The sequence below is a fragment of the Telmatherina bonti genome (genome assembly GCF_933228915.1).
Source record: "Telmatherina bonti genome assembly, chromosome: 5".
NCBI lineage: Eukaryota > Metazoa > Chordata > Actinopteri > Atheriniformes > Telmatherinidae > Telmatherina > Telmatherina bonti.
This window is the reverse complement of record NC_136623.1, coordinates 24996003-25140181: the sequence shown is the minus strand read 5'-3', so window position 1 is coordinate 25140181 and position 144179 is coordinate 24996003. Positions and strand designations below refer to the sequence as shown.

The 144179-nt window shown below is 38.3% G+C and overlaps 4 protein-coding genes across 6 annotated transcripts in view; all 4 read right to left on the bottom strand.

The window, feature by feature from the left end:
- The window catches only part of col14a1a (collagen, type XIV, alpha 1a), a gene marked incomplete at its 5' end in the record, with an annotated part of 129078 nt that extends 106641 nt beyond the window's left edge, over positions 1-22437 (bottom strand). The window contains 4 exons of the mRNA XM_079240410.1: positions 4684-4773; positions 5078-5230; positions 9508-9618; positions 22344-22437. Coding sequence (XP_079096536.1) covers positions 4684-4773; positions 5078-5230; positions 9508-9618; positions 22344-22437 — 448 coding nt within the window. The remainder of the gene's footprint in view (positions 1-4683; positions 4774-5077; positions 5231-9507; positions 9619-22343) is intronic.
- A 16178-nt stretch (positions 22438-38615) lies between these two features.
- deptor (DEP domain containing MTOR-interacting protein) lies at positions 38616-75199 on the bottom strand (the record flags this gene model as incomplete). Of its 2 annotated transcripts, XM_079240789.1 has the most annotated exons (12): positions 38616-39440; positions 42316-42369; positions 43204-43320; positions 48690-48794; positions 50914-50984; positions 54688-54825; positions 56363-56545; positions 62089-62267; positions 69977-70100; positions 71619-71797; positions 74614-74706; positions 74871-75199. In XM_079240789.1, the coding sequence occupies 11 exons, from the start codon at positions 74882-74884 to the stop codon at positions 42361-42363; spliced, it is 1212 nt and encodes a 403-aa protein (XP_079096915.1). In that variant the 3' UTR covers positions 38616-39440; positions 42316-42360. The 2 variants fall into 2 exon arrangements, with proteins under 2 accessions (XP_079096915.1, XP_079096914.1); XM_079240788.1 differs by lacking the exon at positions 74871-75199 and having other exon boundaries at positions 74614-74726.
- Positions 75200-78581: 3382 nt separating this feature from the next.
- On the bottom strand, positions 78582-94089 carry limd1a (LIM domains containing 1a). 2 transcript variants are annotated; one of them, XM_079240795.1, is made up of 9 exons: positions 92545-94089; positions 87979-88080; positions 84118-84185; positions 83096-83158; positions 82643-82773; positions 81564-81615; positions 80509-80577; positions 80101-80161; positions 79972-79989 (listed from the first exon to the last, which is right to left on the bottom strand). In XM_079240795.1, the coding sequence occupies exons 1-9, from the start codon at positions 93764-93766 to the stop codon at positions 79982-79984; spliced, it is 1776 nt and encodes a 591-aa protein (XP_079096921.1). In that variant the 5' UTR covers positions 93767-94089; the 3' UTR covers positions 79972-79981. The 2 variants fall into 2 exon arrangements, with proteins under 2 accessions (XP_079096920.1, XP_079096921.1); XM_079240794.1 differs by lacking the exon at positions 80101-80161 and having other exon boundaries at positions 78582-79989.
- Positions 94090-98941: 4852 nt separating this feature from the next.
- lars2 (leucyl-tRNA synthetase 2, mitochondrial) lies at positions 98942-137635 on the bottom strand. The gene is made up of 21 exons (XM_079240185.1): positions 137501-137635; positions 131099-131334; positions 126350-126481; positions 118046-118137; positions 117730-117790; positions 117539-117628; positions 117084-117227; positions 114331-114438; positions 113326-113485; positions 112677-112781; positions 111285-111400; positions 110845-111128; positions 106474-106572; positions 104617-104754; positions 104439-104542; positions 103657-103836; positions 102811-102980; positions 101917-101994; positions 101712-101823; positions 100558-100685; positions 98942-99179 (listed from the first exon to the last, which is right to left on the bottom strand). Exons 2-21 carry the CDS (start codon positions 131321-131323, stop codon positions 99000-99002), a joined length of 2706 nt encoding a protein of 901 aa, XP_079096311.1. The 5' UTR covers positions 131324-131334; positions 137501-137635; the 3' UTR covers positions 98942-98999.
- Between the last annotated feature and the right edge of the window lie 6544 nt (positions 137636-144179).

Here is a 144179-nt window from a genome sequence, read left to right as displayed (position 1 = left end):
AGAATAAATTATGAATGAAATGTGTGCATGGTCTCGAGAAATCTCAGGAATTCAGGTGTAAAAATCATTCAATGCAATGAAGATTGCAACATGTAGCTTTAAAATGGTTCTAATAATTTATTTAATTATGTCTTTTGGCACTGAAAGTGGATATCGGAAATTTTAGCCAATCTTACCAACACATACTCCTCTTTGGTAAAATATAAATGCTATATATTATATACATATACACATATATACACTACTCACAAAAAGTTAGGGATATTTGGCTTTCAAGTGAAATTTATGGAAAATGCAATATGTTCATGCTACAGTGATATAATATCATAAAAGTAAGACATTTAAGTAGAAGGATGCACTACTGATTTCCTCATCTCAAAAAATTCATTCAACACAAAAGGTAACAACAATGGTAGTTACACCACAACAAAAAATGTGAACGTCTCAATATCTGGTCATGTGCCCTTGAGCATCAATTACAGCTTGACAACGACGTCTCATGCTGTTCACAAGGCAACTTATTGCCTGCTGAGGCATGGCATCCCACTCTTCTTGAAGGGCGGCCCTCAGGTCATTGAGGTTCTGGGGTGCAGGGTTTCGAGCCTCTACACGACGGCTCAGCTGATCCCACAGGTTTTCAATGGGATTCAGGTCTGGAGAGAGTGCAGGCCATTCCATTTGAGGTACACCAGTCTCCAACAGCCGTTCCCTGATGATGCGGCCTCGATAAGCAGGAGCATTGTCGTCCATGAAGATGAAATTAGGCCTGTGCTGTTCATGTAGGGGCACAATCACTGGATTAATGATGTTATTCAGGTAGTATGGGCTTGTCACTGTACCATTCACAAAGTGTAGGGCAGTTCTGTACCAAGTGGACACCCCTGTCCACACTGTAACACCGCCACCACCAAAAGCTCACCTGGTGACAACAGTGGCTGATGCATAGCGCTCTCCCTGACGTCTCCAACATCGTTGCCGGCCATCATTTCTGCTCAGTGTGAATCGACTTTCATCAGAGAACAGCACTGAGGCCCACTGGTTCCTCGTCCAGCGTAAATGCTCCCTGGCCCATGCAAGACAATGATGCCTGTGCCTGGTGGTGTGGTCAGGTACCCGTGCAGGTCGTCTAGCACGCAGACCACGCTGATGGAAACGGTTTCGAATGGTCTGACGTGACACTTGGGTGCCTCTCACCTCTCTTAAACGTGCCTGGAGTTGAGTGGCATTCATCATCCGGTTTCTCAGGGCAGTGTTCACAATGTAGCGGTCATCAGCACGGGATGTGGCCAAAGGACGTCCACTTCTAGGCCTTTCTGTGACTCTTCCAGTCTCTCCATATCTCTGTTGCAACCTGCTGATGACACTCTGTGACACTCCAAGCTCAGTGGCCACTTCTGTCTGAGAACGTCCTGCTTGAAGAATCGCAATGGCAAGGGACTGTTGTTCCATTGTTAGGTGTCGTCTTGGTCTCATGATGTCAAAATGTGAACAGCATGATGAGGACAACTGTTTAAACACCAGCTCTAATTGAACCAGGACATTTATTGGTCAATTCAAGGATCACACACCAGCCGTGATTTTTGCCGTTAAGCTCCTTGTTAGAGAACAGCAACTTGTGCAAAATTTATTGAAACATTTAACAGTTGGACATGTGCATTTAAAAGCTTAGAGAAGATCACATTAAGTTCACCTGTACAGGTTTGAATGCATTTTAGGCTTGTTGTGAAATTTCACCCAAAAGCTGAATATCCCTAACTTTTTGTGAATAGTATATATATATATATATATATATATATATATATATATATATATATATATATACACACATACATATATATATATATATTCTGACAGCTTTCATCTCTTACATTTAGAGGATTGCTGCAGGTTAATTAATTTAAAATGTCACACAAGTAGTTACCACATCGGACAGTCTGGTCCAAACTCCTACCGAGTTGGTGGTGGTAATGCACCAAATTGCTGCATGTTAACTGTTAAGGAGAAGAAGTTGTTTTGTTTACGTAATGTCTGATTGTGACCAGAGGAGGAAGGAAGAATTGAAAAAGTCTTTTAACCTTTTAGACAAGAAGTTTCTCACTTATAAAATACAAAGGCAGAACAAACTGATTAAAATATGGTCATTTGCAGACAGATGAGGAGCTTTTGTTTCACCAAAGCACTTCCAGCTCAATATCAAGTACGTATTTGTTAAGGCTGCAATTTCAGGTTTAACTCCTGGGTTTCTGGAAACTACAAGCTAGGCATTTACACAAGGTGTTCATTACAACCACAGCAATCCTGTGATTAATCAGATTAAAATGTTCAAAAGTTTAACAGTCCTGTTGGTGAAGGTATTTTTTCGACGTTTTACAAGAAACTGCAAATTGCATGTCAGTTCTTTATCAGAGCTAACATTACCATTATCATTATCATAACAGACGTACCCTACAAACTGGCCCAATGTGGCAATAAAAACTACAGCAGTTAACATATATATTCCAAAAAGTACTTCAGAAACATTGCAGAATACTAACTTATATTGTTACGTAGAAGGTATATATCACATTTGTAGAACATATATTTAAAAACAAGGTTAAATGAGTGTAATAGGCTTCTCACAGTCACACTCCTTCTCATTTACCCCCCAGTTTTTATAACTGCATAAATTTCTTTAAGGAAAAGGATGGTTCAATGTATGTAATACTGAAGGACATTATAAAAGAGAATTTAAACATCTCTTAAGAAACTGTTTTCTTACAGTACATTCTTCTGAGGCATTTCACTCACTTAGAAAAGAATGTCAAAAAGTCTTCAAGTGGGGTTTGGGATTATTTTTTCTGATTGGTTTCATTTGCTGCACCTGTAAAAAGGTGCATGAATAGTGTACCTGGAGGGCTTTGCTGAGGAACGCTGCTCTTTCACACTATTTTTGGTACTACGCTTGCGATTGCACAGCTTTTAACCACTTCCATATTTTGGTTGTTTCAATAATAACTAGAAAAGCACTCGGACAGCGAAAACCTCCGCCATGGGCCACAGTTCTCCCATATTGTAATTATTTGTGTTTTTCCTACGATGAAAATTCCAAAGGCCCGCTACTTTTTTTTATTCTGGATCATAGTATCCGGAACAATTCCTTTACCTGGATCAGACTTTGATATATTTTACAACCTGTTGGAAGATTGTCCTGTCTTTTTTTCCTAAGTGCTCTGACCATTTTCTTTGGAGTTACATGCGTAGATGTTGAAAATGGCCCAATCTCATAATGTTAAAGAATCCTTTAAAAAATTCCTGGATCCAAACGGTGATCCGGATCACCAACAAAATTAAATCAGTTCTTCCTTTTCACATTTCCAACTACACCTGAAAATTTAATTCAAATCTGTCCATAACTTTTTGAGTTATTTTGAACACAAATAAACAAACAAATAGACACTGGTAAAAACATAACATCCTTGGTGGAGGTAAAAAATGATGCTTTCGATCATCCTTGGTGGAGGTAAAAAATGATGCTTTGGATCATTAAAGAAATAAAATTTCTGAAGAAGAATAGTTTGTGGGAATAAAAATAAGTGCACTTTTCACCAAAGGGTCAGTTTGATATGCATTCATTGCTATATTGTGTTAAATGGTAAAATTATATTGCGGAAATGATATATAAAAATGATACACATTAAAAAATAATAACAGTGCACCGTAAAACAGTAGATGCACCTTTTAACTCTATCTTATAATGAGAACTTGGTGAAGATATAAAAACTGCTGTATCTGAAAGGTTTTATGATAACTGAGTACTGAGAGTACTTCAAAAGAAATAGTAAGCATCCCTTTCACCAAATAATGAAATTTAAGATTTGAGTGCACTTTAGACTGAAAAGCTGTGGTGAATATATCACAGAAAGTGGACCTTAAATCTTGTAAAAATAAACACATTCACACCTCAGCAGCAACAAAGTTGTTTCATCTTCGGCCAAAAGCACTGCCATGCTACCATCATTTAACAACCAACATTGTTCTCTTACACAAACAAGCACAAGCTGGAAACCACAATACAGTAGTGGATTATACTTTAGCCAAAGATTCCTCACTAAACTCTGGTTTTATGAAAAGAAATCAGCAAACAGGTGACAGTAGCTGTGCAAGTAAACACTCAACCAATAAATGAATGCAGTCTTTTCATCTTTCATATTGCAGAGAAAAGTGGTTTAAATAATAATCATTTCAATATGTGGACATCAAAGCTGCCAACTAAAACAATATATTGGTTTTGTTAATAAACAGACAGAAATGTGGGCATCTTGTATGGGAGAAGGAGATCAGATTAATAGTCAGTCGCAAAGATGCAACTCTCTATTAAATTGTTTCCATAAATCACAGCTGAGAATGGTTGGAGACTGATGTGTGCCTGTGTGTAACGCTGGATTCCAACATCTGTAGTTGAATCTAACTGGATGTGGACAGACACCACAAGTAGTTTTGGCTTTCTAATCCGCCAAGCTGATGCTGAAAACAGCAGCCAGTGGCTGTTTTTCCTACCTCCAAACATTGCTATGGTGACAGACTGGTGGACTCTTTATGCAGAGTCCCATCAGCATTATTCATGTAATTTATATGTCCATGTGAGGTAAAGTTTTACATGTGGTCTCCTCTGCTGGAAACAGTGTTTGTGTGCATTTCTCCTACCTCCAGAGATTTCATTGGCGTTCTCAGGAGGTGCAACTGAATCAGTCAGCCTCTGAGGCTCTGTCTTGTCTCTTCCATCATGTCTTTCACCTGCATGAGCGAGAAGTGAGGAATTGCAAGTTTAAATAAAATGGATGCTCTTTCATTTTATTTCTATTTTTGTACAAATCTGATGCATTGATTCACACAGATAATTATGCATGCATGATTTAGAAAAATTGATAAGTAAAAAAAAGCAAAAAGAAAATTAGTTAGATAGAAGGAGGAAACAAATATGAAGAGAAAAGGCAACAAAATATTTAAGAAAATTGTAACATTTTGCAGAATAAAGAGCAACACTAAAGAGAGCAAAATAAAGAAGAGAGTATAGCAGTATAATTGAGGTAAAATGAACAAAACAAACCTTTGAATGTTCCTTGAAGAGGTCTGCTCTGCTCATTGTCCCTCACAGCTATAACACTGAAAGTGTAGTCTTTAGAGGAATCGTAGTCTTTTATCAACACCTTAGTGTCAGATTTAGACACTATGATTTCCTTCTGCTGACCACCTGTAATACAGAAGAGGAGAAGATGGCAAAGGTCAGACTCAAAACTCCATGTTGCCAATTCTTTTTTGGTATAATCAACCGCCTGAAAGTCCAAAGGAATACTCTATTAATCAAGTTAATGCCAAGTTAATTAATTAAGGGGTCTGGTGAGTCTTATTCTGAAACGTTAAAGCAGGCAAGAATTTTGGTCAAGCTTGAAAATTTCAGTGTCAAAATGTATTTGTTTGTGTCCATCTTTGTAAACATGTTATGACATTACACGAGAAGTCAAATGCATGAAAGGAAAATTAAATCCAATATGAGGAGGTTTTCTTCAACAAATAAATGTTTGGCCTGCCACTGTCATAAAACACCAAACCTTTAAGTAAAATAACAGTGTGGTTCTGTGTAAGTCCTCTCCACTCCTGTTAATACACATCAGGTCACATTAACTAAAAACTAAATGTAACAACATTTTACTTTTCAGCTTGTCTGAGATTTCTTTGGAACTTTGATAAGGCCTTGGAAGGACTGTGACAACACATGACCTAAATGCAGCTAATTAGTGTTGGACTTAAATGCTAAACAGCAGAGGCTCCACCAGGCCCACATTGTAACCACTAAGTAAATAAATGCACTCACAAAACATTAAAAACTATCTTTAACTCTCAGATGTAGCATTTGTGTGTGTATCTATGTCAGACTTGAAGCAACTGTTTGAAGCAAAGGACAATGAATGAATGAAAGAGTTTAAGCATAATCTGAAATGTTGTTTTCATTACACAAACAAATTTCTTCACAGAAATGTTTATAAAAATAATGGAAAACTCTATAATATCCCACATAATCCCCAATTGGTTTTATTTCATGTTTCCTATCTCTTAAGAAAATGAGAAATAAAGGTTTCTGTGGACTCTTAAAATTAAACCCTTAAATAACCTCAGGTTGAAGGAATCTGTCTCCAAACTAAGTTTTTGTCAACACTAATGCTTAAATTAGGATTAAATTAAATAAATGCTTTTTAAATCCTAAAGTGAATCCAGGCCAGTCGAGAGATATATTCTCTCCAGCATGTCCTGGGTCTTCTCCAAGGTCTCCTCCCGCAGGAACATGCCTGGAACACTTCACCAGGGAGATGTCCAGGAGGCATCCTAACCAGATGCCCCAGCCACCTCAACTGGCTCAACTAGTTCCTCTCAACGTGGAGGAGTAGTGGCTCTACTCTGAGCTCTCACCCTATCTCTAAGGGAGAGCCCAGCCACGCTGCTGAGGAAACTCATTTCAGCCACCAGTATGTGTGATCTCGTTCTTTCAGTCACGACCCACAGCTCATGACCATAGATGAGGGTAGGAACAGAGATCGACTGGTAAATCGAGAGTTTTGTCTTATGGCTTATACTTCTTCACCACAAAAGTCCGGCACAGAGTCCACACTGCTGCAGACGCTGCACCAATCCGCCTGTCAATCTCACGCTCCATCTTTCCCTCGCTTGTAAACAAGATCCCGAGATATTAAACTCCTCCACTTGAGGCAGGACTTGACTCCCGACACATCATCACTGGAGACATTAAGTGTTCTTTAAGTGTGCTTTAGGCAACCACATCCTCAAAACACCATTACAGAAGACCTTCTGTAATGGTGTCCTTAGTCTTTTCTTGTTTCATATTCAGTGTCATTCAGTACAGAGAATATGAATTAACACAGTATTGTTCAACTTTAACTTAGACTAATATTTGAATTTCACTTTACTAAAAGTTATTTTTAAATGTAAAGAAAAAAAGACTATCAGTAAGAATTGACTGTTTTGGCTTTGTTAGCTGCCTCACTTCTGTGAATGAGCAGTGCACAAATGGTTTTTTTCTTTTCTTTTTTCTTCTTTTTATAGTATATTTAATAAAACTAAAGATCTCCTAAATGGGACAATCTTTAACAGGATCTTTCTACTCAGACCAGAACCTCAGCAATAAAGTAAAACTCCAGTTTCAAAAACCTCATTGAGTGTTGTCATTGTTCCCATTATCTAATTATTCTATTCTACAGTCATTTACCAGACACTTTCATCCAAAGCGACGTACATATATACCCTGATAGGCACATCAGGGGGCAACTTAGGCTTCAATGTCTTGCCCGAGGACACTTTGGCACACAGTCAGGCCTGGAATCGATCCCCCAACTTTCGAGTATGAAAGACGACTGCTCTTCTTCCTGAGCTACAGCCGGTAAATTTATCATGTAAAAATATACATTTATTTACATTAATTTCTTTCATTACAATTAAAATAGCTGTGTTAACTGCTCCAGCAACTACACACATTATCCTGTAATGCTATGGCTGTAAATACTGCAGTATTTCAGGGGTGTCAAACTCTGTTCCTTGAGAGCTGCTATCCTGCAGTTTTTGTTGTTTCCTTGCTCCAACGCACCTAATTCCAATAAAACGGATTCAACTATATCTTCTAAACATCTTTATAAAGACCGGTTCATTTCAGTGTTGTGTTGGAGCAGGAAGCCAAAAAAAAAAAAAAATAGCAGCTCCTGGAGACCAGAGTTTGACACCTGTGATCTATATAAAATTTTGCAGGTTATAGCTGGTTTCCACCACATTTTGGATTCATAGGGCTTGAAGAGCAAGAATGCAATCATATTATTCTTAGTATTCAGCAGCACACAAAACTTTCAGGTGCATGCAATAAAAAAATGAAGGTGTTGCAGCTCAGTTCAACTTTTCCTCCGCTGGGATGTCTGTATAAACAGACATGAAACGGTATATTTTTATAGTGCAAAACTGATGTCCGACGATTAAAAAGACATCTTATAAGAGCTATTTTTACTTTGATTCATGCAGAAAATATAGATTTGAGCCAGAGACAGAGAAACACAGATTAAATGCAACATGAAAAGGGTTACATTATCTACAAGAGTGCAAGGTAATTATGAGGGACCTGACAGTATTCACTGTTTCAAAATAGGAAATAAAAACTCTCTCTCCAGCTGCACTATTTGCTCCTTCTTAAAAAAAGATATCATATTCATCAAAAATACTATCTGTTACTCTGACAGTGCCCATTGAGATCTAAAATAGTTGGTTACCTCCCAATAAAAGGACATCAGCTATCCTTAACTGGCTTAACCATGCCTCCTGTCCACCTCATCTAACTAAGAAAAAGAAACAATCAGATGCGACCAAATCAGGACGTTAGGACACGGAACAGATTCTCAGTCCTATTAAATATAGCTTTATCAGTCACACATAGTATGAATAAAACTAATGGTTGTCTAAGTCTAACTTACATCCACATCCTCCTGCTGCTATCCTCACTGAGAAAAAAGCAGGCCCAATTTTTATTTTTAATGCTCTTCACAGTTCACACAGCCTGCAAGAGACCACCAAACCGAGGCTTTATTACCATGGATTAGTTGCAAGGACCAAGGTTTATGTCACAGGTTAACTGTTCAAGCCTATGCATCCTTTTTTGTGGTAGTTGTGAAAGAACTGTCGGTGGTATTGGTACAGGTGATTGTCAGGAAACAACCTGATGGCTGTAAATTCAAGTGTACTGTGATTATGTGATGAAGAAGATGTCAGCAGTGATTACAATGATAACCCCGACAGCGTGGGTGCATGTTGGAGTAGTGGTAGCCGAGCCTCAGCTGGGGGAGGTTTGAACAATGGACTTTGTGTGTGGAGTTTGCGTGTTTTCCCCATGTATGTGTGAGATAACTCCCACCCACAAGACATGTATTAGGTTCATTGTTATGGTTAATTGATTGCTTTACACATGCAAGTCCCTTTGAAAAAAAAGCAAATGCCAAATGACTGTATAGAATAGAATCACGTCTGCACATTGATCAACTTGTGAAAATATGCTGAGTCAAAGCAGGGTGCGGAGCATGCATTCTGGTATTTGTATGCAGTAATGATGCAGTTTAATTCAAAATAAAAGAAAACATTGGTCGATGCTGTCATTTAGCTGTCCTGGATTGAACTCAGTCATGACTTTGTAAAGGTCCCCTTATTGTCCCACCTTTGTCTCAAAATTTGCTGACAAGATTCACATATACAGCAGAAACAGTCCCTTCTTTAAAAGGTGAATACTTTGGGGCTTCCACATCTCTAAGGAGTGTAATCCTTTCAAAGGAGGTTTGATAAGAAGAAAGTTACATAATCCTTTTTGGCAGAGACAAAAAGTCCAATTCATAACAGGATCCTTCTTTCAAAATTTCAAAGTTAAATTACACTGCTCATGTGTATGTATGTGTGTGTGTGTTTTCTGTGCACGTCTCTACGAGATCTTGCCTGGTATGCTGTTGTAGAGAATCAGGTAACTGTCGATGTCTCCTTTTGGCTCCTTCCATGAAACAAGGAGTTTGCTTGAACTCAGTACTTTGAAGCGCAGTCTTCTTGGAGCTGAAAGAGAAAAAAACGTTAGTCTTATCAGCAAGAAATGACAGGACATTAACAATGTGTAATGACAGGAAACAATGTTAACTAAAAGTTTCAGCCATCAGTCAACATGTGCTAATAAGACAAAGTTGGTAGAAATATGAAATCCAAACCTCACAAGTCACCAATAGAAGTAAAACACAGAAGTGATTCATAACGGAAATGAATAAATAGTTAGGCAGACGAGATATGAACAAATTATAGTTCTTAAATCCCAACTGCTATGATCACATTATAAAGAGCTCAGCTTCAGGTTGTTCATGCTTAAAAAAGCATGTGCATTTTTTAAAGGGATTTATAGGAAATTATTTGCATCAACTTCTTTCCAGCCTCACAGCAAGAAGGTCGCTGGTTCGATCCTTGGCTGGTTTGGTCAGTGGCCTTTCTGTGTGGAGTTTGCATGTTCTCCCCGTGTATGCGTGGGTTCTCTCCGGGTACTCCGGCTTCCTCCCACCATCCAAACACATGCATGATAGGTTAATTGGTCACTCTAAATTGCCCCTAGGAGTGAGTGTGAGCGTGAGTGGTTGTTCGTCTCTCTGTGTGTGGCCCTGCGATGGACTGGCGAGCTGTCCAGGATGTACCCTGCCTGTCGCCCAAAGCCAGTTGGGATAGGCTCCAGCTTCCCCGTGACCCTGAATTGGAATAAGCGGTTCGGAAAATGAATGAATGAATGAATGAATGAATGAACTTCTTTCCATCAAAAATAAAAAAAATAATTAATTTATAATACACATAATGAAACACATAGAATTAGAGGACCAAGCCACCATGTTATCTCCCATCTATATTTAGGATATCTGTTTTAAACATAGATCGTATATGAAAGATGGACGGAGCCTTCGGCAGTAAAAAGTCAAGTTGGAAGTGCATAAAACTGCAGTTCCCCCTTTATCCGCTAGGGGCTGGCAGCAAAACAGAGCAAATCCCCATAGACGCTGATGTTAAAAAGGCCAACTTCACAGCAGAAATAAACATGTTTACAGCCTGGTTCAAAAATCCATTTTCGGTTAATATGACAGGTTTACCTTCATAACAACTGTGGGGGGAGTGAATTTTTCTCTAACTTGCTCATTTAAAAGTAATTTAATCTCAAAGTTTGGCATATTTAGGGGCGTGTCCTCTTGACTGTAAGGTACCCGACCTCACTCTTCAAGTAAGAAGAATGTAGAAAAGCAGCTGGTAAACAACGTGACTTAGCTTTAGTCCGGTTACCTCCGTTAGCTGGTTATCTCCTGTTATCACCGGGTTAGCTCTTAGCTACAGAAAGCTCGGAGTTCGCTCAATGTCAATCATCCACCATGATGCTCACAGTCCCCCTCTCAGCTCCACCTCTTTGCCCATACTTGTATTTTTCGGGTGAGACGACGCGCATGCCTCTGCCAAGATGTCGATGGTAGGAACCGCCCACCGAGCTTCAGTTCAGCTCTTCAGAAACCTACGGGTGACGTCACAGAGGCTCAGTCCATCTCTATATACAGTCTATGGTTTTAAGTCACCAATTTCTACACTTGCCTGTCAACATCTCATCTTGAGATCTGGAGCCAGAAGCAATCATTTATAAAGAGGAGTTTACTGTTCCATTACTGTACCTTAGAAATGACAAGACCTCTTCATGCTCAGCATGGAAAGTAAAAGGAAGAATGTGGCTGCATCCAGGTTTATTTGCTGTCCCTTTGAAACAAATGCCAGTCAATGTAAACATGTAATGAAATGAGTTAGGCGTCATCCTGAGAGTGCAGTAAATATTTCAGCCACTATGTAGATGAGCCAAAATCTGTGGACCTGACTCAAGTATGGTGCATCAATATTTTGCATTTTATTTTGCTCCCAAACAGGAAATTGTTTGATATAGTTGATTTAATAACACTCAATAAATCCCACAATCCCATAACAACACAATCCCTTGGCTTTTTCGTATCTTAAGTTATCTTTTTGTTTGGAATTCAGTAGTGAAGTTGCTGCAGTGAGAAGTCCAGCAGGTTTTCCCCTATAGGTTAGGTTTTTTTTAGACACCATGTTGGAATGTAAAAAAAATCACCATTTGAATCTGAGAATAACTATCAGAGGCAATGAGCCATAAAAAGTATTTTTCCTTCCAGCAGGAAGTCTTTTAGTGCTCTTCAAATATTTATTATCATTATTTTTATTATTTATTTTATTAATTAGGTAGTAGTAAACATGGCTTTGGCTTATTTTACTGAATGGTTGCCAGGGTATTCTTAAGGTCAAGCTTATCAGCAAAGATATACAAAGAGCTCATATTGAATTGTCAATGTAATATTCAGTCTCATCACACATAATACAATTGTACAATGCCATACATTAAAACGTATATTATTATACGTTTTAAGGGGCTTGTTCTCACTACAAATGGAAGGACTTCACTGGCTAAACATGCTTATGTGAACCTTGCAGCTCACTGCAATTCAAGAGTTTGTCTCTTAATTGCTTTGGAATTACTTTACAAAAGGACAACCAGTACACTTAGGGGCAGAGAAAAGATTAATTAATGGCGTTATAAGAACTTGTGGAAAGAATTTATTGATCTATCTTATGTAGGAGTCTATTTGAGCCAGCACAGAGCAACCATCAGTGGTATACTGCATTGAAATTGATTGAGTCCACACTGGTTACATCTTTCATAAAGTCTATGTAACAAACTAAAAATGAGATAAATAAATTTTTTAAAAAAGTGTGTGGGTCCCTTTTGTCATTTAATCTATAATATGTATAACACGTAACAATCTCAGCAGGTCATCAACCTTTGCACCCTCTGTCATGCCTCGTAAAAGTGACAGCAGCCACTCTACTTGACTCTAGTTCAGACTGCTGTCAGAAACACAGACAGCACATTTTGCAGATTCAGACAATGCCAGAGGTGTTAGACAGATTCTAATCAATGGCTAATTCACAGATTTGTGCACAATTTAGTGTCAAGCTCTGCACAAGTCTACTAAGTCTGATGTGTGTCGGGTGTGTTGCACCAGGGAAACTCCCAACATTTGCAGGACTGCGACTCTTGACAGAATTTGTCCACCTCTGAGCTAGATCCATGCTTTAAAGAACAGAATTATAAATTGTTTGACATTTCACTTCAGAAATGTCACTGCCAAAACTTATTCAAAAGCAAGAGTCCTGGCACAACTTTCCACTCAAGACCATATTAATAATATATCCCCCCTACAGGAATCATATCCAGCAGAGTCAAAACAGAAAATTTTCATTCAGAAGAATTCTTTAAAATATATTACAAGTCAGCCTGAATAAAAATTAGTTTATGACATTATCACTTATAATTATTGGGTAAAAGGAGCGTTCCCTAAAGGCTCAGTTGTTAACAAGCAAGGATGGGATGAGGTGCACCACTTTGAAAACAACTGCGTTAAAGAGTCTGGGAGTTTAAAAAAAGTATTTCTCAATGTACAATTGTGAGGAATTTATGGATTTTGTCATCTACACTACATAATATCATCAAAAGATTCAGAGAATCTAGAGAAATCGCTGATTGTAAGCGGCAAAACTGAAAACCAACATCAAATGCCTCCAACCACTGATTTCTCAGGTGGCACTGCATTAAAAACCGACAATGTGTTAAGGATATAAAGGATCAGTGTAAAGTAAATGTCTAAATATGTGTAAAGGTGATAAAGTGTTCCTGTGGCAATGTAGGGCACTTTAAAAAACTATCAATGCAAGTTAAAACTCTACCAGGCAAAGCAAAAGTCTTATATTAACAACACCCAGAAGCCCAAAGTGGAAATCTGTGATGGTATAGAGGTGTGTTAGTGCCCATGGCATGGGTAACTTGCACATCTGTGAAGTCGCCATTACTGCTTTAAGATACATACAGGTGTTGGGGCAACATATGCTGCTATCCATGCAATGTATTTTTCTGGGATATGCTCTTCACAGCCTTTTATTGAGAATTTAATTTGAGATATTTCATCATTTTTCCAGTCATTGTTACCATATAAGCTACTGTCAAGTCCCAACGCTTTGAAAAAAAGCCATGAAAAGAAAAACAAAACTATTCCTAATATATCACATAAAAACTTTGGTACATTTTATGATCAGAACCTCACAGATAAAGAGCATCATTTGAGAATTTCATATCTCGTTTGCTGCTTTTCTTAAGTCGTCACACCCTACCACCTATCTACTATTCAAAATGCATAGCATGAAAAGGTATAATTATCCTGCACAATAAGGATCTATGAATAATTTTAAGTGCATAATAGAGCCAAGCAGCTTATTACTTTTATATCATTTACCGTGTCTGATATTGTGTGGTGAGTTGGCTGACAGAGTTCTAATAACTGGATGAAAAATGAGTAGCTCTACTTTTGCTTTGCATGTTAATGATCACATACATGTGCGAAGTTCTGGTTAAAAGCGAACCATGTGAAAACAGAATGAGCCATCTATAACCCTGTATGTAAGGACCTACTATGCAAGTTAGAAGCAACACCAGAGACAGCTACTATGATTAATGATTGTGAGCATAAAACTGTGGATGGTGACAGAACATGAGGGTACCCAATATAAATTACCTTTCACAATCAGACACATCTCTTCTTGTTTACCATCATACATCCATAAATATCATGCAAGAACTCCACATTTCACACTCCGTCTCTCTGATCCTATGTGCCAAGCTTCTTTGTGAAACACTGTCACCATCACCTCTCTTTATATCACAATAATATGCTTGGTGGAAACTGCACCAGCCCTGGATGAATAGTTCAGACCTGCCTGAAACTTGCTGTGTGTGTTCAGCACATGGGCAGAGAAACTTATCTGAAAAAGTCACACCAACAGAATGAACGACTTCTCAACATCTACTCGCATGAATCTTTTGTCAGGTAGAAAATGGAGAAAAAAAAAATAGCTCTAAGAAATAATCAGAGCCACTGAGTCCTTGATGAGAAACATGAAAAATCCCCAGAATGAAAATTATGCAAATCCTTTCAAAAACTGCATTTAACATGTTCTCAGCGCATGAAGCTGAAACCTAATTCAAATGGTCCAATTCCAAATCTAAGCTTGAGTTATCTCCTGTAGAGAGAGTGAAACAGAGAAGTCTTTTAGCTGCAGGCCCAGTGTGAATGGGAATAATCTGAGAAAGACAGCACAGCTTGATGCACCAGTTTGAGGAGGCATGACTTACTCCAGGATTAAGAGTAATGAAAGCTAGCAGGGATTCCTGGTAAATGAGTTAATGCTTAAAGTCAAATTAATCTCCCTCTCTCCCTTCGGTCCTGCTTCAACCGCAACTGCAAGTTTTCTCTTCCTCTCTAGCTTTGACTAACCATCCGATCAATGTTGTCCTTTTTTCTGTTCTCCAATGTTCTCATTTATTTACTAATTATATATCAATTTCATCACTTCACTCGCCTTTTTCCTCAAACATATGTTTCTGCTCATTTCCAATATTTTCAAAAATATTCTTCCCAATTCCTCTTTTTAATCCCCTTTCCCATCCTCGCTCACCTCTTATTTGTTCTTAGTCCGACCTTTTTTAATTCCCATTATCTTTGCTTTTCCTCTCATTTCTTTAATTTGACCGTTTGTTTTCTCATTTTGTCTTTCACCTTTATTTTCTCAAAGTTTTGATGCTTACTTCTTTTCTTTAATCATCTTTCCAATGCCCTCTTCTCCTTCACTCCTTTACCACTCCTTTACTCCTTACCTTTCCTCCTCTTCTTCACTCAGCAGATAAGCCTGGCACTGGCTCAACAGTAAGTATTCAGGCTACAGTAGCTTTACTAATGCACAGGATTTATGGATGACAACTGTTGGCTTGTGCTGTCACCACAAGATAGCTATACTCTATTGTACATGAGAGAGATGGGGGAAGTGTGTCTAAGCGTGAGTGTGTGCACTGCAGCACACATTATTCAGTGTTCAGCATCTCATTTGTACATAAACTACTCTGCTCACCGAGATAGCACTTAGCATGAATCCACCACCTCTCCACTCTTTTTATCTCCTCTGCTGCTCTCATGGAACAACTCTCTCTTTTATCACATCTTCTCTTCTCATCTCTGAATTTAAACTCTTCTCTGCCTCTCATCTTCCCTCTCTTCTACTCTTTTATCATTTCATTTTATTATCTTCTCCTTTCTTACCCTCCACTCCTGCATTTTAGTGGCTCAACGCCTTTTTGCACCCTTTCATCACATACCAGTGTAAGTGATGCCGTTTTCTTTCAGCACTCACCTCTTTGCTGCTTGTGTGTGTGTGTGTGTGTGTATTTGCATATGCATTTAAAGCCTCTTATGAAGTTGCTGTGTTATATGCTCTGCCCCCATGTGCAGTCTGCAGAATCCACTTAAATGGAAAATAATATCAATATTATTATCAATGCCTTTCAACCACAAGTAACAAATACTCAGCTGGGATAATTTTGCAAGACAAGTCTGATGTTTTTCAATAGTTACACAACTTTCTTAAATAACTGTTTTGATGTCTGTGAGTCAGGTTTTTAGTACTGAGACAGCTTTAGTCAACGTTTTCAATGGCAATGTTTAAATTCTTGTAATACACTTAATGCTGCATTTGATACAGTCGACTATATCTTATTTAAACCTGCTGAAAAACTGAGGACTTTCTGGACTCCTATTAAAAAGATATGAACAGTACTATGACAAGTACAAAGCTGAGCTAAATAAAATAACATGTGGAGTTCCCCATGGCTTTAGTTTGGGGACACTGCTGTTCAACATCTACATGCTCCCAATAAAACCAGACTAATGACAGAAAAATACAAACTTTCATCAAATGCACTGATCAAATTAAATACTGGATGTGCCAGAAAATCTTTCTGTTAAATGAAAATAAGATTGAAAAACCAGAATTTGGAGCCAAGGAAAAACAATTTAGTCAGCACTCAGCTTCAAAAAGTAAAGTTCAAAACCATCAACAAAGGTACAAATCTTGGTGAAGTTCTGGACTCAAACCTGAATTTTTGCAGTTACATTAAGACAGTTGTGAAGTCAGCCTTTTATCACTTACAGAACAAATCGAGGGTTAACGGACTGATTTAGAAAACTTGTCCATGGATAAATCTTTTGTAGACTAGAGTACTGTAATGCTGTCCTATGTCTCTCTAAAAAGTCCATTAGAGAGCTGTAGCTAGTCCAGAACGCTGCTGCACAAGTTCTTACTAAGACCTAAATAGTGTATTATATAATTCCAGTCCTCAGTTCTTTATACTGCCTTCCTGTCAGTCAAAGAATTGACTTAAAAATTCTGCTATTAGTTTCTAAAGCACTGAATGGGCTAAAGGCCTAAATACCTTCAGGATCTTCTGGTTTATTATGAACCCACCAGATCCCTCAGGTGATCTGACTCAAATCTTCTTTCTGTTCCCAGAGTCAGAACTAAACATGGAGAATAAGCATTCAGTTTTATGCTTCTCGCATGTGGAACAAACTCCCAGAAAACTGCAGATATGCTGAAACTCTCAGCTGTTTTAAAAGCAAGATTAAAATGTTTCTATTTGCTGCCTTTAATCAAACGAACGTTAACTTCTTCCATTTTAGATTTGATTTCATGCATTTTATCTACTTTAAGCTTTTTCTTGTTATTTAATTTCTACATTTTTTTTTAAAAAATGTTTTCTCCACCCAGCTGTAAGGCTTTTAATATGTAAAGCACTTTGATATGTGTTGCCTATGAAATGTGCTATACAAATAAACCTGCTCTTCCTCAAACAGGAAAATATTCAAAAGTGTATTTTAATTTTAAAAAAAGGTTGAAAGTTCAGGTCACCACAGAGCAAAACATGTATGGTGAACATATCAAACCTTTCAGAAAGATCGGATATTGGCTTTGTAGTACTGCATAAGTCCAGTCGATACTTAACTGATCAATGAAACTTTCTTCGTGATTTCAATTATTTTTAACAAATGAACCTCTCTAACCAAAACAGCCATTCTTGGTTATTCAGCAAGTGTTTCATACAACTGTACAATCACCTCTGCTCCACCCAGAGTCATTTGAGTCTCTTCATAATATCCCACAAAATCCCAGTTTAATAACACTACATAAAGTAGCCTGAACTAGACATTGTGGAATATGTTGTACGCTAACCAGTTATGCCATTTTTATTTCCCATTAGTTCCTGTAAAATTTCTTCTCAAACTTTTGTTTCTTGTTATCCTCATCATTTTTTTTCCATTAAAGTAGATTATGTTTATTTACAATCATAGATTATTTATTTTCTCTGACAATCACAGTAACTCCGAACACGTCTTGCACATCACATCGACAATTCAGAGCTCCATCCAATCTGAAGTGGCTGATGATAATGTCAGGTTGGATTAGCATCAGCAGCAGCTGAGGACAGGAGAGGGGTGACAGCAGCTGAGGTTTAGATAATCTATTAGTTTTAAATTCCAAACAGGTTGTTGCATCTTTCTTTTGTTTATGAATCTCATCATCGGCTTTTCTCCTTGGTCATTATAAGTGAAATTACTGGGCAATGCTCTCGTTCATACTAATTCACCAAGCTGCCCTTTAACTGTACACTTAACACACACACAGGCGCATAAAATGCAATATCTTTACAAATGTGCACTTGAGCACATAATCTTTTGTCATGTATCCTGAAGCATGGTATTGATCCAAGTTGTCGGCCAATCAACAAAATCAATCACAATAATTAACTATGCAAGTAAGCACATGCAAAGAAACACAGGCATACCAACACATCTGCACACACGTTTACCAACTTTACAGTTAACCACTCACTCAGGACTGCACATGTATTGTAAATAAATGTAATAAATGTTTTATTAACACTGACTTTACTGGACTTTTTCACTTTCTGAGAATGAGGTCAGGGTTTGTCTATTTCGTTCTGCCTTTTTTCCTGCTTGTGCTGAAATGAAAACAGCAGCCAAGAATGTTCGGTCACTCGTTGCACCCTCTGAGTAGGATGAGCTCAGAACAAAATTTACATTTCCCTTTTCGATATTTTTCAAAGCCAAAGACACAGCCAGAGAGGAAAAAGGAGGAGGAAAAAAAGAAGAAACAATCCATTTTGCTGGACACAGCTCCATCAGTGAGAACAGTCTCAAAGTTGTTCCCACAGTTCAGACATGAAAGCACTGCCCCACAATTAAGATTATATACCATGTCTAAATCCTGTCTCCTGAAAAGAACTCATTCATGAAGAGGACTCTTTATCATACTGAGACAAAATGATTGACAAGAAATAAAGGCTGCTTTGGTCCAAACAAACTTACAAGCCAGGATCAATTCCAAGGATCGAGAATGATCAGAAACCCTGGACTGCAGATTCACATCTGTTTAAAGCCATCATAATCATTCACATTTGACAAGAAAATTACAATTAATATTGCATTAATTTAATCACTCAGCAGCAATTATGCTAATTAAAAGGCACTAAACTCAAAGCATTAGTCATGGTAGAAAAAAAAATTGTTAATATGTAACTTATTTCACCCAGTTGTTTTCACACAGCTGAATATGATGACAAGATCAGTCAACCATGAACACAATAATATTGAAAAATCACAATAGATGTGTTATAGCCCTACTTCTTCATCTTAAAATGGCAACATGCCTACATTCTGCATGATAATCTGCATCTGTCATACATGATAAAAAAAATAGCTGAATTACAATCTTTTCAAGGGCAATAATTACAGGTCTACATTTTATTTTAATAAATGTAGCATGGCAACATTTTGCATTGAGTGAAACCGTTAGAAAAACAACATAACATACAGTATTGTAAAACAATAAATGGAAGTAGGAAGTGGTGGCGGTACACCACTAGACTGTCCCACCAGACAACTGAGTTCAAGCCCTTCTAGACCCTGTTCCCTTGGACACCTACAAAGACTTTTTATTTTTTACTTTCACGGTTAAATATGTTGTAGGTCAGATTTTAATTAACACGTTTAGGTTTTGGAATATTCTTAAAGCATGATTTGGATGAAATATTAATGAATGTAAGGGGATTAGCGTCATGTCCTGTGAATGCTTCCTAATGCAAAACCAACTAAATAAAATGGCCAGATCTCACAATATCTGTGCCTTATCATTGCATATCCTATTGTAGGCATGTAATAAGAGGTGCACACACTGCACATTTTCTTGTTAGACTGGGTAGGTCTAAGAGTTTGTATTGCTGTGGACTGAATTTATTCTGTAACTTATTTAACAGATATGGCAAGTTCAAGACTTTACTTATTAAATAAAATATCTCAAAAAGCGTTGGCTAAACCATCATGAAATATTGACTCTAATATTCACAATCCACAAAGGATAAATCTACAGATTTTTGACTATCTCCAGGTTTCAAGATACATTTTAACTAGTGAGTTTTTGAGCAGTGCACAGGCTTCAGTACTAATCAGCTTCAATAGTTGCTCCTGCAAAATGAAATGATAGAAAATGTTATTGTATGGACTAATAGCTTTGTTGACCCCTCTTCTTTCCTTGTGGCACCATCATCTGGGTTTTTTTCTACTTATGGGGATATACTGGCTAATATGCAAAAGCAGCTCTCCCTTCAGCCTCTGAGTACAGTATGACATTAGCAAGACAGCAGTGCCATTAACAAGCATGATAGCGTGCTGATATTCCTGTTTAACTCAAAGCACAGTGTCAGCTTGAATACATACAAAGGGAAACTGGAAATTTACACCAGGTCGTTAATGGGTCCAATACAGCATAACACTCAGATTTATTGGTGAAGTAAACGGAATGACTCTGCTGACTGTGAGAAGCAGCTAAATGCAGGTCAGGAATGTATTAAGCAAACCTATAACAGACATAATGAATGGATCTGCAAAACTTTAGCTAAATATTTGTGTCTGCAGAAACAAAAACAACTTGGTCAGAGAAAAAGATTCTTGCAACTGAAACAATAAACATTGATTATAAACCGGAGAAGGAACTCTTAGCATCGTACAAAGGAAAGAAAGAATGACATCAGCATATGTGATAAAAAAAATGTATTATATCAACATGCATTTTGTGGATGACTATTTTGCAGAATAAAACAAGGAATTGCATAAGATATGTCATATTTTAAACATTACATCTTTGGCCTGTATTCTGCACTATTTTCAGCTTTTTAGTGAAAAAAAAAATCCTCCTGGCCTGGCCTACTCTTTTGGTGGGTGTTCCTGACAATATCCAGACTTTTCAGTTGTACATACAAACACACTCTAATCCTCAAGCTGTAATCCCCTGCAACCAGATGTTGCAGCTTACAGGGACAGATGGGGCAAAAGTGAATGGTTATCACATGCTCCCTAATGAACAGATTGAACAGAGGTTAGACTCCCAAAGTGTCTGGGAAGTCATCCATGTTCTATTGTGATTCAGTGGATTGGATTCTAGTTTAATTTCTACAGTCACACTTCTATTCTCCTTCTAGTTTCTGTTTGCTTGCAATGAAGAGCATGATAAAACTGCACATCAGAGCTGCTGTAAAAGTACTTGGTCAAAATGGGCTGGAGGAGACAGGGAGCGCACAGAAAATTAAAACTACAGCATGAACCTAACAAAAGAGTATGAAGACATGGGGTATTTGGGAAAGAAAGAGAAAAAAGCAATGAGTGGAAAATAAGAAAAGGAAATAGAAAACTACTTTCACTCCAAAGCAATCATTGCTGACTAAGGAGTTCCCACTGATAAACCTTTAATGCAACCACACAATAATACATTCAACGTTTGTTAAAAAAAAAAAAAAAAAAAAAAAAAAAACTATGCAACCTCTGAAAGGCCATTTTATTCATTTAATATTTTTACATTTTTTTAATCTATATCATTACCAAAGAAATTGTGTTACATCTGGGCAACTAAATGAGATCAACTTCAGGATTTTTTTAAGTGATGCTCTAATGAATAGCTGCTACTTTCCTGCTCCACTAACTCCACATCCGGCAATGTAAGCCACACACACAAATATAAACACAAATGCACAAACACTTAAACATGAAGCATCATCTGAATGTTTAAGTGTCCATCTGTCTCAATTTTAGATAATTACCATATCCATATCATCAGTGCCTCTAGAACCCACTCATAAGTTCTCAATAAAAAATTTACACTGAGTTTTGTCACTCAAAGCAGCATAAATATTAGAAAAATTTGAGCAACTTACATGTGTCACATGATCTCCTTTTAGTTTGATGAAATCAAGTTTGCTAATTTGATTGCACATCACACCAAAGTGTTATATTCTGTGCAAACAAACGTACACTTTTACAACACATTCACTGAAGCCTCCTCTGAAGCGTGGCAGCACTGGCAGCAGGGTTGAAGCACTGCGGTGCTGCCAGGGTGAAATGGCATAACGACCTGAGCGATATGATCATGGGCATGATATGATCTGATTAGATCTGAGCCTGTGCATCGAACAGAGAGATGACAAAAGGCAGAGTGAGGTGGAAATGGTGGAGGTGAAACAGAAAGGGGTCAGATGATGGAAAGACAGAAAGAGATGGAGGTGGGTTAAGGAAGAAAGGTTGTGCACTACAAGGAGAAATGGGGAAAGGGTGTGTGTGGATAAGATGAGCATGTACGGCCACGGTTCTGGATTTGGATGGTGTGTTTCAGGGGGATCAGAAAGCTGGGAGTGCAATGAGTATGAGATGGAGAAAGACAGGAGGCAAGATTGGAGAACACAAAAACGCACTTACCATCACGTTGTGCCTTGCTAGGGTAACATGAAATGAAGACCAGTAACACCAGTGGAGCCCACGAAAACCACCTGGCCTGTTCCATCAACAACATCCTCACAACCAGCAGTCTAGACCTGTATCAAGATAGATTACATTGAGCAAATGAACGAAGGGTGAAAATGAAAGGCATGGGGAACGGGGATTTCTGCATAAGAAGAATCAAGAATGTCATTCAGCTGAAGAAAGACTGTGGGTCAAAAAAAAAAAGGAAAAAGAAAGAAACACTTTACCCACAGAACTCCAACTCACTGATCTGGAATCAGTTAGTTGTGTCTCTAATCCAATTTCTCTCACAATTACAGTGCAGCAGTCTGGACTGACCACAGACCAGTGCCAGAACCTCCCGCCTACACAGAGCAGGCTGATGGTGAAACAGTGGAGGACTTTGTTTTAGAGAAACGGAGGAGATGAAAATGAGAAAAGAGGAGAACATTGACAAAAGGCCTGACAGGGAAAATCTGATAGAAAGCAAAGTAACAGAAAGATCTAGCACAAGCTGATTGACAGTTCAGAGAGGGAACATCTGATGAGTGCCATTGTTGGACAAAAAGTGCAAACATGACAGCACCTCTGCTCTTCTCACTATTTCATCTCCTCTTTTCATTCTTCACTTTTTGTTCTCTGCATACTCTTTTTTTTGCCACCTCTCCAGTCTGCCTCACCTAAGAATGGTCACATTAAAGACATGTCATGTGTTTCTAGCCAATACATGTTGCTGGCAGTCACATTAATAAAACAGCTCTATGAGTCAAAAGTTGATCTAGTTTAAATAATAACTGTCAGGCAAGGTATGGAAAGGTCAGCCTCCTTCAACAGAAATAGCCAAGATCAGAAAAATGACAATGCATTTCCATTAGGTTTTATAATACTCCAGGAAGTGACTTGGAGTTTTAATTTTGTCTTGCCTTCTTGTAGATCAGGCGAGACACACAAAGGAGAAAATGAAAAAGATTAAACACAAAGTCTCTTGCTACATGCACACAAAAGAGGTAATCACACAAAACTGAGGCAGTCCAGAGCAGGGTCCCTTTCAAACCTGGAATTTTTCTCTCCATATTCAGCCCACATATAATGCAAAAGTTTCTTTTGTATTGAGGCTCCATCACATTTGTTGCTATTCAAATCTCAACTTCTCAATGGTTTGTGTATGTAAATCGGAGTTAAAGCATATCATTTGTAGTTTAAGCAGTTTATTTGCTAAGTGTATGTTCTTCTGAAGCCTCCACAAATTGGACGCATATCTACTTTGATTCTATAAAAAGACTGCATACACTTCTCATTTACATAAATTAAAAGAGAAAATTTTACTCTTTATTTAAAAAAATTGAACTTTTTTTTCCCACCCCCTTTCCACCTACCTGCATATTTCCTTCAATGACCAAAGCTCGTTGGAAAGTGCTGCTGACTAATTTTAATGAAGCTTCCACGCAACGATTAAGGCAAACTATCAGATTTGTACTAATTAACAGGTTGCGTTGGAAACGCTCCAGCCTCGCACACCTGAGACCGACTCTGCCACGCGCTACACGAGTAAAATTGTCTTTCGTACCTTTCCAGTCATTTACTTATTGCGTCCTCTTTATCCCCAAAGGAAATCCTTTGAATACCTAAGACGTCTGCAACTGCTGCTTCCCAAAGCGCCCTTCTCTCTAGTCTTCCCTCTCCTTCCTCCTCTCTGGCTTTTCTTTCTCTCACTCCTCTCCGGATACAATTCGGTCTGTCTGGAGTGGGTGTTTCTCGGATCGTTATCCAGCCATCCCTCCCTCCGGCTATTCCTCCCTACCCAAAGCCTCCCCTCCGTCCGGGTACATTCAGAAAGGGTAAAAAAAAAAAAAAAAGGAGAAACGAGGTGATGCGCAGACACGGCTCCTCTGCCAACCCCACGGGTTTTAACACGGCTTCCGTTCGTCAACGGGACCTGTCACGATGGACATGTTTGTGAGTGAGGCTTTAAAAGACCCAAGCGTTCACTAGCCTACTGAAAGTTGTCTGTGTGTTGACTTGTACAGAGATAGAAAACAAAAGTCAACGTGAGGACTGCTTAGTGCGCTCGGAGCAGGTGCCTGGCCATGCCCCGCTGCGCGGCCAGCTTGGATGTTAAAGGCGCAATGACACACCTCAAACTTGGCATTTCAACAAACAAAGAGACAATAATAAGTTCGAGGTTTCTAACTTAAAAAAAAAAAAAAAAAAAAAAAAAAAGAAGAACGAAATTATATAGTATAATTTCCTGGCACCGGGAAGCTTGAACCTGTTCATCAACAAAACCAGAATTTTAGACGATACATCTTCTTGTGTTATTTTAATACAATTGCTGTTTCTCCTCTCTATGACTTAGTAAACCTTACTAAAAACCAAATCTAAAACAACCCTCTTCATCTCTGTGTTTACAAATAATATTAATCAGTTCCTATACCCTAAGGATTGACAACCAGCTTCAGAAATGTAAACTGCAATGATACCAGAGATTTAATGGCTGTATCCTGCAAGGTTGAGCATCAAATCAACTAATACTTTTACATTAATATCTTGATGTTTGAAAATGCACAATTTCCTGCTGAGACTTAGATGTGAGCTAGCAGACAATAGTGCAGACATGACTGCAGTGTGAATAAGCCTAAAGAAAAGAAATCGGTGTAAACATGCAGATGGACAAAGCATAAAACAACATATTTTGTTTAATTAATGCAGAAATACACTAAATTTGAATCTGTATTTTTAGGGTATTGCCAGAATGTCAGGGTTTATGCTAAGCTGACCATCTGCCCACTATACGTGTATGAAAGAGGTATCCGTCTGCTATTCTACAAGTAAAGCAAATTCTCAGAAATGTTGAACTATTCCTAAGGAGTATTACAAACCAGGTTTCATCCGTCCAGGTTGAGAAACAAAGACTGACTTCACTGTGTAATTCTGTTCATTCACAGCTCTTCTGCTGCTGGAGAGACTTTGTGAAGAATGGGTGTCATGGGAAACAGAGGCTGGTGAAATATGCCAGGGGCTGGCTGAGTTGAAACACTGAATAGCTTCACTCCAGGTGTGTCTCTTGGGCACACACTCACACACAGAAACACATACACCTTAATCAAACAACTGTCCATGCCATGGGCACTATAATCAGGTGGATAAAGATTCTCCATCCTTCCTTCTCTTCCTCCCTTCCTGTCCTCGTGGCTTCCTCTTCCCTTTTATCTGTTGCCCCTTTGCAGCAGACCACACACCAATCAAAGCCGACACAAAAGACACGATACTCAGGTAAATATAATCATCCTGAGCTGCAGCAGTTTTTAAGTCTGTGTTTCAGTTGCTTCATCATTTCAGTTTTGTTTTTATTTCTTCCATTTCCTTTATAGTAATTCTGGCAGCTGGTTGCCTGATACACCTTACCATCAGTTTTAGAGGATTTGAAATTATTCTGATTCAAAGAGGAAATCATTAAATTATACCATGTTGTAGTTGTTGACACAAAAGATAGATCACTCATTTCACTTCGCACACCATCCATAAAACCTGAGCCATGACTTCCATATGGAGCCGTGGTGATTGCAGGTAAAACTTGTCTTATCTAAACCTGATAACCCAAGTAGATCTCAGGCCATCACAATAAATGGTTGTGGTTGTCCACGAATATTCATTGGTTTTCCATATGGTTTAAAATAAATTCTTTGATCGTAAGGGAAATCTATAAATTGAACCATCAGTTTCTCCAGATTCAATAGACTCAATCTTTTTTGTGAAAACCAGGTTCGATAAAAATTTTGTTGCTGGTATTGAGAGATTGTACAAATTTGATTAGAATGAACACTGGGAAACAGCAAAATTACAGCAAGTTATTTGTCAATAAACCAATTACAAGTTAAAACCAAAGTTCTTGGATTAATCTGCCACAGACAGATAGATCAAAGTTAGAGTTGTTCAGTGTCTTTGGTGTAGATCAGGGGTGTCCAGCACCAGTTCTCGAGGGCCACAATCCTGCAGGTTTTCTATGTGTCCCAGCTCCAACACACCTGATTCAACTTAGGCAGTCATTGTGCAGAACTTAAATGGCTCTTGGATTCATTTAATGCAATCCAGGTGTGTTGGATGTGTTGGTAGGAAGGTGGCCCAGAGGACTGACTGACCATTTAACTTAGCTGTTTCACAAAGCAACAGTTCTATTCCAAGATTTGATCTTGTGTAATGTTGTAGGCTTATGCGTCAATTTGGATTTACACTATGCTTGCTCTGTAAACAGCGATACAACAGTGTGTATGTCATAATTTGGTTATGAAATAATTTAATAATAAAAATAATTTAATGATGGATCAGTTTTGGTTTTACCAAATCCGACACCCCTGACACCCTTTAAAGTAACGTAACAGGTGTTTCAGCCAATTGATGAACCGCACTGTTGTCCTCCCTACTTCGTTTTATTTTATTCCCCACTCTTTTTCTTTATGTTTTATCCCTTTATTAAAATCTTTTTCATCCTCCTATTCTGCTCAACCACCTGCCGTCTTCATTTTTGGCGGGCTGGACGACGGTCAGGCGGAAGCGTAGCCCCAAACCAAAACCCACTGGCCACCACCGACCTGTTCACGTTTCTAACAGATTTTCCCCGCTCGGTGACACACCCGCTGAGGCAGAAACCCTGATTATAGGTAGTTCCATAGTCAGAAACGTGGCTCTAGAGACACCGGGGACCATAGTCAAATGCATTCCTGGGGCCAGAGCGGGCGACGTCGAATCGTATTTGAAACTGCTGGCTAAGGCTAAACGTAAATACCGTAAGATTGTAATTCACGTCGGCGGTAACGACACCCGGTTACGCCAATCGGAGGTCACTAAAATTAATGTTGCTTCGGTGTGTAACTTTGCCAAGAGCATGTCGGACTCCGTAGTTTTCTCTGGTCCCTTGCCAAATTTAATCAGCGATGACATGTTTAGCCGCATGTCATTCTTCAACCGCTGGTTGTCTAGGTGGTGTCCCGATAACAACGTGGGTTTTATAGATAATTGGAGCGCTTTTTGGGGAAAGCCTGGTCTTATTAGGAGAGATGGCATCCATCCCACGTTGGATGGAGCTGCTCTCTTATCTAGCAATATGGACTCTTTTATTAGTCAGCTAAATTGACAACTCAGGGTTGGGACCAGGAGGCAGAATTGTAGTCCTACACACTTTTCTGCAGCTTCCCACCTGCCGCCGCCCACCCAAAACCCCATTCCGACCTTATACAACTTCCCAGCAGTAAGAATTAAACAACACAAAAACACTTCTGGGGTTAATCGTGAAAACCTCATAAAAATAAAAACAATGGATCTAATAAAATCTGAAAATAAGACAATAAAGTGTGGCCACTCACTCTCATGGTCACACTCTTGATCTTGTTCTAACATATGGTATTGAGACTAATAAGCTCAAAGTATTTCCTCAAAACCCTGTCTTGTCCGATCACTTCTTATTAACCTTTGAATTCACTTTATTTGATTACTCACTGACCAAAAATAAATTCTACTATAGTAGATGTTTATCAGACAATAATATTACAAAATTTAAACAATCAATTGAATCAATTTTTTCACATCTACCATGTGTTAGCATGACTGAGAGTCCCCCTTTAAGCCTTACTCCTGCTCAGATTGATCAACATGCTGATACTATAACAGCTTCAATGCGTACAACCTTGGATAATGTTGCTCCCCTAAAGAAGAAGAAATTAGGTAAGATTATGAAGGCTCCCTGGTTTAATTCCCAGCTTCGAGCTCTAAAACAGGCATCAAGGCGTTTGGAAAACAGATGGCGTTCATCAGGACTAGAGGAGTCTCACTTAACCTGGAAAGAAAGTTTAATCGTATACAAAAAAGCCTTACGTACGGCAAGAACAGCTTATTATTCATCATTGATAGAGGAAAACAAAAACAACCCTTGGTTTCTTTTCAGCACTGTAGCTAGGCTTACTAGGAGCCGGAGCGCTGTGGAGCCATGTATTCCTTTCTCACTTAGCTGTGATGATTTCATGTATTTTTTCAGGAATAAAATTGACACTATTAGAGATCAAATTCACAATACTCTTCCTTCTACCTATAATGTTGAGCCTGTTGTGGTCTCCGAAGCATCCTTAGAACCAGGATCTGACTTGTGTTTAAATAGTTTCTGTCCTGTCCAACCCTCTGAATTAACTAAAATAATAGCTTCATCTAAACCATCCACCTGTATCTTAGACCCTCTCCCAACGAGCCTCTTTAAGGACATTTTCCCTTTAATTAATACATCACTACTAAATCTTATCAATATGTCTTTAGTGACAGGATATGTACCACAATCATTTAAAACTGCTGTAATCAAGCCTTTACTTAAAAAGCAATCTCTGGATCCAGAGGTGATAGCAAATTATAGACCTATATCTAACCTCCCGTTTATGTCCAAAATTCTGGAGAAAATAGTTTCAGCTCAGCTACATGCCCACCTGAGCAGAAATAATTTATGCGAGGAGTTTCAGTCAGGATTTAGAGCTCATCATAGTACTGAGACAGCATTGGTGAAAGTTAATAATGACCTTCTTATGGCCTCAGACAAAGGACTTGTGTCCGTACTTATCTTGCTTGATCTTAGTGCTGCATTTGATACAGTCGATCATAACATTCTGTTACAAAGACTAGAACAGGTGATTGGAATTACAGGTACAGCGTTAAGCTGGTTTAAATCATATTTATCTGATAGACTTCAGTTTGTTCATGTAAATGACAAGTCCTCCTCCCAAACTACAGTAAGTCATGGAGTTCCTCAAGGTTCTGTACTTGGACCAATACTCTTCATGCTATATATGCTCCCTTTAGGCAAAATTATTAGACAGCATGGAATAAACTTTCATTGTTATGCAGATGATACTCAACTATACTTATCCTTTAAACCAGATGAAACAAATCAGCCCAATAGGCTACAAAATTGTCTCATAGACATAAAGACTTGGATGTCTAGAAATTTTCTCCTCTTAAACTCAGATAAGACTGAAGTAATTCTCGTTGGATCTGAAAAACTCAGAGCTAAATTTTCCGGTTTTGTAATGAACCTGGATGGCATTACTTTAGCTTCCAGTGCTACAGTGAGAAACCTTGGAGTAATATTTGACCCTGACCAGTCCTTTGGTCCACATATTAAGCAGGTTACTAAAACAGCCTTCTTTCATTTACGTAATATAGCCAAAATTAGGGACATTCTGTCTCGGAGTGATGCAGAAAAACTGGTTCACGCTTTTGTTACTTTGAGACTAGATTACTGTAACTCTCTATTACTGGGCTGTCCTAAATATGCCCTGAAAAGCCTTCAGCTGATCCAGAATTCTGCAGCCAGAGTCCTGACCAGAACCAGCATGAGAGATCATATTTCTCCAGTTTTAGCCTCTCTTCATTGGCTGCCTGTTGAATCTAGAATAGAATTTAAAATCCTTCTCCTTACATATAAAGCCCTCCACAACCAGGCACCACTATATATCAAAGACCTCATTGTTCCTTATATACCAAGTAAAGTACTTCGTTCGCAGACTGCAGGCTTACTTGTGGTTCCTAGAGTCTCAAAGAGCCGAGCAGGAGGCAGAGCCTTTGGTTATCAGGCCCCTCTCTTATGGAATAAGCTCCCAGTTAGTGTTAGGGAAGCAGACACCCTCCCCACCTTTAAGACTAGGCTGAAGACTTATCTTTTTGATAAGTCCTATAGCTATATAAATAAAGTTGAATTGAATTGAACTGAATTTTGACCCTTACTGTCCATCCCAGCTGTGCCTCTGTTGAATAAATGCATCACTCACAAGGTAGAGTTGATCCACAGGTTATTTAACACAGTGCCATATGGTCCAACTGTGATGCTTCATAAAGCTTTTAAAGCCACAACATAAGATAAAAATGTCTGAAAACTGCTGGCACTACTTCATGTTGGTGTAGTGATACAGATTTGGTCTCTATAGATATAATCACACAGAAAAGAAATCTTTGCTGAAACTAAATATACACTCACAAGAAAGAGTTGGAGCTTTGACAAACAAGAATCTTCATTTTATTCCTTAAAAACTGTAATACATCTCAGGACTCAAACTGAGTTCTGCAATCTTTGCATATGTGTCAAATGTCACACCTGTAAAACCTGGATGTGCTTTGTAACAAGTCAGTACGGATAAAAGCAACAAGATATTTATCCCAACCACCAATTACATTACATTACATTCAGTAATAAAAAGAGCTGTCGACACAAAGCTCTTTTTAGTTTATGAAGTGTACGCAGTTTTTCCCCTTTCATATTTTATTTTCAGTATTTGTTCAGCACTTTCCACAGAAGTCTTTACATAAATAAGCCATTAAACCTTTGTTTCTGTGATGTCTGCAGATATAAGGCCATCATTTCATGATGTCCACCACTCCCTGTTTTGCACTAAGACATAACTTTTGATAATAAACCTGATCAAACACCATCTCTTGCATTTCCTTTATTTCACTGTAATTGTTAGGAACAAGCCATGGCTGCTGCTTTGACAAAGGGGAAGCATAATTTCCTGAGGAGAAGAGCAGGAAACAGGAAACCAATCATTTGTGTTTATAAAAACATGTTTAAGCTTGAAGTGGTTGGAAGATAAATGGATGGTCAGAGTCAGCAGTGACCTATGAAATATTAAAAAAGTTTTATCTTTAAAGCTCTGACGAAACCACAACTTGTAGTTAAAAAGCTGTGGCAAGCAATATGTGTATATCTTATTTTAGAGTGACACATACTCTGCAGAATAAGTATTTCTGACTTCTTCCTCTCTGTCTCATTGACGTGATGAAGTTTGCGATTGCACATCATCTCATACATGCAAAACACTTTTTCTCTCTCTTCAAATTTTACAAAAGACTCTATTACCACATTTTCAAGATTCTGAGAAAACATGAGCTGCTGGATCTTAGCATCTTTTCTACTGACTGTGTCACTCACACACAGAATAAGCTGCATTTCAACTCACAAGACAAGCATAGTTTGTCTTATAAGCTTAAGCAAAAGATCTGGACAAGTTCAAAGAGAGTTGATACGTTCAAAGCTGTGCATGCACACACACATTCTGCTTGAGTTCTGCTAATAACAAGCAGCAGGTTAATATGAGGGTAGTAAGGGACAAAGGTGACCACAGCCTACTGATTAGTCCAACTGGTCACAGTTATTAGCCAGTTTGTCATCTGGTACCTGGTCTGTTGTTGTCAGAGCTACTGATCCACCACATCCTGGGGTCAGGATGCATCATACTGCTTTATAGAAAGAAATTAAGTGGTTGAGGAGATTTATTAAAGAAAGTGATACATTTTATTATTTAAAAAAAAAAAAAAAAAAAAAAAAAAAGCAGGCCACGGTCCAGGCAGGGCCATAAAAGGGCTAGCCAGTAAAAGCTCTTTTATGTTTGCACCAAATAATAGCTGACCAAGCATTGAGAACCAGAACAAGCTTTGGCTGTTTCATTTTAGGTAAATTCAATTATTTATTTTTACAGATTTTAGTGAGGTTCACACTTTTAACTGCAACTATATGGAAACTATAACAGCTTCACAACTATAAACTGGCCCTGCGACGGACTGGCGAGCTGTCCAGCTGGTGTACCCTGCCTTTCGCCCAAAGCCAGCTGGGATAGGCTCCAGCTTCCCTGCAACCCTAAAAATGAATGAATGAACCATGCAGGGCTCTACAACTGTCGTCCCCAAGGGCCTCAGTCTTGCAGGTTTTATTTGCTTACCTATTCAAATATACTTGATACATTTTTAATCTCTTTTAAGATAAGCATGATGATGTTTGATATTTCTTTCCTACTTCTCAACTTGTTTTTTTGTTTTTTTTTTAATGGACATGATGCTCTTGAAAGTAAGTGACTTCCTGTAACAGTAACCCACCAAACCCGCAGAGCTTGCACCCCCAGCCCTAGAAATATTTGGGAGGTAGGTAACATTTATGCTCGCTGTGACTTGTCCAGAGATCCTCGCCTGCAGGGAGGGAAGGGAAAGAGAGGAGACTATTTACTAAAAACACAGTAATCACACCTCAAAGGCAGGTAGTCCATCAGCCTGAGTAAACAATAAAACATTTCATTTTTGCTACTACGTTTGTCTTTTCATTTCTTTTCTTTTTTTTCCTCATTTCTCGTTGTTTTATTTATTTATGAACAATACATTTAAAGATCCCTTATTTCCCATATGTGACGACACACCTGACATTTATTTAATCATTGCTGTCGATACACTTCTTGGCATGAAGAAGCTAATTAAAGTGCTCCAGAGAATTTTTCTGTTTCTACTTTTATTGCTCTGACATAATGTATAGAATCACATGATAAAAAAAAAAAAAAAGTTATTAAAATATATTAATAGCTTCAAACCATATTTTTTTATTAAAACATATATAATGCATTTTGGAGAGAAGACTGTTAATCCTCAGAGAAATTTGCAAGCAATAACCTCAAGGTATGTTATATTCAAGAGTAGATTGGAAGCTGTAAAAATGGATGGACAAAGGATTAATAAAGATATCTTCATACTTTATCCTTTGTCAACTCATCTTGCATCAGGCATTGCATATTCATATAAAGATGACTGCTCAAAGAGAGGCGTGGAAATATGGGAAAATAGTAGTTTTAGGCAAAAGTCAAACCTAACTGTTTTCAGTGTCACTTGCCCAAAATTCAATTTTCTGGATTTTTTTAACCACCTGTTTATAAGGCTGTTCAAGCATTAATATTATCCCCTAAAGTTAAATATGCCACATGGTGAATGCTTTCATTCCAGGCTTCTCTGAACACTTCTACTGGTTCCAGATGAACTTCAGCACTGTGTTCATGTCTAAGTGTGCACAGAGCTGTAACATGTCACATTGTAATTACACTTTCAGGATTTATCACACTATTGTCCTAAAAATAGAATAAAAATTATTCTGCAATAATTGCAAGTTGTAACTGTTTCCTACTGACAGTTTAATAAACACATTTCATAATGGACTGAACTACTGGGTTTTATGTCATACCTCATAATCTCTTTCATTCCATCTCTACCTAAACAAGAGGAAAAGTCCAGCAGGCTTATGGGGGTTCTGCTTCACAGCATTTAATTTCCTGTGTGTATGCATCACTCTGTGTACTGACAACAAACATGTACAGCTCGCTGGACTGAAAGATGATGGTAAGGGTGTGAAGGTTGCTGCTGAGCTTATCAATAGGTGTGGGAACGGAGGGATAAAGGAATAAGCCAGAGCATGAGTGAATGAAAGGTTTTAAGTGTCTAAAGGTCCAGTGATGATATAGTGGCAAAACTCTTGTGTTGAGAAAAATAGTATGAATTTTCTGCAGCTGAACTGAACTCTTGATTAAAACTGTGATCCTGGGGTTGGCAGAAAATCTGGAAAAGAAAAAAAGAGGAAAGCATCTGGCTTCCTGGAGCTGCAGCTTGAAAGTGTATTATGTATTCATGTGGAAAAATAACTCCATCATCAGGACTGGATGAGAATGCCCCGTCTAGACCATTTGTCAAATGGTCCAACACCCTTACTAAAAGATGTATGTATATATGCAAGAATTTATGTGAAACTTTAGCAGTAATTTGTATTAACATTATGCCATGCCCGTTGGTAGACCCTCTGCTGGAGATGTGTTCTAACAGCTGAATGTTTTCTACAGTGTCAACCTATAAGAACCCAAACACAGTGGTGGAGCTATTGCAGTGGTGATGCATGGTTTTTTTTTAGTTTTTTTTTTTATTTTAATTCATGTATTTTACGCATGTACATGTGTATTTATATAAGTAAGAAGTGAGCAGAGGGCAGTACTCATGTCTGCAGAAACCTTTTTACTGAGTTAGTCAGTCAACAGCACAATAAGTTAGGAGGAAATGTTTCTCACATGCAGCTCCTCCTAAACATGTCTAGGAAGTTTTAGATGGTACATTGCCATGGTAACTCATGCTAAAAACACCAACTACTGTCAGCTGAAATAAATAAAAATAACATCCAACAGAAGTTGGTGATCATGATTTTTCTTTACTCTCTTTTGCAAAGATTAAAAAGTTCCTCTTTGAAATGAAATCACAATTAAATTAGATCAAATGTACTTCTTTAATCCCAGCAGGAAATTCATATGGATGTAGTAGATTTGTTTGTTTTTATTATAAATCATTCATTGCCACTCAAAGTTAGTCATTTCAGGTCTTGTTCTGTGGGGTGATGGTTGCTGGCGGGAATGACCTCCTGGTCATTTTTGTATTTCCGTAGACCTAAAGAAGCTTCTTAAAAATATACTGAAGTTTCCTCAATGTGTTGTTTAGAATGCAAAGAATGTTCCATGTTGTTCAGAAACTTTGACTTTCCACCACAATGTGACAGATGTTAATATTTCAGATAACTGGACTGCTTACTGCTTGTTTACCTCAAGGAGACATGGAGTAAAGCCAAATTGCTTCACAATATGTTAGCGTATATTTATTTTCTGAGTAATTCACCCTTTAAAATGTTCAAAAGTTTCATTAAAATCACTGAACTGGAAATACAAATTAATTCTGGAAACTTTCCATTTCATTTTCCCCTCTCTATCTTTTCTTTCCATTTCATGTGCTGCATATTCTAAAAATTCAACATGAGCACTTGCATGTAAGCTGCTTTGCTACTTTTATGTTCCTTCATTTATTTTTCATTTGTCATTTACCCTTTACTTCCTCTACTTTGTGTCCCATTCATGATATTCATGGATCACCCTTTTCACTTTCTCAGTTGCTCTTGTACTCATCAGGTTAATTTAATTAAGAAAGTGTTTATATTTTCCAGCTTTTACTGGAGCACATCTGATGACATGTTAGCGCAATTTTAACTGCATTATTATCCTGGGATTTTGTTTCTGTGTGATTAACAAACCAAAAGTAAATTAGTAAACAGAAAATTAGATTTACAAGAAGAGATCCTTGTTGTGAGTGTGTGTCATTACTATTAAAATGGGGACATTTCATTTAAAAAAAGAGGGTGGGGGTGTACGATGAGAGTCATTTTTGTTTTGGGTGAACACAAGTTTTATTTGTTTGGATTGTTTGGATATTGTGTTATTGGTGTGTGGAGGTGGAGTGCTTTGGGTTGAGACTGAAGAATACACTCTTAATGTTTAAGTAGAAAAAGACTGAACCACATTTTGTTGACCTGGGTAAATGTCAACAATGAAAGCAGTTTCCATTTTTGTGCTAAATGTTGCCCCCCAAATTATTTCTGTCATGTTTTTGCCACCCTGATCTCCTGGCGCTCATCATTGGTAACTCGATCCACCTGCTGGCTTCCTAATTGCCTCTGCTACCTCATTCAGTTCACCTGGTTTCCTTTTCTCTCACTGCCTACTTAAGCTCCCTCCAATCCCTCCTTTTCTGCCAGATAATAATCAGACCTATGTCTAGTTTTGTTCCAGCGGTCTACGGATTGATCCTCAGTTGCCGACCTTCTGCTTTATGCCCCTGGATTACCCTCCTTGCCTTGCCCTCGACGGACACCGCAACTTTTCGGATCTTCTGGTTACCGACCCTGCCTGTCTTTGGATCTCTGAGCCTTGTCGTTGCCTGGACGAGTATTTTGCCATCCTGTTTACCTCCCAGCTGTTGCCTGGTTTCTTCTGCAGACTATTCCCCCGGACTGATCTTCTGTTCATACTCCTCCACCAATAAACTGGTCATTTGTCCAGAACTCCCTGTGTGGCTGTATTAAGGATCCTCAGGGTAACTCATTACAATTTCTTGAACAAACAACTTGAGTTTTGTTAATAACTAATGCTGAGGACAAATGGAGCGTTACATAAGATGAATAGCAGATGAATAAATCATAGCTGGCATAAAAACCTTAAATAATATTTCACATTATCAGAAACTCAGAACTTTAAATGTAATGTCAGTCCAGTTTTTTTTCCGGAGAAGAAATGTCAAATATGAAGTTCATCAAGGCTTGCTATAATTATTTTTGTAGATGTTTGTTTTAGTTCAGTTGTGTTTGTACTTGATACCCAACTGTTAAGAAGATAAAGGTCACATTCACTCATAGAGGACATTTACAAATTACAAAGTTGACCAAAGTGTACACAATTACACTAAATGTGTTAATAAAAATAACAAGACTGTAAAAGACAAAATAATGTACAAATATATTTAGCACGAATAAATCAGCAATAAACTAAAATAATAGGGAAATCCAAAAAGCAATCTTATAGGATGAAGAGCTGATTGTGATTGTGAAGCTATAAGAGAAGAAGTTGTTAATGGGGAGGTAAAGCTTCACCTTGGTAACCAGTTTTAACTGGAGAAAGCTTGTTTTGATACCTGAGTCCAGCTCTCTTAGTTATGAGTAATATACAGCTCTAGGTCAGTATTAGGGGTCCTGAATATGTTGAGCTTCATTTGCAGGATAGCCCTCTGGTCTAACAGAACTTTTCCCACCATGGAGTACATTTTTAAAAAGTCTTTGACACGCAGAAGTCCCTGAATGATGAAAAGCTAAAAAGTTCTCATGAGGTTTTGTCACATGAAAATAAAAATTTCCTTCCCCAGCTATGAGAGGTTTACGTGCTCTCCCGGTTAGGGGGGAAACATACACTTAGTTTGAGATATAAGACAATCTGTGGTAAAGTTCAATCACTCACATTCATCGCAAATTAGTGTATGTCAGATATGAATGTCGTGACATTAAGAGATCATAAATGTCAGTGAGAGAAATATGGCAGAGGATCAGGCAGTTCGGGGGACTTTCTGTAAGAAAAGTTATGAATCCACAAGCATGAAAAGTATACTAAGAAAAGAAGCTGAACGTGAACAGGCTGAACATTAAACAGCAGTGATGTCAGTCATGCTTTCATACTCAAATATTTGGTCAAATTTGAAATATTGTTGTACTAAAAAATGTATAACACGCAGCAGCAGCAAAATGGTGACTCTACTGTATTGTGCAGAATAAGATTACCCCCTTTTGGTACCTGAGTGGTATTGCACTGTGTGATGGGGAGAGAAGATGCGATCAGAAAGATGCATCCTCTCAAATGATAGTTTACATGCCTCAGCACTCGTTCTAAGCCATTTTGGCTTTCAATCCCTGTATGGATCTCTCATTGCAACAGTAATGTAAAATGACTGTTTTTATCTAAGCAACAGGATTTTCAATCATGTCATTTCAAAAGAATTAAGAATTCAAGGATAAGATAAAATAAAGCAAACACGAGTTAGTCATATGATGCAGAAAGAAAACTAAACATGCCTTCTGATTTCTGTCTAAAATAAAATGATTAATAAATATAAAGAAGATGAAGCCATTTCAAAAGTAATGACCTCATTTTGACAAAGGCATAGTGGAGCTAGATAAGATGTGTAGATTACAAAACTTCCTCTGTAGAACAGCAAAAAACCTTTAGGAAGATTTTGCAGACTATGAAGCACTGGTCCAAAGTTCTTCTTACTTCACCCTTTAAAGTAAACATAAAATTGTTGCATATGTATTTAAAATGGAACATTTTAACCCTACTGAACAAAAAGGACTTATCTAGATTTGGGCTTGTGATACAGCTAGGTTGATTTAAATTAATTTATTTTCTATTCCCACACCATGGTGTTCATGGGTATCAGGAAAAGCTGCAGACAGAACCATCAATAAAACCAACATCCATGCTTTTGGATAGTAGGCGCAAGGAGGAGTATCTAGAGGGGTTACAAAAACAAAGTCACACAAAGAAGATCCAAATTGCTTAGAGAGGGTTCTTATAAAAAATGCAAACCAGAACAGGTTTTCTGAGAAAATTGATGAAAAAGATTTCTTATATTTTGTCAGAAATTATTTGCAGGGAATAAAGAAGGAAAAAAGGAGACAAACTATTTTCAGCTCAGTTTGTGCAGTTATTAAAAACATTTGTGTCTTTTTTTTAAAAAACAATATTGTCATTTTTAATTTTGTTCTTTAAAAAATCTGATTTTCTTTCAATAAAGCTGTCACAATAACATCAAGTTTTAATTAACTGAATGTAAATGTAGATTTGCCAAGACAGTCAAACTAGCTGTGACTTAAATTACCACCGTGTTGTCACTTTTTTCCAAAATAAAACCAAACACGCCTCCAGAGTTTTATATTCTTTCTTAAAACATTTACAATACAGAGAACAATATTCATGACATCATAATCATACGTAGTTTTTGCTTCATGGAAATATGTGACAAAATTCAAGAGTTATGAAGATGACACCACAATTTCAGGGATGAACCAGATTGTTTATTAAACACTTAACTTTTCTAATACATCAGTGCATCATAATGAAACATACTTGTACTGTGAGCTTATATTACCTTGAAACCTAACATTCAATCTTTTATAGCTGAGAGGAAAACAAACACATACCTGTACCTGATCAAACTTGGCCTCATGGTGAAATAAAAAATTTAAGAGTCCCTTTAGTTATATGAATCATTAAAGTTAAAACATGATACTGTCGACGGTGCAGTGTAGAAGATGGTGTGATACATTCTGTCAGATTGCCCTTTTTTAAAGGTAGTAGCAGGGAAACATGGATTGTCAGCTGAAGTGAAAGAACAAAAAATTGTAATGCTAAAGCTGAGAAATCAGGCGACCACCAACTGTGATTAGCAGCAAAATAAAACCTTAAGGCAAACACTTTCAGATAAACAGTCGGTGAACCCAGTTTCAGCCAACCCAGCACAACAAACTCTCACAAGAAACACAAGTTTTGCATATTTCTATTTCTGGGGAAAAAAAACACAAACAAGACTAAACCATTACAACTTTTATCCTTCTTTACAAAACCATACCATTTTCCATAATATGCGTAATGTGAAAAACCTTTAACCAGCTCATTTCCACACAGTTAAATGAACAAAAAGTGAGTTTAAACCTGCAAATAAAGTTCTTGATTAAAGAAATGAGGGGAGAAAAACAGATTTTTACCATTAATAATCAATAATATTTACAGATATGTGTCGTATGGCTAAGATATTAGGATTATAAAGATATTTGCATGTTTCTTTCTAAAGCGACCCTTTTAACAAAGCATCCAGAGATGACATCATCTGTAAAAAAAAAAACAAAAAAACATGAGTGTACTCATGAGATCAGCAACATGAAACGACACGTCAAAAAGAAGACGTCATCAATGTCTGGGAAAACCTGATGCACACACACAAGCCTGACTGCTTTGCATCTAAAGTGATTTGTCAGATAAATCAGTTCTATGAGAGCTGAGGAAGTGCTTTGGATTAGAAGATAAAGCTACAAATAAACATATTTACAGTATCCATGCATCTCACTGCTTATGACATCTAAGCATCAAGAAAACTACACAAACATCTGGAAGAGGTTCATTGTGGCAGGATAAACAGCTTCGTTTACAGTAAATACTTCCTCAAACACTTTATATGTTCACATTGAGGAGAACAAGTTCTTCACTGCATCTTCTCAGTTTCTCATTTTATTGTTGTTCTAAACTAAATATTTGTCTATTCACAAAGGCAGAGTAGCTTGCACCAAAACAAACAGGTAGACAGATTTTACCAAAGACTACAGATTTACTGCATAAGCAGAGACAATCACTGAACTATGGTTTTTTTCCTTTTACTAAATATCTTTTTACAGGTAATCTTTTTGTTTGCATGTTTAACCACATAATGGAACAGTCTTTAGACTTACAGTTAAATTATGCTGTTGTGGAGGCGGACGCATGAAAACTGCTTTAATCTTAATGCTTGAGAGGACACATCAAAACGGTGTCAATATCTCCAAGCAAATGTCTTATGTCTGACCCATCAGATACTGTAGAAACATGAGAGGAAAATCAAATTTCTTTGTGGTTCTTGTGACATTTAATTAAAAAAAAACACTACATTAAGGAGAATTTATTAAGTGATACTGGGAACTGATCATGGAAAGAGCTGCTATTAGTAGTTAAACTGGACAAAATAATACTATGGTGAGGAGAAAAAATCTTAAACAGAAACACAAAGAAAAAAACAGCTGGATGGACATCATAAAAACACTAGTGAGGTCACTATTACAATATTTGGCAAATAAACAAAAAACTAACTAAGAAAACATTTTTATATATTTTTGATCTTTAAAACCATTATTCCCGTTGAGTTTAACATTTTCTGCACGGTTGTCTGCTTCCTGTTATCCCAGTAGATGTGTAATTACACCACACAGAACACCCTCACATATTATGTGACGCAGGTAAATGATAAGAGAGGTTATAACTTATTCTTCTTATCTTATTCTACCAACATTAGGATCACTTATCAGATAATATGTACCCACATCTACCCCTTCAAGTTTTTTTTAACTTCAAAAGGAAAAATTTTGCCTGTAAAATGTGTAAGTTATTAACATAATCTGATAACACCTTTCAAAGAAGTTGTGTGAGTCGAACATTTTGTCCAATTTGTTTGTAATATCAACCTAAAGTATCTGAAGAAGTTGAGAGCGGCTGTGCGCAACTTTAAAATTTTTTAAAGGTTATCTCGAGACAATAAGTTCATTTTCTCATTATCTCAAGATAACAAGGACCGTTTTCTTGTGATAACAGGTTAATTTATTTCGTTATCTCAAGAAAATGAAGTTTGTTTCTCGAGATAACGAGGTGATTAAGATGAGCTCAAAAGTTAAGAGGTTGCTATGTTACACCTGTTTTTACAGATCAAAATAGACCCCATAACAGCTGGGGAGGGGCTTCTGTCATGCATAAGTATGTCTGTATGTTCTGTGAATGAGTACAACTTTATACTGAGATGTGTTGCAATTTCAGCCTATGTCAGACTTAGTAGATGTAAAATCGGATGTATTGATAGGTGATGAAAGTTCCTAAATCTGACGCCAGCTTGAATCTGTTGCAAGCTTGACTGTATTGAGGGATCCAAAAACATGATCTGTACTGGGATGTCCCTTGGACACACCAGTTAAGGTGTTGGGAGAGAAAATAATGCCCAAGTTCTGTCCATGTTGACAGTCTCCGTGCTCATCACCATTCCACAACCCTACCGAAGACTGTAAGCCCCCCCACCCCCCACAGAGCTCCTGCAATGACTGACTACTGCATGAAGGAGCTACAGGTCCTTTATTTCCACAGCAGTTAGACTGGAAACTATCATTGCTCCAAGTACATCACAAACACACTCAATAAAATCAAATATAATTAATTAGTGAACATATTTAATTTAGCAGATTTTTTAAAATCATTCTTATATAATAAAATCAAGTAGATTTCTGGGTATTCCCACCGCACATGCTGGTGTTCTTTCCCAGCTTCCTCCCACAGTCCAACAACATGAAAACAGGCGGATTTAAGTCTGTAAAATCTCATTAGGGGTGAGTGTGAGTGTGATCAAATGTTTGTCTCTCTGTGGTGGTGCTGTGATGGACTAGGAACAGCTCCAGCACCCTCGCAACCCTGCATTTGAATAAGCTGTTATCTCGAGAAAATCTTGTTTGTCTTGAGATAAAAATCATGATAAAAACCATTTTTTAAAAACAACAACAACAACAACAAACAGGCACGTTCGCTCTCGGCTTCTATAAGTATCATACCAATGATCTAACTTATCTGAGAGTTGGAGCGTAGACAGAATAAGAATTTATTCAACTCTGGTGCAGATCAACTTTTGTTCAGACTCGGAAGGAAACCATCATCCTTGTTTATGTGAACGCTCTCTGCATGCCCTCGTTATTCAAGCACTCACATCGCTCTTTTTTGTTGGTTTTTTTTAAATAAAAAATTCAAAAGAAATAATTTATTTTTTGCTACTTCTACTCTGTTAAAGATTCTCAAAGATTGTAAATATAACAATTTCACATCACATGATACTGGTCATTTTTCAGGACTTATTTGTCATTGTAAGTATGAAACATCTTATAAAAACAGCTCTCAGTTATATGTCTTTTAAAACAAACTCTCACAAATGATGGCATCTTGTGTCACTGTTGAAGTTTCTGGTCTGCATTTCAGGCATCCTTTAAAAAGACAAACAAAAACATTGTTAGAGAATTAAGGGGCCGTTATTTTCTAAAATTATTTGTAAGTCTGCTTTAATGCCGCAGCAGAGTTATTTTAGTGATCCACAATAAGACAATCACTGTGTTTACAATTGAGCGTTTTCTACTTTGTATGTTAAGTCCTGACAAGTTTCCATAAAATTCTGTTAATAATGTGGGTCATGTGCAAATTAAACTTGTATTTTAGAATGAATAAAATAATGTCTTTTGGAACCCAAAAGACACAGCAAAGTCATAAAAAGTGTGTCTTTCTGTCTTGCGCAGCAGAGGGCAGTGTTGCAACAGTCAGAAACAGTCACAATCAGCTGGAAACCTGTACGTCTTATAAAATGGTTCAAGCTTTGACTTATGTATCAGATTGTGATTCAGAAGTTTTGTTCACCAGATGGGGAATACAGTTTTTCTGCTTCGCATCTACAGTCTGATAACTGTTGTGCAAACACAGAAAAAGTTGGATCAAAGATGTTGTGGCTCTTGCACCTTTACTCTTGGAGGGACAAAAAATCCAGAACAGCTTGCAGCTTTTCTCTGCAGGTGCACTAATTTACTTATTTACTGAACCCGGAAGGGGTTATTGTGAAACACGCCCTGTTTCTTAGTCAAACCACCTTGTCCAAACAGAGAGGAGAGATGGTAAAGAGATAGAGTGAGTTGTGGTTCAACTCATTCATCTTTCTCTGTCAATATGGTTTTGAGGTCAAGCGCTAGACTTTCCAGTTGCCTTGTTGTTACTAAATGTCAGTTATATGTGTCTAAGGTTTTCTCCCCTGGCAGCGCTTGTCAAATTTGTACCTCCTCCATCACTTCCATGACGATTGTCCTAGGTCCGGTCAAGATCAGGTTGCTGACGGTACGGTAGTCATGACAGAGGACGTTCAGTCCATTCACAGACACTACAAACTGGCACACCTGGAGACAGAAGGAAAGAAAAAAGAGCTCTTCAGTGTTTGGGATAAAGAGGCTGCAAATCCGACTGGCTTAATCAGAGCTGTTCTTTAACACCACAGAGATAAACTCTTTCATTACAGGTTAGTCAGAACAGAGAAATCATAAATGAAATCCTCCTCAAACCACGATCCATGTAATCATTTCTTAATCGGTTGCATTGCTGTTTCGTTGTTGTATTGATCCATAGTTCATCAGGATTTAAAAACAGAAAAACAGGCTTACAGAGATCAGATTTAGCTGATAATTCTGAACAAATGGACCTCAACACATGAAGACTCAGTGAACAAAGTCATGGCTCTATAGCAGAGGTGCTCTCTTCAGTCTTAGAACTGCAATCCAGCAGGTTTTTAGTGAATTCCTGCTTTAAAACACCTAAATCAGATTACCGAAAATGGATTTAATGACCAATCAAGTTCTGTTCAATGACTCATTAATTTCAGTCAGGTTTGCTGCCGCAGGGATACAGGGAAAACCTGCTGGATTGGGGCTCTTGTAGGACCAGAATAAGTGACTCTGCTCCAAAATCAACAGTGTTGGTGTTGACTGACATGATGATTATTCAGTCTGAACACCAGTAAGCGCATGACAGACACACCCTGATCAGTCTGTTCAGGTTGCAAAGTCAGAAGTATGTTTCAGGAAGTGTCACATCTGAAATCCACTCTTTTTATAGATGTTTCACAACTACTCCAACGTCACTGCTACATATATAAAACATCTTCTCTGAGCTGCTATACACCCTAGTGCAAACATAAGTATTATTTAACAATTCATTTAAAAACCTGTGTCACATTGAAACAGCTTCATAAAATCTGGAGGGTTTAAAAAAAAAAAAAAACACTAAGTGGTTCACAAAAAATGTATTTCTCAGTCCCTGAGGAGACACAAAATGTGACATAAAACCATCTGAAAGGGTAAGTTTTTGTCTTTTAATTTAAATGACTAACTCTGTCTTTAAACATATCCCTACTCAAATGAAATACATATATAAAAAAATAAATAAATAAATAAATAAAAAGTTCCCATGTTAAAAATACATAATCTACAAAGGTAGAATCATGTAAATAAAATCTCTAAAAAGGCTCATATACGTGTATGTTGCATCAAGTCTGAATGGGTTAACTTCCTGTTGCCAAAACCTTTTTTCTTCTTCTTTGTCTTGGGGGATGAGGGGAGTGGGGGCACTTATTAGCATTTTCAGATACGCACACAAGAACACTCCTCATTCTTTGACTGCCAAAACTTGCAAGGTACTTGAATAGTTACACATGACACTTAAAATACCTTCATGTAACCTATAAATCTTTAAATTGCAGACAGAAATGGCTGCAGATGATTAAACATGTTTCATGGATCATACGGCTGACATATAGCAGCTACATAAAGCTTGCTTTATGTATAAGCTGTTACAGGCTCTTAGAAGTATTTCTAATCACTTTTATAGCAATAACTGTTGAATGTTTTTCTGACGCCTCTCAATGTTTCAGTGAAAGAGAGGCGGAGAAGGTAACAAACAGATTAGGAGCGATAAAGGGAAGAAGAAGAAAAGAGAATGTACACACTCCTCATACCTCTCTGCATAAACACTTTTTCTCTTCTGCTCATGCCTTTATCTGAGGCATCTTTGTTAATAATCTATTTAACTATCTCCTTACACCTCCCCTTGCTGCTTTTCTTCTTTCAGGCTCTGGTTTGTTAGTCTTGGCTGGGGCCCAGCTGAACTGAATGACTCTGCACAGAGTGGGTTAAAAATCACTTTCGCACAGCGAAGCAAAAAAAGACATGAAGAAAGACACTACAGCTGTGCAAAGCAGGGTTGAACTGCTTACTACCAAACTAATAAGTGTTTGTGTCCTGTTAGAATATGTGGACTAAAAAACGGAAACCATACTTTCAGCACATTTAGACTGAATACAGACAGTTTTTTGTAGAATACACAATCATATGGGGCTCTTCCTTGCTGAGAGAGTGGAAGATCTTTTTATACTTATTATTTCTTTTATTCATTTAATGCATATTAATAAACTTATCTGTAATTATATGAGTTATGTAGATATGAGAGTTAGCCAGAAGGCTATTTTTCATTTGCAGTCCCTAGACAGACGTTTAAAGTCATCCTAGGAGAAGAAGAGAAAAATGACATATTTACATGACATTATTAGTATAATACATTTAGTAAAAGTAACATCTAGGCTAAAAGTATATTAGTGACAGAACACACATTAACAATCAGAACAATAAACAAAATACATGAACTCACATACACGCCAGGCAAAATGGCAGCAGGGGGCAGCGACAGCAGATTTAGTTAATGTTGACAGCTCAGATTATCAGCAAACCCTTTCTTTAACTGCGTTTTAAACTAAATAAATGTTTTTAGATTTCTGATAGTCGTGATACCACCGATACTTAGAACCAGAAGATATCTGGTTTAGCTCAGCACAACACTTTTTTATTAGTTTAAACACAAGTAGAGGTTTCACTCAGTGGTACATGGCTGGATCCTGGCCAGGAGCTGTGAAGTGAACTCATTGCCTAGCAACCTAGAGGCAACAACAAGACTCCAGGAGAGTCTGGGAAAAAAAAAAAAAAAAAAAGCTTTGAAAGTATTTTTTGAAGACAGTTTGATCTCTTTCACAGACCATAGCTCAGCTCATCCTCAGGGTAGTGAAGACACTCTGTAGTTAATATTTCCTGATTCCAACATCCGGATTTACATTTCATGTTAAAATGCTTTAATCTATGGTATAAAAAAAAAAAAAAAAAGAAAGAAAAGAAAGAAAAAGAAACCAGAGGTGCCCAGAAATCTTTGGATTTTAATGCAACATTTTCATCAACAGGATGCTTTGCCACAGAAATGCTTTAGAAATCTGGATTCTTTTTCACTTAAGCAACCTCATCTGGTTGATGAAGCAGCGTCATTCTGCTGCTGTAGTTAGAGGATAAGCACCTTTTCTAACTCTGCCAGTCTCAACTGCTCCTCCTCGCCTGAGAAAAGATAATACTCTAATATCCCAAATATAGCTTGGCAACCACTAGATCCAAACAACGCCTCGCCCGGCACACAACATGAACATGCCAAACATAAACGGTACTGATGCCTTTATAGACAGCCAGGAAAGCACAAATTTGTGCACCATTACAGGCTGTGTGAAGTTGGTGCCGCTTCAATTAAATACAGAAGAACTGAAACACAATCTGCTTGTGTTTTTGAGTAAACATGTTATTATTTGATGGAGCTTTGAGTTTTGCTGAAATAGATCTATTCTTATCCATATTTATTCTGCTTTGAGATATGGGGCTATAAGGAAAATATTCCAAATACCAATGAAACAGGCTGTTTGCGTCCATATTAAAGTAAAACAAAATCCACTGGACAGACACATAATGGTACAGAAACATCCGTAAGAAACGGACACAAGGTGAAACAAACAGACTCCCTGCTCTATATCCTGCATTAAAAGTGCATCACATGTGGCTTAGCACTGATGTATTGGACAGTTACATAAGTGGTCAGATCCATTATGAAAAGGGCCGCGCTGCTGCAAGTCTATGTGGTGAAAACAACCCATATAGATCAAGATGCAATGTTTAAGAGCATATATATGTGACAATAAATAGGAAGGGCCTACTAATGATTTTTACAACCTGCAACCTAAGTACAGCGAGTATACACCACTCCTTTGGCCTTTTGCCTGGAATGAAGTACCAGCACTTTACAAGACCAAACTGTTCCTAGGATTGTGTTCCTAACACATTACACATCACTAAAACTACTCTGGTGAGGTCAAATGGGAGTAGCCTTACAGGAAGAACAAGTAAATAAGCACTGCTGTGCACCAGGTATTTAATCAGCCCTGATAATGCATTAATACATTTTATTCAGTGTCCAGTACTAAACATATGGTTGTGCTCATATGTATTCATACCCTTTCATTAAAGAAAAGGCTGAATTTACAACAGTGACTCAAATAACTGGAGTTTAATTGATTTAATTGAATTGAAAAAAAAAACAAACAAACAAATTGGTCCTGGACAAATTAGAGCACTTTCCTGTTGAACAGTGGGACAAAATACCTGTCAACAGGTGCAGAAGTCTGACTGAGAGGAACAGAAAACACCTGACGGTAGCGGCAACATTACAGGATTGTTCAACAAAATATTAGCTTATGAGTTATGTAATATGTAATAAATTACCTTATTTGTTTGCTTTTAAAAAAAACATTTCTATTGAACCAGAAAATAATGTAATGAGTTTCAACCAATTTTTATTTATTATTATTACTTTAGTCAATTTCAGCTTATTTTACAGGCAGCTGTTTTTTCCTTCTTTAATGAAAGGGTATAAATGAATATGAGCGCAACTGTATATCTTCTTCTCACCTGATGAATAGTGACAAACGTACAAAGAAGGTTGCAAATCAGATCACTGTGTATTCAAAAGAACTAATCACAGGTACAAAGATATGACACATGCATTTCAGAGCAATGAGGCCTTTATGACTGACTTGAACCATGATATAGTACACGTTTCCATGGTAATCACAGCAACAAAAGCAGAACTGATATTATTTCTACTGGCCATTTCCTCTTTCGGTACTGATACTTTAACTCCTTTTCATCCAACTCCTTCCTAACCTTCCTTAGCAAACTTAAGCTTCACATGTTGTAATTCAAACATGACACTAACCACTACAGCTACTTGAAAACCACATGGCTTCATTTCTGGAAAAAAAAGGAAAAAAAAGAAAAACGAAGCCGAAAAAAAAAGGATAACATTTTCCAAACCTAGTTCAAACCTAACTTAATATTATTACTTTTCTCTTTTGGCCTGATGTTTAGCTTCTACTGCTTTTCTTCATTCAATCCCCTCCCTCTTCATGTTGTGGCTAAAATTGCTATACTCTACATTCCCAGCATTCCTTCTCCTGCCCTTGTTGACATACCTTCATGCCAGCTGTAGCAGCAGAATTACCATAAAAAACCCTGTTTTGTGCTCACTGAACCTTTTTCCCCTTCTTCTGTCCTCATTTTGCAACTACATCAAATCTTCTTTTTTATTTTTGTCAAACATTTCTACTGCAACCTATTAACTTAAAATAAGTACCATCCTTATCTTTGAGGGGAAAAAATTAAAATCACTTCCTGTAATGCACAGTGGAAAAAACGTAAATATTAATTAACATTTAAACATATAAATCAGACTAATATACCTGACCTGAGCTAACCATCTATCCCTCCTCCACCTAACCTTCAAGATATTTTTTTCTTCATGCCATGAATGAACAGATGAATGGGACCCAGAAGGGTTTCTGTACTCCTGTTCTTACCTTCATGCCAGCAGCAGCTGCAGGTCCACCAGGGTCCACAGCCTGGATGTGACAGGGCTTGCTGCCTCGTACCACAAAACCCCAGCCAACAGCATCACCAATAATCTGAAAAACCACAGTGGCCAATGAAATGTCAGCAGTCTATCTCACAGCTCTACAGACTTAGTGTTGAATATTTGTCTCCATAATATGAAGAGTACTGAGCCAAAGTCTGAAGTGTCCTTAATTTGATTACACATTATCTAAAACAAATGGAAATAAAAGCAACAATTACTTAAAATAAATGGGAATACGTTTCATAAGGCTAAACCAGTGTTCATATAACTCTCATAAACTCTCAAGTTAATATATGGTTGGTCCACCGTTATTTTTCAACACAGCATAAAGTCTTTTTTGTCATTTTTTTCAGTAGTCTTCAGGAAAAGCTCTCCAGGCTTTCTGAGGAATACTCCAAAGCTCTTCTTTGGATGCTGGTTGGCTAAACATCCACATGCATTTCTGAGGTCCTGATGCGGTCAATATTTTCTTAAAAGATATTTCTGTCAAATACATAATAAAATCTGCAGTAGATAGATCTTTCTATATCCAGCCATTTCTTTTTATGTGCTCAATTCATCCAGTTTCTTCACATCTTTAAATGCTGAAATACTCCAAATTTTCAACCAATAGCTCTTTACTGATCCCATAGTTGATGCCAATTGTGTTATCTTTGTCATTTTTCATAAATGCAACAAAAGTGCCCAAAGATACTATGTAATATCAGATGCTTTTTTTTTTTTTAGTTGTCTGTTACGTGTACATACAACACATGTTCATCCTTTGAATAAGTTGCCTTATTTATGCTTTAATCATCCACAGGTCAGTGTTAACGGGATTAAGAAACCACAAAATTCCTCTGAAAATGATCACACACAGACTGGCTTGAAAATAAGAAAAAAAGCAACCGATTTCTAAACACTCTCAAAGACCTCAGAAAGTCCAAAGAAGTGTTGCTCCACTTTAAAACATTATGAGATAGCGCACTTCTTTAGTAGTAGTTCATCCAGTTAAAAACATCCACCTCCAAGTCACTCCCTGTCACCACAGGTGTGCCCCAGGGCTCTATCCTGGGGCCCCTGTTGTTCATTATCTACCTTCTCCCCCTTGGTTATATTTTCAGAACACATCATATTCATTTCTACCGCTATGCTGGTGACACCCAGCTCTATCTTTCCACCATCTTCCCTCACAGAGTGTCTCCATGAGATTAAGTCCTGGTTCACCTCAAATTTTCTTAAATTAAACAACAGTCAAACTGAAATGTTATTAATCGGCACTAAATCCACCCTCTCTAAATCTGATTTCTCTGCATACTCATTGATGACTCTTCCATCTCCCCCTCTCCTCAGGTAATCAGTCTGGGTGTCATCCTCGACAGCACTCTGTCTTTTACATCACATCTCAACAACATAACCTGGTCAGCATACTTTCATCTCCGCAACATCAACCGCTCTGCCCATCCCTCACCCCTCACTCTGTCGCTATACTTATCCACAGCCTTGTCACTTCCAGGCTTGACTACTGCAATTCTCTTCTGTTCGGTCTTCCCCAAAAAACACTCCATAAACTTCAACTGGTTCAGAATGCAGCAGCCCGGGTCATCACAAGAACTTCATTCACCCATCACATCACCCCTGTCCTGCAGCAGCTCCACTGGCTCCCCATCACTTACATCATTCACTACAAAATCCTGCTGTTCACCTACAAGGCCATCCATAACCTCACCCCTTCCTACCTTTCACACCTCATACATATCAGCACACCAGTCCAAGCTCTCAGATCCTCCACCTCCATTAATCCCATCGTCCCCCAAGCCCGTCTGGCTACCATGGGGAGCCGAGCATTCAGTTGCTCTTCCCCACACCAATGGAACTCATTCCCCCCTGATCTTCGTAACTCTGACTCTGTACAATTGTTCAAATCAAAACTTAAAACACATCTGTTCAAACTGGCATATTATCTGTAACATTTCCCACTGTCTCTGATTATCATTGTTTCATGTCTATTTTACTTGTGTTTTTATTGAGCTACTGTTGTAAGGTGACCTTGAGTGTCCAGAGAGGCACACACAAATAAAATGTATGATTTTAAGAAATTATAAAGGGGTGGCTTGAGACTTTTGCACAGTACTGTGTTGCAGATCATGTGTGATTGTGTAAGCTTTGTGTGTGTGAATATTTCTTACAGTGAATGTCTTCTTTACAAAAGGCCCTCCTGGCGTCTGAAGCTCTTCAGGACTCACTTGCCTCTTTAAAACTGTTGAGAAAAACCCATAAATTTATAGTCTGGTAACAGTGAAACAAAACCTTAAACGCAGAGTATGAGTTTGGGTTGATAAACAATGTTTGTATTTATGGAACCAGGCACGAGAGTACAGGTTTAAACGGAATCAGACATCTAATATTTATATCTTTGTTTTTTTTTTACTTCAATATTAGCTTTAGAAAAAATGTGTATGCATGTGTGAATGGTGGTCACATGCAGCGAGAGCTTTGAGGCACGTTGCCACTTGAAAAGGCGTACCAACCCCCTTGCAACTTCCCCTGTTACTCAACTCAGACCTCTATATGGGTATTTAGTCGGACTTTTGCGTCTCAAAGTGATCTTAAATGTAAGTCTTTAAATTAATTTACTGAATTGTTTTTTATTATATCAAGCACAACATAAAAATGTAATTTCCAGTCCTTTTTTCACTTTTAAGACACTTTACTTGCTAATCTAAAAAGAAAGATAAAGATAAGTGAGACCAAACTTTTATTTTCTTGTACTGGTAAATGACATAATCTCTCTCTGTGGAATCTTGATCTCATCAAAGATATGAGACAACTTTCTTTTAAAACTCTCTCCCTCTGTCATTTCTGCCTCATATCAGAAGCAAACACCAGGAATGTTCTTTTGATCTATCCAACTTAATAAGCAGATTATTTTATTAGACTCTAAGCTTATTTTTATTCTTCTCATTTCTGTCATCTCTTGTGAATTTTATCTAAACCTGTTGGTTCTATCTTCTTGTCATGTGTTATTACTAACACGTGATGATATTTATGATAATAAAGAAGAAGTAGATGGGAAAAAACCTAAAAGTTTGTTTGTGTACGCGTGTGTATGTCTGCCTTCCTCTTCCTGTTCTTTGTGTGGGTCATACCGAGGGGGGTTCTGGTGGTACAAAGAGAGTCCTGTCAAAACTCAGCTTGGATTTCATATCAAAGGAAACCTCGAAGAAGTACAGCGAAAAAACATATACACACAAAAAAGCCTAAATGTGTCACTCCTTCATTCAAATATGCATTTGAAGTTGAAGCAGTTTATATCCAAATGATGTCTGATTATCACTTGCAATGAGCAGAACAGATCTGTATCCCTCTCTAAAAAACAATTTATGAACTCCACTGAAAACATCACATCAAGTTACTTTATGGGTCTCATTAACAGGGAGAACAGAGGATCAGGTACCGATCCGCATTCTCAGAGACACAGGTGGAACTCAGACTCTTATTCTTACCAACGCGTTGCCCTTCTCCTACCGCTCATCCTGTGGGTACAATTTAGTTATCAGAGGGATTGAAATGGGAAAGATGTTCAGACCAGTCCATCGTGTTTACATTCAGTCTGATCTAGTAACCGGGTTTTTCCCTGTTGTCACTTGTCCAGAGTTCCCTGTTTCTGGTGTTACCATGATAATGGGTAATGACGTGGCGGTAGGTCGGGTTATGCCAGACCAAGAAGCTGTAGAAAACCCCCTCACCACTGTTAGTTCTAACCCATCTGATGCCAGCCTTAAAGTTCTCATGTTGACCCCTGAACAGTTGGCGGCTGCAAAAGGAACAGATAAGATGGCAAAGGTTCATCCAGCCACACCTCGGGTAAAGAGAAAGTGTGTGAATGGCTGGCGTTCTGTGAGAAGAGACCTAAAGATAGGTGATCAGGTCTTCGTTCAGTTACCCACTGAGAGCTCAGCTGCATCTGTACCTGTACAGGTATCATGCAACACTCCAAATGGAGAGAATGCTGTCAAACCTCCAAACCATTTGTCTGTTCGTCTCCCAAACTCCACTATGTTAAAACCTCTAGCCACCATAATGGAGCATCTAAAATCCGAAAAGAAACGTGATCCTGTAAAGTTAAGTAATCATTTGCATCTCTTTGATGTTCCAACACCTGCCACCTTAAAATACTATGTTCAGCGTACTAGGCCTCTAAAGCGACCTCTTTATGTTAACCCTCTGTTTTTTACCCTTGGTGTACTACCACAATCAGCTCCTCATGCGGTGGTCTCTGCTGCTCCAGGATTACCCCCTGGACGTACGGTACAAAAAGGGAATTGTGAATGTGTTTGATGATGCCGTATTTTGAGTGTGAGTATACACATTTAGTTGTTTGTTGTGACTGTTTGTTTTACAAAACCTTGGCTGGGTTTTGTATTTTCAGGGGGAGAGTGTTACGGCTGCCTGTATTACTTTTCAGTTTACTAATTCTGAACCTTCAGCTGGGATTCCTGCTCAAACACAACTCTGATTGCTGCCTTCTGGCTGGGATTGGTCCTTCATGTCACCTGCTCATCTGCACCCTGCCCATTGGATAATTGGAACTCCGGACTCAGCTGACTCCACTAATCACCAGGACTTAAAAGACACCAGGAGTCTTTCATTCAACGGCTACCACTGGCTCAGTCGTGGTCTGCCCTCAGCCTGTGTTGTGGCTGTAACGTGTTGTAGTTCTGGAAGGACTTTTTGACTTTGTATAAAATCCAGTCCTGTTATGTCTGTTAGTTTTTGTTTTGGAATAGTTAAACCAATGCTGTATTTTGTTGGATAACCACTTTACGGGCTTGTTTTGCTTTTGGTTTGGCTATTTTGAGGCCATTCCTGGCCTATTCTTGCCTTGTCTTCCTCCTTGGACAATAAATCTGTCTTGGTCCACATGTACACCTGGCCACAGGTTTTTCTTTTGTGCGGCTCAATTGCCCTAGCAGAGTCTGGGTCGTAACATAGATTTTTAGTCTTCTATCTCTCAAACATATTGTATTCTTTTTAGCAAGCATTAACATGTACATGACAAAGCCTACCAAGAATTAAATGTCCTCAAACCGCTTTAATTGGTTTTTTTTTGCTTTTATATTTCATATCGGTGCATTGATATATTACTGTTAAAGAACAAATTGAAAACCACAACTAAATGTCAATAAAATATTTAATTAATATTTACATTTCTTTTAAAACTCAGAAATTACTCCCAATGCAAAAGCAGACAGCCTTGTTGTTTAGTTTATACCCACCAAGTCTGACAATATGACATTTGGTGAGCTGTTTGGACTTGCAGGAGAATATTATGTCACAACACCATACAGTACAGACCGGGGTTTAAAGGGCCTGTATGTGATGGAAAAATTCCAACCTGATCTATGATTGATATTTTTGGGTAGCTGCCAGCTCCTAAGTAACATCAGCCTTCCTATATGTGGTGTGATCTTTCAACAATATGTACCTGTCTGAGGCATGACTTGGAGAAACACTGTGCCTAAAAGAGGAATCAGTGTCTGTGGCAAAACTGCAAAAAGGGAAACATAAAACTCCCATCCTCATGGAGATTCAAAGTTTGAGCTCAGTTTGCTGTTTGTGTCAGTAATTTCTCTCAAGCTGTTTGCTACTGTTTGCTTCCTGTTAATGTGCTTTATCTTTGTACCCAAATATGTATTTGCAAAGTTGGAAGCTGCAGGACAGATGTCAGTTAAGACACCCAGGCAAAGGCAGGAAGACAGTTTGTTGCTCCCATATGAACTAAAGCAAGGTACAACAAAAACAGCTATAAATTTGTCATTTTAACATGTGTAATGTTTCCTTATCATATATTTAACATAAGCACCCAATATTTTATTAACACCTCAGAAAAGTGTGACTATATGTGACGTTTACATTTTATACCTCCAGTTTTACATCTGAAGCTATCCATGTGATCCTACCAGATTTGGGGTTGCAGAGGACAGGTGGACTGCTGCTGAGTGTTGGACTGCTGCTGTAATAACCACTGCTGCCACAACTGCTGCTCATGCTGCTCCGCCGAGCTCCAACAACCACCTTTATCTCTTTAGTGGGACTCACTGAAACAACGACACACAGAATATTAGACTCAAATATAAAAAGTAGGAAACGGGAAAAAAAGAGCAAGTTGGGAAAAAAATGCAGATTATAGGGTAGTTCATGAGTAAATAATGGCAGGAATTAGAACTTAAACTCTAATAATAGTAATTATAAAGTCTGGATGTATTCAAAACTACAAAAGTAGTCCAAATAAAAAGAAAATACCAGGGTGAATAGATAAATATGTAAACAATAACGGGGTTCCCAAAAGTACATTGTGATTCATTTTAAACAGCCTCTCGTACCAAAGCTTGTAAATACTAAGATTTACATATGTCCACAAATTTCTGATGACAATCTGGGGAATTCATGGACTGCAGCAAAACTATCAAGTTCTACCTTTTGATGATATTTGTTGTCTGCTATATCTTCTTAATTCACTGACCTTCACTGCCGTTTTTTTTTAGTAAGTTTTGGTTTTGCAAACCTTGAGTCGACCTCCGCTGTTCCTTTTAACTGCCTAAATCTATTACTTAATTAAATAAGGAACTTGCTTCCAGAAAACTCTTTTCCATCTACTTATGATCTTCTTTTACTTTGACATCAATTACTTTTATTTCAGAAAGACAGACAGATGCTGAAGAGAGTCCACGGCTGTCGACTGTCAGCATAAACCACAAGCTATTGAAGTCTGGAACCATACTGAAAGTTATGAGGGCTTATTTATTTCTTATTTTAAAACATGCTAAACAAAAAGGATCACTTTACTTTTTACAGCAACTAAAGTTGTGACTAAAGTTCACCAAGTTTGTCTCCACTTTTTATTCATTTAAATTATTTGACAGCACCTTAGTAAGATTTGCATGTTTTCTGCTTTTTTATGTAAGTACCTGTAAAGGATGTGTCACTCTCAAATGAACATCTCTAAAAAAAAAAAAGGTTAATCAAAAACAAAAAATGACTGAAGGTTGTCATTTCTACTTCTTTTAGAAAGCTGTGGGACATCTAAATCACATCTATGTCTTTTTTTTTTCCATTCAAGCACTTTTGTACAATTTGTGAGTTTTTCACAAGTAAAAAATGAGAAGCCTTCCCCACATAACATCCTGAGTGATTACAGTATCGCACTGGAAAAAACAACATCCAAACTCCAAGCACTGATAAGTTATGTTTTGGAAAATTTAAGAAATTTTTATGATGTTTTCCTGCTTGGCGACACAAACAGGACTGTTATCTTCATATGGCAGATGCCACCAAGGACACAAGTTATTATGTGTGAATGTGTGTTTAGTTATAAGTGCCAACAGGAGATAAGAAAAATGTGGCCAATGTGTCACTGTTCAGGAAACAATAACAGGAGCAGTTTAAAGGCTTTATAATCAGACTGCTGTCTCAGTGACAGCTTACAATATATTGTTGGTTTTCTTTGACATCAACAATATTAATCCCAACCCTTTCAAAAGAAGATTTTGTTTTCTTTTTTACAGGAAACTACACAAACATTACACCGCACAGACATAATGTATATACTATGCATTACTGTATGGGAGCATCTACCCGAGAGGAAACTGGTGTTGCCTCCATCTGATGATTGCTTTCGGAGACAGAAGGGGCTGTCATGGCTCTCGGGGATGCTCCGGCTTCGTTCATGAAGAAGCTCAATGAGTCGCCGCCGCCGCCGGAAGTTCATCCTGAACTGGTAAAGGAGTGGCCCGTCCACAAAGTGATGCTTATTGGTGACTATAGACAGACAGACAGACAGATATGAAGAGAATGACTATTATAAAGATAAATAAATAAAGTACAACACATAAATTTAAAAAAAAAGTGTATTTATATATATATATATATATATATATATATATATATATATATATATATATATATACACACATATATATATATATATACACACATATATATATATATATATATATACACACATATATATATATATATATATATATACACACACATATATATATATACACATATATACACACATATATATATATACACATATATACACACATATATATATATACACATATATACACACATATACATATATATACACATATATACACACATATACATATATATACACATATATACACACATATACATATATATACACATATACACACATATATATATACATATATATATATATATATATATATATACATATATGGATGGATTTTGCCTGTAAATCGCCCTGAAGTAACTTTGTTGTGATCTGGTGCAACACAAATAAAACTGAACTGAAAATTTGTCACAGATTCACATGGAAAAGTGAACACAAGAACCCAACACAAAGAGGATTAGTCTAGATCCTGCATACATTACACGTATGAATGTGTGACTGTAACCTTACAATAGACAGCAGAAATGTGGGCTTACTGGGACTATTCTCTAGTCTCTTCCAAATGTATCTTCAATAGGAGCTGCAAGTCTGAGCAAACATCACCCACACAACTACATTATTTTGAATGATCCTCCTTTGTGTAACACAACACAAAATCCACAAATCATATTTATGACATAAGGCTGCTTATTTCCTGAGGGAAGATGAAGCTAGCAGGAAGATCTGGTTCTTTATCACATTAGTGAAGTGAAGAGAAGACACACATTGCTGCTGTGTATTGCAACACCACATTCCTCTGCCATGGGGATGTTTCAGCTGTGCTACAGCTCTGGAGAGCTGGGAGAGATGAGGCGAGTGAGAGGAAGGCAGAACAAATGGCCCTACTGTGTGATGAGAGCCATCGAGACTAAGAAGGAAAAAGACAGATAGCTTTATCACATGACCCACCATTCATTTTTTCTCTCTTTCTTCTGTAGAGAATCACTTCACCAGCCATCTAAATCCATTTAGATTACAACACAATCCTGGTAACAACATCATGATTGCAGTATGATGCAATCAAGAACGCATCATACTGCAGTTCAGTCATGTTTAGAACAGGGATTTTTACCCCCCTAAAGCCTTTTCTCTTCTTCTATTCTTGTGAAACATAAAAGGACAATGGAGAACAGGGCATTCATTCTTTTAAAACAAAGTCTTTCAACAAAGGAATGAAGCAACATGCTATTAGGTTGTTGTCAGAAAATGTAGACCCAATGAATGAATGATCCGTGTACCAAGGGGATAAAAAGATTTCTCTTAGTGATGTGTAAGGTGTGTTTACTTGAGAAAAAGAGATAATCTAAAAATTCATCTGACTTAATAACTGCTGATCAATTAGTCCCTCTTTGCTATTAAAACTCAAAACAGAACATGTGAAACATGTGAGATATATGAAAATTAGAGTCAAACCAGCACGATTTAACTACAGAAAAAATCTGTAAAACTGAGGTCAGCTGACCTTTCTGCAGACATCAGCCGCAAATCTAATTTTCTGTCATGCAGTTAACCAACAGAAGCTCATTCAGGATTCATTGTCCAACAAATTGTCAAGCGTGAACAGTCACAGACAGGCTGCACAAGAGGAGAATGGCAACAACCGCAGGACAGACTTTATATGTAAGTTAACTCATTCAATCAAGAACAAGAAGCCCTGCCCACACAGCTCAAACAGATTTCAACAAAAGGTGCTAATTTTGTCTGCAGCACACCTGCCTCTATGCAAGATTACACAGGACACAAAGCAAATGCACAAACATTCTGCTAAAGTGAACAAAAATGTGGAAAAAAAACCTAAAACAACAGTTTTCAGTTCCTCTTACACTCACCCTCCTGCTGCCAACACTGACGCAAGTATTCATATATTCTGTTCAAGTCACAGCACCTAACGCTACCCTATCACACTTTTTATAGGGGTTTTGCTCTTTTGACTTATCAGGTTTAACTAATTTTGTCCTTTAAATTTGGGTCTTGCACTGAGAGGACATTCATAAATCAACAGAAATTTCTCCTAAACAAGTTGCTGCTGAAAGGATTTTTCAGCTTTTATAGCAGTACTGAACACAGTGGTTAGACTTTGTGGTACTTTTACAGGCAAATAACGATCTAATATGACATACCAGAATGAAGAAACTCAGACAGGTCTGCAGGTTGTATTGTGCAGTAATAATGGTCCAATACTAAGAAAATACAAATATATTCACCGCTACAACCTTCCATGCTTTGCTACATATATTGATGCTCTGTAATTTGAGAAACAATTTTTAATATATTTTTCTCCCTTAAAAATGTTTAAAGTGGAACTATTATGTGCATTTCAGGCTTTTTTTTTTTTTTTTTTCCTGAGACCAGAAGGGCTGGGATTGATTGAGTTATTGTCACAAATTGCTTTATTTACTTCAGACCGACCCTCTCCATAGGCTGTCAGATCAGCCTGTGGGCAAAACGAGTGGATTGAGACTCTTCCACATTAAGCCCCGCCTCCCGCCGCTGCACTACATCAGGAGCGCGCACCGCAACTGCTTTCACCGTCATTGTAACATCTCATAAACACAAGGATTAGGCTAATATGTACTCAATAAAAAAACAAAATACAATATCAACACATATCATACAGCCCTACATGTTGGAACCTGAATCAGACCCTGAAAACAAAGTGGAAAACAGCAACCTACAGCAACGAATGCAGCAGGATGTCTCTCTTTGGTAAACTCACCAGCCATCGTTGGAAATAACTTTATCCGACGTTTTCCACCCGCCTGATGTATTTGTACATGCCCTTGTTAACCAGTAGAAGGTAACCAATCACCGAACCTTATCCCCCGGGACGTCACAAGGATTTCCAAGTAGAAAAAACTCTCTAAAACGACACGTTTTTAGTTGCCATGGAAACCGAACGGGGAGAGTGCTGGAACTCCAACTCCAACTCAAACATGCGTTTAGGTGATAAAAAACAGTGCTGTTTACATGTCTGATGAGGATTCAACCCTGTAACACTGTAGAAAGCTCAGAAAACTTGAAATACCATAATAGGACCCCTTTAAGAAATTTTAATGACTGAGGTTAACTAACCAATATAAAACTAGACAATCGTAGATAACAAGGAAGATGTGTTTCCAGGTCAAGAACATAAAAATCTGATGACCTATTGAAGCTTTTGACATTTAAATCTTATTGTCCTAATGTTTAGCATTCCACACTGGGTCTAGAAAGCCCCCTAGCCAGGTCAGGTCAAGCAAAGGATTTGCAGGAAACTAAGAAATAGCACAAGTATGGGATATGACTTAAGTTCAGACTGAGTGGGATTCAGAAATATCAGGAATGAAGTTTATTGAAACAAACAGTTTCAATATCAAAGCCTTTAGGTACCCACTGGAGGCCATTATAACCTATTTTTTTTGTTCTAGTTAGTAGATATTTTTACAGAAAGGTAAACTATAATCGTAACAAGATCCTTGCAGACTCGCCTATTATGCTAAATAGCAACTGGTTCTCCTTTTTGTTAAAAATTACTGCAGGTCGAGACTGAGGGTCTTTTTCTCCTTAGAAAGCCAGAATTGAATGGCAGCCTGTCGCAGGTCACCATCACTGCTCCGGAGATTGATTCAACCAGAATATGACTAGTTTTGCTTTTATGTAAATTTAAACAACATAAACAGAACATTTAAAGCTTAAAGTAAAATCTGACAAAATGGAAATGTAAAAAAAGTTTACTCTTTTTTCCCTTATAACTTCCTAACTTAAATGGGCTGTCTATAGTTCAATTATTTCCACAGTAAAGGATGAAATGCTCTGTCCAAAATGATCTTGTGGGCAGCTTTTCAGTCATTTGTCTGGTCCTATGGCTTTGTTACCGAAATCAAACCCACTAGTGGAATCTATGGATCTGTTTCATTCTCATTCTCCATACATCTGCAGACATTTTGTCAGCTTGCTGCTCTGGAGCATTCAGGTGTGTGTTAGGCAAACAGAGAGAAAAGACACCACCAACGACTTTAGAGAAGAAATTGGCATCAAACTTTATTCCTTAGAACTTCCTGCTGCCCATCAAGCTGGGGAGGGTTATAACGTAATGTCCAAACAATTTTCAAAACCTTTTATGAACACTGGACTCAAATCAGCAGATTTGTGCAACGTTTGATGTCAAGTTCTGCACGAGTCAGAAAATTAAGTCTCATGTGTGTTAGTTGTGTTGGAGCGGGTAAACTCCCAACACTTGCAGGACTGCTGCTCTCAAGGACCAGAGTCATCCCTGCACTTGTCAATCTGTCATTGTGTTCTTGGGCAAGACACTTCCTCTACAGCCCACAGCACAGAAACAGAACTTATCAGAGTCACTAAGGATCCGTTTATGGCAGACAACTCAGAATCACCTTCCCTCCACATCCTACTTGACCTGTCTGCAGTATTTGATTCCATCTTCCACCACATCCTTCAATCCAGGTTACTAAATACAACTGGACTAAGTAACACCACCTTCATGTGGTTCAGACTATACCTCTCTGACCAAACAGAATATGTCACCATGGGTGGTTTAAAGTCCAGGACCCATACTGTCACTTCTGGGTTCCTCAAGAAATAGTGCTCGTCTCCTTTTCACTCCATACCTGTTCTCCCTTGTTCAAGTCATATGTCGCTCTGGTATTTCATTTGAATGTTATACAGATGCACACAACTGTACATGACAACTGATACACACACGTCATTGCTATCGCCGTCATCACTCTCCACATTCACCGCCTGTCTGGAGGAGATAAAGGTGTGGATGGATTACAACCTCCGGCTCCAAAACTGAAGTAACATTAGTCAGCACTCCTCGCCTTGTTTTCTCATCAGTGGTAACCAATTTGGTTGTTACATTTGACACTCATTTCATCTAACATCAAGAACCTAACATCATTTCATGACTTACATATTTGGCACATTTTTGCATTTGCTAAAAAATGCCAAAAATACTGTTGGTAACTTACAGTTGTAAATCCAAAGTATTGACACAAAAAATAACCAGTTACAAAAAACTTTTTCTCAGCCACAATTTTTGATCTGCTGTTTGGAACAAGACGTGATTATTTTTATCCAAGTTTTTTCCCTAACAACAGCAGCCTGACACTGATGGGGGCAGTGAGAAGTAACTAAGTTGTCGACTGTGGACTGCAAAGCTAAAAGAACAAGATTCGACACAAACACACTATTTCCAGCACGAAGAGACATAAAAAAGCAGTACTACCAATTTGACAAAGAATCTTTTTTGCAAGAAGGCTTTAACCTGTAACAAATTATTTGCTAACACTTATTTTCTTTATTGCAAATACTGGTTATACGTTTGCATTCCATCTTTTATGGATCAACCAGTGCCGATAGAAAAACTAGTCCTCACCGTGCTGAATGATTCCATGTTCAAGCAGCCTTCGTCCCAGCTGCTCAGCTTCTTCCCTGCTTGGCATCTCCCCCTCCTGCAGCAGCCAGTCAATAAACTCTGAAGCCACCAACGTCCGCTCAAATGACTCGCCTTCCTCTTCTCGGGTCTGTAATAGGTTATTTTCTGTGTTCATCAGCCTGCAGAGGGGAAAAATACTCTGTATCAACTTGATGTTGAAAGTTCAGCCTTGTAGAGACTGGGAATGTGTTCAGAAAAGTGAACATTTGGTTTGGAAGGAATTTATCATTCGCAATGTAACAATGACTGAAATAGAAAAATGAATATGGTAAAAAAAAAAAAAAAAAAATGCATTTGACAGTTTAATTTAGCTAATGTTTCCATCCTAAGAAGTAGCAGTGAACACCAGCCAATGGCAAACAGTAATATTCAGTTGCAGTAATATAGTTAAAAGCCCTCTCAACATCCAGGAGAAGAAACATGAGTTACTGTAGAAAGTGACCTTTTGGGATGGAATTTCACAACAAAAAGCCTTTACATCTGCCCATTTCCCTGCTCTGTAATCTGCATGACAGCTGCACTGTAACTACACTCCAAATTGGCAGTTCAGCCAGATAAGTGACTCTTAAAACTAAGTTCATATTATTCTCCAAACCTCTGAGACCAAAACGATTGCACAATTATACCACAACTACGTTAAAATGAACTTCCAGATCTGCTAATAGAGGCCTGACTGGACTGAGTCAACATAACTACATGTAAAGTTTCAAACGTCTCCTTGGAAACAGTCGACTTTTACTGATTTAAGTTGGTAGGAAGCCTGTAGCGAGGGGCTTTGTCTCTTCTGAATGGCACTGGGTGAAAAACCGAGAAACAAAAACAAGTAAAACATCTGTAAAGAACAGGATTGCTGAGTCTTTCATTCTCTTTCACTTAAAAACACCATCACCTGTGTACTACATGTGATAAAATGAGCCAAAGAATCTGTGTCAGGGGCACTGCTCTCATGGTAATCCTGCAGTGAACCATCAAGGAGACCCTCCAACACTCTTTCATTACTATTATAAACTTTAATTCAAGGTCAAAAACTCACAAGAATTCATAAAATTTGAAGGAAATTTAAGTGATTGAAACAAAAAGTTGTTTAAAAACACATTATAAAGATGAAGGTATGAAGCTCCAGGCTAAGAAACCATTATAAGCACTGACCTAATTAGTCCAGTCCAAACAGGATAAGGAGGAACCAGTGCTGTCTGCATGTCTGACAGTGAGCAGATCATCTTTAAAACTTTAACTTAAGCAGAGATTAGTTTGTATCCGTGGAAACCAGGAGTATCCAGTGGTGTAGCTTGTTGCCAGCTATATGTCGATGTTTGAAGCCAAACCGTGACTGTACACTTCTGATTAATTTGGACTAAAAACAACAAAATCACATCTATTATTGACCTTTGAATGCGCATTTCATGTTCCTTGTTTTGTGTCTTTTAACTAGTTTTATCTGCTGGTTGCTCATCAAGTGGGAGCATTCTCTTAATTTGAACTCTATAAAGAAAAACCACATATTTATCACAAAGACAGGTGGCTGCTTTCATGTTGGTACTCTAAAGTGCATTTTACATTAATCAGCATGCTCAGCAAGCAGCTTTACTTTGGCACAGAGAGTAATAATTAGCTAGACACAGAACATTAAAGTCAAAACATTAATGGAAAGGAGGGAGAAGTGCGTTATCTAAGCTGAAATGGGATCTTAAAAAACTGAATTACACATAATGAAACCTAAATGAGGTGCAGCATGTAAAAGCCTCCTCTCTGCAACAAGCTTCATATTTTCCTAAGCAAATTTGACCAGCCTCCCAGTGTGGTTCATTACACTGTTGACATTTCAGAAAAGGCTGGAGGCCTGCAACTTATGAGTGGAACTATGCCCTCATTAAACTCAGTCCAAGGGTCATACTGTCTTCCTCAAATTTCAATTCTGAGTTGAGGAGAAAATAGAACAAGAAAATGGCCTGAGATGCACGCCCAGAGCTGCTCGGCTTTAAAGTCAACAAACCAAATAACACACAACTTGTTTGGCTGTGAAAATTTGATGGATTGGGAGAATTAACAGTATAACAGCAATGGCTCACATTAGGGGTCATCATAATACACGTTTAAAGAAATGGAAGAGATGTTCCATGATACCTGACTGTGTACAGAAAGCTATTAAATCCATCCAGACTAATTAAGTCAATAGCTAATGACATGTTAGCTCAAAAGGACTGACACCATGCACTGTGCTGTGGGCTTTGAATAAAAGCAGCTTGAGTAATGCAATGCATTATTTATCACCTGGGACTTTAAATGCACTGTGTGAATGGATGATAACTCAAACTGGGACAACTTGAGCTACGATGACCTGGATATGCATACGTAACTCGGTCTGAGTGGTGTCCTCTGAGAAGCACTGATGATGTCTTGCAACAACTTTTAGCTGTGATAATGTGAATGTCAGGGTCACTGAAAGGGCATGCGAAATCAAGTCATAGAGGGTTTAAATGGAAGAAGCTGAATGTGAAGTTTCCCTAAAGCTTTTTATTTTCATTATTTAGCACAGAGCCTGATTTTATATATATATATATATATATTTTATATATATATATATATATACACCATCAATTACACCAACATGTGGAGTAAACACACATTAGTCAGGGTTCCATAACTAGCTAAATAACTCTAAATTGATCTATTGAAAAGCTGCAAAAGTCCAGATTAAACCAGACATATTTCCACTGACTAGCTGGAAGCACATAAACTACACTGTGTAGTGTTGACAAACTGAGGGAAAGAATAACAACGACTGTGGAGATCCACAAGATGTAAAGAGAGAGAGCTCCTCTCCATGCATTACTTTAATCTATAGGAATAAATAGTATAGAATAGTATAACTAGATTAGTATATTACATTATAACTGGGAAGACTGTGGTTAGTCTTGTGAGTCTGCTGTTTGGTATTCTGACAGGTCACATCATTTAATCTTTCTCAAATTGTGACTTAATAGGAACAGAGAAAAATGTCTGTCGTAAACATTAGCCTAGAATGGATTGTAAGTTCATCCAATTAAACTGAAATGTTTTTTCTGTCTTTAATCTCATTGTCAATCTTTAATGGCTCCTACCTGATACCTAATGCAGCGACAAATGAATGACAGTAATATTTATCAGGACTCTGAGAAGAAACTAGAATTACCATATCTAAGCCTAACAAGGTTTAAGGTAAAACATCCATTGTCAAAAATCTTTTTTGCCTGTAACAAAAATATAGATGCAGCAGGTCTTTAGTCAGTCATGTGGAAATGAAACAACAAATCTCAGAGAGAAGAGCAGCCATTACGAGTTAAAAATCAGCAATGAGCTTTGTTTTTAAGACTGTGTTACCTTCCCTTTCACTCTTTTCTGTCTACATTTGTCTGACTTCAAAAACACAACAGTCCAGTTTGATGGATGTCCTGAAAGCACAGAAATGGCTGCCTACCATTTAAAGTACATACAATTTAAGGCTGCTGTGGAAAACATGCAAAACCACTGGTACAGCAGTTTAAAGAATTCCTTCTTGGTTCCAAGAAGTTTTTCAAAGTTCAGACTAAATGGGACCCAGGGAATGAAAACCATTCCTGGTTATTTTTTTTTAACTGTGGGAGGAGTGGGAGGGGGCACAGCATGCAAATATTAAACATGCAACAGAAAATCTCACAGCAGTGAGTGGTACCTTAAGAGAGTGAATGGAATACCTCATAAATCATAAAACCATAGCATGAGCATCAGTATCAGGGCTGTTCTGAATTCTTTTTGAGTTGTGCACTGATCCAAAATTTTAAAGCAACTTTCATAATATGGCTGGATAGATCTGAGGAGTCTGTTATCACCATTATCTACTATTTGATGCGCCTTTCATATCACTGCGGCATAACTACAAAACCAACAGCTTGTTTATACAAAAACTAATAAACATCCTGGGTGTCAATCACAGATATACTGTATCTGAAGCTAAACATTAGATATATAATACACATAAAGACCAAATTTATTATCATATTCAATGGCAATGGACTTGGAGAGTAAGATTTTAACCGCAACGTTGATGGTTTCATACCAGTGCTGACAGAATTAGTTTATTTACAGCCCATCCAACGAAGTTTTCATAAATTTAGTCTAACAAGAAATAATAACGAGTTAAACGTAAACAGTTTACTGGTGTTAGTGTTTAACATCATCCCCTGACAGATATATCAGTACTGTCGTATATATGAAAATGTTGTCTTGCACAGCGTCTTAAGAATGTCCTTCACAGTAATTATTATTACCTCCACCAAGGCTGAGGTCACGCATTTGGTTGGGTTGATTTGTTTGTCTGTCTGCTTGCCTGTCTGTTACAAATATCACTCAAAAGGTTATGGACAGAATTTTATTACGTTGTCAGGAAAACTCAGAAATGCAATCAGGAAACAAGGAATTAGATTTGAGCATCCAGATCACTGCCTGAATAAACTTTTTGTTTGTTTGTTTGTTTCTGTACTGTAGAGTGACTGGGACAATTTTGCCATGAGAGCTTTTAACTCAAAAGCTAATGGCCACAATCATTTGCAAAAATGTATATATATTTACAACGGCTTGGAGGAGGTCTGTGCTCTCTGGGTGCTTCTAGTTCAGCGCAGTCTGCAGCAGTACACATCACAGCGACGATGGCAGTTCGGGGTCAGTCTCCATGTTTGCAGTTAGTTGCTAGAGACTCATTACTGTCTACATTCTTAAAAACAAACATCTCCCTATGAAAAAGACTTTACCTGGACCTGAAACACACATAAACATAGCACATTGTGAACAATGCTTTAAAATGTCCTCCCCGTCCAAGTCTGTCGCTTAGGAACTGCTGTCAAAACAACATCTGCTGGGGTCTGTTTATTGAACATTGTTCTTGTTTTTTTGACTAATGAAGATATCAGAGATCAATCCACGCATGAGAAGGGATGTTTATTGTCCCCCTTGAAAAAAAATAGACATGACAGGGATGACTGTCATCTGCATGCTACTGGCCTGTTATTTGTGCTTTAATGGAGCTGTAAAGCAATTCTAGTTTGCAAGCAAGAAACCACAGCATGAAGGTGTCTGTGAGTGGGGGGGTGTTCATGTGTGTGAGAGAGTTGGGCTGCACCATAGTGATTACATAAACACATAGCATCGGGACCTTACATGACAGATGTCTCCTCTTGCACTATTTCTTTCTCTTATGCAACAACTGCTGTATGTGTGTGTGTGTGTGTGTGTGTGTGTGTGTGTGTGTGTGTGTGTGTGTGTCTGTGTGTGTGTGTGTGATTCAGAAAAGCCGGTGTTATTTTAAGATTATGCCACTGTTAGTGTTTGGAAAGGCACAGAAACAGTTTTCATCCATGTTTGACCATAACAAAAAGATTTAGGTGTTTTTGCATAAATTTTTTGTTCCTTTATCATTGGAAAAAATATATGAAAATGTATGTTGATGACCAAAAAAATCATATCTGTGGACAAAAGAGTCATTTCTTTTTCAAAACAGATCCAGTATTTTCTGACTTGGCCCTTCCCACAGGCATTTCTAACAGGTCAATCCAGTGCCATGCATTTTAATTTAACAGAAACCATTACCAGTAAGACATATTTTCTAAAAAAAAAAAAAATTAAGAATGGGGTTTGTCTAATGTAAATTAGCAGAGCTAAAACAACAGCAGTAACTGAAAGCAAGGAGGCAGAAAGTGAGGCTACTGAAAGCTCATTGCTGGTCATATCAGCAGCCTTCAGCATTGTTTTAAAGGAGAAAAATCATACATTTTGCAAGCAGTCACAGATGATTTTCTTAATAATGATGTATTGTGTAACTTAACAGAATATATCGTTGTCATGTATAAATGTTTTGTGTGACAAACTGCATCAGTTAAATAGACATACAGCTGGATCTTGTTTAACTGGTATCTTATCATAGGAATCTTAAGTGTTGAACCTTTCCAACCCCTACTACATTTAACACCTCAGCTATGAAGATGAGATCCCGCACCTTCAAGTTTATTGAATTTGAAAAAACCAACAAATATTTTGGATTATCAAAGAGCATGCTGTTGCAAGACTGGGCATAAACAACTTTTCAAGTTATTCTCTCATTTGGCACTACTTACATGCACTCACAAGAGGCAACCTCCAACACCGTGTAGCAATAAAAGCTTGTTTTAAGAACACAATCATGTGACAAGTTTTCGGGAGAGCACAGGGGTTGGATGAGATCAAAGTTTTTGTGCATTTTCTTTCACTGTGTGCACAGTGTCGATATCAGAGCAACTTTCTCGCCGCATTTAGCTGCTTTTCAAATCTGTCCAGCAACTTTTCTCTAACAACAAATCTGTAGAATTTTTATATAAACTTTAGGTACAGTTGTGCTTATATTTATTCATACCCTTTCATTTAAGAAGGAAAAAAACAGCTGCCTGTAAAATAATCTGAAATTGACTAAAGTAATAATAAATAAGAAATTTATGAAAATCATTGCATTATCTTCTAATTCTGGTTCAATATGATTTTTTTTTTAAAAAGCAAACAAATAAGATAATTTATTACATATTACATCACTCATAAACTAATATTTTGTTGAAAAATCCTTTAATGTTTTCGCGACAGTCAGGTGTTTTCTGTTCCTCTCAGTCAGACTTCTGCACCTGTTGACAGGTATTTTGTCCCACTGTTCAAAAGAAAAGTGCTCTAATTTGTCCACGACCATTTTGTTTGTTTGTTTGTTTGTTTGTTTTCTTCAACTCAATTAAATGAAAAAACAGTGTCTTATATTACTAAATTATATTTTTTTTGTTTTTTTTTTTTGTTCATTTTTTAAGTCTCCAGTTATTTGAGTGACTGTTGTAAATTCAGCCTTTTCTTTAATGAAAGGGTATGAATACATATGAGCACAACTGTATGTTTAGCACAGAGAAGACAGTCGCAAACATCGTTCCAACTGTCTGCTGTGTGTAAACTACTGTTTCTAACTTTCTCTTATCATTTTATTTTATCATTTGTAAATACTACCAAAATCACTGCAAAGTTATCTTTAACTTAACTAGGTGGAAATTTTATCAGAAGATGCTGTGCTTCAAAAAGACCTGCAATCTCAAATGGTCAGCAGGTAAACTTTAGTCTTTTTTGACTGATTTTAAAGCACAACCTCTGACTTTTCACCCTCTGCCAACAGAAACAGAAAGCTGCATTAGATACAGCATATGCAAGCACGGGGCATAGCGCAGGAGAAAACAAATGTCCTACAGAATGAGAGTCGAACAAGGCAGAATGTGAATGTAATGTGGCAACATTAATGTGTATTACATCATCTGGTGAAATTTAGCTACTTCAGACCTGCATTAGAAACAGGTGGCAACACTATTTGCTCATGCTGACATGCATACCAGCACAACCTGCATTAAACTTTTCAAACTGTATCATGTTAATATAATCTGAATCTCTGTTCATTTCCCAGATTGCCCAACTCACCTTCCAAAGTCATGAACAAACTTTTGTTTGAATTCTTATTTATTCTAATCAGTGATTAGAAACATCTCATTGCTCCCTTCTGCTTGCACTCTTTAACTTAAGCTTGATTAAGTTTAGCTAAAATAAATTACATTCCTGTCCATCTATCAGACAGGCATAAGACAGGAAATTATTTCTCCCATTCTTACCCCTGGTAACAATGAAAATAAGCACATTTTCCCCAAATGTGGCACTATTATGACATAAATGCCGGGTAAACTGTGAAACCTAAAATCTTTTCACTCCTCAAAGCATTGCACAGTGGAATATGCCTGAATGAGTCTTTGGAGTTTGTATGTGTTCATACTTTTCATAAATCCTCTGTCCCCGCATGAAGACCTTGGCTTCACTGTCCAAAGGGAAAGTGCCGTCATCCTTTCTGAAACGGTAAAACAGCTTCATGTCTTTGAACTCGCGGTGCTCATCACACACTGAAAACAACACAGAGCCAAAAAACACACTTAGTTTTAAGTGCTCCTCTCCTGCAAGAGTTACATATTGTCACAGTTACACACAAGGAAAGCATTACTTGAAAATATCTTTGATTTTGGCTTAAAAATAAATAAATAAAAAGGTAACTCTAGGATGTACTTTGAAAGATGTTTGCAGATGGCCGTTATAAAGCTCATGATACCAAAGATGATCTTAAAGTGTTATTTTAGGAGACCAAAAATTTGGGAAAGAGAAAACTTATTGTTATGTATCTCTTGTTGCCAGCTTGGCTAAGCTAACCCCTTGTTGGCTGCATCTCTTGTATGACCAGAGGCGCCATGTGGGCGGGGGGGGGGGGGGGGGGGGGGGGCAAAGAGATGTACAAACTAAATCAGAAAATCATTAAACCTTCATTAAAAATAATAAATCCTTTTTTTTTTTTTTTTTTTTTTTTTTAAAGAGGTTGTAATAAAATATAGCAGTAATATAAACTGATAAATCATTTATATTAAAATAACCTAGTTAGATGTATGCACTGTGATTTAACCCTTTATTGGGCATTCAATAAAATACCTTCAAATTCGAAATTTTAACCTAAAATTGTCCTTCTGGTATGAACCAAGACCTCCATTCTGTTGTTACATTAACAAAAAAGAAGTTTCATGCTGAATATGAAAGGAAACAACGTGATCAAAAATAGCCACTTGCCCCATAAAGGGTTCAACACAGCCCTAGATCTTTTATTATTCCCACAAAATGCTATTTTTTTATCAGCTTGAACCAAGTGAAGCAAAATCAAATATCTAAAATTTGCAATCCAGTGGTGGGGTCTTTGCTATTGTCTTTCATAGGGCCCAAATTTCCTGGCAGCGCCCCTGCTGATGACGAATCAACAGGAATGCATCTTGATACTAAGTAGTAATGACTCCCACACTGGTGTCATTACAAGGTATATAATAAGTGAGTGGCATAAAAATTGTGCAAAATAAAAGTCCAAAAAGCAGAGACCCAATTTGTATGAATTATTATCATGTCAAGACAAGGAACAGTGTAGCATGAAAAGAAAACAGCTGAGAAATTCTAGCCTATGCCGCCACATGGGTCATTTTATGCTGCAACCATCTGCATGGGCTGAAGTTGACTAATGACAAAAGAGTGTTGCACAAACAAAAATGTCCTTTTTTGGGATCGTGGGAAGTTTAATTGTTTATTTAAACCAGTTTGTATTATGACAGATAAGTCACTAAGATAAACATCATTACTCCATTCATATAAAGTTTGCTTAAGTTGAGATGAAGTTGTATCTACTGAAGAGAACGGGGCCGCCTTTTCTTTCTGTTCCTTTGTTTGGTGTCTGGTCAAACTGTACCGGACCAAACTAGCAGGGAGACAATGAGAATTATCTATTAAGAGGCAGTTTGCGTTCTCAAAAGCATGCCAGGCCCTTGACATTAAAAAAAACACAAAAAAACATACCAAAGATTAACCTTATGAACACATGCACAGCTAAGCCTTACCATGATGAATGATGCTCTGGTCTAAAAGCTTTTGCATGATCTTGATGGCCGTGTCTCGGTCTGAAGCCTCCTTGTGTTCAAGCAGCCAGTCAATAAGCTCCTTGGCTACAAAGCAGTTTGGGTAAGTTCGAAGGTGGTGTCTCCGATCCTTAATCACCTTTCCCTCATGGAGGCGCAGCCTGAACACAAGCAAACAAGAGGCAGAAAGTGGGATTGATGTGCCATTCCTAACAAAAAAGAAAACTGGTGAGCATTTTAATGAAGGAACTTGTCCTGCAATGTAACTTTATTTTTCATTTATTTATTTTCAAGAGCTTTTGGAAAACCGCTTGATGATTTCATCTTCTGTTTTAATAATCTGTTGTGGTCTCTAAGACAAACACTTGTCTTGGAGTGGAAAGCCTAACATAAAAGTCAGGATTTTCTTTAAAGGACAGCCAGAAGGTGACTTTTTAAAAATAAAATTAAACCAAAAATATGTACTCCTCGTGGCACAAGCATGGTATTAAAACACCATCTTCGAAGACTTAAAATGTACCCGTCTATATTTCAAGAAGTCATTGAAGAAAATAAACTAAAATCCTCGTCATGCTTCTACAGCTGGCCAAATCCTCAATTCACACTATCTCTGTGTCCTCTACCTGAACCTGAATGTTGTAAAACAGCCCAACAGCCTTTAGTCAGGCTTCCTGCAGCTAACTAGTGTCCCTTCAAGCCGAGTCTGTGTACAGCTGGCTAGCATCACTTTGGATTAGGAATGACAGCCAGCCAAACTGTCCTGCCGAAACTTAAGATGAGCAACAGACATGCAATCAGGCCTTGTATCATCCTTTCCTCCTCATGCTACAGATTGTTTCTGTCAAACGACTTGTACTATCACTTCCAGGTTGAATGCTCAATGAAACAAATGCAGGTAAGCTGAGCTTCAGGCTGAAAACATCCATGAAGCCTCACTTTCCATCACATTTTGCCATGGTGTAACAAGGGTTTATTCACAACTATGATGTGGTCACAAGACTTCCTACAGCTGCTGTATGTCTCTGTAACATGACTATTTTCAGCCCCCGCGCTGGGGAGAGATTCTTTCTGAGATATAAAAACATGAAGGGACACTAAAGCTTCAGATTCAACGCAGCTAGAGCACCGTTACCATTATCAAGAAGTATGTTGCTCATGGTAAATAAACTTGTTTTTAAGATAACAACAAACAAACAAAGGCATAGATTAAGTTGACATCCTACTTTTAGAGAAGCTGTGTTTCATAGCAGGTCTAGTTTTATACTTGCAAATACTCAGTCTCTCTTGATATCCTTCGGTCTAAGCAATCAAGTCAGGATGAAGCAAATTACAGAGAAAAGGTAAAACACTGATGGAGAGCATCAATTATTAAACCGAGCAGTGTGTGTTCTTATTGTAGTCTGTAACAAAAGTGTTAGCCTGCAGCCACACTAGCAGCCATGAGAGACTGTATTCAGACAAAACAACGCTTTGAACTAAATGCTAACATCAGCATTCTAACATGTCCAGACAAACAATACAACATGGCGATACCATGCTGGCGCAATGTTTTCCACTGACTTGCATTTTAGTCAGTGTTCAGTTTCAAGTCAAGCCCCTTTGATTGCACAAGATTAAATTCAATGGTCAAAATCATACAAATGAACAAACATAACTGAACACGATAATATGATTAATTTATGAATAGTTGCATTACAGTTTGTGCAATCCATCCGGCTCTGAGACGGAGCTCATCGTGGATTTACAGTAAAAGTCATGGTAACACTGAAGCCCAGATTTCATGAAAATCCAACAAAGCAAACCAGAGTGGACTACTTTAGAGAAGGAGAGGATCTGCAGAAGGCGAAAACAAATACATACAGAGACAGATAAGTTTTCTGTTGCAATCTAAAGCACTCTGGCCTAGAACAGCAATATCCCTGCGGACTCGAGGACAGCTACCCCAAGCAACCCTACATTCACTGACACCAGTCACGCTGCCAGCTGGCAGCTCCAGTGTACAGCTGTGCCAGGGACACTGACGATGACACCCCCCCCCACACACACACACAAACACACACAGATAAGTAGAAACACACTCAAAAACTAAGCAAGAGTACACTGCGGTGTGTGGTATTAACAAAGTATTAATTATTTATAGTGTTGCTTTGTGAGACTCTTCCAGTTTTTATTTCAAGGAAACGGCACACAAACTGACTCCGATTTTCACATCCAGGATGATTTAAAAAAAAACCTGTTCTGTAGGATTTTTTCCCCCCATACTTTAGATGAGGGCTGAAATTCCAGGAATAAGTGCCATGCTTCCCTAATGAGCCTCTATTCATTGGTGAGGTCATGAGGCAGTAAATACCAGTTATGGAGCCACTCTTTATGTACAGTACTGTAGGTCAAAGGGTTCAGTATGTCAACAACACTGCCTGGGTTATTGGTACAATTCCCTGATAGGGTGAATGGGAAGGGCATGATGATGATATAGGTTTTCCAGCTTCAGGGTAATTTGTGCAGTTCAAAGGGCACTGTATTAGTGGAGCAACAAAAACAGGGAGGAGAGACTGGTGTGCTCGGACAGTTACGCAATCCTGCAGAACAAAGGCTTGCAATACCACAAGGATGTGCAAGTTAAATAGGTGAAGAGCAGGAGTGTGCATGAGGATGGGGTGGGCATGTGTGGATGGATGTCTTTGTTTGGCTGAACATGCTGCAGAGAGGCTGCAACTATATACAGATGTCAGACGAGCTTCCAGCACCCACTTCTTACCCGTAGTGCCTCATATCCCATTTTGTCCACATACTTCTTGATTCAGACAACTGGGACAAACAGTGATAAGCAAACATAAAAACAAATTCCTTCGCATAGTCAGAGCTACCACACCACAGCAGACTGGCCAGTTTGCAGATGATACGGACCAAATAACCTTAACTTTCACCAGATAGCCCATCAGCCGGCGTCAACCTGAAGCAGGACTGACCCACCCACCTCAGCTGTTCTCCGGTGACAAGCACCTCTGCCAGCCGCTCCAGTTCTGTTGCCTTCTTCTGCATGGTGGTCCCGATCCGGTCCATCTCTTTCCTAACAGAAGAGACACACATCAGAAATCAGTTCTGCCTTGGACCTGAGGGGGGACATGTAAACCTACAGCCTATGTGTTGGTCTCTCTCTCTCTTTTTTTTTTTTTTTTAAAGACTACGATAACTTAAGTCTATAAATAATGTATCAACTCGCATATTACTTACCCTTCGAGCACCATGGAGAGCGAAGTAAACTGAGTTATCCCTTTAATAATAGTCGTCAACAGTTATTCCATGCCAGGAAACACATGGATTCAGCAGAGACAGTAGTCCAGACTTGTGTCCAAGTGTCAGTGTGCCAGAAGCAGCTCCATCAGCAGCGTCTCATTCCTCGAAAGCCTCCAAATATCTGCACACACATAAGTCGATGCATGCATGTGCTTCCCGTTGCAAGCTCCCCTGTTTATGTGGCGCTGTTTGGATGTTGCATTTGTAAAAGAAGAGAAAAAAAAAAAAAAAGCAGCTCAGTTTGTTTGTCACTGTCACCGCCTCACCACACGGGATGAATGCACGTTTTCTCCACGACGATGCACACAGAGCCCATCCACAAAGCCCCCGCATTGGGAGGATTCTGCTATCGTCAATGGGGGAGTTGACTTGGAGGCGGGGCTACAGATTCGTTTGGGTGCACTTGATTTCTACACCGCGAGGCTTTGGAAGGGGAGGGGGCATGGATGGGTGGGAAATATGATGCGCGTCGAACCTATGAAACATAGTTTTTCTTCCTATTTTAAATTATTTCTACCAATAGCCTGTGAAACACAAAACAAGCTGATTAACTGATGGTTGTAGCAGCAAAAATCAGCCATGACTAACCATGTGTAACCTCAATAACAAAATGTAACAACTCCACGATTTATACAAGAGAATAAAAATCCAGTCCATGCCAATGTCAGAGCAGGGCTGGATGTGCGTAAATAAGAAGCTATAAAAAAGCTTTGAGCGCGCAGGCTGTTGGTGCATGTTGCTCCAGTATCAGGTGAGACAACAAGCAGAAACATGTCCAGAGCTGAAAATGTTTTGTGTTACATCACACACTTAATGTTTGACAAGTTGACACAATAAAGCTGACACTACACTGCCTCATCTATCCTTTAAAATAAGTGCTGGATTCAGTAAACCGACCAACTCAGTGTTTAACACAAACCTGATGCAGGACTTCAATCGGTGTCTGGTGAACATAACCAGCGCTTCCACTATTCATAGATGAAGTCATCCGTTTCTCATTGGCTACATTGCTAAACGTACATGTGTTCATCCCACAAATCCATTTATTTATTTATTTATTTATTTGTTTGTTTGTTTATTTATCTGTTTATTTATTTTATTTTACATAGTGACTTTGTGGTCTTATTCATAATTTGTTTGGTAGCATGTGTTCTCAGTTTGGATGCCATCTAGTGGACAGAGGCATAAACCAGACATGTTGACTGAACTTGATGGAGAAAAAAGTATGTTTTGAAATATATTTAGAATAGGAATTGACCTTAGTCGTAGATGTAACAGAATGTAATGTAGGGTAAATAAATATGATGGAATGAATGTGATGGATTGTCCATAATGACAAGCATTTTTTTTTTTTTTTAATTTTTCAAATACATTGTTTTCCTTACTGCAGCATCTCCAGTTCTGCTGCTCCTATATATAACCATAGACTGCTTGAATCTCCAGCACTCTGCAGCGTACTTAAAACACGTTTCCACAGATGGTGTGTACAAGAATGGAGTGCACAGACTCTTCTTTTTATGTGGATCCACCAATCTAATTTTTTGTTTAGATATATTTCTACAACTTTTCCACAGGTCCAAAACTCTAACTATTGATGTTTACATGCTTGCAGAAAACATTTGCTTAAGTCATTCATCATCTCACTGGTACTCAAGATACTCAAGGTACTAAGCTCATAAGAGGACTCGGGAGGCGGTATATTTTCCTCATCTTAAGGTTGTTGTTTTTTTCTTAAAAATTCAAAGTGGTATTTCATTTACATTTTTTAAAAAAAGCTTTATATTTGACACGCTAACTAGATACATGAAGCTTTCATACAAAAAAAATCCACAGATAAATTAGTTAAATTATTTAATTTGTCATTATCTAAACTAAAACTAAAACGTTCAATTCTGACATTTAAAACTGGCTGAGTCATCTATAAAGCCTGTGTACAAGCGCAGCATCATGATGAATGGATATGCATATTTTGTGCTGAAAGAGGAAATATACAGTGACAGTACATCATATGAGTAAAAGTATTAATAAAGCAAGTGCTATTGTCTGTCGATTAACCCTGTCCTGGATTAAAGTGGGACAACGGAGCAATCTTTAACCAAACACAAGCCCAATTTGGTCAAAGATGGCAATCTTGCAGCCATATAGACTTACTAATGCTTTAAAGGTGCTCCTTTTTCACTCACTGTCAGAAATGTCACTAATTTTTAAATGCAAATTCCTGCAAGATATTATTTTAGCTATGACATAATTATTGTCATTATAGACCATGCAGCTGCAGAATTATCAAATCTAATCATATTTATATCACTCGCACATTTAAAAATCAACCAAAGTTGACCAGAAAGCTCAACAATTATCAGAACCAAACAAAAAAAAACATTTATAAAAACAGATACAATAAAATAAGTTTTTAAAATGGGCTTTAATAAGATAAAGAATACCCATGTTTTGAGAAAAATAAGAGTTTTCAGTTTAGCCTTGAATGTATTTTAATTTATTCATGGGGGCTAAGACTTTGAAATAAGGAGGATGCTCTTGAGGTTTGCAGCCATTATGGAAAAAGAATGTTCCTCTTTTCTCAGTCTTTTAGATGCAGAAACAAATAAGAGCAGTTTATTTGCCAGTCTAAGACAGGTAGGGGTAGAACACGGCCAGAGGAGTTCAACATGGCGAGCGGCTTCTTCTAGAGCTTTAAATTTTATTTTACTGGAAGCCGGTGCAGATAAATGAGGATGGGGGGATGCTGTCTCTTTTCTTTGTTCCAGTTATGAGTCTAGTGCCAGCATTTTGTATCAACCACAGAAGAGACAGAGCACACTGAGAAACACTTGAATAACAGAAATCTAGCCTGCTGAGGTGGCCGATTTTAAGTTTTGAAGGAGAGCCTTGATTTTAGCTACACTTCTGAACTGGAACAAAGAAGATTTGACTTGAGTTTATATGTTTATTAAGGGCCAGGAGGCAAAACAATTCCCAGATTTCCGGCCTGTTTGTTGATACTGACAGAGCACCCAAGTGGCTGGCTTAGGAACAGGTGATATGCAAATAATAACTCCTGTATTGTCCACATTTAACCAAAGATAAGTTTGCCAACCAACCTTTCAACTAAAGAGGGCATGTTGTAATTGATTTGATAAATATGTATGCATGACTATGAATAAATACATATTGTTTACCACAAATCTTTGGCATGTCAAGCTTCAAAAGCAGAAAATAAGTTATTGTGGCTCAGGACAAAAGCAAAAGCTTAGACAGTAAATCAGGGGTGGTAGTTCACTGAAAACAGTATATTTTCTGGGTAAAGCTAAAATAGAATAAAGACGCATTTGGATTTGGACACAATTCTTCTGGGCTTGAGGAAGAAAATAGAACTTTAGTGCAGAAATTAGTGTGTAGGAGGAACAAGAGGAGGAACCTTCTAACAGGAACGTCTTTTCAGCGGTTACTCAGAGGAGCAAATCAATAATACCTCAGATTTGTACTGAGAGCAACTGTTTAACTCCCAAAGGCAAAAACACTGAAGATAAAATGAAGGATCCTACAACAACATGAACAAGATTTGGACCTTTGAGATTTATTAAATATTTTCTTTACAGCAAAACTCCCAAAAGTATATTTTTGCTTTTCATCTTAGCCAAGAGTTGGTGACAAAATTATTTTAAACAACAATCAACTTAATTATTAAGTTATTAAGTTAGTAAACACAAGATGTGAATAACAAAATAAAGAAAAAAAGTTCACTCTATTAAACAAATGAGTGTTTGTAGGGTATTTTACTATAAACATGAACATACATAGTTGATACATTTTCTTTATATTGTTAGTCCATGGTTTGCGTCAAAGTTAATATGAAAAGAAAAAAAACATGAGCCAAGAATATATATCATTTTCAAATATAAAATGTCTGGAAACAACTAAATCCACTGATCTACAGGTCAAACATCATAGGTGCATAGAAAAGAAACTGGTCTATATCTAAGTGCTTACAACAGGCTGCATGTAACAAGCAAATGCTTTTTTATTGACCACAAAATGACAAACCAAAGCTTTCTTACATTTAATCAAGAAATTGAAGAGAAAATACAAAAGGAAACTATGAGCACTTCTGAGGTGGTGTTCAGGGGTTGTTTGGGTCAAGTTACTGTGTAGTTTTTTTACAAACCCGTCGCGCTGACTGAAAGCAGATCATTCAGATGAACGTTGTCATTCAGCAACATAGACAGGAGTAGTTATTTTGAAAATGAAGACACTGAAGTAATTTATTAAATGCTTAATTATGAGAAGTGGTTTTGGTAGTGTTGCATTCCTTCTAATGTTAAAGAAAAAAAAGTATTCAGAACATCTTGTGAAGACCCTCTGTGCACTGTATCACATGAATGAAATATTTTCCAACAGCTTAATTAACCATCAGATTATTCCTCATCTGACTGAAACTTTAGGTACCAGTGATTTGTGTCACAGTCCAGAGTTCATTTCACATCATTTGCATATAAGAACCTTAGAAAGGGTGATTCATGAATCAACGTTAAACTTCAAACGAGTTGTATAAGTGCAAATGTGAAGTTAAAGGCACAGGAAAAGACAATTATTTACTAAGTTAAATTTAACTGATTTAAAAAAAAAAAAAAAAAAAAAAAAAGCATTATAGGACATCGCTTCTGCAAAGCTTGCAAGACGTCAGTGTATCTAAAATTGGGCTTTGGTGTATCACAACACTTCAATACTGGGTCAAACCCATGTAACATTCAGTCTAAGTGAGACTTCATTAACATTCTTTTCAGAAGACAAAACTATAACTCGAATGTGAGGCAATAAATCAATCAATCCTCTACAACAAGAATTGAATATATTCATTCCTGCTGCCCAAGTTTTGCAGGTGCTCTTCAGATCCAGTAGGTGTCTCCCTCCACCCACATGACTGTTAGAAAGAGGAGGCAGGGATTGAAGGGGGGCAGCCGGGCTGGATGTGCTTCAAGTGACAGGAGTGGCACAGAAGATGGCCGTTCAGAGGGTAGCAGCGGTGACCCTCCTCGTCATTCAGTTCCATCTTACAGTCCTGAACAACACAAAGCAGGAACAAAGATGAGAACATCTACAGCCGGAGTTTAACAGATCTGGAGGACAGAAACTCCTCTGCTGTACTACAACTTTCCTGGTGGGCCTGTACCTGCGGTTTTTAAGAAAAATGTCTTCACAGAGGGATTTAAAGTTAAGTTGCTCTTCTTGGACTAAGTGGAGAAATGAATGAGTTGGTCACACCTGTCTACTGGTACAAAAATAACACACTGCTTCTCACAGTTCACTGATTTTATTCTGATGAAACGAAAGAACAGCAGCTGTCAATCAGACTTTGGCCAAGAAAAAAAAAAGACAGATGATAAAGAGAGGATGAACAGTCGCATACCTGATTTACTCAGCACCACATAATTACCAAGACGGCAATTAAGATCAGCGATCTACTCATTATCACTTCTCTTAATGAGTGACTCTGAGGGTACATGGCTTAGAGCCACATTTTCAAATGCAAATCTTACTTTTCAGATTTGTAAGAGAGAGCTAATGTGTTTTCACATACCTCACAGTGATAACATTCCACATGATAGTCTTTGTCCATGGATACAACCCGAATGGTTTCATCAGACCCCTGGAAGGAAAATCAGGCAGACAAATTCAGCTGAAGCCAATCTCAGCAGAAAACACCGGGCTGTCTTATTCTATTCAACTTCTCAGTCTGAGAAAGGCTTCAAAAGATCAATAACAGCAAGAGGACTTTTGATGCAAGCCAATAGTGGAATCGTCTGTTTTCAACAATTCTCCTCTGAATCACAAGCAGGCGGCTCAAGTGTTTTACAATTATCTGAACATAATGTTGCTGCATTATCACTGCAGTTTATTTTCTGATTTTATTTGTAAAAATCAATGCATCACATAGCGAAGAGTTGTTGGCTCTTCGCTATGGGATGCACAGCTAAATTTTAGTTTGATTAAGCTTAGATCATAACTGAGCCTGTTTGTTACCCTGTATTAAAAATGCATAAATAAACTTGGTAACTCAAAGTTTGACAGAAACTGACCTTTAATAGTTAATAACAGCTACATCAGCACTGATGGTCTGCAAGTTCTGTAAGTATGTTTGTGAGAGAGTTAAAAAAAATCTTTGAAAGATATGTAGGGGAATGATTATCAGGTTTGTCCATCTATGTTGACATTATTTGCATTTTGGGTGTATTATTCATGAAATTCTGAAACCTTACTCGTAATACCTTGGTTATATATATTAAAAGAAAAACAAATTAACCTGCTTAGTCAGAATGATGGTGTTGGATGTAAATAAAAGTGTTGTAGGTGCAGACTTTAAATACATTTGCATGTGCAGCATACTTACCATGTTGTATAGGACATATATGTGCTAAACTATAAACTATAGTAATTTCTTCCCATCTCACCAAAATGCAACGCTTACAAGTGATTCATCAATGTTTTTAAAAATAATCATCTACATGTAAAATGTTAAGATTTTCTGAAAATGAAGCTGTCAGTGTTTGAATAGACTGAGCTCTAAGACGTACTCTGATATCTCATTATTAAAATAGAATAAAATGATAGCTACACAGACGGACGGTGTCTTACCTCTGAGGGCAGGATGGGCTGATTACAAGCTGCGCATTTAGGGGCCAGGACCCTGAGAGGATTAAGATCGAGAGAAACTTTGCTTGAACTTCAGCTTATAAAAAAGTTAACCACAGCAAGTGAAGTAAGTACACTCCTTCTGTTCAAATACATTTTATCCAAAAACAAAAGCTACTGTTGAAACCAAACAAACGGAGCCCCCACTCTGTCTCTCCTTTCACACATTCAGACTCGGCTAAGCAGATGCCAGGTTTGTGTTGGCTCACCTCACACGATTTAACAAAACCATGAAGGCAAAAAAAAAAAAAAAAAAAAAAAAAGATTAATTCAATACATGATTTGTGAACATGTGGCGGGCACCTGGTCCTCTGAGAAAATAACAGCTCTCTCAGTGTGCATGGTCAGGGCTACAAGTCAAAACACACACTGTATACACAATAAGGTTGGTCTGATTTAATCAGCAAAGAGAACATGTGGGGGCTGCCAGACAGTGAACGAACACGTGCTCAGTGGTGCTGTACGTGCTGTCCCACAGGCTACAACTCCAGAGCTGCTGGTGAGGTTCTACAGGTGTTTCTGATGGCAACACCTGTGTTATTGGAGTTTTATTACCTTTTTAATGGTTAACAAGCACAATACCCCCCCCCTCCACACACACACACACACACACACATACATACAAAACCTTTATAATTAACAAATAGATGAAAGCCTGGATTTGCTCTTGTGTGTGTGGCTGTCAAATTTGGAGAGAAGCAGCCACGGCCGAATGCCGCTCTTCACACCTCTAACTCAACAGTGATCTTTTCTCCCTCCCCCTCCTCCTCCAGTCATGCCAGACTAAACTTCTCATGTGTCTGCCACACGTGGCAGGGAGAACCTCAGGCAGCCTGCGCAGGCCTTCTCAATCTGATCCAGCAGTCACAGTGCAAAGTTAACAAAGTTAACTGTCTGTGTATAAGATGCCTCAGGCCCTTTTCCTCGTGTCATGCTGTCAAGTTATTCTATTTGCGCTTCTATTTTCTTCAAACGCCTGTAAAAAAAAAAAAAACCCAAAAAAACCAAGGCATGATACTCACCGGTGATAATCTTTGACACAGTAGATCTTATTTTCAGTGTCCACAGTGAAGGGTACTCCATCTAGGCTCTCATTACAGATCACACAGCGGAAGCAGCCAGGGTGATACGACTTCCCGAGAGCTTGTAGAATCTACAGAGAAGAATCAGTCAAAAGTATCAAGACATTAATAATAACTTTACTATTATTTATTCCAACAACAACAAAAAAAAAAAAATTTGTATAACCACATGGCTGTTTTTTTCCCTTTTGAGTTTATAGTTGTCATTGAACCTTGGATGACAAATAATATAACATGTTTACACAGTGAGAACTGCAGCATGAGGACAAACAGAGATGCACAGTCAACCTTCCCCCGTCGTTATCCAGATGTGCACACAGAAACAAATTCTAAGTTTCTCTCCAGCTTTGACTCTCAAGGCTAGTAAGCAAGACAGAGGTGGCAGAGACTTACCATGTCCATAATCAGATGTCCACATGCGTTGCACTTGTCAGCAGACTGCTGGAAACCAGAGTACTTAAACAGAAAAACAAGTCAACAATGTCATTGGACTTCAGTTCTGGATAAAGGACATATTTCTTGAACAACCCATAGAAGTCTGTGTGGTTCAACAAAACTTGCTCATTAATATCTCTTAAAAGGTTCTCCTAAAAGCTTATCTCTACAGTTTGTAAGAAAGGAAGCTTGTTTTTAGGTCTGCCTGTGACAGGACAGAGAAATTACAATCCTGGATAACGAGGTTGGAAGATCAGAGTTTAACTCCACTAAATACAAGTATTTGATTCAATACTATTTGCTGTTACACAAAAGTTGGACTAATAGTTGACAGTCAGTACACTGAGGGAGCAAAACTAAACCCAGTTTAATTCAAAGTGACTTTGATTCTTATTGCAAAGGCTAAATCTTTTGGGTGAGGGGCAATTCGGCGAGATTTTGTACTGAGTGCGCTCCTAAACAGACACACAGAGCTACTGAACGTGTGTCAATGAGAACAAGAAAATAAAATATGAAAACACTACATGAGTGTTGACTGTCAAATCCATTACAGATATTTTCTGAGTTTCATTGTGTTGAATATCCAAACAAACACTCTGCTTGTTTCAAGAATTACATTTTTGCAAAGTGCATGTTGTCAAACTCTCCAAGTGGACATGGCCCAACTGCACTCCAACCTATAAAGCAAAGCAAAGCAGCTTCTCCAGTTACTGACCTCCTTCCAGTCCCACCCACATGAGGAAACTGGCATGAAGGGGCTGCATGAGATGCCAAAACTGGGTCACAGGGTCATAGTTGAAGGCTGACAGAGTACAGGCTGCTTACACTGTGGGTTTGTATGAGTGATACCCCGTAATTTTAGAGATTTCTATCTAAAATACTTTGTGTATCCGTAGACTTTCGGAAGCCCCAATTAAGATTATTAAACCACGCACCTGAATTGAGGTATGTTGAATATTGATTATGTATTGATCACTCACCAGGAAGTCCTCCTCACAGAAAACCTTCCCTCCAACATAGTAGAAAGCCTTCCCTCTTAGCCTTCGACCTACAGAAGCACAAGTCTGTTTGAATCATTTGGGTTTTTACCTGAGACTTAAAAAAAACTTAACTGTTGGAAAAAAGGCATTATTCTTATTATTAAGAGATAAAAATAAGTACATTAATGTGGAATAGAAAAGGCAAGTCAGTGACAAATTGTGGAAAATCCTGCATGAGCCATGAGTTTAACTTGGAAAAAAAATGGTTTCAGCTCTAATGTATGAAGACCGTTGTGATTAATTACATCCATTCAAAGGTAATGGGCCCTTCTGCAATATTCATCATATCCTGCTGAACCCCGAGCAGATAAATCAGATTAGGGATCTATGTGGTGTGCTGGTATCTTTTTATAATATTACTGGGAAACCAGGCAGGGCACAATGAGACAAGGAGCACATCTGGATCAAACACGTGTGTGGAAAATACTGATTACATCCAATTACCAGACAGGTGCAACAGATTAAGCACCCTGCTCTATTTGATTTCCTGGTTAACCACAGGCCAAGGCTTACAATGACCTCCTGTTCTTCTTCTTTGTTCCTTTCCAGTGTCTTTCCACATGGTTGGTATGCTTCCTGTCTGTGTATGGTCTGGCTTCTTATAGTAAGACACACACACACACAAACACACTCCCTAAACCTTATGCTCACTTCACATAGTTATTCTTGCCCAGGTCCCACAGGAAGAGGGAACATTCCTCACATTTTCCGAGTGGGGAGATTAGGGGAGGGAACAGAAGAGTAGAGGAGTGGTTAACTTGAGTGAACAGCAGCTGTCTTTCTTGCTCTGTTTACCTGGTTGTTTGTACATCATCCACTACTTCCAAACCTCCAGGTTTAGTCCAAGAATTTTCTTTGTTTCTTTAGGTTAGAAAAACAAAAGAGAGCTCCACCAAAGCATGACCATGGTGTTCTCATCTGAAATCTTTGCTACCAACTTGATAACTTTCTTGTTAATTGACAGTCATTATTCCAGGCGGTACTCTGCCTCTCACCCAATGATTGCTGAGATAGGCTCCAGTTTCTCCACCACCCTTAATGGAACTAAGCGGTTCAGTAAATGACTGACTGACTATTCCTTTACTTTGTAAGAGGGTCAAATAAAGACACAGTTTGTCTCGATTTTATAAAAAAAAACCAAAAAAAAAAACCCTTGTGAATTGTTCTTTTTTTAAATCAGTGGCTAAATAAATTGATTAAATTGTCTAAACTAGTTTTACACAATTACATTATCTTACTTTAATAAAATGATAAAAATCATGCACTAAGCATGGTCTGACCAAGGGTCACACAACACAATCTCAAGAGAAGAAAAATTGTTCTGATCATTGCCAAGGTGTGGATCTGGCCTTGGCTAATTATTGACGGACATTCCTGGGAATGTGTCCCTAAAGGAGGGTGGGAAGGATGAAAGTGAGTTATGGGCCATTCTTCTTCTTCACATTCTTGTCCCTTTCCCCGTGAGTCAGAGTAGGAAGGCTCTGAGCTTTGCAGAAAGATAAGAGCTTAATTAAAGTCAGGAGTCAAGACCGATGGCTTGAAAAGCACCAGAAAGAACTATGCCTGTTGGCACTTTCATAAAAATGTAAAACACCTGAGGGACAGAACAAAACACAAAGCCATTTTCTAATTAAACCATTCTATAAATTCCCTTGTGTAATCCCATTTTAAAAAAATAAGCATTTCACAGTGACCCCGCCATGACTTCCTGATCAAGCTTCAACCTTGTCCTGCCCTTTTGCCTTAGTACATTACCTAAGTGAGACTTCTCTTCAAACGAGAACTTTTACTGTAACAATGTCTAATTTGAAGATTAATTTCAGCTGGGCCTGTCACAATTTATAAATCGTGTCATCATAATTATATGAGATAAATATGCTCATGGTTGAATAACCATCAAATCATTAATCAGCTTGAAAACAGCTGAGTGAAACTGACAAAAATGTCCTATTTCCACATTGTTTTTCATCAGTTGAGCTGAGTGAATAACAGCTAGAACTTACGCCACCGTGTTGCACACTTTCCTCCCCTGTGCACATGGCATACCTGCCATTTGCAAAACAAATGTTTTGACTAAAAGGAAAACAAATGTATACATTTTCTTCTAGATCTCCATTAATAAAGAAATTGCAACAAGACTTAGTGACAGCAGCTTAAAAATGAACAGACATAATGGAAGCTTTAATTGTAAGTACTTACAAAGGAAATAAATGTAAAATTTGATAATAACGACAGCTCTGTTCATAATGAGACTTAATCTACTCTTAAGTAGCTTCCTACTCTGGTAAACACAATCAGGCACTAAAAAGCTCTGATACATAAAAATATAAATGCTTTGCAATTAGGGTTGTGTGTGTGTGTGTGTGTATTTCCAACAATTACTGGATACATTTCACAGATAGGAAGTGGTTTACAGACCTGACAAGGCCTGATCTCTAACTGGAGTAGGGCTGTACCTTAAACAGGCCTCCTGCAGTGAAGTGCAGGACCCCAGACAGCCTGACCTCTCTTAGCCACCAGGAATGTGCTCCTATGCCTCTGTCACTTTAATGGTACTGAGTGACAAAGGGCATGTTATGAAGTTTGTGTCCATAAAGTCTTGTTATGCAACTAAAGTGCAGCACTTGTCTTGAAATGCTGTAAAAAGAACCTTTGAGGAAAACAAGAGGAAAAGCTTCGAACTGAAACCAGGGAACATTTGACAGCACTGCGGTTTACTGAAAGAGTGCATGAATAATACATATGTTCCTGCATACTGGCCGTGTGGGGTGGGATGCATGTTCCCGCTGAATGGTCTCCCTGTCCACACTATGCTCCTACTTATTTACAGCTGGTATAACAGCACCTACTGTCCTCCTGGAGCTCAGTAAACTGAGGGCCCATGCAATCCCTGCATTCCTCCCAAGATGAGATGCTTTTCCCTGGGGCCACTAACAGCGAACACAACCCTAATGTCCTCACATGGCACAAGCTATGAGAGGTATGTGGTGTGTAAACTCTCCCCCCCCCCCCGTCTACATAAGACATGAGCCTCAATGGCTCCTCTCTTTTATCTCCTCTTTCTGGAACATGCATGGGACAGAGGGTTAAGGAAAACAGAGATGTTTATCACACATTTGAGAGCATAACTGGGGAGGTCAAAGGTGCTGTGAAGTAATGAGCTTTAGCAAAGGGGTCACCGCCAGTGACATGAATACTCTACATATCCACAATCAGATAATTGGGGCAAAGATTTTTAATTGGGTGCAGTGAAGAGCCAGAGAACATCATTGTTGTCTGGGTATGAAGCTGCAGGTCAGCAATGCATCAGATGATGCAACCAAGGTCATGAGCTTCAACTGACTGGTTACTCAGGGAAGCTTTGTAAAATTACTCAACTTAAACAATATGAAAAACAACTTGAACTATTTTTGTTTCATTGAAAATAACTGGCTTGAAAAACGTGTGTCGTCTGAGGAAAATGCACTCTTTAATTTAGCATCTATTAATCTAAAACTCATTCAATTGTCAAATGTCTCACGTCATCAGGTAAAAGAGTCAGGCTGTGTGTCTTTGTGTGGGCTGGTGAAGAAACCAGCACACCCAGAAACCAAACACCAGCAATATATGACGGTAATCTCTTAATAATTATGTGTTTTTGCATGGCAGAGGAAATGTCTGAAGACCCTGCCACTTTCATTCACCAACACAGGATCTTTAGCAGCCTGTTATTATGGGGATGAAATAAGCTTTGCATGTGGTGAAATTAGCCCAAATGGAAGTCTCAGAGGAGACAGGGTGTGTGAAAGTGTGTAAACTTACTGCAGGCACTACAGGTGAAGCAGGTGTCGTGGTACAGGCTCCCCATAGCCTGGCAAGCCTGGTTGGCTCCATAAACAGCTTTATTGCACTTTACACAGGCTCCTGGAACGCAGCAAGTCAGATGAAGACAGACAAATAAGTAATCACAACAAACCACCGTGCTATAAATTATACTTGATAAACAAAACAGTTTCATCTCATAACTGTACTATAAGCTCCATTATTATTCACACAAAACAGGAAAAAACTTCACAAGTCAGGAAGCTAGTTTAGTGAGCTGCATTACTGAAAGGGGGAATTTATCCCTGTCTGCTTATTTGACTTGGCTCTGAGACCCGCAGTTCTGTTAATAAAAGAGCCTGATTATAATCAAAGTGTGCCAGCTCTCTCAACACACACACACACACACACACACACACACACACACACACACACACACACACACACACACACACACACACACACACACACACACACACACACACACACACACACAGTTTGTGTGCCTTGATATCAAGACACTGGAGTCTACTCAGTTATAATTCATCCATTCATCCAAGCCAAACTTTATTTAATCAAAAGTTCAGAGAAAATAAGCCATGTTAATAAAACAAACCCACGGCAGCAACAGTTTTCTCAATGCTCTGTGTTGGGTGAAGAATACAGATTCTGGACTTTCACGTCACCAAATCACATGCGAGCATGCCAGGTCAATTACATAATCTCTCTTTTTGCTTTGGACAGCTCCTGAGTGACACAAGGTTTCCGTGTGATCGATGCGTTGCTATTTTTTCTGCTTAAGATGTAATATTTTCCAGAAAGCCGACATAAAAATATCCATCATCCACTTCCATGCTGTGCTCTGCAGTGTCCTTTTAATGGCATGTGACACAAGTGACATCAGGACTGCTGAAAGGTAGTCAGCTACAAGTTGGATCAACTGGATAAAAGTATGAAATGGCTATTCAATCATCAAGTATCAAAGATAGACACTGACAACACTGATGGAGGCTGAATGTGAGACCCAGGTTTCTCTTTAAGTGTGGGAATGTGTGTGTGTGTGTATGTTTTTATAGAAAAACTCCCCAGAGACTGGACTGGAGTCTAGCAAAAAAAAAAAAAAGAGCCGCCCAACCCTATTTCTCCTCGCACACTGACAAAGAAACTTCTGTGTTCACTGTATCCAACACACACCACACAGCTACCCCTCCAAAAACACATTGTTACACTAAATAACCTTCTTTAACTGATTCTCCTCTAGGGCTTTTGGTAATACAATATACAGTTGAGATATAAATAGTGCAACTAAGTCTCTCCTCGTGCCACCAACACATCATCAGGACCCCAATGGCTGGAAAGATGATTTATATATGAATAGAAGGATATTATTAGAAAGCAAAAGAATGTTGCTCTTATGTAAACCATTTTGTTTACACAAAAACATAAGAAAATAGTTGCAAGCTGCTGTAGTTAGCAAGCGATGACCCCTGAAATCTAGTTTTACCATGCGAGTCAGAGGCAGTAAGATTCTTAAGAAAACATGCTAGATAAGGTACAGCACCTCTACAAATATGCCTCTTTTGGCCTTTGGCTTGAGTTCCATATACTGGAACAGTGCAAGAATTATTTAGGGAACTGGTGGCTTCAAGTGGGGGGAGGAGAGAAGCAAAACACGTAGCAAAAACCTCTCCCCTCCCTATCCCACCCTCACCTCTTCCAGCTGTCAAAACTAAGAGTGGATGGCAGCTCAGTGGCCAAAATTCCACTGACAGAAAAACAAATAAACAAACAATTCTTGTCTAATATTTACCGAAGCATTCTTTCGATTTAAGAGTACATTTTTTGGTACATTACCTCTAAAAATGTAAAATATATAACTGTGCTAGCTATTAGCGCTGTTTCCAAATGCTCATTTGTTAAATGTACATTCACTTGCTTTATTGCCAACTACTTTTTTTTTTTTTTAATCTTAATGGGAAAATGGTTTTAAGCTGCCACTGACTGGGAGGCAGCATTTACAGAGCTGGTAGTTTTATTTCTTTACCAATTTGCCAATTAGCCCCAAAGTATTAATGTTACATTGGTACTGAAGAACAACAAATTAACATTATTTTTTAACATGGCTACAAAAGTAAGTATCCACTGTTTATTTGTTGAACAACCTGTACTGTTTTCAAGTGTGGAAATATTTTCAAACTTACATGCACAGAAAGACTTCTCACCCAGAGGTGAGAAGTCTGTTAAATTCTGTCAACTTCCGCAGGCTTTATATTCTCAGACAATGACACACACATGTGTGCGATGGGATATCACATACACACATGAGAATCAGCTTCCAAGAGCCTGCCAGCACAGAAGCGAAAGCCAAGAATCCCTGTGAAGAGTTAAAAAGATGCTCCTTCGACAGCCAGATGGGATAAATTAATTCTCCATCTTAACACTAAACACTCCAGTGAATGTGTGTGTGTGTGTGTGTGTGTGTGTATGTGTGTAACTATGTGAAAGCTAGAGGAATGGCGCAGGGGGGACTCTACAATCTCCAACCACTTCACTCTTAGATTAACTTGTCCATAAATCTCACATCCTTTTAAGATCATGTGGCCAAGGACAAAGACGCATCCACAAACTTGTCCCTCGATCTCTACAACTGTCTTCTCATCTATTCATCTGCACCACAGGCACCCCCAAACTTGTCTGGGACCCCATGTCCCCGTTCCACTTTTAAAAGTTGAAGCTTCATTTTTTAAATTCCTGCAGACATTCCTCTGTGTTCCCCTAGTGCAACCATTTGGCAATGAACTCGTTCTCTTCTTTCCCAGAACCTACAACTGCGGTTGCATGTCCACATAATGTAGCAGTGGAAACATGGCCCCAAACCCTGCCTAAAGGCACACCATGATGGATCAGGTAAACATTTCCATTCATTGGTAGACGATTTAAAAGCACACCATCACTGCACTCTTATTGTCCAGAAAAGCAACACTTGAATAGTCAGGTCAAATTCTGAATGTCTTTTAAGACAATATGTCTAAGAAACACGCTTCCACAAGTGTTGGTTTTTTTTTTGGAAACCATGACTCAGAATGAGACACAATCTGGTGGGAAACTCCTAATAGGGACTACAGCACGTGTTCACTATGCTAGAATGAGAGTTGGGGGGCAAAATAAAGACAAAAACATAATGTTTATATGTACATGCACATACAGTGTTACTTTGAAACCAAAATCTCTACTGGCTGTGCCCTCCTACACATCCATAATATTCATGTTGTGAGGCTATTTATGAGCCTTGTCGTGACAGTGATGTATGCCAGAACATCTTCTCTTACACACCAATACAAGCACACAGGGGGAGCTGAGGAAGGCTGTGAATTGCAATCGTGACATTCCAGCAGGAAATTCCTCCTGCAAAGAGGTGAGGGAGAGTGGTGTGTGTTTTTGTAATGGGGAGCTTTGTGGCTTCAAAGACATCATCCATCCCACACTCATTATCTTTCCTCCTTGAAGCGGGAAATCCCATTTCATGAACTGCCTTGGCTTCGAAGACATGGGAAACACGGGCCTCAACTTTGCCTGGAACGCGCTAAACATCTTTCCTATTTTCTGTTTCTGTATCTGACACTACACTCCGTTAACTGGGCTCAGAAACAGGTATCCCAGAACCCACCAGTGAAAATGTCCCATACAGTCCACATTGTGAAACCAAAGTGCTACAAGCACTGAAATGACAAACAGATACTTGAATATTCTGCTGATGATGGACATTCTTTTCCAACCCACGCGAGTAGCTAACACAATCTCATCAGTCCTACCCCACCCACATCTGCAGGCACAAAGACACAGATGCTTGTTCAAAGGCCAGCTCTACCAGTCACAGGTGTTATGGTTTGTCCACATGTGCTATACCTCAACACATGCAAACACATGCATGGCATGCACAAAGTAAAAAGATAAATGTACAAGCGCGGGTCTGTGCAAGCAGTTGCTCCTAGTTACAGTTTAAACAGGAAGGGACAATAATCATCAAACTTAATGTCATACAGATATGACTGATGTGAGAAGCTCTCACTAGTTACTAATTAATGCTGTGTTTCATAAACTTATATCTTTGGGAGGAGACAAGAAGAACTGCAAAACACATTATTCTTTCGAGCATCTGCCTGGTTTTTTTTTTTGGTTTTTTTTTAACTGCAACAGGGTTTGTGGGTAGACAATACATCACTTCGAAGAGGAAAAAGGCCAAATACATTTTTAAAAAGTTCTTGTGTCACATCCCACAGAGGACAACCAACACCAGCGTCATCTGCCTAAAAAGTTCAACTATACTATCAGTCAAGACCAAAAATCCTGTCAGCAGTGGAGCTGCACTCAACTTGAAGCCACAGAAAACAGATAAAATGTTTGTCTGTGTGTGAAGTAAGCCCTGACCAAAAGAAAAATGACAAAGTGTGTACGTGTGTAACATGAAAAAACAAGTGTGTTTGTGTTCTGTCCTTGAGCTGGCTTTGGAGCATCAGCCTCACTGACAGAAATCCCTTTGTTGATCCTGTTATTCTGAAGTCTTACCAAAGTAGTCCGCATTGGGTTGGGCATCCATCTCTTTTTCCAGTCGCTTAGTGAGGGCTTCTAACTTTATTTCAGCTGTAGAAGGTGCCTGTTCAGAGGGCTCCATGAGCACAGACTGAGCGGGTAGCTGGACGGGCCGGGAAGAGCACGGCCCTTCAGCTCCAGCACTCATGACCTGTCCGCTTGGAAGTATTTGGCTCCGACCTGGAGTCTGGCTTGTGTTTTTGGAGACACTGACAGGGTTCAGGGCAACAGAAGTCACTTTGGCTTTGGGTTTAGAGGTTTCAGGTGATGTAGGTAGGACAAAACCAGCTGCCATGGGGCCATTATGGCTGACAGAGGGATTTGATGCTGAAAGTGGCACAAAATGGGCTGAAGGCTGGGTGGAGGGTGGCTGCACATGAAAATCAGCACCTCCTGTGAAAGCACTCAAAGGCAAGGCAGGGATCAGGTCTGGTTTTCCTGAGTCAGAGGGCTCTCCAGTTCTACCTCTGGCTGTCCCTGAGGAGTTGGATGGGCTTAGACTGGCAGCCTGAGTTTGCTGTAATGGAAGACTATTGATGGCTGAAGGTGCTTGCAGGTTGTGGGGTTGTGGCTGAGATGCACTGGTCCCAGACTCTGACAAAGATGGGGGAAGCTGGTTTTCTCTGGATGAGGCCCAAGCAGCTGGCGGACTGACAGGCTGCCGAGCATGTGAAGATAAATTTGGAGCAGAGTTTCCAGAACCAGGAGGAGAAAGGCTGCTGTGTTGAAACAAACGCTGCTCTAAATGTTCCTTATTATCGTAATTACTTCCGTAGGCAAATCCCCTGCTCGCTGTAAGTTCAGACTGGATACCTGCGTGGTGTTTCGGCCCCTCCAGCTGAGCATACTGACTCCCAGGCGAGGTGCTCGGCACAGGGCCAGACAGTATCGGGGGCTTCGCCGATGCCTCACCCGGCTGTCTGTAACTGTTAATGGGCGGTCTGTCCTTTGTATAATAAGTGCTGTTATGGCCTCCATTCATTTTAATAGCCTGGTTGTTTTTTGCCATCTCCTCTTGTTGTTTCTGCATATGTATTTTGGTCATTTTGGAGGCAAAAACTCTTCTAGTCTCTTCAAAATCCGGATTATTTCCTGCATCCCTCCTCATTCGAAATAAGCCATCTCTGGATGCTTCATACATATTTAAGTCCTCGATGAACTTACTCGCCTCTAGTCCAAGATCCTCGTATTTATCCATTCTGAAAAGATGGTTTACGAATACTTAAGATAAAGTTAAGTTACAAGTGGTTATATTTAGACGCTAAAGCTTAATCACAAATTAAAAAAGAAAAAGTAATACTTCCAGAGTGAAAATTAAGCTTGGACTCTTCACAGAGGACAAAAGTCCGCATACAGATGAAACTTTTCTATTTTTCCAACCTTTCCGTCCCTTAATCCTCCTCGGTGAAGAATAAAAAAAAGTTTCTTCTTTCCGGTGAAACTGTCGGTCCGACCAACTCAGCTCAGTTCAGCCCAAAAGAAGCCGCCGTCTGACTGATTATAAATGCGAGCAGATCTCAGATCAGATACCCTGGACGATCCCACCACAACCTGCCTCCTCCTCCTCCTCCTCCTCCCGCTGCTGCTTTACAGTCCCAGTGGGAAACATTCATCCAAAACTTTGTCCAAAACACTTCTAATGAGACAGTAAAGTGTTTTAGAGAAGAAGAAACAGAAAAGACGCCGCTAATGTGGCGACAGATGACCGACAAAAGTTGTCAGCGACCGTGGGAGAAACGTTGGAGGCACGCGGAACCATACGTGGCCACCGGTCGACAGTTGGGACTGAAAACAGGGAACAGTTCGGTTTTAAAGGCGCAGACCTCGGATTTAAGGGCGACGGGCGCAACTTAAAGTATCACCTCTCGCATTTATCACGCCTCATGTGTCTTTTAAGCCTTTAATATGTCGCCCGTATCTGGTTTCAAACTACCGGAACACGTGGGCAGATTTCCACCCGTTTCTTTTTTTTTTTTTCTTTTTGTTCACACTTGTAGGTATCCTGTCATCTATATAAATATCCACAAATTGACTCAGTCTGGGGCCAGAAGTCGTTCAGCAACTTCCCTTTTGCACCATGAAAATGTCATTAAACAGCAGTCGCTTCACACCTCCAGTAGCTTTTAATTAAATAGGCTATTCCTTTAATTATAAGACTGTTCAAATACAAGGCAGATTACAACTTAATTTACTTAAATAACTTTTTAACCGCCAGACCCAAACTTGTAAGGTGTTGTTTTACTAATGATCCTTTACTAATGTACCAAAACAGTCTAGATACTGAAATATAAAGATATTATTCTGTTGAAAAAAGATATGTTTGGAATATTTTATACCTATTAACTCTGAAATGTCTGATTTACAAAGATATATTGTTTTGTTTTTTGTTGTTGTTTGTTTTACATTTTTATTAGACCTTGAAATTAAACCGTTTTTTGAATATGTAAACATTTGCATTATCATTTGAGGAACCTGTTTTGAAAATAATGCTTTAAATTCATGAATTATAAATAAATTTTGACCCCAGAATTAGAATGAAGTTGCTGGGACATGCATTTATGATTTTTTTTTAAAGATCTTTTAATATTTGTGAATGGCACGGATGTCTTGTAATTTCACGTTAAACGTGACACATTTATTGCTATAGGATAAAATAGTACTCGCAAGCCTACTTACTATTTTCTTACATTTCAAGCAGCCTCTTATCTCCATCACTGCTTATGGCTTCAAGAAGAAGAAAACGAGAAGGGGAAAATAGGGGTGTGTGAGTGATTAGGCTTACATGTAGGTATAGCCCGGAGGCTGTTGACATAACTATTTCTTCTAGTCCAACATCTCATAAACAGCCAAGGCAGTGGAATAAATCTATGAAACTCTTGCCTCTGACTGAATGGAATATTTGAAATGGATAATTATGAAGGGTTTTTTTTTTGTTTGTTTGTTTGTTTTTTCTCCGTATCTAACAAAGAACTAGTCTTCATTTATTGCAGACAGCCTCAGCTAATTTGCAAAAACTAAAATAGAAGACCAGAATGTTAATGGGGCCTTTAGGCTGCTGCCTGTCATATAATTAAAATACTGTGTTTACAGCCTGTAAGCCTCAGCCATCTGAATGCTTTAGGATACAATGACAATAACAGAGACTTTTCTGGAAATGTGCTTATCTGATTTTACTTCTCACTGGTGCACATTTATTGGAGACATCTGTAATGTTAAGATGCAAACGGTTGTGTGGTGTTACTCACATGCCAACTGATGTTTTCCATGGAAGTTTTTAAATGTATGAGTTCTTAATGAACAAAGTAGAAGCGACATCATTTGTGACGTGTTGACTTCCTCATAAAATGAGCACACATCTCACACAGATGTTACTGTGCCAAAGAACGGGTGGTCCTCATTATGCATGTAACAGGAAAGGGGTGATGAAAAAAATTAATTGCACTTTTGCATGAGAAGAGCACATGATAAACGACCAATATGGGCAAAATCATAAAGTAGACATTATGTTTAGGAGCTCAGTCTCTAATTTGTCTTTTAAAACTAAACACATATATTTGCCACCTTAGTCATATTTTTCAGGTTGAATGTGGTTCATTCAAATATCACTTTAGTCTACTTTCATTAGATCATCAAAAGTTAAAAAATGCCATTTTTCTTCTTATAACTTGATGTTAATAACTGTTAATTAAAATGTTTTTAGGGATTCAAGTCCTTTTTTTTTAGCTATTGAAGGGGAAGTATGTTTGAAACAAGCCGTAAAATCAAGAAAGTTGTATTTCATTATAGTACAGTCTGAAACATATTCACACCTGAGATAAACCGTGTAGCATGTACTCAAGTCTTGATGCATTAAGGCATCTTGTTATATAAAGAAATATAATTTACACAAAGCCATAAATAGACTGACTTCAAGCAGCAACTATTTTGTATATAAATGAGTCATTTGTATTCACTCAGAAGTTTAGCATTGTCCTGGACATGATAGAAGCACTAGGCACTAACAATAAGCCATTACAAAGAAATTCCATAGAGAAATAAATTATCAGCTTTGAGGTCAGCCACCAAGAAAATAACCTGCAGCCATGCAAGCCCACCTTGAAAATATCTAGTTCAGTCCAGGGCTGAGATGGCTATAAAAGAGGGGAGTGGGAGTGCACTTTACCCCCTCACCCACCTCTACCCACTAACCAATGGTTTCTCAAGTGGAGGGGAGTAATTTTCTTTAACTCATCAAAGTCAGCTTGTGCTGTACATCCATGGGTAAGAGAGGCTATGACTGTGTTCTGAAGAAAAAGTGAGTCACAGTGCAATACCATTGCCTATTCATAGTTGTCATGGCAACTGCAGAGCTGATGAAATGTGTCAAATGATGGCAGAGGCTGACAGGGACTAAATTAATTGTTAGAGGAACTGCATTAGTACAGCTCAGTTCTCATTTCAAGAGAAAAGTAGTGATGAGATACCCTTATCCAGGCATTCAGTGTAAGTTTTAGTGTGGGAAGTGTTTCCTGGCATTTCTGACCAGCCTAAAAACAGCTGCTCTGTGGCTTCTTGTAATGACACAGCAACTTCAGTCCATCGTTCAGACCAATTCAAGTTCACATATTTATAAGCTGCTTCTGAGTTTAGGTGTAGAGAGAAACGTGTGAAACAGCTACAGGTATATCATCACAACAATGCAACATATCAGAGGTTAAAAATGAAATTCAGCAGACCTAATAGTCATTCCACACAGTCATGCTGAGAGGAAAAGAGAAAAGAGAAAAGATGGCAAAGATGACGTCAAAGAAAATGAATGGTTTCTGTGTCTTTGCCCTTTTCTTTTTTGCGTTGTGATTGCATCTGACTCAGTTCAAATCTTTAACATGATGTAGAGGATTTGCTCACAGTTTTGGCTCCCATTCTCTTATTCCTGGTTTCTTTTCCTGTTTTTCTGTCTCTCCTGAGAGCCTTTTCCTGTCACCTGATGGGCAGCAATATATCCCAGAAATGTGGAAAATAGTTGGAGTATGAGGAAGGAACACTGTTTACCCATTAGCAAAATTTTCACTTACAAAATGACACAGCACAACTTTATCAGTCATGTGCTGTTCCTCTTATTATCTGTGGCAAATAATGTTATGTTCTGGAACAGAAGCTGACCTTGCAAAACTGATGTGCGAATTGCACATTTCACAGATCAAATTCCTTGTCAGCAAGCTCTTTCACAAACTGACATGAGGCAACACATTACTCATACAGCTACACTGCAATAGTTTTTATACCCATGAAATCTGTTCCGTACAACCTAGAATTAACATGGACATTTTGAGTATTTTTAAACATATAATTTGCACAACATGCCAACTGCCTTAAAATGCAAAAAAGATTTGTTTTTATGCAGCTAACATGACTTCAATTGGTATAAATATTTATTTATTTAGCAAAAAGTTATTTAGCTATTGGATTGGATTCTGATGGTGATATTATATATATATATATATATATATATATATATATATATATATATATATATATATACATAATTTTTTTTTGTTTTTTTGTTTTTCCCCACCAAAATCCAATAAACAAAACTTACCAAGGTTACCACCAAGGTAAGGCAATATTTTTTACAAGCCACTGTTAGAAATAATCCAGTTTGTAGGCACTTGAAACCGTGCTTGTGTGCATCCGATGACTTCTTACTCACACCAGCATTGAGGATAGGCCTGTGGGAAGGCATGCAGATACATTTCAGTGTCTCTGATGTGTGGGTTCTGCCAGGACAGCTCTAACGAGTGAGTCATGTTGGCCCAGTGTCGAGACACAGGGCTGATGAACAGGAGCTGCTGGTGATGAGGCACAGAGTAGCAATGAATGATCAGGATGTGATAGCGAGGTGAAAAATCCTCAACCACACAAGGTTCTTCAGTTACCTCCATCTGACCTTTTGGCAACTGAAGGGTTCACAGACACCACCACACAAAAAATACAGTCCATATACAGCACAGCCACAAGAAATTTGCAGCTACAAGGAGAACAAGAGGCACACATGAACATTGATCAGGGAGATCACTGCAAGACTTGGCTGAGACACAAAGCACAGAATGGTGTGAAGTTGCTGTTGTGGTGAAACAGGAGAAAAGAGAGTGGGAATGTGGTGTTTGGTTTAATGGGTGGAAGTCAAAAGGTTCCGATGTGAATATACGCTGATCTGAAAGTGCTGAATCTCAGGTGGCAACATTTTCAGAGACTGAAAACTCCCAGCTTTTTTAATCTTTTAATAAAAACAAGAATACATCAATTAAAAATGTCCTGATAAATATTTACATGACAAACACACATTCTCTCTTTATCCATAACTTACTAATCTTTTAATTGTGTCTGTGGCGAATCTAATGGAGAGACATGACCAGCAAACAGTTACTAAAGAAGTCATGACCACTCAAATGTCACTCATCGACAAGGAAGTTGATCAGGGCAGTCCTGGGGGACAGGATGGCTCGCTTGATTGTGCGCTCATTTAGAAATTTCTGTCCAATTGCACTCTCCAAAACCAGCTGCTGGACCTGACTGGAATCTTTGGATGCCTGCAGAGGTACGGTCACTGTGCCGCAGGGCTTGTTGTTTATCTGAAAGCAAGAAATATAACACAAAACATGTAACTAATCTGTTCTGTTGAAACTTTTCCATTTAAACTAAATTCCATCTAACAAATGCTGCAGCTATACCTCAACACTTTCCTGGCACATGAGTCCAAAAATAACAGACTCCACCTCTCAGCCTTCATACACAGTACACTCATTCAAACACATAGTTAGTGGTAGGTAAGGGAAGGGTACTCAGTCTTGTATGTTTAGAAACAAGTGAATGCGTGCACATGCTGAATGTGATCATGTCTCTAGAAGTGGTTGCAAATTAATGGTGTGTGGGTGAGTGTATGTGCGTGTGTGTGTCTGAGTCTACTCAGCTCTACTTTGGCCTCCATTCTGGGACAAACCCAAGTACGTGATTAGAAGAAAACGGGCGTGAGGATGCCCACAATAGAGAGTTCAGACTAAAGGAAAACCAACATCATCATCGCTAAGCGCTGGGAGCTCAGATACGTTTTCTGTGTGTGTTTGAATTTCTAAAACTGCATTTCTGAGGACCTGTCTGAGGTCTAAACTTGTGCGGACAATTCACAAATATTACAACATTTTGGCAAACGTCAGTCTAGCTTAGCCTTGTGTTTAAATTAAAGTTAGATGGACGAGGGTTAATGACTGGGATTGGGCATTCTAGCCCTTATTAGACTTCTTTAGCCACTATAAAATGCTAAAAGGGACATTTTACCACTTTAAGAAAAGTATATGCTTATTCTGAATGTGCTGGCAGTGACGTGTTGTAAACAGGTTGGTAATGTCTGAACACACATCACATAAGACTAATAACAATGAAGCCACTGTGTCATGAAGATCTTATTTTAAGGCACATCTGATTTACTTTACAACCCCATGACAGCTAGGTGTTCCTTGTGTCAGAAACCCCATGAAAAGTAAAAAATACATGTATAACTACAGTTTTAAACAGATTTACATCCCCGCAACTTGAGCGATGGCCAGCTCACACACATACATTACACATGAACACTTGTTAATTTCACATGATGAGATCTGCAGCATAACCAAAAGCTCAGTGAGCAGGAAAAAGGAAAAAAAAAAAACCTTACAAGTGAAACAGGACTGTCACAGTAGTTATGTTGACTTCTAATTACTGACCAACTTGTGTATTTGGTTTAAAGTGCATCACTTGACATGGTCACACATAAACACATGCAGGTATAAACACATGTGCACACACAGACTAATCACAGGCTTTCTTGAAAATTACAGACTGAATGTATCTATTTTTACTCTTGAAATTAAGACAGATTTTTACTTCATTTAATACTTTCAGTTACAGATCAGAAGATCCCGCTGCCTGCAGGATTTGCATGTCAGAAAGTAGATGTTTTTGTGGTGATCCTACCCGGACAGACAACTCTACAAAGTCAGGAACATCCAGATACTGTGAGTCCACAGTCGGCCAGGACTGCTGTAGGACATCTCCTCCTCGCTGGAGGATGGGGCTCTGAGGGTTTTTCACGTGACAAAGACCTGGGACAGACCCACAAGGGAACAAATATGAACATTAGTGGCATAACTTCCTGCTGAGACATACTTTGATATCTGTTAAAAAAATGCAACTTAAGTATAGAAATAAGAAAAACAAATAGCAAAGGATCTTGATGAAAGGTCAAACAACAACTCGACTTTTCTTCTACCCCCTATACTGGATGAGTTACAGCAGTGAATGTACATCCTACTGGAGGCTAAAGGGAAGGATGTGAACTTCCTCTATCCTGAACTGTGTGTGTAAATTTACAACCAACCAACGAGAGTGAGAAGTCCAGCATGGCTGAGTGCAGCAGAGATCACATGTCCCTCATCTGTCTGCCATGTTCATGTACTGTTTAAAAACTACAAACATGAACATAACCACATTCCTTCCTCCCAGCCATCATCTTTCAGGTTTTCCTGACTCCTGGCTATCAACTAGAACCCCTCATCTCTCAGCTGTGTGCTGAAAGCTTGTGTATGTGTGTCAACAACAATAAAGGGATGTCCTCCAGGGCAGTGTGCGGGCAAGGCACGAAAAGTGACGCTACATTTTCCTCTCTATTGTTTATGTGCTACAAAAGGTCTAACAGGACTGCATTCTCTATCTATAATGGAAAACTAATGTGTTTTGGATAAAATGTACTGCAAGCTTGTTATTAGGAGAAAGAAATGTTATTCATCAGCTACTTTTACTACAGCTGGGCGTTCACTGGTGTTAAATAAGCAAATGTCAACAAAATGTTAATCAGACTCAAGTTCCTCTTAAAGAGTAAAAAATAACCTAATATGAGTACTGCTTTCACTAGAATTGATCAATCTTAAATTTCACCCTCATCCACTAAAGTAAAGCGTTTGAGATTATTAGGAGGCATTTAGTTTAGGCAGGAAAAGCCTGCTCCTTTGCTTGGCAACATATGACAGATGACAGCTACCTTCCCTTCCAGTCAAGCATTTAACATCACATGACTTTCATGTATGTAGGAGGGAATTCTATCATTTTGAGACAATTTCATTGCCACCAACCTGCCCAGAGTTCAGAGGCCAAGTGAGGAGCCATGGGGGCCATCATCATAACCAAGGCAGCCAGAGCTTCCTCAAACTCCACACTATGTTGCAACACCCTTACTGTTGCACTCTAAAACACACACAGCGGTAAAAATGTGATACCCAGAGAGTTTTAAACATTAACTGTGATGGGTTTCCTGTAAGGTTATCAAGACAAACTCACGTTCAGTGTGTTGGTGAGTCCCATTAGACGAGAGATGGATGCGTTGAAAAGGAAGTCCTCTGTGAAGTGAGTTGTCAACTGAAAATATAAATGCGATAAGCTCTTAATTTGGTAAATAAATGTGTAGATGCTTATGTGGAATGGCTGTGTAAAGGAATATTTTTGAGTTTCCTACAGATGAGACATTAGAAAACAACAAGAAGCTTAAAACAGCCTCCCTTTTATGATCATGTGTACCAGCTGAAAGTGCACAGAATGTGAGCATTCCCATGCTTCGCCTGCTGGGAAGAGGAACCCATTTGGGAAAGGCCTTGGGAGGAGGCTGATCAATGTGGCTTTTCTATGGGACACATCAAAGGACAGTTTGGGCTTTGAGGCCTTATAGGAAACAGCCTGAGGTCATTTAAAAGCTCAAGCTCTGATGGGAGGGGGAAGAGAATCCAACCTGGCAGCCAAAGGAGGCTATTTATAAAGTGTGAAAGGAGACAGAGTGGATTTAAAATCAATTTCCATTCTACTGTTGGCTTTACACTCGGGAGGTTTCAGGTTGCAACGGACGCTCAGACACTGGACTTTATACTGTTGAACTGAGTAATGGATGATTTATTACTTGCACACTATCATCCTATACCCTATAACTGAGAAATTACAAGCTACAATTTCTTATTATCCATAAATTCAAGTTGTCAAAGTGTCAAAAGACTGAAGAAAATAAAGTCATACTAGACATTTTAAAATATTTCAGCAAGAAATCAATTTCACAGTAGACGTCCCATAAAAAAATCAAACCTTTTTGTTAAAAGTATTAGGGTTTTTGATGACCAGTCAATAACTGGCTTTTTAAGCCATTTCACCAGAAAGATTGCAGCTAGTCAAACGCTGCTGTGCAGCTACCTCTTGAATGGCATAGTTCTTGTTTTCCCAGATCTTACGGGCCTCTGCCAGCTCTTTCTTTTTCAGCAAGGAGGGGTTGGGGACATCTCCTAGTTCCCGCGCTCCTCTAAGCTTGGTCACCAGCTGCCAGAGTCGAGATTGCCATCGCAGAACCCCAGGAAGAGCATCAGCTAAAGAGTTGGTTAAATGCACACATACACACACACACACACACACACACACACACACACACACACACACACACACACACACATACAAACAGAAGCAAAGGAAGGAAAGGAATACATTTTAGATTCTATAAGCAAGTAAAGGTAGGATATGAGATGTTTTTTCCTGGAGAATTTTTTACTATACTGCTTAAAATCCCCTTCGCACCCTGACTGCAACCAATCAATAAAATGCTCTAACACAAAATACACAAAAATAAAAATAAGTCACCTGTGAAACCAACAGGACTGAGAAAACACTACCCAATCGTTTTAACAGGCCCGTTCTGAATGACTGGATAGTTATATACCTATCAACCCCGACCCCCTTCAACCCATCGGGAACAAGCATTGTGTGTTTCTGTGCTTTGTACGTGTGACTTCGAGGGAAAGTCTAAAGAAATGGGTCTGGACTTTAAAATTGTGTATTTTCTAAATGTAACTCGGTCGAGCCTTGTTTCCATGATTTCCTACCCTGCCTTAACTTTGAAGAGAAGCATTTATTAGCAGGTAACAGTTTAAAGTGTAAAGCCATCATTTAACCTAAAAGAAGAAACAGACATCTCTATTATCATACTTAATTCTTTTTCGTGATTAACTGAGTGTGTCTGTGTCATTTTGCAGAAGCATTTAGGCTCACTCTTGACATTCCAGAGGATGTCTTGTTCAGGCGGTGCAGCATAAAGGATGTAGAGTCGTACTGTGTCCACGCCGTACTGCCGAACCACCTCCTGGGGATCCAGGCCATTATGTTTAGACTTGCTCATCTTCTCCCATGTCACCTCAATACGGTCACCGCTCAACGCTACTGGTTCCTTATCTAGAAGAAGCAGGTGATGTGTCAGCTGTCAAAGCTGGAAAAATAACTTCATTTTCAGGTATCCCTTTTTTTTTTTTCTTTTAATGTTCAGAGTTTAACACTAAACACACTGCGTGTGGTCATTTACTTTTACTGTAAAACAGTCTTAATAGAAATGTGCCATTTGCACTGTTTCCTAAGATTTTTTTGAAGTATGAAAATAATTTGTACTTTAAAGTCTATAAAACTTGACTGATGAACTGTTTATTCAGCTACCATTAAAAAAGATGAACGCTCCCTTGGTCATGATGTCAGTCATGAAAGACCTTTTGTTTTCTTAACAGATGTCATTTTATTGGGCTTTTGTCAAAACCAGCTGGTTAACTTGTTCACGTGGGAGATGCAACAAAGAGCAAACCTGGGAAGGATTTCAATTTGCAGTTAAAAAAAAAAAAAAGAGTAGAGATAACCAAAACGCAAAACACAATGATTATAAGAAGAATCCATCTGTGTCATATGGCCCTGTTTTGTCCAGAGGAGCAATATGAAGGTAAGCTCTTTTTTCCCATCTGTTATAAATGTGTTACATTAACAAACACACTGTAGATTCAGGTAATGTGTACCTGTGAAGTCTATTTCTTCCCTCTTCAGGTACTGGCCGCTGTCTGCCAGTTTAAACGTCTGGCCCTTGATCAGACCTTGGACAAGGAGTTTCCAAAAAGGTTCCCTGAAAAGCAGAACAGATTCACTGACATGTATGTTCAAAATATTTATGAATGGCAGGAGTAGATAAATCACCACCTGTCAGCCACGAGTCCTTGATCCTTGCAGAAGTGACAGAGGAAGCGAGCATAGTACAAATGCATGACAGCATGTTCTTTGCCCCCAATGTAAACATCTACGGGCAACCAGTGATCTGCTAGGCTGCGGTCAAAAGGCCTGCAAAGAAAAAGCAAACTAAATGAAGATTTTAAAGAAATTGTTGTTGCCTTCTATCAAATTCTTGGCCTTCTGTTTCATCTTTTTTTTGTTTGTGAGAAAACACAGATAATTCATGTTTATGAAAGCAAACATAGCCTGTAGGCTATAAGCTTGCAGCAGTCTGCATCTTCACTTCTATTATTTTCTCTCTCTGTAAACATTTCTCTTTTCCATTTGTATTATGTATTTGCCATAAACTCAGTTTTCACTTTATCTTATCATATGATACATCATAATGCTTTATTTGCCTATTCATATTCATATATGTAGCAAGAATGGTTCCAAATGACCTAAATTTACTTTTAAAGCAAATGTCATAATTACTTCAGTTTAGCTGATCAGCAGATTTTTGTTAATGCAAATTTCAGATTATAGTCTTAGTAACCGTTTAGTCAGATAACACTATTATGGTTTTTTTTTTTTTATTTACAGACATGCACACACTCTTCCTGCAGGGGGCAGGCTGATACATTCACATCATCAGATACACAAGGGTCTGATGATGTGAACAGCAACATCCTGTAGCATTTCTAAAACTGGCTTCCCACCTACAGTAAGAGGAAAAAGCTTCCCATGTTTACAGTTAGCTAAAGTTATTTTTTAGATCTCGACATGGCAGCTGCATGTCATATTATGAGCAGTAATGATGCTCTTTAAGGCACACTGCTATCTCTGTGTGTCACTTCACACCTCTCTGCCTCTCACCTTTCCTTTGTGGTTGATGGGCTCTCCAGATGATTAAACCAAGAAGGGGAAAAAATAATGAACTCACAAAGCTCAATTAATTCAGCTCATCTGGTGGCATTAAGTCCAAGAAAATCTAACACACAACAATGGATGAACTTCCACATATCACACCCCTCTCATTTCCTTCCTCTTATTTGCTACATTCAACATCTCTTGCATCTAATTTTCATTTTTTCCTCATGTGCAGGAGTCTCAGCAGGCCAGCCAAAATGCCAAACTAGTGTAATTACTTTTTCTGTTGCGCCATAATCTATCCAGCTTGCAAAAGCAATAGAGAGAGCAGTCCCTTCCCTTTTAAAGCAGCTTTACTGCTAGGTCAGGGCACTGAGAAATAATCGCTTTTGTTAAGCTGTGGGTATCACCACCATCCCAGCAGGTGACAGCCATGGCTCCATAATCTCTGTTGGCAAACAGTGAAACTTTGAGGAAAGTGCACTGAATGTGTGTGTGTGTGTGTGTTTTGGTGGGGATTGAGGAGGGAGGGAGGGAGGGGGGGGGGGGGGGGGGGGGGGGTCAGTCAGGCTATATTTGCATGTTTGAAGTGGGTAAGTGGGAGAGAAAGTGGATAATGCACAGTGACTATAATTTTATGATCTAGCACAAGATTCCCAAAAAAAAAAAAAACATCTACAGAATGCAATGCTTGTGGTGATGTAAAATGTGTGCATGTGAGACACAAAAGAAAAAAAAAAACAAATGCATGTTTACATGGCAGCAATAAGACAGGCAAAGATACATATATCTACTGCTAGAGAACACTCTGAAACTTTTTGTCTCCATTTTATTAAATATCCATCTTCACAAACAGATGACAATACAATCTGTGCTATTTCAGCCTAAATCTGCCACACTGTAACAAAAAACATTTGCTAAAGGAAAAGCAGACATAAAAGAGAGCTATAAAAAATCTCTGAAGGGAGCTACACATACCTGTCTGTGTTGTGAGGGTCTATGTATCGAAAGTAATACCAGGCTGAGTCCACAAATGTGTCCATAGTGTCAGTCTCCCTCTTGGCTGGGCCCTTGCATCTGATGGGCGAGACAGACAGTCGTGGTTGGCAGACGTAGCAGAACAGTTAATATTAGTCCGACAAATTAGAGCAAATGAATGGTCTGTGTTTGCGTGGGTCAGACAAATGTGGGAGCATAAAGTTGGCTCCATCTGGCCGTTGGGGTCATGTCCTTGCAGGGAAGCATAGCTAAAGCTAGACTGGCACCAGAGATTTGTTCTTGTGCCCCAACTAACAGGCTGTGCTAACAGGGAACAAACTGGCAGGCCTCCGCCATGATCATGTGTTTGTGTTGGAAATGCCACCCTGTGTTTTTTTCTATCCAAGTCAAACAGCACTTTGGGGCAAAAAGCACAGGAGAGGACATCCACAGAGACATGAGCGAAAGAGTTTTTACAGTGTGACTGGTAAATAATAAAATTTTTAAAAGAAGAAAGTGTCTGCCTTTAAGTTTATAATGAGTCTCAACTGATTTCAAACTGGCGTGCCAGAAAGATAAACAATAAAACGGCTCTTAGCTTTGCCACGGTTCGCACAACAGCTCTGGTATTGTTATCTGGACCTTTTGGGATCTCTCTGTATTGTCTTGCTGTGTGTCTAATTGTCTGACAATGGAATTTTACAACAACATACTCACCAACAGACACACAGAGAGGCAAAAAACGTCTCGACCACCTACTATACCCATCTATAATAAGGCTGTGATGATGAGGTAAGAGCTGAGAGTTGCCTGGCAACAAGGCTAAGGTGCAGCAAGGTTAATGTTTGGAAACCAGGTGTTGTTTCATATGATGAGAACACAGCAGTATAACAAAACTTGGCCATCATGAAACAAAACAAAAACTGATACCTCTAAAAAGGAGAAAAAAATATTAATACCAGAAGTGTTTGATGAAGAAACATTTCTGAAGTCCTGTCTTGGTTTACAAAGCAGGCCAATCAGATGCTTGACTGTGTCTTTTGAGAGACAGCTTATAACTCCCATTGAAGTTAAGCTTAGTCAACACACATGGGAAATCTAATAGCAAAAGTAGATAACTAAATCTGGAGCAACTTGTGTGCACGTGTGTCCATAGAGAGAGAGCATATGATTGAGGACAAGCCAGAAAAAGCCAAAAGGCTCTCAAACAGATGCACCAAGAGAAGCAGCTGGCCACTCCATAAAAGTCTTCTTCCAAGAGAAAACAGTTCTCCATCTGTTGTGTGTCTGCGTGACTGCCGACTGAACCGGGAGGTCTCCCTGTTTACCTGTGAATATATGGAGCACACGCTTGCACGCACGCCCTCCTAATCAGACTAAGCCGTGGCAGGCTTCAGTTGGCAGGCTAATTTATGGTGCTGCAGAGGGTCGGAGATGAGATGAGCACACAGGAAATGACTTCCTCAAGGACAGATAAAAGTCTGTTTCTGCCACCCATCTCTCACCACAACGCTCATCTGGGTTCCACTAACTTTAATTGGACATGGTCGACAAGTGAAGAGAACAAATTTTGACAGACACTTAACAACGAAAGGGAGATGGGGAGGGGGGAGATACCGGCGTCTTCACAATTATAGCCATCAATCATCGCTGATGGGAGAAATTATAGTAGCTTTGCGGAAGTGAGTAAACATAATCTGATGACTTCTGCCATCTGCAACTGAGAGGGCCTTAGGTTTAATTAACATGGTGCCTTGACATTGATTACTGTTATTCAGAGAGGAATTCCCACGTCAGCAAGGAACTCCGGAGACACCAGCTGAGTCATTCTGCATTTTCAAGCGCATTCACTGAAATGGGTTGCCTACTGGAGTATGTGATTACGACTGTGTACAAAAGGTTAATGCATCTGCATGTGCAGTGTCGGTGTGTCACTCTTGAAGCACAGCTGGCTTATGTAACCTCCACCTTTTTCTCATGCTGCTCCTCTCATAGAAGCAACCTGTTGCATAACCCAGCGTGAACAAAAGTATTAATCACACAATTTACAGGCTGTCTCCGAATGCTCTTAGTTCCTGTGAAGCTGTTAGTCTTCTCTGCCCGCCTGACAGCGGCTCGTTTTGTCAGAATTGGTCTCCTGAGGAAACGCAGGAAATATGGAAGAGAGATAGTCACCGGAAAGGGCTTAGTCGTGATTTAACTCTTACCCCATAAGAAACAGTATAATTTCCCAAATTGTTAAAAAACAAACAATGCTGAATCTAATTTACAATATCAAGCAGCTAAATGCCAAACTACGATGTGCTGATACCACCAGAACTTTGTGGTGATTCACAGACTTATTGGAGGGCTCTTCACTTGGAAAATAGGTCAAAGATGCACAACTGGACAAAAATATCGAGGGCATGACTGAGGAACATCATGTAAGGACTTCCTTTACACATTTGAACAAGATTTTCTTTTATATTCTACTTGATTAAAATTTATAAAAATTAAAGACAAATTATACAATTTATACACAAATCCACAACATTTGCACTCTCGCAATTAGTAAGAGCATTAACCTGAGCTACTTTAATTATGAAACCAAGATAAAGATAAATATATTTTTAAAAAAAAAGATTTATCCACTGTTTCATTATACATCAGAGCATCTTCCCATTTATCTTCTGCTTGAGTAAATGTTCAAGTATTAACTGGTTTCTACCGGTTTGTTTTGTAAAAGATAGCATATGCCATACAGTATGAGTGAAACCTTCACAGACATGCATGGTACCAGTTCTACGTCCAGTGATGCAACAACAAGTTGGATGGCCCTTTGCCTCTTTAGCCCAGAAGACATGGTAACTAGAACTGCCATAAAACAATTATTTCAATAATGAACTACTTACCACTTTGGTGAGCACCAGCATGGAGCTGTTATTACATAACAATCATTAGATTCCTGGTTGAAGTGTTATCTTTAAGTCTTATGTGTTATTTAAAAATAAAGACAATTACAACAACAACTCATTCATTCAAAAACTCTTAATGAACTTCGCAGCTTGTAGTAAAAGAAAGTAAAAGAAAGAAAACATCACTGGGTACCTGAAACCAAAACTAAATTATCCACAAAATAAAAAAGTTTTAGCGCACTGTTGACATTAATGTTAGCAACTAACTAGGCAATTAGCTTACCAAGATGACAAGTGTCACTTTTCATCAGACATTGAAACAATTGCAACGTGTTTCGTTTTAACCACAGACTGTATATAAAGTCTATTGTTTACATATACAGTCTATGGTTTTAACAAGCTCGTGCATCACAGTTGTACCAACTGCAGATTTCGCATTGCATGTGCTTCACTTGAATTGTTATAAAATGCTCCCAAACTCTCGCGCTGCGTTACCGGATCATCACGATACTGCTGTTTGGCCAGCAGTATCATGGGGGCATCATTTGGGGACATCACGGCTGACCCTGGATGCCTCTACTGTGCAAGTGTGTCAAGTGCAGAAAGGCATCAGAAGGTACAGCAGGACTTTGAGAGAAAATAAAAGCTTAAAAAAACAAACAAGAAGTTGATCATAGAATAAGTCGACGACTAATCAACTAATCATGGCAATATTGATAACCATGAAAAAACATTTATTTATTTTAAATTTTGATTTGTCAGTTAGCGGGAAGTTTTACACTACACCTCAGGTTTTCTGCTATTCTCATTTCAATCTGTTTTGATACGCTTTAATCTATGTTGTCTAATGAAAAACAACTTTTCTTTTTTGTTTAATCTAAGGGTGAAACACTGACATCATAGACATACATCCATTAAATTCCCCTTTTTTTTCCTTCATGCCTGACCAGCTAACCATATGAATAGCATGATTAAGAAAACCTTTATCTTCATTTCTTAATAATGTTAGAGAATACTTTGCATCGAGGCACAAACTTTATGTAAAACCAGACACAATGAAAAGGCCAAACAACATGAGCTCAGAAGAAGTAGAGACAAGATTTAGTTTATAAACATAAAAGCTACAAATGTTTTTACAAAGAAGAAAGAATCTGGGAAAGAAAAATGACTAAGTGCACCCAATAAAGTGGGAATGCTGACGGCTAAAGTCTTTCATCTTTGTCACAACCTCTGGCCTGGAAATGATCAGTGGGGCTCCACCCACTGACTTTAACTGTCAGGTGGGCACTTTCCTGGTAACTAGTCTGGGATTATTATTACCTGATGCAACACATGTGTATTACTGTTGCCTGGATACAGACAATGAAGGTTAAAAAAACAAAAACAAAAGAAAATGCTTTGATGTAAGACACAGTCGTCCTCTGAATTACAAAGGAGTATAATTAAAACAAATTTCTTCAATTCTCAAGATTCTCACCTGGGACATCTGCAGTTGATCCAGTCATGTGCAGCTTTAAGTGGCGATGCTCCTTTGCCTGTGAGGGATGCCACCTTTGGAAGAGCAACTGGCAACTCATCCTTAGGGACTGGAACGGCACCACAGGATTCACAATGCACTACAGGGATGGGTGTGCCCCAGTATCTCTGTCTGGATATCAGCCAGTCCCTGAGCTTGGAGCTGGTAAGGTGCCCTCCAACCTTCTCTTCTCTGGCTTTCTGGGTTATGGAGTCAAAGGCCTGCTCTCTGGTGAGGCCTGAGAACTAAACAAGTAAAGAGAGATAGGACACAGTTATGACATGACGAATTATCTCACATTTATTAAGTTGTGCAGAAAAATTCAAGCTTAATGATAAGGAATTACTGTATGTGCATTTTTTTTTATCAAGGATTTGATCATCATCATTATAAGTGCTGACCTCCTTCGAGTTGATCAGAGTTTGTGTACCATCTTCATGGTTTTTCAGTACTGTGTTCCAACCAAGATTCAGAGCTTTGGCCACACAAAGATCCTCCTCATTGTTGTCTGGAACACCTGTCACACAAAAGAAAAGCATGAACACAGCAATAAAACAAAGGGTCGCAGGAGTTTATCCAAGCAATCTTTGGGCAAGAGGTGGGGTACACCCTGGACAGGTCCCCAGTCCATCACATGGTCAACATGAAGGGACAAACAACCATTCAAGCTCACACTCACTCCTAGGGACAATTTAGATTAACCAATTAACCTAAAAACAGAATAATGATTCGCAAATCCTTTTAAACTTATATTCAGTTGAATACACTACAAAAATATTTAATGTTCAAACTGATAAACTTCATTGTTTTTGCCAACTTTCACTCAAATTGAAATAGATTTTTTAAAAAGGCGGGGATGTGGGAATGTTTACCACCATGTTACATCACCCTTTTTTTGCAACACCCAGTAACTGGGAACTGTGGACACTGATTGTTGAAGCTTGTAGGTGGATTTCCATCACATTCTTGCTTGATATACAGCTTCAGTTGCTCAACAGTATGGGGTCTCCATTGTCATATTTTGCCTTTGATAATGAGCCATACATTTTCAGTTGGATACAGGTCTGGACTGCAGGCTGTCCAGGCTAGTACCCACCCTCATAAAGTCAAGTTGTTGTAATGTGCAGAATGTGACTTGACACGGTCTTGCTGAACAGGATAATAAGATAAAATCTCAGTGATATATGTAAAAAACACAAAAAGACCCTGAAAAATGCATTGCTTGGACAGCAGCACATGTTGCCCCAAAACCTGTATGTTCCTTGCTGCAGTAATGATGCCTTCACAGATGCTAATATCCTTTACATCAGGGGTCTCTAACTCCAGTCCTTGTGAGCTACCATCCTGAATGTTTTAGTGTTTCCCGACTGTCACAAATCTGACCCAAATCAATGGCTCATTAACAGGCAGGTGCAAAAGATGACAACAAGTTGTTGGAGAACCTTTTCATTTGAATCGAATGGGTTGTACCAGGGAAACACTAAAACCGGCAGGAAGGTAGCTCATGAGGATCGGAATTGGAGACCCCTGCTTTACACAATGTCTGTCTTTATTGCAGTGCTGCCTAAGGGATCAAAAGTCAGGGGCATGCTGGTTTTCAGCCAATCTGTTTATGTGCAGAGATTTCTCCAGATAGCAAATTGTTGTATTTTGTTTTCATTTATGTTTTACACAATGTCTACAACTAATGGTTGTAGTTAACAATGCCCTTAACACCCACAAACTTCCAATCAACAACACCACATAGTATTAAACCAGTGTTTTTTCACAACAGTAATGACCCAATAACTTACCAATCTTAGTGTCCAAATAGCCATCTAAAGCCTCCTTGTGAGAGATGACAATGGGGACCTCATGGCCAGTGAACAGGTTGTAAGCCGTAACATCTGTGAGGGAGTCTGGAAAGCAAGAGGTGCCGGTTATACAAGAGATAGTGCTGGTTCCCCTTTCAGCTCATTATCAACAACTTTTCACCACTGAGATCACCTCAAGGGAATCCCAATTAGCATACACCCAGTACGTAGGGAGATCGGATCAGCAGCTATACATTAACAGATGGTTAATATAAATAAATGTGTTCACTCAAGCAGCATTACAAACATAAATCTATGTTACGAATATGACATATACACAGACAGGTAGAGTTCAGTCTTTGATGATATTTTCTCTTCATTTGCAGATTTTTCTTCTCAACCACTTCTTTTAATTATGCGCTGCCACATAAAGAAATTATGCAAAAAAAGGAACTCTTCCTAAAGTCGTTTCATATTCTGACAGCAAGCAGGTGCAGAGGGGAGAGCTATCTTTTCCTTGGTTCATACTGAAGCTAATAATCATATTACTGTTAGGAAAACATGTAAATGGAGTTTCTGTCTTTCAAAGACAAAAAGAGGAAAGCACATGCTTTTCATAGACGCTCTAAATGCTGTGAGAGATGTTCACCTCTGCCTGGGTGAAAGGCTTTCTGCAGGACAGAACACACAGAGCTGCTGCCATGCAGCAGTCTGTGGGAGGGCAGGATGGCCAGATAAGCTGCTCCAAATACAGTCTCTGGAGAGGAGCAGTAGGCTGACAGGGTTTCCCCCACCTCTTCACCGTTCACCTGGGAAGTAAGAGAAGAAGAATGAGGGACCTTCTCACCTCTAAGGCAGCAGGACAGCTGAGTTAATTGCCTTTCCAAATATAGCTGGGCTTCTGCATAACACAACTGAAACAATGTAATCGGTGGGTAGAAATAAAGAAAGCTCATTTAATATGTTGATAGTTAAATTCATTTAAAAAGTTAAATTCTGAAAAATTACAGAGTGAATTTTAAGAGCATCTTTTTCATCTTTTGCTGTCTTGAGAATGACATACATTGTTATTTTACAAATCTCACTTAATAAATTATTTCATAACCTGTCAGTTTAAGCCCCAAATCAATTCACCTGACTTTTTTAACACGTAATATTCCTATTTTGTCCATTTTAATGTATTTCTAATCTAAAGATAATGCACATTTTAATCATTTAAAAAGATTATGTTGAAGACAGGCTCATTAATACTGTAGGGAGACAATGCTGTATAAAGTCTATGTGAGGCAGTTGGATGTTGTAAAACAAAAAAAGCAGCCACAAAATTAATCTAATGACTTCTAGCTCTAATTGTGTTTATTTACTGCCAGAGAAACTCATCTTAGGCACAAAGACAGAAACAGCAAAGGACAATATTGAGTATTTCAAGGCTTTCAGTGCATGATTTTTAAGGCAAAATCATTACGAAACGCAGTCGTCAAAGAATACATAATGCAGCATGATGCAAGTAATTAGTATTTGGTTGGAAAAAGATTAAAAACAGAGGCAGACAAGGAGAATGGTGAAGCAACAGCTGTATAAGGAATGAAAAACTGGAGGGTGAGAATGATGAATGATTAAAAAGTAAACAGAAGAAAAGTGAGTTGAGATTCACCTTGAGTTTGAAGTCAAAGTAGCAGCCAGTACACTCTCCAATCCAATTTGCCTGCATGGCTTTGACCCCATACCACTCTGGAAGGTCCTCCAGAGCATCCAGAAGAGGCTGGAAGAAGAGCATAAACATATACACAAGTTTGTTACTTTAGTCAAGAGTCAAAGAGGTATTCTCAGAGGAATTTGACTGGATTTTGACAATTATACCAGCTCAATGTGTCCTCCTTCAAAGCAGTGCAATTTTTTTTATAAGTAACCCTTTCTGTTCATTACATTCAGGCAAGAAAAGATTTTCAAAAAGTTCTAACCTCCTTTCACCTTGCTTTCTGTGATATTACAAAGCAATTGCCAATACAGTGTGCATGCTCCATCTCTTTCTCAAACACACAGCAACAGTTATTCCGTGTGATTAAAGGGAGCTATGCATATTAACAAGGCTTGGGCCAAAAAGCCACAGCTGGTCTTTGGAGAAAGATGTTATAATTCTCCATTTCCTTTTCAGTCTGTCACAATCTATTACCCACAATACCCCATACAGTGCCGCTTGGCATGCTCTGGCCCATCACCGAGTTATTGATACAAACATAAACGCTGGATAGAGTGATAACTAGCATGTTCGCAGAGAGTGACAGTTATTATTGCTCAAGAAGGGGAGAAAAAAAGACAGAAATGCAACAAATTTGTGTCAGGGTGACTGAAAAAACCCTAGCAGCAAAACTATGATATAACCAAAAAAAATGAAGACAAGCAGAAAATGTTTTTTACTTTTCTGCACTTGAAAATACAGGCGTTGGCACAAAGGCTGGAGGTGCTGAAACATGTACAGTGGGGACAAGAGAGTCCCCATGGCAACTAAGAAAAGCCTGAAAGAAAAGGGAGTTCGTAGCAATAACCAAGGATTAGTGTGCATGTGACATCACACTTCTGACAGAAATATCATATTATACTGGCACAAATGGTTGGATAGTGGAAAGATTTGATCCAGCCACCTCACTGTTAACCAAAATGACACTTTTTAGATACTTGTATGCACACACAGAACATTGTCCCAAGCTCACAGAGAGACAATAATTTGGATTAATTTTTTTTTTAATATATTTGTGGTGTAATGGGCCATCCCTATTTGTCTGACTGCAACAAGTGTGATTATGCATGAAATTAAAAAACTCTGCAGCAGCCACCTGATAATTTAGCATCCTGCATGCTGCACATTAAAATTTTATGATTAATATAGTCGTTGTCCAATGTGAAACAACTTGACAGTTAAGTGAATAAATACTGTCTGAAGTTAATGATGTCTAGTAGACCTAAACATGTGCCTGAGCAAGCAGACAAAATAAGCATGCAAGAAATCACAGTCCAATTACATCTCTTTTCCTTCGGCATGCTCTGGCTTGACACGCATCCATCTGTCTTTCTCACTTCTTTCCCTTAATGCCCTCCTCCTCCTTCATTTCCACATTCTTGCTCGTCAGAGAAAATTAGAAATGCTGGAACATATTGTCACAGAGGGCTGCTTCCAGCCTCTGACACAGACATGCATGGGCAACCAGTGAGGCAGGCGAAACTGGCATTTGCTGAGGGGCAAAATAACTTTTCAGAGCAAAACGGGGTCGAAAATGGCACATAGTAAATCCTTAAAAGGAGAAAAAGTTTTTTCTAATATATTGTAAATGAAAGCTATTTTAATTAACTGCCATCCACCTTTTTGAAGTTAAAAGGAAAACGCTACAAGATGTCCTTCATGCTTTCTTTAGACCTCAGCATGTTGACATACTTTCATGGAAACAAGCACAGCTGAAATGATGCTTAAAACCATGAGATAGAGCACCACAAATATGCTCTGAAATGGTTCTTAAACGAAGATTAAGAAGCTAAAGACCTTGATCAAACCTTCTAACCCACTTAATCCCATTTTCATCTTCTTCTTCAGGACTCCTTTAGAAACTCAAAAGGAATTTAATGGATGCATTAGAGTCAGAGCCATTGTGCTGACATAGAGGACCTTTCTGTTAAAGTATTGTGTAATAATCCTGAGCTACTGGTAATTTTGTTATATACTGCTTCAATAATGCTGCAGTCTGGTTCTGGCAAGGATTAATCACTCCATAAGACCTGTAGCCACTGATTTTCTCTTTAGTTCTAGTATAGTTTGGTACACCTAGTCTTTTCTCTGGGTTTCCCAACTTTAAAAATGGCCTGTTTAAAGAAAGTCTAAGTCCTTGGAAGCTGAATGAATACATAATGAAATGACAGGTAACTTATATACAGCGCTTTATGCTGATGTTAATGAATGAAAATTTAAATGAGAGCTTTGGACACCACTAAATGCAGTGCAGTTAAAACTTGCACACCTGCATGTCTAACATTATACATCTATGTCCTACATGTCAAATGCATGAAATGTCTTTGCTGGTGTTGTTTTAGTCCACAGAGGCTCATTTGACACTGCAGCAGGCCTGCCCCTGCACTGAAAAGTGAAGGCTAATCAGGCAGACAGACTGACCTCAGGTCTGCTGGTGTATTCTTCCTGTGAACATAGGCAAGGCTGTAGATGACAGTCTCCAGGGGTCTGATTGAAGACCCAAAGAGGCAGCACTGCTGCTTCTGAAGTGCCAGCCATGATTGTTATCAGAGGGGTCCAACATTCATTTTTGCTCACGACACCATTGATCCAGCCATGACGATGGTACTTGTCTCACACACACACATACGCACACAGAAAAAAAGGCTCTTACACACAAACAGTTATACCTTGGCATAGTTTGTAGTTTTGATGAACCACTGTGTCAGCAATTTCTGCTCCACTAGAGCGCCAGACCTCCAGGAACGACCGTTTTCATCCACCTGCTCATCTGCCAGTACAGTCTGATCAACGGGATCCCAATTTACCACAGCCTGGACAGTACACACACACACAATGCAAATGAACACCCACACAGTTAAAATGAAAAAACCAAAGCTTAGGAAAGAGCTTCAATTTCACAGAAGGACCAAAGGCTTATTTGATGGCTGTACCACCATTTCATCATCATATAAACTAGAAAACTCTAAATCCAGCCTTTTTTTTTCCCATTGTGAACATTTTACTTTAAAAGTGATAGATGAACAGCTTTTATCATTTCTGTAAAAGTAAGGAATCTTTTACCTAAGCAGTCATTTCCTTCCATCCAAGTAAAAGCGTGAAAACCTTTGAAGAAGTTTCTTACCTCTTTCTGATAGGCCAGTCCAGCTTCAAAGAGCTTAATAAACAAATACTGTGTCCACTTGTAGTAGTCTGGAAGACAAGTCGTCACTTCCTGTCAGGAAAAGCTACAGTCAGGTATGTAGAGGAGATGGGTATGGGTATTTAAGCAGTCTAGCACCATCTTTTATTAGACTTTCATCACGTCCTGCTTACCCGGTCCCAGTTAAAGCACATCCCAAGGCTGTCCAACTGCTCCCGCATGGACTGTATGTTACTGAAGAGCAGAAAGAGCAAAAAGCTATCTTATCTTTTTCTCTGTTTTTTTCCACACTCCCCCTTCTTGCTTTTGCATATTTTAGCTCTACTTAAAATCTAATTGAGATCCAAATATGCAAAAGGTCAATTCTACCAATTCGCAGGGAAACTGGAGCCTATCCCAACAGCCTTTTGGGCGAAAGGCAGTGTACACCCTGAACAGCTCGCCAGGCCATCGCAGGGCCACACAGAGACAAACAACCACTCACACTACCTTTTAGTCCACTCCTCTGGGTCAAGACCTCTCTCTATTGCTGCATTCTCAGCAGGAAGTCCAAAAGCATCCCAACCCATTGGGTTCAGCACCTGTTGACACAGTGTGTTAAATGATCATTAGTAAATGAATAATAAAGAAATGTTTTATATTTTAGTGTTGTTTAATTGACGTGTCCAGTTCTGCTGCCTTCTTGAGCAGGGCTCACTTGTAAAGAAGATTTTAATCTCAATGTGACTTTCTCCTTGGTAAAATAAAATACAGATAAATAAATTGGTCAATCATAATGTTACTACATGAAAAATGCCAAATTAGAAACATAGAATAAAATCCTCTATCAGATCTTTAAATAAGGATATCTGTGGCTTGTTTTTATTTTTTCCTTTTATTTTATGGGTTATATTTATTCGGAAAAGTGAGATTAAACTCAGAATAAGAATTAAAAATGCAACCGTTTTTCTATTAGCCAAAACTACATTAATTTCCACCTGCACTTTGCATCCAGATCCATTTTATTACCCCGTGCTCAAGAAACACTTGAGTTAATGTTGCTATTCTGTCATCTCTTCAGCTCCTTGGCTGTTTTCCTGTTCGCTTTGAGGGAAAAAAAGAAAAGACATGAAAGCACCGGAGTGGAAGGAGTGAGAAAAGTGGAGGAGAAGCAGAGTGACAATGAGTCGAAGTCTGGAGAGAATCATTGTGTGGACTCTAACGGGTCTGATGTTTCCGACGAATTGGTATCCTTGGTAACTGCATGGGCCTCATTTGTAAAGCCGAGTGGTGGATGGTATTAGACTGAGAAGCTCAGCTTGCTCTGCTCAGAGGAAATACAAGCGAACAGTGAGCAAGGCACCTGTCAAGAATACCCTTTGTAAACAACTTAGGTGTACAAAAAGTGGAAAGCACAATGGGATGAAATGCTACAATGCTATTTATCTTGTATAAATAGTTGAAGTTAGACAGGATTTGTGAGACGCTTGTGTTGGAAAGGCTGTATCCTGTAAATGAGCGATATTCTCACAGTTCCAAGAGTGTAGAAAATTATCCCTCCTCTTATAATAGTGCCTTATCCTTACGTCCACATAAAGTGTGCAGCCTAGCCTGACTCTTTACCAAGCTGTCATCATGATGTCATTGAATTTCATATCATGAGTGACATGAGGCAAAGGAGGATTGTGGTGGGAGTCAGTAGAGGCTCATAATGTGACAATCTGTCGACTGTAATGTAACAAGTCAGTGCCACCCAGAGACAGATACATGAATTTATAACTGAATGGTTCACAAAGAGGACTGAAGAGCTAAGAGATTGATTTTATGAATGTAGAGTGTCTCTGTTATATACAAGTGTTCACCCACACAGCTTCAGTGAGAGGTGTGACTTCATCTTTGGCAGCTTTGTAAATGCAGCTCAAGAAACTGGTTTCTCATCAAACGGATTCTAACCATACTCCAGTAATTATGTCAGTATTCATCTCTTTCAACTTGTTCAGTGGACAAATTAGATTTTTTTTCAAACTCCCTTCAACAATTGTCATGTGCAGAAGTGACTTGAAAGCAGCAGTTTTCCATCAAATTGGCTTAAATGCTTGATTATATATTTGCTTTGCCTCTCCGTGCTACAAGACTAAATAAGAGAAATTTATTCTTTTGTGTAAATATGAAAAAGATAATATGCATCAGAAGTGCAAGTTTGACATTTCAGGACTTAAAATGGATTTTGAAGTGCAAAATACACTCATTTGCTTTCTGTCTGATTGGAACTGTAAATGTGAAACAGGTAGCACAAGAACATTATAGTGTAACTTCACCGCTGATGAAAGCTACACAAAATAAAGCCAGGCTCATGAAAACTTTTAAATATCCTCAATTTAAAATAAGGTCTACAAATGAAAATTGAGGTTTTACGTTGGATTATGTACTAGACTGTTGCAGAGACACAGTTTAGATGCAGTAGAGATGAGTCTGGATGACAAATAGTTCAGTTTAACAGGTGAAATAACAAAGAATCCAGGAATACACAAGGAGAAATAAGGAGAGATTTTTGCTGAATAAAAGACTGCTCAATGCCTGTGGTTTTCAGGCCCTCAAGCAGCACATGAAAAACTGACACAATACTGCAGTGAATATCCCAGCATGAGCTCAGGAACAGTTCATAAAGCCATTGACAGCGAATGCATTTTATACTGGACTAATGTAAGTTAAGACATCACCATGAAAAGAGCCTGTTTGAATAAAACCTCGAAACACTTCATCTCAAATCTTATCACAGTTTAGTGGGTTAAATTTGTGGTCAAATGAACAAAAGTCTAAAATACTTTTTTTTTGCATATGATGTATGTATGGTTTAAGCATGAACAAAACACATTATAAATGTACTGAAGCAGGACCATTCCCTAATAAAAGACTTCAAGAGGTGAACTGACTTGTCTGTGTCCAGAACCTGCTGTTCACTGAAAGCATTGTGCGCAGAATTAAACATATAAAGAGACCAGAGAAGTTGAGCAAGTGAAATCAATAAATAATTGAGAAAAAAGCTTTTAAAACAACTGAATGTATACTAAAATGTTCAGAGCTGAAATAAAAAAAAAAAAAGAAAAAAATAGCTTGACGATTTAAAGGAGTCATAACCTGGTCTTTCCATGTGTCCACTGTCCTCCAAGTGTTTTTAAAGATTATTTAAAAACTTTTAAAAGCAAAAAATTTTAAAAAGTGCTTTTTCTGACCCTTTACTCAAATAAAATTCTTCTTTTGAGATTTCATGTGAAATCTTGATAAACACAGATGTGAATTTAAATAATGTTAATGAGGTGCGCACTGATTGATCGCTGGAAATCAGGCGCGGGAAAGAGGGGTGGTGATAGCAAGCTAACTGACAGCAGCAGCTTTCTGAATTCAGCATTTATGTTTGAACCGGACTCTGAGCCTGAGAGAGAAGATACCGAGATGGTGGAAGGAGCACCTTTACAGCAAACTGTCTGAATGGTAAAGTCGTCATTTTAATGTCTGCTCACCTCGCCTGTAAAGTCAAATAGCATGTTGACAATGAGGCATGTCGTTCTTGTTAATACGTCTCTATTTTATTCTGTGTTTGACCATTTTTCAAACTATTAATGTACTTTAAAAAAAAAAATCTGGAGTAAGAGATGTAAAAAAAAAATGAAGTAATGTTGACCGCTGCGTCATATTTCCCTACCAAACTTACACTACACGCCACACCAAACTTACCGCCAGATAAGCACACACACATTTTAACGACACAGAACTGCACAAAGCAGCGCGTTTACTTTAGGTTTTATTTACCGTCAGTGTTTATCTTTATTAATTTGCCTATTTAGATGTGCTGTTTTAGCCAGGAGTCTGGAAAATGTGATTTCCACATGACAGATCTCTGGTTAATTTAGCAATCATGTTACTGTACAGATAAATAACATGAAGTCAAATATCTTGTATAAATAAAGCGTCACGGTTTGACTGTAACATCCTGATAAGACTTCCTGCTGACCTATGTAGACCTGTGTTTTATATATGCAGCATCACTTACAATCTTTTATGTAGTTCTAATTATCGTCTCTGTTAAGCTGCATATGAGGAAATTTTGCTAATAGAAAGACACAGGGACACAGCAAGATATTACTTATTACTGTGCATAAAAAATAAAATGACTTTCATTTCTCAGGTGCTCATACAGAAGGATGAAGCTCCAAACTCTCCCGTGTCTGATCCAACATCCTGGCATGGAACCTGTCTGTTTAAATGCTTTTCATTACAGAATGCAAGAAACATTTATAAGCAGGACGATGTATATTTACCTATTGGAGGAAATGAAGAGGAAGTTTCTCTTCTATACCCAAAAATTCATAAATAAAGCTAATCAAATAACTGTAAAAGGAGATTATATATGCTATTGCCATTTTATATAACAAATAGTAACTTTTCTGCAGTCACTTAGGACAAAAGCACTTGAATTAAGGTAAATACACAATTTTATCATATAGACATTTCTGCATCTGACTTTTGAATGTAAAATGTAAAGCTGAAGTAAAAAAAACAGCTCATTAAAGCATAATGTCTTTATTAGTGTACAGAAATAAAAGCAATGCTAATTTTCAAAGTAATAAAATGAAAATGATATTTTTCACTCTTAGTTATTGGTTCTGTTAACACAGTAGCTGAGGTTCCTCGTGGTTCTGTAGCCACTGAGCAAGCCTCCAAAGAAATCTGAGCGTGGAAAGTCCTTGATGACAGCTGTGTTCCAGTTGTTGCCTGCATTGCCGGGTCAGTCTATCAGCCAACATCTACCTGTAGACCGCTGGCGATGCACATGTCATGAGATGTGCTGAACTAAAATCTGCAAATAGAAGTTAGAAAAATATAAGACCATCTCATGAATAGATTGTAGGTGTAAATAGCTGCAGTTTGAGTCATCGAAATATTACAATACCAATAGATGAAATCAAACTTTAAAAAAACACTTTCATGCCAAAGTCAACACAAAGTGCTTTTTTGAAGAAAAAAAAAAAAAAAAGAATATTAAATAAAACAAGTTTTCACACACCAAAATATACAGCATTGAATATTAAAAACACACTAATTTTATTTCACACAATGCTATATACAGACAACGTTTTGCCCCTCCACAAACTTGTAAATAAAAATACATTAAAAAAAATTTTTAAAAAAGTAATAAATATCTGGCTTGATGCAAATGTGGTGAAACATATCTTTCAGATCCATACACACCAGATATCAGACCCTCATATCCACTGAGGCTGTTGCCATAGCAACCACCCAGATAAAAGCAGGTGGGGGTCCAACCTCAGCGGTAACATGCAGGACCCTCCACCACTGGACTTTACATGAGCAAAAAAGTAAATAGTGACTATAGACACTACAGCCTCAAGAACACAGACAGTTCACCATCTTCAGCCTCCAGGAGGCAACTTATCCGCAAATGTCACGTTCTGCACTGCTCCCCTTTTACACACATTACAAGAAAATTTCATAAAATAAAAGGTTTGCATTGTGGTTCAGTGATAAAATCTGATGCTATTGGAAATGAAGAGGCCATACATATCCTTCCCGATGAAATCATGCCAGCATCAGACTACATGATGGTCACCGTATTAGATTAAATGATAACATGGTATCATGACAAACCAACCATCATGAATACTGTACTTACTATGTGGTAGCAGGCATGAAAAATAAGAAATAGAGAAGTCTTTTACAAACATTTACATGGCAGAGCATAAGATAGATACAAGAAAATAAAACATGGGGTTCATTCGTACACAGTAGGAGGTAAAACCTTAAGGCTTGTCCCGTTAGCATTAGTATTATCTGCATCAGGTTAAGTCACATCTCGGTCACAGCAAAAAATAACTTTATATCAGTAGCACAACTTACCGACTGCATTGATGGTGAGCCGATTAAATTTGCAAATGCCCCTCTTCCCAGCAGCAGCAAGGTTGATGCCGTCTTCACCTGGTATTTTCTCAAATGTTTGCAAAATGCACAAGCAGGCGGCAGCCGGCAGAGATGCAAAAGCATCATCGGCAAAAAATAATGTAATTGACCTGTCTGGTAGTTTGGTTCACTGATGAACGGAGAGAAAAACCATTCCAGTGTTGGTTTTAGCAACAGACAATCGAGCAGTAGACATGGGACAGCTGTTTCCTCATCTTCTCACAGCTTGTTGACAACTGCAACTGAGGCAAGCCCAGCAGGTGTATTTAGGCGTAGAAAAGGAGTGTGTTTAGGCCTAGAACAGGGGTGGGTTTATGTTATTAGCTCCCCGTGATGACAAAATCCCGGGGGCAAAAAAAAACAAAAAAAAAACCATTTTGCGAGACTTCAGCCTTGTGGACCGTTTTGGTGCAGACAAAGAGCCCAGGTGGGGAAAAACTCGACCGTCTTCAAAAGAAAGGCTTCCGGGGATATTAGCACTTCCAGTCAACACCAATACACACATTTTAACTTGAAAAAGTGCAATTTCCAGGTGATGACCCCTTTAACTATTGACCAAAACTGCATTTCTAAATTAAGAAGCGAAGAGACTGTGGGCATATAGCAGAGCAGTGTTCACTCTCAGACAGATCCTGAGGGAGTACACTTTGTCCAAAAAGCAGCCAGTCATGTAAAATTTATGTTAGGGGACAACCTTGACAGAGGAAAAGGAGATCCTCTGATAGTGTGGAAGAAGATACATGCTATTTAATATCACAAAATACACAAAGAGTCAGGGATAGTTTACCACACCTCAAGCTTCATCTGCTTTATGACATGGAAGGATAGCTGGGTGGACAGAAGATGAGCAGAGAACTAGGCAGGTGGTGTTTGTGTCATTTCAGAAGCATGATCAACACAGCAGTGGCCAGTCAAAGCTTCATCAACAACCATTTACTGGAATCAGAGTAGGGAGAGCTGTAGATAGCAGTACTCTGATCTGAAACAGAGACCAGTCAATAAGACACAAGACTGCTTAGGACCAAAGGTATAGATTTTGCTTTATTCACACTGACTTTTAACCAAAAAAAAGGAGATCTCATATAGAGTTCAAAATTCTAAGAGCAGGTCTGTTGTCTTCCAGCTGGCAGCTTACAGTAAGGGTATGGCATCACAAATCTAATTTCAATTGTTCAAACTTAGCAAAACGGAGAGAGAGGGAGACACACACAGACAGACAGCGAGGGGCAGTTGGGAAACTGGTAAACTGGTGACTGAATGCCGCATTTGCTTGTTTACTTTCATTTACTTTGGAGAAAATTGGTAGACAACAACACTGGAGAAATTGAAAGTGAATTTACAAGTCAATAAAATTTCCTAGTATTCCCTTATGTGATTAATTATATGTAGAAGCAATAAAATAATTTCAGATTAAAACTGGATAATAGAGTAAGTCACAAACATAAGAGGATTGGCTTTTTTTTAATATTAACAAATGTAAAATTGTGTGTCTTGAATATGATAATTATGTCACATCTTATCAGGCTTCAAAGGCAGAAGCACAGGTGTGAAAGAGTCACATATGTTGCATTCGGTCTAAATGGATCAACTGACAAACGTGCAAAGAGGTTTAGCTCTGATACCTGAGGTACGTATATTAAGCAAAAGATAATGCATTACATTTAGGACACAGTGTTTGCATAATATGCACAGATTAAGTTAAGAGGGCCCAGTAAAGTAAACATAATAGATAAACTCTAGTATCAATGCATCGTTTAATCATATCCAACCACTATGCAGAGCAGAAGGAAATGATTGCATATTGAGACTGTTTAAGTAATAACTTTTAGAGTGAAAGCAGCAGACCTATTATAAATTTTGCATTACCGTAACTTTTATTCCAAAGAAGGAGCGCTTCATTAACCATAAATGAAAAAGTGACTCACCTGTTCATGGTTTACCAGTAAAATTATTTATAACAGACTAATTAAATTCATTATATCTCAGCCAGACAGGAAAATGCTTCACAATAACAGCAGTTTGCTGCAGTACACGTCTCGCTTTAGGTGCTTTCAAAAGCAGGGTTTTTTTGTTTGTTTGTTTTGTTTTTTTACTGCACAAAAAAATCCAGTGGTCATCAAGCTTTGATGTCTTCTTTTGAATCGCTCTTAATGATCCTCCATTTTCTGATTTCTTTACTCATATTTACAGCCTATTTAAGATAGACTGAGTGCTCCTCCAGCTGCATGCTGACAGTTATCAAAACTGATATGAAAGACAAACACTGGACTGGACCTTTTATCTGCTTAGTTGATGAAACTAAACAGATGCAGTTGTTCAATTATAAATGTAAGCTTATGGAAATAGTTGAATAACTATGTTTTTAACCCTTTATTTGCCAGTTGTCACGCCTGCTATTCCTTTGGTTTTTATCCCCTTTGTATATGTAACCACAGATTGTTGAACCTTTGTTTACAATTACACAAAATCTGTTTAAATGTTAAAATGGATGAATGGAATCTCTGCAGATTGCTTTCAGTTATAAGCCCTCGCTTCTTGATTTCTCTCTGCACCTTAATAACAAATTTATTTTTAAGTGAACAGACTATTTTACTTTTCAACCCACCAGCAGTGGAGAAGCCCTTTGACTTTAGTCTAATTAAGTGTTGCTCTTGTCTTGTGTTATCAGATTGCACCTTTTCTTTTCATTTATCTGATTATACACTATAGTTGCATGTTAAAAGTTATTCTCTGCTATGAGAGAAGGAACCAAATGGTGCCCAGTTCCATCTGACGAGGCTGCCTTGTTTAGGAGGTCACTGGAAAGCGTAAAGACATGCTGACCGAAAGCAGACGTACCTGATGTCCCCTCATTCTCTGAAAATGGCCAATGGTGTCACTGATGGTGTACACTCGCACATGGCCCATGTGTAGTCGCCCCGACGGGTAAGGAAACATGGAAAGGACATAAAACTTCTTCCTGCCAAAATTCTGTACAAAACAAAGGAAAATTAAAATGAGTCAAGATTTAAGAAAACATCAAGAGAATTAGAAATGACAACCAAGCTTTCAAATCCTGGGAAGCAGCTAAATCAGAGCTTAAACATTGTCTCTCCATTACCAGTCAGGTTTTTGAATGAGACTAGTACGAAGGAGACTGTTTCAAACTGATAGGCTGTGGACAAGAGTAATAACTCATCACATACAGAGCAGTGGCACTGACTACTTCCTGGTGCATTACTGTGTGAGGTTTTAACAACGGCTGGTTATAATGTCAGAGTTGAAACGCTAGTAGCGCAGATAATGGATGGTTTATACTCACAATACTGTTACCAGGGTAAGCTGTGATGATTTCATGTATTTTTTCAGGAATAAAATTGACACTATTAGAGATCAAATTCACAATACTCTTCCTTCTACCTATAATGTTGAGCCTGTTGTGGTCTCCGAAGCATCCTTAGAACCAGGATCTGACTTGTGTCTAAATAGTTTCTGTCCTGTCCAACCCTCTGAATTAACTAAAATAATAGCTTCATCTAAACCATCCACCTGTATCTTAGACCCTCTCCCAACGAGCCTCTTTAAGGACATTTTCCCTTTAATTAATACATCACTACTAAATCTTATCAATATGTCTTTAGTGACAGGATATGTACCACAATCATTTAAAACTGCTGTAATCAAGCCTTTACTTAAAAAGCAATCTCTGGATCCAGAGGTGATAGTAAATTATAGACCTATATCTAACCTCCCGTTTATGTCCAAAATTCTGGAGAAAATAGTTTCCGCTCAGCTACATGCCCACCTGAGCAGAAATAATTTATGCGAGGAGTTTCAGTCAGGATTTAGAGCTCATCATAGCACTGAGACAGCATTGGTGAAAGTTACTAATGACCTTCTTATGGCCTCAGACAAAGGACTTGTGTCCGTACTTATCTTGCTTGATCTTAGTGCTGCATTTGATACAGTCGATCATAACATTCTGTTACAAAGACTAGAACAGGTGGTTGGAATTACAGGTACAGCGTTAAGCTGGTTTAAATCATATTTATCTGATAGACTTCAGTTTGTTCATGTAAATGACAAGTCCTCCTCCCAAACTACAGTAAGCCATGGAGTTCCTCAAGGTTCTGTACTTGGACCAATACTCTTCACGCTATATATGCTCCCTTTAGGCAAAATTATTAGACAGCATGGAATAAACTTTCATTGTTATGCAGATGATACTCAACTATACTTATCCTTTAAACCAGATGAAACAAATCAGCCCAATAGGCTACAAAATTGTCTCATAGACATAAAGACTTGGATGTCTAGAAATTTTCTCCTATTAAACTCAGATAAGACTGAAGTAATTCTCATTGGATCTGAAAAACTCAGAGCTAAATTTTCCGGTTTTGTAATGAACCTGGATGGCATTACTTTAGCTTCCAGTGCTACAGTGAGAAACCTTGGAGTAATATTTGACCCTGACCTGTCCTTTGGTCCACATATTAAGCAGGTTACTAAAACAGCCTTCTTTCATTTACGTAATATAGCCAAAATTAGGGACATTCTGTCTCAGAGTGATGCAGAAAAACTGGTTCACGCTTTTGTTACTTCGAGACTAGATTACTGTAACTCTCTATTACTGGGCTGTCCTAAATATGCCCTGAAAAGCCTTCAGCTGATCCAGAATTCTGCAGCCAGAGTCCTGACCAGAACCAGCATGAGAGATCATATTTCTCCAGTTTTAGCTTCTCTTCATTGGCTGCCTGTTGAATCTAGAATAGAATTTAAAATCCTTCTCCTTACATATAAAGCCCTCCACAACCAGGTACCACTATATATCAAAGACCTCATTGTTCCTTATATACCAAGCAGAGTACTTTGTTCGCAGACTGCAGGCTTACTTGTGGTTCCTAGAGTCTCAAAGAGCCGAGCAGGAAGCAGAGCCTTTGGTTATCAGGCCCCTCTCTTATGGAATAAGCTCCCAGTTAGTGTTAGGGAAGCAGACACCCTCCCCACCTTTAAGACTAGGCTGAAGACTTATCTTTTTGATAAGTCCTATAGCTAGGGATGGTTAGCATCCCTTAGTTATGCTGCTATAGGTTTAGACTGCTGAGGGACATTTCCTGATACACTGAGCTTCTTTCTTTTTCTCTTTATCTCTTTCTTTTACCCCCCCCCCCCCCCCCCCCCCCCCCCCCCATAACAGTGTTGCATCATTAACATGTATGTCTCCTGTCTCAGCAGGTCTCCCTGGCCGGGAGTAGCAGTTCCTGTTGTCTGTTGTCTTTCTGTCCTCTTCCCCCCACACAGCAGAGGCAGATGGCTGCCTGTCCTGAGCCGGGTTCTGCCGGAGGTTTCCTTCCTGTTAAAAGGGAGTTTTTTCCTTCCCACTGTTGCCAGTGTGCTTGCTCAGGATGGGAGATTGAGTTGGACTCAACTCAATCTGTTGGTTTCCTTATATAGGCTATTATGAATTGGCCTTCATTATGTTTTCCCCTCTGTCTGTAAAGCGTCTTGAGATGGCATTGCCGTGATTTGACGCTATATAAATAAAGTTGAATTGAATTGAATTGAATTGAACTTAGTGAATATCCGCTCCAGCAATAAATGATTACAAGAAACTTGAGCTATGAATTTTTCAATAAATTAATTAGGACCAGCATCCTGTCATAAATGCACTTAATCACAGCGAGCCCGTCCCAGACATCCACACACTCAGACCATTAGGAAATATAATCAGCCAGAACTCTAGATCTGAGAGGAGATACAAGGCCCCATTGCCTGTAGGAGCTCTGAGCATTATTTGAGAGGATGCACAACCTAATTATCTGAAAAAAACAAAGAAAAAGTGAAAAGTGCTTCAAATGTTTGCATATTTTTGCAGATAGCTGTTTTTACAGGAGTGAATAAGGCCAATAATAGACCCTATTTACAGCAAATGCTCTCACTTTCTTTGCAGAAACAGCAAAGGTGAAACAAATTTCATTAACAGTGTTTCCGTCCATTGAGTGTCCTAGAAAGCTAGTGAGGCAGTGTGCACAACTCAAATGCCAGGTTTAATACTATGAGATATATTAGTACTTCTCTGGTATTGGTAGGCCAAAGTGTCATCTCTAAAAGAAGGTCTATTGATTGGCAAAAGCTTGAATTTGAGTTCCAACTCAGTTGTGTCTACCCTAGTGGAAAAAAAGGTAATATCCAAAGTTTAGCACCTCTGTTCATTACATGTATGAGAATATATTTATATCCTCCTCTTCCAGGTGACCTTCATGTGTGTACTAAAGGTGTTTAAAGTGAAATAATAATTACATCCCATGTTTGGCCATAGCAGGAGTAGACATGGTAAAAAAAAAAAAAAGCAGATGCTATTGACAGCGAGAAAAACACTGACCCATCCCCAGGGTATTGTGGTGAACAGGTTTTAGTTTGGGGTTAGTTTGCTAACTAATTTAATGTGGAGTCAATCATAATTTTTATTTTCTAAGAGTGTTTAAGATTATACAGCCATTTATGTAAATTCTGAAACATAAGCAGATAATGATTTTCAGCATATAACAAAAAGTCCACTAAGGACAAAGTCCAGGTGAAAAAACTAGGAATGATGAAGACAAATAGTGACATTTAAATTCCATTAAATTTGTTATATTGAATTTATTCAAATAACCGATCTGGTAGATTGCAACCATAGGCTGTAAATAAAAAATGGAAGAAGCCTCCATGACATCAACCATAGGTTTCTGAAGAACTGAATTGAAGCTCATTGGGCGGTTCCTACCATCGCCATCTTGGCAGCATCACACGTCATCTACCGGAAAATACAAAATTGGGTAGAGGGGTAAAGACAAGAGGGGGGCTGTGAGCATGAGGGTGGATGACTGACATCGAGCGAACTCTGACCTGCCTGTAGCTAAGAGCTCTCCAAGCTAACCCAGAGCTAACAGAAGCTAACAAGCTAACAGAGGTAAGCGGGCTGAAGCAAAATCTCGCTGTTAACCGGCTAAAAACCGCGGTTGTTCTACGTTCCTACTTGAAGCAGGAGATCGGGTCCCTGTCAATCAAAAGGACACAACCCTAAATATACAGAATTTCGAGATGAAAGTACTTCTGAACGGAGGAGTTAGAAAAAAATTCACTCGCCCCACAGTTGTCATGATGGTAAACCTGACCTATTACAGTTTTTTGTACCAGGCTGTAAACATGTTTATTTCTGTGGTGAAGTTGGCTATTTTAACATGTGAGTCTATGGGGAGTTACTCTGTTTTGGAGCCCCTAGTGGATGAGCGGTGAACTGCAATTTTGGCACTGACATAGCCCTCACTTTTCACCGCCGGAGGTTGATGCTTGATTGCAACTGAATTGCCATTCAAGGATAAATAAAGTTGTTTGAATTTGTATACAGATAAAGTGTGAAATGTCCTGACACTGAAGGAAGAAGGATTTTTTTTTAAAAATCATTTGGCTGTGTTTCTTTCTTTTATCTTGGAAAGCAAACATATCTTGTCTTTGAACAGTTAGATAAAGAAATCAACAGAAACACAGTGGTGAACACTAACGTCATGAAATTAGTGTGTTAAAAGTTGTGCTGCAGCGCTTGAAAAAGTAAAGCCCTCATCTCACCTCATCTTTCTGCCATTGTGCCATAATCCGTGGGTGCCACCATTCTTCCACTTTACGTCTAGTCTCGGTTCGATAGTCTTTTTCCCACACTCCTGTTTCACTGAACAGGGTCCGGATCCTGGGGGACAGCAACCGGAGTGCTGTACTCAGGAGATCCACTGTACTTTTGCGAGACCAGGCTGCACATAGCGGATAAGGGGCCAGTTTACTCATGGAAGCCTGCATGATTGTGTCTCCTGAAAAACACAAACAAAAGAAAAAAGAAAAAAACAGCAATACTGTTTGTTAAAACCATCCTTTGATTATAAAAAAAAAAAATTCCTGACACTTTCTCATACAGTGTTTAAATATGCAGGGTTCAAAAGCTATACTGCATCACATGATCTTTGTATGTTTATAATCCACATGCATCATATAAAATCACTTTATGACTAAAACCCTCTCTGGTTGACATTTTATTGCCTGGATGACAGAAAAATGACTTAACGCTTTTATAATAAACTCACTCACTGGTTTGACTTGTTTTTCTGTTTGTTTTTATTTGTTGCAAAGCATATTAAAAACAGCCAATGACAGAAAAAGACTTAAAGTTTTTCATTTTTCAATATTACAACGGCAGAAAACTCATTTGAGAAGACTGAATTTGTTTTAATGACAATTTTGCGATCAGTTTATTAATATACATATTTACTTACTTATGCATACATTTGTAGGGATATTTGGGCATGCTGTTTGTGTCGTTTACCAACAGTCAATATGACAGACAATGTGTCTTGATTCTTCAATCTCCAATAATCAAAGCAAATAAACACCAAAGATTCAATAGCAGAAAAGGCAGTTTGGGATTGGCAGAGAAGATTTGGAGTGAAGTTTTTCATGGGTGCAACCTGCATACTCAGCTCAACTCTTTTCTTTACTTTGATGCTACAAAAAAAAATGATCAACTAAACATGTATTTCTTTATTTTTTGGGCCAAGTTCAGTTTGGGAAAATGTATTAAATTTGTGTTCAAATATAATCAAATTATTTAAATAAACATTAAAACAACATAAAAATACTTGATCACAGAGGAAGAATTACAATACTGTAGTAGTAGTTTCTTAAATAAAAACAACAATGAGAATTGATTAAAAGAAGATATTCCATTTAAGAGTATGATGGCTACTGGGAGGAGTGATCCGTTGTTTCTTCACCTTACTACAGGAGACAAACACGCGAGAGGTGAAGGCAGAGGAGATCTCACTATGTTTTGATGTAGAAGGTAAAGAGGATGTGCTGAGGGAAGCTTCTTTATATGCATAAATATATATATATATAAGTACGTGTGTGTGTGTGTGTGTGTGTGTATGAGGACAACATGACTGGTGTCCATTTGTTTTGAGATGACTGGCAGCTTACGCCTTTTTTTTCCTCTCTGCTGCTGTTTCACAGTTGGTGTTTTTCACACCATGTCACTCACACAACAGCATGTTTTTTGTGAAATGAGAGATTTATTCCACGTGATGCGATTATGGCTGCGTCACTGTGAAGCCATGGACAGGCTGTTCTTATCAAACTGCCTGTGAGCTTTGATGGGTGAAAAACATTTGCAGTTAACAGATTTCCGTTTCTTACATCTCCTGTTCAGTTCTTTCCCTGCATTGCAGGTGGCTAAAATACTTCAAATGCCTCTAGATATCAGTTGGATGAAGGGTTTTGTTTCCCTAACATGTGCAATGTAAATTTAAAAACCAGATTACTTTAGATAATAAAAATAAAGTAAGCTATTTTCACAACCTACAAAAAGTTAAAGCAATCTACTGGTGCAGCTGCAGAGATGTCTCATTTTTCCATCCACAGTGGAGGAAAAGCAATCTTTTCTATGGCTTCAAGAAGGCCAGAAAGTCAGCTGCATGTATGAAATTTAAACACTTGACCTATATTTATCTTACGCGCAACCAAACACACACACTCAGAGATATTTACGGTGTTTTCAAGGTAACATGAGAAATCCATACAATCCTTTTCACCGGAGGCTACAGCTAACCTGACCTGTCGAGAGAATGATCTCACAGTGCTGACGCATGTGGATCTCAGACAGCGAGGGACCTTTACAGCTGCAGAGTGGAGGAAATGACAATCGGCACTGCCTGACAATGGACTGAGATAAAAATGTAAATTAGGTAAATAAATAAGAATTATGGCTGCATATGAAGCTGCAGAAGAAAAGGCTATTCAATATTCTAGGATGTTACAGATGTATTTAAATAACTAGAATTAGTATCACTCAGATGCAAGAAAACAAAAGCCTCCTTATCATGTAGAATGGAGGGTGCATCTCCTGGGAACAATCTTAAGTTTTGTCAACCAGAGAAAAAAAACATAATCTTCTCCACTTCTCTCCTCCAACCACCTGCTAGTGGGACTCTTTTTTTCTACCATTAAATTTTCTCAAGTATAAGCTAAGCGAGGCAGCAAACATCTCTATTCCCTCAGGCTGCGGCTGGGAGAGCCGAGCACTCGAGCCTGGGTGCATCTCTGATGGTGTGAGTGAGTGGGCTGAAGCAAGAGACCGAAGTAATGTTTCTATGGTGACTGAGCTCATGCATTCAGGAGTCTCCTATGGAAAGGGACTGAAAACTTCTGCAAACAGCCCCCTGCCTGTGATGCATCTCGGAGGGACACACTTCATCCTAGAGTATCCAAGGCCACGTGCTGATCAACATTTTGTTAATCGTATTCCAGTTCAAGTTTCCTCATACTTTAACCTCATGTTGACATACCTAAATTTATAAGCACAATTGTTTATCTCTTACTTGCTGCAGATGTTCTATCACACAAAGCAAGGTTGCTTTTTTATGCTGTTGTCTACTGGGGGAACAGCACTACGGACGAGAACTGTAGACGTCTGGAGAAATTGATTAAAAGGCCAGTTTTGTTCTGGGTAGGGAGCTGGACCCCGTTAGAACTGTGGTGGAGCAGCAGATGAGGAGGAAACTGCAGGCATTATGGACAATATTAAAAAATTCCTCCATAAAATCCTGACAGGACAGAGAAGCAGCTGCAGTGTGAGGCTAATCTCAGTGCAGGACTGAGGTTCAGGAGATCCTTTGTCCCAACAGCCATTAGACTGTACAACAGTGACTTCTTAATTATTAACCCTTTCATGCATGAATTAATAAAAACCAATGCAACATTTTTAACACAGTATTTTACCTTTTACAGACATGTGCAATGATACTATTTTTGTTTATTAGTGATATTTAGAATTTATCACAATTTATTATTTATTTTAATGTATTCCATAAAATATTTATAAAACAATATATAATCATAATTATATTATTTAAATCTTCTATAAAATATGGCTGTATCATTTTCTTTTCCTATTTATTGCAAATGTAAACTTGGGTTATTACTTTTTTGTTCAATTATCTCATCTATTTATTCTCCAGTCAGTGGAAACGTATTGGATGACTCACAAACACTGAAGTTTACAAAAATACCATCCTCATTCATGAATATGCAAAAAAAGCTTGTAAACTGGTGTCCCCTATCTATCCATCTATCTATCTATCTATCTATCTATCTATCTATCTCATTGTTTTAAAAAAAATTTACTCTTCAAAGCAAAGTACAGAAAGAGTGCTTTTTTGGAATAGAATAGAATGGAATAGAATAGAACAGAACAGAATAGAATTAACTTTATTGTCATTGCACAAGTACAATGAAATAATGCAGCAGCTCTTGTGCTAAAATAAAAAAACAAAAAAAACCAAAATTATAAGATAAATAGGAAACAGTACAATACTATGAAACCAAGCACTACTGGCTTTCAAAAATTAAATACACTGACCAGAGCCATGCATTTCTAAAACTTAAGACAGGTGTGGCCAACTCCAGTCCTTAAGAGCCGCAGTCCTGCCAGTGTTAAGGGTTTCTCTGCTGCAACACACCTTACTCAAATCAGTGGGTAATTAGCAGATTTTTTCAGAGTTTGATGTCAAGCTCTGCACAAGTCTGTTCACAGGTACATGAAGCTAAACTTGGGAGGAGCTAGCGGTAGGTAGCCTACATTGGTCATAGCAGACATTTCTAATGCTGATATTTTGATTTTAACACTGAGGGTGAAAACTTTTACCATCACTTACAGCAACAGCGTCAGCTATGCAAAGATACAGTGTAGTTGACCATTTTCATTTATTTTTAAACATTTAGAGATACAAAGTAAAGGAGACTAACAGTCAAGTATTTAAAGTGTCCTACTTATAAAAGTTAATTCCTTTTGTGTTTCAGTCTTAAATTTAAAATAAGATTCAAGTGTAATTCAGATATTACACAGGTATTTTGCTCACAGGTTTATTTATTATTATCATTAGGCTACGAATGTTAGGTCTGATATTTGGTTATCTTCTCTTGCGGGGCTGTGGCTCTCAAGGAACAAAGTTTGCCACTTCTTACCTAAGAGAACTGGTCAACCATTACAGAGAAAATGCAATAAATAATGAGATATCTGTTCAGATTATATCTGGTATTTTCACTATTATGTCATATCACACCACTGATATCTGTTTTTACAGGAATATATATATATATATATATATATATATATATATATATATATATATATATATATATATATATATATCACACACAAATAATGATCATGATAAATTCTAGACCAATCTGAATGACCTTAACAACAAATACCAAAGATACTTGTGATGCTTCTAATTCACCCTGAGATATCAATGAAATCTCTTTTGGAAACACAAAATGCTATCTTGAAACTGTCACGACATAACTGGCACACACAGTCCATTATTAAGAGGCCTGGCAGCTTAAACCTCAACACAAGTAAGGGTCTGTGAGACAAAAAGCTGATGGTTTTAAACTTTAAGGACAGGTTACTTTAAAAAAAGGTTCACAACATGGGATTGAGGGGTGTATGTGTGTGAATGATTACGTGTGTCCATATATTTGTATTCTTTGTTGTTTTATTATATGTAAAGCACTTTGTGCTGCTTCATGTATGAAAGGTGCTATACAAATAAAACTGAATTGATTTGATTTGATTTGATGCAGAGTAATATAAAACTGGTAGTCAGTACGGTCTATGGAGGCACTGGAGCTCCATCCAAAAGTGTAAAGTTCTTATATTAGATACTTTAGCTTATCTTTAAGACAATGTACCTACATTTGATTTACAAAGAGACCGAGGTGAGGAAAAAGCACAAGACCTTTAATTGGAAACTGATAATTCATCATGAAGTGCCTGATGCATTCTGACTGTAAAAACTAATAATAAAGTGCAATAAAACAAAATCACTTACATTATTTAATCTAGATTTTGTCCAGATGAAATTTTCTTTAAAGCAAAGTATAAATTTGAAAATAAATTTCACAATCAAGATTCAACTTGGCATTAAGTTTGTCTTGTGAATAAGATCAAAATAAAAATCTATTTTATGGGCAAATGCTCAAATTTGGTCTTCCAGTTAATATATTAGTCTACTATATTTCTATTTTTTAAATGGACCATGAGTCCAGAATAAAAGATTTAAGTAAGTATAGATGTGGGTCTAACTTTCACAATGGATTAGTAGTTTATCAGTTTCATCGGGTTCACAAAAATACACTGGACACTGATAGAAAGGTTTGCCAAAAGCTCACAGGCACAACTTCAGTTACCTTTGTTGTGTTAATGATGCTATAGTCCCTCAGACTAAAAAGACCATCCTGCAGATGACACAACACCCTCTCCATGCAGTTTCCACTGCTGCCATTAAGAAAGCAACAGGAAAGGAAAGAACTCTAAACAAACTGCATGTAAACACCAGTCAAGGATCAACCTACTCATTATGAAAGTATTCTACATAGGGTATGTCATTTTTCTGAGGCAGGCTTTTGGTCTGTCAACAGATTTAAGTGGAAAATATCAGGTGAAATGTGGTAAAACTTCGTGGAGAAGTAAAGACTGAAGCACATTACTGGTGGTGGTGCAGACCCAGTTTACTTTAAAAAGATCACACCGGAAGAAACACTGAACTCTCGAGCTTCCTCTTGTATTTCTCATGACATATTACTGGTTTTCATAGGCTTTACTTCACATTTATAGTAGAAAGCACTTAGTGTTATGTGGTTAAAATTACAGCCTTGGAGAAACTCCAGTCTTTTCATCATTTTGTGTGCAGAGAGGATTTAACTTGTCGTGGACCCGTAACATGTATCATAATGTACATCTACAACCCTTTATATCACAGTAGAGTTTGTTTTCCATTAATACAAACGTCGTATTACATAGTTTCTGCTGTGAATCACGTCCTGCACACTTTTCTGTCTGCTTGCTGATAGCTGATGTCACGATGAAGGCTAACCTACAGGGTGTAAACATGCAAATAAGTCTCTTACTGAGTTACTTACGCTTTTATTTTCCAGTCCCCTGTTGTCGAGTCGTGGTCATAAATGCATAAAACTTGTTGTTGATGTCAAAACCATCACGTTTCTCCCCAAAATAGCTTAAAAATTACTCTTTTCTATGTACCATGACTGCACCGAGGGCGCAGCCATCTTGGGTTTGAATAATCTTTATTAACACAAACTATGTTAACACAAAAAGTATGCTACGTTTAAAAGAAAAAAAAGGCAAAAATTGCGCACTTCGGAGTTATAAAAACAGTGATGTTTGTTTTTAAATCCCGTGAACCTTTCTCCTTACTAAATTTTGTATTCTACTACAGCTATTGCCAAACTTTCGTTGCTTATTTATGTGTTTTGTTGCCTTAGCAACCATGCAATCTCTGACATATAATATTACATTTCATCTGTCTGTATTTACGGTATAACCTCCAGAAAGAGAATTTTTTATTGATTAAATAAATGCCATTCAGTGTTGAGAACCATTGTTTTACCTTTTCCAAGGCTGGGGTAAAAAATAAAGGCCGGTTCATATTGTCTAAATAGTTATTAGATCTTTTCTTTTAGTTTGTGTATGTCGTTTTTTTTATGAATGTGTCTCACTCATTTCATTTGGTGAGTGTGTTGGCTCATCACCAGAGGTAGTGAAGTTGCCCCGCAGCATGGTCTAATCTATATTTTACATCAGTTTTTTCTCTTAAAGATTTAATTTGATTGCCAAGAAAAAAGTAAAGATTAAAAAAAAAAAAAAAGTCATTTTCCTTATGTCTAAATATTATCACAGAAAGACTAATTTGTAGAACGTTTAGCAAATTTGAATCTTTCTTTCTATGGTGGCACCATCTTTTTCCATCACTGACAGAACCCTGCTTGGCTCAGTGTGCAGCCTACGGTGTCCCCCCACTAGTTTTATACTTCTTTCAGCACAGAGTTTTTAAATGTCCATGTCATGTTTTTATCACTTTTTCATCAACCTTTTTTATGCTCCTGCCATTTCGTTTCCCTTGTTCCAATTGCCTAGAAATCTCTTACATGTCTGCTAACTTGATGATTTTAAGATTTTCATTGACATTTTGTAGCATTTTGAGATTTAATATTTTCAGATAATAGTAATTTTGAATGTCTGTGACAACATTCATGTTTAGTAAAAAACAAATGAAGATTTTTTTACAAGTTTTTTATTTAAAACTATTGTTGGCCCTGTGATGAATTGGTGACCTGTCCAGGGTGTACCCTGCCGCTAGCCCAATGACTACCGGATAGGCTCCAAATTCCCCCGACCCTCAATTGGACTACACAATTAAGAAAATGAATTCATGAGTAAAACCACGATTCATTGTTTAATATTTCATGAAATTTAAGGGTAAAACTGTGTTATGCAATGTCCATATTTCTACATCATACCCCTACAAAATACTTTTCTGAAAGGCTTTTAAAAACAGAATTGACTCGTTTTAATTTCTTTCTGAAGATATTCTAAAGAAAACTCTTAGTTTTCAAGAATGCCAGTAATTCTGACCATAAGACTATAAACCAGCCACTGAGGCTATACTTACTACTAAATTATTTAAGCAAAATGTGTGACAAAGGTCTTAATATCCAGGACTGAAAAAAATCCTCAAATGTGTGAAGTGTAAAGTGCAGTGAGACAGGAGAAAATGGTAAGCTGTGTTGCTCTTACTATTTGATTGTTTATTATATATTTACTATTTAATATTTCTTTTATAAATGTTCATAGATTGCAAATTCTTTGTAACTGATCTTGCACCGAATGTTACTCAGTATATCTTTATTCAAACTTATTTTTGGTCATTTAAAATATATGATATATTGTCATAAGCCATGTTCAGCTCTACCTAAACCAAAGTATTTAGCTCAGATCAAAAGTCAGTCATCTTCACACAAGGAGTCACCATAAATCTTGGCTTGAGTACGTCTAAGTCCCAGATTTATTGCCAGTAGCAATACAATCCTTAGGGAGGCTTTCATTATGTGTAACATCTAAGAGACACACAGAATTTCTTTTATGCCAATTTCCAGTATAAAGTCATTGCTGACTGATACTCTCATTTTCATCACAGAGGCACTGAGGAAGAATATGACGAGGAGCCAGCTTCTCATCTGCCTATTTTTTTACAAGTACTCCCTGTGGTTCTCACCTTTGATCTGACATGCAAAAGATGAAGTCAGACTCACTGAATGAGAAGAAGAGGGACGGCAGGATATCATTAGCATGGGATAAAGAAAGTTCCTCTGGCTGACGTCAGAGAGCTAAACCTGGGGCTTCGCTCAGACTCATCGTATATCAGAGGGAAACAGGCGTCTTTGCCCAAGGCATTACACACAGGATGTGGCTGCAGAGGAGGAATGAGAGGGAAATGGGTTTCTGACACAGCAGAGATCCTAACTCTCCATATACAGCCACACACAGATCTATTTGCAGATAAATGTGATATTCTCTTCTGCAATACTTTACAATTTCAGGCTGCTGAAAACTGTCAAGGTTCCTTCAAAAATTAAGTTTCTGTTGACAACATGAAAAACAAAATTTACTAATGTGGATATGTTATGATTCAGCCTTCTGTGATAATACATACTGAAACTTTCTTCCTATCTGTGTTTTTTAAAGAGTCGAATTACTCTGTGGGTACGGTTACATGATGTTTTTTTTTACTCGGAATGAATAATTTGGAATTAAATAATATGGAATTAACTTATTCTCTATGAGTTTACATGAAAATAATAATTCCGAATGGAGGTTTACATGAAACACGTCCTGACTTAATTCCGCTTTAGAGCACCGGGTTGGAAAGGGTTTAATTTGAATTAAATTTCATTCAGACTTAAACAGGAACTAAAACGCCCATGTAAACGTAGCAAGTATATTTGTTGACAGGGCCCGAAAACAACCAGCCCCACTTAAATTAATTCATAAACATTTGGCACAGAAAACTTTGAGGTGTTAGAAAGTCAAAGAAAGGAAGCAGAGTAATACAGATCGAGAGGGGGAGAATTTAATCGGCTATAGTTACTATAGTGGCACTATGCAAATGACACGCTGCAAGATCAAGATCTGCATAATTGACATCTTTGTAAAGTGCTTCTGTTTATTGAACAGAAATGCACACACACTGTTTTAACTGCATGGTCTTTCTTTTTAAAGTAAACCAGAACATGTGTTAGCATTGCAAACTTCTAAGAACATTTAAATTACAAACAGCAGAAAAAGTACAGAAATTTGTGTATAGTGGATCTGTGTTGTGACAACTTTACTTTTCAATAAATGTTGTATAATTGGAAAGGCTGGTTATTTCGCTTGTAATTGCCGCTATGTTTGAAAAGAAAAAGCATTTGTGAGCAACAGAGTATGTGGATTTTCTCCCATGAAAAACCTGCTATATCTTTTCCACCAATGCCAAACAGTTTATTCTGTGATTGACCCATAAGAGCACAAGTAAGCGCGTGTGAGCATGAACTGTCCTGTAGATGACAACAGAGCTGGTAGTAGAGTGATTTTCTGACAACTGGAGGGTTGGTGGTTAGAATTATTCTAATCTTTGTAGCACTGTGTTCTTCGGAAAGAGTTGTTTGCTCAGAGTTGGGAACCTCAATGTATGACTGAGGAAAGTTTGGTGGCGGCCGGACTGCCAAGTTTTCATCAATCATTCTGCCCAGGCCAACTGTGTCTACACATGTGGTACTCTAGTGTATAAATGAATCATGGATTCCTTAAAAACTTTTAAAAAATAATAATAATAATATTTATTGTTATTACAACAATCAGCAAGTGTCTGCTTTAAGCAAATTCTGCTTACAATTCGGACACCAATTAAAAGAGGTAAGTTTTCCTGTGGTATGATGTTTATTGCAAAAGAACATTGTTACAGTACTAAAATCTTTCACCAAAAATCCAAATCCAAATCCAAATGAACCATTAGCACTGGTTAGCAAAGTAGTTCCTAAAGGTAAAGAGCACACTGGTAAATGTGGGCAAATGACAAAAGATGTTTTAAAGCATTTTTAGGGAAATAGGTTGACATCAATAAAAATACAGTTACTAACTTTTTGGCTGCCATCTAGAAAAAAAATATCTTGAACTGTAAGTTAGTTTAGTTTAGTTTACCAAAGCATAAAGAAAAAAGTGAGTCTGTCTAGACTAGGGAACAAAAAATCTGCCAACCTAAAACTCTTAAACAAACTAAAGCGTCAAAGGAGAAATTAACAAATGATACGGTACACTGAGAGCCATAATTGTTTGGTCAACACAATTTTAGAATACAAAATAATAATAACAATAATTATAATAATAATAACTTATTAATCATTTACACATTATTTTAGGTTTCCTAATATGGCTAATATCTCTTCAAGCAGGGTAAGGAATTTGCTTGGTAGAAGTTGGATCCACCAGATTATAATTATTTTCAAAAGAATTGCCCTCTAAGAAGATGACATGTAAGTGAAAATGACAGATTTCATCTAAAAGGAACAGATGGAGGCTCTGTGTCCACAGGGAGTGTGTCACTGAATGAAGACTGTTTATGGCTGAAAGTCTGACATAAAACATGGAATCACTTCTGTGAAAGTCTTTTCCTCATCCAGTTGCCAGCTTTGTCTCAGCGCTCCACTTCATTGAGTTTTATTCTCCTTATAATTACTTTTAAAAATGGCAAAAGGATTTTTGCAAGCTATTTTTACTTGGATTGTATTTGAACATTTTTTCAACTCGGCATTGCCTCCTGGCCCCCTGTTGTTGTTCAAACAAATCACTATTGAAAGCAACCAATCATGCTCCTTCTCCACTTGCATCCGCCTCCTTGTTCCCACCATGACAAACAACCCATGGTAATCACCCCCTCGCTCCCCGTTTCTGAGAACGATTTCATTTCACCAGCAGAGAACCACTTGACAAACAACCACGCAGAGCTGCTGGAACAGCAATGTGTTACAAAGCAGAGGAAGGCTGACTTGTCTCTACCTGTCCAAGGTGACCTTTCACGAACCAGGGTGTGATTCACAATCCACAGCTACCTCAACAAGAAGTGGGCTGGGGGAGCTAGAGAGAAGCAATCTCACACCATCTCAGCTCCCAGAGACCCAGGACGAGAAGGCTGACAGGTCTCTGCACGGCACTGACCGTGGTTCTGTGAGCCTGCCTGATAAGTGTGATGTTATTTTCAGGGCCTATATCACATTGATAGCTTCATGTGTCCTTTACTTATCTGTGCTCATGGAGGGCCCAGGCCTTGGAATGAAACATGGTGGCATGCGAAATAAGGAGCTTTGCTGGAAGAACAATCTCCAACAACTCATGGATTGTTTATATCACTCATAATCACAATCTACCGTGATCTTTATTCTCACACAGCTGCATAACATCCTCTCATCTGAGATGAAAAATGTAGTCTCTGCAGTTGACAAGCTGTTATACAAAACTACCCATTTGTTATGTCATCCCTCGGGCTTCTCATCTACTTTGCCTTATTTCAAGCAAGTAATTAGTATGCAGCTCTCAGATGTACAGAACCAGATCGCACTGACTAAGAACATTCGCAAGCCAAGATGAAGTGACTATTTGACAAAGTATACAATTAAGTACTTAACAGTTGGATTCACAAAATTGTAAACTGGTTAAGATTGACAAAATAATGTAGCCATCATAGTTGAGAAAGTTCATGACCTTATTTGAGGTGAAAATTTAAGACTTTTATTAGAGAAATGTACAAATGATTACTAATTTCTTGAGATTATCCTATTTAATCATGTATCTTTCCAAGAGATTACTGTGTATTTTTATTAGACAAACTATAAAGCCATTATTGTACGTGTGACAGTTGCATTTAGTACAGTAATTATGCATGAGATTGACATATACCTCAAGCACTTTGCGGCTCATTTACATTAACTTAATAACCCAGCAGTCGATTAGTATGTTTGACTCAACAGGGACTGATTCAAATGCATCAGTGATGATCCATTAACGTTATGTTACACTCTGACCATAATTCATCAAGACCTTTTGTATTTCCAGTTATACTGACTGTTATTCAGTATCTACTGTCGTGAAAAATATATTATGTGAAGCAATTCTATGAATTTAATATCATAAGATAAAGAATTACCCTAAATAAAATAGATAGATAGATAGATAGATAGATAGATAGATAGATAGATAGATAGATAGATAGATAGATAGATAGATAGATGAAAAACTACAAATGTCGAATGATTCAGTTATATAACATTTTAACAGCAATACTTGTTATTTCTTTATTTATTTTTCAGTTTGATTTTTTCATCTCTTAAATGGATGTGGGCAAATCTTTGCCCACACTTCTTTACAGCATTGTTTGAGTTTATCGACTTTTGTGGTAATTCTTTTTTTTTTTCTGCTTACAACTGCTGGACCAGACCGGTGAGACAGCAGAAGAAAAATGTGGAAACGGGAGAAATGGAGAGAGAAAAGGTAGAAAAGGGGAGAGTGAAGAAAAAGTTAAAAAAAACAAACCCCAGCTATTGTCATGTATCCTCAAAAGAAAAACTAAACAGCTTTTACAGCTGGAGAGAGACAGTAAATGTTCTAGCGCTTAAAAGGAAACAAAACAGATGTCATCAGGAGCACTTGTTGGAAGAAAAACTGTACAAACCATAAACATTTACAAGTATTTGTGTGTATACATGCATG

Excerpts from the sequence above, each read along its gene's own strand:
- limd1a (XM_079240794.1), bottom strand. The coding sequence starts at position 93,766 with ATGGATAAATACGAGGATCTTGGACTAGAGGCGAGTAAGTTCATCGAG. Across the intron at positions 83,159-84,117 it reads TCTGTGAGGAGGACTTCCTG|TACTCTGGTTTCCAGCAGTC; the intron begins GTGAGTGATCAA and ends TTTCTGTTTAAG. Across the intron at positions 82,774-83,095 it reads GACATCTGATTATGGACATG|ATTCTACAAGCTCTCGGGAA; the intron begins GTAAGTCTCTGC and ends TCTTCTCTGTAG.
- lars2 (XM_079240185.1), bottom strand. The coding sequence starts at position 131,323 with ATGCAGGCTTCCATGAGTAAACTGGCCCCTTATCCGCTATGTGCAGCC. Across the intron at positions 114,439-117,083 it reads AAACTACAAACTATGCCAAG|CCTCTTCTGGATGCTCTGGA; the intron begins GTATAACTGTTT and ends CTCTTCTTCCAG. Across the intron at positions 106,573-110,844 it reads ATCAACTGCAGATGTCCCAG|ATGCAAGGGCCCAGCCAAGA; the intron begins GTGAGAATCTTG and ends CTCGCCCATCAG.